This window comes from Bombina bombina, chromosome 4 (assembly GCF_027579735.1).
Source record: "Bombina bombina isolate aBomBom1 chromosome 4, aBomBom1.pri, whole genome shotgun sequence".
NCBI lineage: Eukaryota > Metazoa > Chordata > Amphibia > Anura > Bombinatoridae > Bombina > Bombina bombina.
Window position 1 is genome coordinate 650,470,569 of NC_069502.1, and position 144,179 is coordinate 650,614,747.

A 144,179-nucleotide genomic window follows, 5' to 3' on the forward strand; every position below is an offset into this window, starting at 1 on the left:
AAATCAGAAAAGGAGACTCACACGAAAGAGCAGACAATTCAGAAACTCTTCTAGCAGAAGAGATGGCCAAAAGAAACAAAACTTTCCAAGAAAGTAATTTAATATCCAGCGAATGCATAGGTTCAAACGGAGGAGCTTGAAGAGCCCCTAGAACCAAATTCAAACTCCAAGGAGGAGAGATTGACTTAATGACAGGTTTTATACGAACCAAAGCCTGTACAAAACAATGAATATCAGGAAGATTAGCAATCCTTCTGTGAAAAATAACAGAAAGAGCAGAGATTTGTCCTTTCAAGGAACTTTCAGACAAACCTTTATCCAAACCATCCTGAAGAAACTGTAAAATTCTAGGAATTCTAAAAGAATGCCAAGAAAAATGATGAGAAGAACACCAAGAAATGTAAGTCTTCCAGACTCGATAATATATCTTCCTAGATACAGATTTACGAGCCTGTAACATAGTATTAATTACGGAGTCAGAGAAACCTCTTTGACTGAGAATCAAGCGTTCAATCTCCATACCTTCAAATTTAAGGATTTGAGATCCTGATGGAAAAAAGGACCTTGCGATAGAAGGTCTGGTCTTAACGGAAGAGTCCACGGTTGGCAAGTAGCCATCCGGACAAGATCCGCATACCAAAACCTGTGAGGCCATGCTGGAGCCACCAGCAGAACAGACGAACGCTCCTTTAGAATCTTGGAAATCACTCTTGGAAGAAGAACTAGAGGCGGAAAGATATAGGCAGGATGATACTTCCAAGGAAGTGACAATGCATCCACTGCTTCCGCCTGAGGATCCCTGGATCTGGACAGATACCTGGGAAGTTTCTTGTTTAGATGAGAAGCCATCAGATCTATTTCTGGAAGTCCCCACATTTGAACAATCTGAAGAAATACCTCTGGGTGAAGAGACCACTCGCCCGGATGTAATGTCTGGCGACTGAGATAATCCGCTTCCCAATTGTCTATACCTGGGATATGAACCGCAGAAATTAGACAGGAGCTGGATTCCGCCCAAACAAGTATTCGAGATACTTCTTTCATAGCCAGAGGATTGTGAGTCCCTCCTTGATGATTGACATATGCCACGGTTGTGACATTGTCCGTCTGAAAACAAATGAATGACTCTCTCTTTAGAAGAGGCCATGACTGAAAAGCTCTGAAAAGCGCACGGAGTTCCAAAATGTTGATTGGTAATCTCGCCTCCTGAGATTCCCAAACCCCTTGAGCTGTCAGAGACCCCCATACAGCTCCCCAACCTGTCAGACTTGCATCTGTTGAGATCACAGTCCAGGTCGGAAGAACAAAAGAAGCCCCCTGAACTAAACGATGGTGGTCTGTCCACCACGTCAGAGAGTGTCGTACAATCGGTTTTAAAGATATTAATTGCGATATCTTTGTATAATCCCTGCACCACTGGTTCAGCATACAGAGCTGAAGAGGTCGCATGTGAAAACGAGCAAAGGGGATCGCGTCCGATGCAGCAGTCATAAGACCTAGAATTTCCATGCATAAGGCTACCGAAGGGAATGATTGAGACTGAAGGTTTCGACAAGCTGAAACCAATTTTAGACGTCTTTTGTCCGTCAGTGACAGAGTCATGGACACTGAATCTATCTGGAAACCTAAAAAGGTTACCCTTGTCTGAGGAGTCAATTAACTCTTTGGTAAATTGATCCTCCAACCATGTTCTCGAAGAAACGATACAAGATGATTCGTATGAGATTCTGCTAAAAGTGAAGACTGAGCAAGTACCAAGATATCGTCCAAATAAGGAAATACCACAATACCCTGTTCTCTGATTACAGATAGAAGGGCACCGAGAACCTTTGTAAAAATCCTTGGAGCTGTTGCTAGGCCAAACGGCAGAGCCACAAACTGGTAATGCTTGTCTAGGAAAGAGAATCTCAGAAACTGATAGTGATCTGGATGAATCGGAATATGCAGATATGCATCTTGTAAATCTATTGTGGACATATAATGCCCTTGCTGAACAAAAGGTAGAATAGTCCTTATAGTTACGATTTTGAATGTTGGTATCCTTACATAACGATTCAATATTTTTAAATCCAGAACTGGTCTGAAGGAATTCTCCTTCTTTGGTACAATGAAGAGATTTGAGTAAAACCCCAGCCCCTGTTCCAGAACTGGAACTGGCACAATTACTCCAGCCAACTCTAGATCTGAAACACATTTCAGAAATGCTTGAGCCTTCACTGGATTTATTGGGACACGGGAAAGAAAAAATCTTCTTGCAGGAGGCCTTATCTTGAAACCTATTCTGTACCCTTGTGAAACAATGTTCTAAATCCAAAGATTGTGAATCGAATTGATCCAAATTTCTTTGAAAAAACGTAATCTGCCCCCTACCAGCTGGGCTGGAATGAGGGCCGCACCTTCATGTGGACTTGGGAGCTGGCTTTGGCTTTCTAAAGGGCTTGGATTTATTCCAGACTGGAGATGGTTTCTAAACTGATACTGTTCCTGTAGGGGAAGGATCAGGCTTTGTTCCTTATTATGACGAAAGGAACGAAAACGATTAGCGGACCTAAATTTACCTTTAGATTTTTTATCCTGTGGTAAAAAAGTTCCTTTCCCCCCAGTAACAGTTGAAATAATAGAATCCAACTGTGAACCAAATAATTTATTACCCTGGAAAGACAGGGGAAGCAAAGTTGACTTAGAAGACATATCAGCATTCCAAGTTTTAAGCCATAAAGCTCTTCTAGCTAAAATAGCTAAAGACATATACCTGACATCAACCCTAATGATATCAAAGATGGCATCACAAATAAAGTTATTAGCATGTTGCAGAAGATTAACAATGCTATGAGTATTATGATCTGTTACTTGTTGCGCTAAAGCTTCTAACCAGAAAGTTGAAGCTGCAGAAACATCCGCCAAAGATATAGCAGGTCTAAGAAGATTACCTGAACATAAGTAAGCTTTTCTTAGAAAGGATTCAATTTTCCTATCTAAAGGATCCTTAAAGGAGGTACTATCTGCCGTAGGAATAGTAGTACGTTTAGCAAGAGTAGAGATAGCCCCATCAACCTTAGGGATTTTGTCCCAAAACTCTAATCTGTCAGATGGCACAGGATATAATTGCTTAAACCGTTTAGAAGGAGTAAATGAATTACCCAGATTATTCCATTCCCTGGAAATTACTTCAGAAATAGCATCAGGGACGGGGAAAACTTCCGGAATAACTACAGGAGGTTTAAAAACCGTATTCAAACGTTTAGATTTAGTATTAAGAGGACCAGACTCCTCTATTTCTAATGCAATTAAGACTTCTTTAAGCAAAGAACGAATAAATTCCATTTTAAATTAATAAGAAGATTTATCAGTATCAATCTCTGAAACAGAACCTTCTGAACCAGAACAATCAGTATCAGAAACAGAATCAGAATGATGATGTTCGTTTAAAAAGTCATCTGAAACATGAGAAGTTTTAAAAGACCTTTTACGTTTACTGGAAGGAGGAATAACAGACATAGCCTTCTTAATAGATTTAGAAACAAAATCTCTTATGTTAACAGGGACACCCTGAATATTAGATGTTGATGGAACAGCAACAGGTAATGGAACATTACTAAAGGAAATATTATCTGTATTAGAAAGTTTGTCATGACATTCATCACAAACAACAGCCGGAGGAACAGTTACCACAAGTTTAAAACAAATACACTTAACTTTGGTAGATCCAGCATCAGGCAGCGATTTTCCAGAAGTAGCTTCTGATTCAGGGTCAAGCTGAGACATCTTGCAATATGTAATAGAAAAAACAACATATAAAGCAAAATTGATCAAATTCCTTAAATGACAGTTTCAGGAATGGGAAAAAATGCCAATGAACCAGCTTCTAGCAACCAGAAGCAAATAAATAATGAGACTTAAATATTGTGGAGTCAATAATGACGCCCATATTTTTTAGCGCCAAAAAAGACGTCCACATTAATTGGCGCCTAAATGCTTTTGGCGCCAAAAATGACGCCACATCCGGTAACGCCGACACTTTTGGCGCAAAAACGTCAAAAAATGACGCAACTTCCGGCGACAAGTACGACGCCGAAAATGACACAGAAATTTTTTGCGCCAAAAAAGTCAGCGCCAAGAATGACGCAATAAAATGAAGCATTTTCAGCCCCCGCGAGCCTAACAGCCCACAGGGAAAAAAGTCAAATTTTAAGGTAAGAAAAATTGGTTTATTCATATGCATTTATCCCAAATATGAAACTGACTGTCTGAAAATAAGGAACGTTGAACATCCTGAATCAAGGCAAATAAATGTTTAAACACATATATTTAGAACTTTATATAAAAGTGCCCAACCATAGCTTAGAGTGTCACAAAATAAGACTTACTTACCCCAGGACACTCATCTACATGTAGTAGAAAGCCAAACCAGTACTGAAACGAGAATCAGTAGAGGTAATGGTATATACAAGAGTATATCGTCGATCTGAAAAGGGAGGTAAGAGATGAATCTCTACGACCGATAACAGAGAACCTATGAAATAGACCCCGTAGAAGGAGATCATTGAATTCAAATAGGCAATACTCTCTTCACATCCCTCTGACATTCACTGCACACTGAGAGGAAAACCGGGCTCCAGCCTGCTGCGAAGCGCATATCAACGTAGAATCTAGCACAAACTTACTTCACCACCTCCATGGGAGGCAAAGTTTGTAAAACTGATTTGTGGGTGTGGTGAGGGGTGTATTTATAGGCATTTTGAGGTTTGGGAAACTTTGCCCCTCCTGGTAGGAATGTATATCCCATACGTCACTAGCTCATGGACTCTTGCTAATTACATGAAAGAAATATATATATACACACACATACACTATATAGTTGTATATATACACACTATATATACTATATATATATATATAAACTATATATTATATATACTATATATATATATATAACCTGATTGTCTGTACACACACTGTCTGCTCAGTAGTGTGTACAGTGAAAGCCTGTGTGCCGCCCGGGTTGGAAGAGGGATTAGTGGTGGGCAGTGGGCACGCGCGTCAGGGTGGAAGAGGAGGAGCTTATACCACCACTGTCTCTGAGGCACCTTAGAGGGAAGGAAATTAGAAACGGTACTAGTGCTGGGCCCTTGCAAGTGGTGGATCTCTAGGGCCCGGTGGCCCCAAATGGTTTATGTAACCTTTAGGACCCTGGAATTTCCGCCACTGATAACGTGTAAAAAAAAATGTTTTAAATCTCTGCTTTCCAATTTTGCGCCCCATTGCTTAGGCGCCCTAAGGCGGTTGCCTAGAATGTAGGTGTGTGTGGTGTGTGTGTTAAATGAGTGTGTGTGCTGTATGAAGAGTGTGTGGAGCTTGTGTGGTGTGTGTGGTGTTTGTTTCTTGTATGAGAGTTTATGTGGTGTTTGATTCTTGGATGAGAATGTGTGTTGTATGAGAGTGTATGTGGTGTGTGTGTGTTGTATGAGAGTGTGTGTGGTGTGTGTGTTGTATGAGAGTGTGTGTGTATAATTAACTTTTACAACACTTACAACTTTGACTAAAAACAGGAATAAAGCACACATTTTAGTCACTTTGCCAAAAATTGCAGCTATCTTGTTGTATATTGCTTCAGAAATTTTAAGACCAAGCATAAAAATAGGGTCGTAAAGGTATGTGGTATTATGGCACTAGGTCTTGGGGTAAAAAAGTTTGAAGAACACTGCATTGTAGTGAGATAAACATCTCTCAAGATAAAATTTGTGTTTCTAAAATTGTTTGAGTGACCTCACCGTACTGAGAAGACTTCTTCAATAATTTGGAACACATTAGAAAGGAGAATAAAAATCATGTTACATTGGACCAGTCAACACATTAGATTTGCATAATCAACAAATGCAAGATAACAAGACAATGCAATAGCACTTAGTCTGAACTTCAAATGAGTAGTAGATTTTTTTTTATAACAAATTTCAAATTTATGTATATTTCCACTCCCCTTGTACCATGTGATAGCAATCAGCCAATCACAAATGCATATACGTATAGTCTGTGAATTCTTGCACATGCTCAGTAGGATCTGGTGACTCAAAAAGTGTAAATATAAAAGACTGTGCACATTTTTTTTAATGGAAGTAAATTGGAAAGTTGTTTAAAATGACATGCTGTATCTGAATCATGAAAATGTAATTTAACCTGAGTGTCCCTTTAAGGCCCTGATGATCAATACATTGAGGCCTTTTTATCAAAGGTCTGTCGGACCTGATCCGACAGTGCGGATCAGGTCCGACAGACCTCGTTGAATGTGGACAATACGCTCTCCGTATTCAGCATTGCACCAGCAGCTCTTGTGAGCTGCTGGTGCAACACCGCCCCCTGCAGTTTCGCGGCCAATGGGCCGCCAGCAGGGGGTGTCAATCAACCCGATCATACTCGATCGGGTTGAATTGTGGCGATCTCTGTCCACTTGCTCAGAGCAGGCGGACAGGTTATGGAGCAGCCGTCTTTAGACCGCTGCTTCATAACTGCTGTTTCTGGCGAGCCTGCAGGCTCGCCAGAAACACAGGCCCTCAACTTCCATTCAGAGCTTGATAAATGGGCTTCATTGTCAGATCCATGAGAAAAAGTCTTTTAAGCCTCGCACTATTTCGCAATCCTTGGGTCTGGCGATATTTTCAAAGAAAGTGGGCTGACGTCTGTTCCTGCGAGTGGGAGATTATAGGGATAGCAAAATTTTCAGAAAAAATCCAACAACATAGCCACTCATCTACAATCTTGGTGGGGGGACTGTATTTAAAGTGTGTTTTTTTATAGACTGTGCATTCGCTTAAAACAAAAAATGGTTTCTGATTAGTAACACTTCAAATTATGCATATGTAAACTAAGTTTCACTGCACCTTACCTAGATTTCTAACACCTAAAAGCTGGTGAGACTGACATGGCTGAAAAGGTGCATCTAACATGGAGGACAGTGCTTTGAATATTAGAAACTCTCGGCAATGTTTCCCCATTAAAATACAGGTTACTCCTACAGAACACCCATCAAACTCCCACAGAACACCTATATACACACATCATGTCTGCGATCTACCTTGCTAATTAAGAAAACCCCCCACTTACTATTAAAGCTATAGAAGCTGTGGAGATACATATTTATACAATGATTTATTTATATGTATTTTTTGTGCAATGCGATAATATATATACAAAGTATTGTCGTGATTTTAAAACAAACAAAACAAACAAAAATAATAAATAAAACATTTTTTAATTCACTGCAATACTTAAAGGAACATGATACCCAAATGTTGAAACACATTAAAGTGATGCAGCATAGCTGTAAAAAGCTGCTTAGAAAATATCACCTGAGCATCTCTATGTAAAAAAGAAAGATATTTTACCTCAAAATGACCTATGTAAGTATTCACACCCCATTGTAAAGGACTGTAAGCAGCCAATCAGTATGCCTGTCCTGGGACTTACCTAATGCATTTCCCTACTCAATTCAAGGAAGTTTATTATAAAATCTCATGAGATCACAGAAAAAAAAGTTCATGACCTCAGCACTGCTGATGCTGATTGGCTGCTGTTCATTTCTTCCTTCCTTTTTCTTTATTTTATTTTTTTACCTGCAGCTGGGCAGTAACTGAAGTATAACTTTTTACACAGCACTTACTCTGGTGAGCTGAGGAAATTTTGAGGTAAAATATCTTTTTTTACATAGAGATGTGCAGGTGATATTTTCCTGTCAGCTTTTTACAGTTATGCTGCATCACTTTCAAGTGATTTAGCATATAAGTATTATGTCCCTTTAAAGGAACATGAAACCCAATCTTTTCCCCTTCATGATCTAGATAGAGCATACAATTTTTAAACAACTTACCAATTTACGTTTATTGTCTATTGTAATTCGCTTAATTCTCTTGGTATCCTTTGTTGAAAAAATTACCTAGCGAGATAGCTGCTGATTGGTAGCTGCACAGAAATGCCTCTTGTGACTCGCTAAATGCAATCATATAAAAAAAATTGATAATTTTTTCACAAACGGGTTTCTCACTGAAATTATTTACACACAACTACTGCAGTCATAATACAAATGGTTTGTTCAGAAATAGAAAACATACATGGCTTTGCAATTAGTTTTTGACAATTGCAACTGTGCTCCGCACCCCTGAAATTACTAGCAGTGAAGGGGTTAATTAGTTAGCTGATAAGGGTAATAGTATTTTAAACAATATCAAAGAACAAAGCAAGTGTTCAGAAAATGTATTCCCAAAGGGTGTTATGAACAGTATAAATATAGCACCCTAATGCATCCAGGGAATCAGTCCATAAAGTCCGTGCTATAAGGGACTACGGTCTATATGCAGTACATATGAATCTCAAACGTCAATTCCTGGTTTTCATTTTCAAGCTTGTCAGGTAACTGTGTATATACCGCTTCAACCTAGATGTCACGGGTGTAAGGTGCAGAGACTATGAAACTGTGCAGTCACTGTAGAATTGTCCGGATAAACTCTTACCCTCCACAAGACTTGGTGGGGTGCCTGGGCGCACTGCTGTACTTCTCCTCGGATTGGTGTTGAAACCCTTCCGTGGGGGTGCAGCGTGTGGGTCCTTCTTGGCGTGCTTGGAGATCCGGCTCTGGTAGCGTGGTATTCTCATGCACACCCCGTGACGTCGCTAGGTGCACTGTGGGTAGTGTAGTAGAAGCAAACCCGGAAATCAACGTCGGTTTCGGCTGAGAGAGCAACAGGTCAGTATGCGGTATATCCCACCGCTATATAAGTAAAGTTTGCAAAGAAGGGAGATCTGTTGACTCAAAAATGGTTGCTGGAAAAACTTGTTTTTATTGTAGTGATCCAAAACAAGTCAAAGTAAATCAAAGTACATAGGGTCACAGTAAGGAACGTCAGACGCGTTTCGCGCATGCGTAGATGCGCTTCTTCGGAGGCTGATTAGTTTTCGGCCAAGACAGCTTTTTAAACCTTGAAGCCACCAATCCTAGGGTGGCTTGAAAAATGGACAATAGGTGCGGCACTTCCAAACAGCAGTGTAATCCTTCTTTAAATAATAAGTGTGTTATAAAGTCGCTGCTCTTTAGAAGGGTCACATCTCAGTACAAATTTCACTGTGAACAGCTCAATTGTATTAAGTAAAAAGATGACAAATAAATAAATAATATTCAATTTGAAAATAAAACATATAAAACATATGAACAGTTAATATAAAAAGTTAATATGGAATACTTTTCATCCTGAAATAACATACATAAGTATACATAAGGCTGCTAGTTGCCAGAACATAAACCAAAAGTACAATCATTGAGGGATGTCCGATTCCTGTTAGACTAATATATATGCATCATGAGACGGTTACATTACACCCAATGTGAGAGGCAACTAGAGACAATGTGTATGACTAGACCGAGTGGTTTATGTATATATAAAATCTGTACACTTGGTAAAGTTTATAACTATATAACCCAGTAAGTTCCGTAAGACTATGCGTTACGTTATGTGTGTTAGCTAAATGTCCAATGATGTGTGTCAGACTACTACTTCTAAGAAAAGAGAAAAAAGAAGGTAGGAGTTAGAATGATTCAGATATGTGTATAACCTACTTAGGTAAAATGGACCTGAGTTGATAAGAGCACTAACACCTAGTGGCACATAGTTTAATAAATGGGGCATTAATAAACTGGGTATACTGAAAACATAAAAAAGGAAACGTAAGGAAAAAGATGAATAAGCAAAATAAAGAATAAAAAAGGATATGAGTGTAAATGCAAATGAACTATATGAAGGATAAGGTAACATAATATAATTAATAATGAAGCTGATGATAATAATAAAGCTGAAAAAATGATGTGTCAATCCAGAACCCCTATTATAGATATGTAAGTTATTGAATAAAAAGAATAAAGTACTAGTATCTATAATCTAACTCAGTAGATCTAAAAAAGGAAAAGAAAAAATATGTTCAAAACTAAAAAAGTGTAGGAAAATAATAAAAATAATAATAATGAAAAAGGGGAAGATGTATAGCACAATGTGAGTCTAAGTGAGGCTGCCAGGGATGAAAGTAATATAGACTACTAACAATAATCATATTGATGTCTAAATGAGTGACATTTTAATTCTAATCATCCTAAGAATGGCAGTCTTAAGGAAGGACCTAAACGGGGTCTGGAAAAATGTATATATAATGAATAACTAAAAAATAAGTTGACAATAATAAATGAGGCTAAAACTAATACTAAACTAGAAAAATATATGTGTATATGATTAGGGAGGTTATGTGAAGTATGAAACTGAATAATTTCCTAGAAATACTGAAATGTAGTCTCAATAAGGTAAGGGTCAATAATTTCAAAAGGAAATGTATATACTTATATGTATATATATAGGTCAGTGGTTCTTGAACTTTGTATGTCTGATATCAGTAATTATATAAATATGTATGTGTATTACAATTCAATAGGATTATATACTGATATTTCTAAATCCAGTGGATGTTAGCTTATAGAGGTAAAATTTTAAATGTTTATAATACTCTCAATCTAAAGGTTGATTCGCTGTTTCTACCAGTTAACCGAGCACATTATTTAGTTATACATATAGGTCAACATCTAATCGTTTGTTGATGCCATAAGGGTATCTGGTGTTCAATTTTAAAATCCAATAAACTTCCCTTTTTAGTAACTTGGCTGTTCTGTCCCCACCTCTGGCATTTTGTACGATTCTCTCAATTCCCATAAAGGAAAAGAATGTGGTGCCTATGCCATGTTGGCGAAAATGTTTCGCCACTGGAGTTCTGGGGTCTTTTTCGGTTAGGGACAATAAGTGCTCCCTAATTCGGTCTTTTAATGGACGCGTAGTGATTCCTGTGTATTGTTGAAAACAATATCGACATGTAATCAAATAGATGACATATTGCGAAGTGCAATCTATTCTTTGTCTAATAGTGTATGTTTCTTTTGTATTGGTTGAGGTAAAAGTGTGATTTTTTTCCATAAAATCACAGCTCTTACAAGGTTTATGGCCACATTTGAAGGAGCCAGGGTTCAAACTCAGCCAATTGGTCTGAGTTTGTGGTCTTTCTGAGAATTTCTTACTCGTAAGGTCATTTAAAGAAGGGGCCTTTTGGCTACAAATTTAATCCCTTTAGAGATAATCTGTTTCAGTGTGCTGTCATTGTTTAGTATTACAAGATTCTTCTTGATGATGTTACACACCTTGTAGTATTGTGTGCTAAACTGTGTGGAGAAGACTATATTATCATTATCCGGATAATGATAATATAGTCTTCTCCACACAGTTTAGCACACAATACTACAAGGTGTGTAACATCATCAAGAAGAATCTTGTAATACTAAACAATGACAGCACACTGAAACAGATTATCTCTAAAGGGATTAAATTTGTAGCCAAAAGGCCCCTTCTTTAAATGACCTTACGAGTAAGAAATTCTCAGAAAGACCACAAACTCAGACCAATTGGCTGAGTTTGAACCCTGGCTCCTTCAAATGTGGCCATAAACCTTGTAAGAGCTGTGATTTTATGGAAAAAAATCACACTTTTACCTCAACCAATACAAAAGAAACATACACTATTAGACAAAGAATAGATTGCACTTCGCAATATGTCATCTATTTGATTACATGTCGATATTGTTTTCAACAATACACAGGAATCACTACGCGTCCATTAAAAGACCGAATTAGGGAGCACTTATTGTCCCTAACCGAAAAAGACCCCAGAACTCCAGTGGCGAAACATTTTCGCCAACATGGCATAGGCACCACATTCTTTTCCTTTATGGGAATTGAGAGAATCGTACAAAATGCCAGAGGTGGGGACAGAACAGCCAAGTTACTAAAAAGGGAAGTTTATTGGATTTTAAAATTGAACACCAGATACCCTTATGGCATCAACAAACGATTAGATGTTGACCTATATGTATAACTAAAGAATGTGCTCGGTTAACTGGTAGACACAGCGAATCAACCTTTAGATTGAGAGTATTATAAACATTTAAAATTTTACCTCTATAAGCTAACATCCACTGGATTTAGAAATATCAGTATATAATCCTATTGAATTGTAATACACATACATATTTATATAATTACTGATATCAGACATACAAAGTTCAAGAACCACTGACCTATATATATACATATAATAAGTATATACATTTCCTTTTGAAATTATTGACCCTTACCTTATTGAGACTACATTTCAGTATTTCTAGGAAATTATTCAGTTTCATACTTCACATAACCTCCCTAATCATATACACATATATTTTTCTAGTTTAGTATTAGTTTTAGCCTCATTTATTATTGTCAACTTATTTTTTAGTTATTCATTATATATACATTTTTCCAGACCCCGTTTAGGTCCTTCCTTAAGACTGCCATTCTTAGGATGATTAGAATTAAAATGTCACTCATTTAGACATCAATATGATTATTGTTAGTAGTCTATATTACTTTCATCCCTGGCAGCCTCACTTAGACTCACATTGTGCTATACATCTGCCCCTTTTTCATTTTTCATTATTATTATTATTATTTTTATTATTTTCCTACACTTTTTTAGTTTTGAACATATTTTTTCTTTTCCTATTTTAGATCTACTGAGTTAGATTATAGATACTAGTACTTTATTCTTTTTATTCAACCACTTACATATCTATAATAGGGGTTCTGGATTGACACATCATTTTTTTCAGCTTTATTATTATCATCAGTTTCATTATTATTTATATTATGTTACCTTATCCTTCATATAGTTCATTTGCATTTACACTCATATCCTTTTTTATTCTTTATTTCGCTTATTCATCTTTTTCCTTACGTTTCCTCTTTTATGTTTTCAGTATACCCAGTTAATTAATGCCCCATTTATTAAACTATGTGCCACTAGGTGTTAGTGCTCTTATCAACTCAGGTCCATTTTACCTAAGTAGGTTATACACATATCTGAATCATTCTAACTCCTACCTTCTTTTTTCTCTTTTCTTAGAAGTAGTAGTCTGACACACATCATTGGACATTTAGCTAACACACATAACGTAACGCATAGTCTTACGGAACTTACTGGGTTATATAGTTATAAACTTTACCAAGTGTACAGATTTTATATATACATAAACCACTCGGTCTAGTCATACACATTGTCTCTAGTTGCCTCTCACATTGGGTGTAATGTAACCGTCTCATGATGCATATATATTAGTCTAACAGGAATCGGACATCCCTCAATGATTGTGCTTTTGGTTTATCTTCTGGCAACTAGCAGCCTTATGTATACTTATGTATGTTATTTCAGGATGAAAAGTATTCCATATTAACTTTTTATATTAACTGTTCATATGTTTTATTTTCAAATTGAATATCATTTATTTATTTGTCATCTTTTTACTTAATACAATTGAGCTGTTCACAGTGAAATTTGTACTGAGATGTGACCCTTCTAAACAGCAGCGACTTTATAACACACTTATTATTTAAAGAAGGATTACACTGCTGTTTGGAAGTGCCGCACCTATTGGCCATTTTTCAAGCCACCCTAGGATTGGTGGCTTCAAGGTTTAAAAAGCTGTCTTGGCCGAAAACTAATCAGCCTCCGAAGAAGCGCATCTATGCATGCGCGAAACGCGTCAGGCGTTCCTTACTGTGACCCTATGTACTTTGATTTACTTTGACTTGTTTTGGATCACTACAATAAAAACAAGTTTTTCCAGCAACCATTTTTGAGTCAACAGATCTCCCTTCTTTGCAAACTTTACTAATAGTATTTTAATGCAGGGATTACACTCCCACCTGATACTTCTCACCTCCCTGATCCCTCCCAAACAGCTCCCCCCCACACACACACATACTCCTGACCACTATCTTAGGTACTGGAAGACAGTCGGCCAGTATGAAGTTTTTAAAAAAAATGAAATAAATTAATTTTATTTAATTAATTTTTGTAGTGTAAGATCACCCCTTACCCTCCCACCTTCCTGATCCCTCCCAAACAGCTCTCTTCTCTAACCCTCCCCCTCCCAATTGTGTCTACCATCTTAGGTACTGAAGCTGTCTGCCAGTACCTAGTTTGTAGTTTTTTTTTTTTAGATTTTATTTATTTTTCATTTTTTTCTGTAGTGTAGCGGTCCCCGATCTCCCCCTCCCATTCCTGTGTAGCATCCCTTCCATCCCTCTCCCTTCTGAATCTTTTATGTAGTGTAGGGCCACTCCATCCCACTTCCTCCCTATCCCTCCCCCACTGTGCCACCCACCCACGGCCTTCCTTCCCTCCCCCACATTCCACCAGCACTGAAGGAGATGGTTACAGATTGTTAAAAACAGTGAAAAGAGCGTGTCACTGTCTGTAACAATATGGCAATCTGCATTCACATGGGAGATCTTTCTCTATTACCATATGAAGGCAGATGCCTGCAGCCCAGGAAAAGCAAGTCTTGGTTGTCACTTGACTACCGAGACTGCTGGAGCTTCCTGTACATCCAACATATATATATCTACATATATATATGTTATGTGGTACAATGGGCTATGTAACGCATTCTGAATAAATACGTCATATTGGCACAAGGGGTTAAAATACACACACACACACACATATATATATATATATATATATATATATTGCTCAGCCCCATGGCAGAACATACAGTGATCTGAGATGCCATCGCAGAAAATGCATGTCTGCAGAAAGGGCAGAACCCATACAAGTACTGTTAGTGCTTTAACTTTGCAGCTCTGCTCCACATTAGACAAAGTTGTGCTCTGGTTGCACTGTGTAAGTTTTCCTTAACACAGTGCACCCAGAGCAAAGTGCTGTTTGAAGTTAAGTCATATATGCAGTAGTGCTGCAAAGCAGCAGTGCATTGATTATTTACTGACTCTCAGATTTTTTTCAAACCCTCCCCTAGCCTTTCCCAGTCTGCAAAGCTGTTTGTTCTGAATGCAAGACGTTCTTATGAGCATTGCACCTTTTTTATTACTACATTTCTATGTTAGACCAAGAGAAAAGGAAACAAATTTATTCAAGAGACATTTTACAGTTTCATTTTTTTGTCTGCAGCTAATTTGCAATGCAATTTTCAACTACTGCACTATATTATAAAACGTTAAAAATGGTTTTATTCTTTAGTTAACCAACACATTGCAATTGAACTGGTGCTTTAGTGTAACTTCCTAATTTAAAATTGAATTTTATTTAAAATGACCTGCAGAAAAACTTTCAACAAAAATTTCTCATCACAGAAAGTGAAAAAAAGTTCTGCCTCTGGGTTTCTCAGCATAAATGAGTACACTCCAACAGATTTGTCAGAAAACTTTTACTTACCTTTCAGAAAAAACATATTCTATGGGACACTATAGTACAAAATACTCCCACAAATGCGGGTCATTGATTGCAATCAAGATTTGTTAATTTGCACCAACAACAAAGTATTTTTCCTAACAAATTCATTCAAAACCATGTCGCAAAAATGAATACACCCCAATGAAAGTCATAGGAGCAAAGCTAAATATCTAACAACAAATTCCTAATTAATAAGAATTCAACTATAGGTGAGTCCAATTATTCATTAAACAGGTATCCTGCAGACAGTTGATTATAAAAGGGCGTTACCAAAGAAAACACCTTCCCATGTCATGCTGTCAGCAATTGCACCACATGGAAGAGAAATGTCACAAGACCTGAGAAAGAAAATAATTTCTTTACACAAGAAAGGTGAAGCCTACAAGAAGTTTAGCAAAGCTTTACTTACTAGAGACACAAAGAATAGGGGTTGGGGATTGCTGAGTTTTATAATAGCAGGTAATTACTAAGTATAATTATCCTTGTATAATAAATTAATAATTGTGGAATACCACTGGAGTTATTACCTGTCGTGGAGTCTAAACAAACAGAACATGACAACTAGCTAAACTAATTGTAAGGAGAGGCACAATTTAGCGTAGAAGGATTAGCTCCACTTTACTTACTAGTCAGAATACTGTAGAAAAAGTGATACAAAAATGTAACAAAGATAGAACTGCAACCATGTCACAGAAACGTCCAGGCTGTCCAGGGAACATCTCAACAGGATTGTCTTCTGATGAGAAGGGTTGAAGAAAATCACCATGCAAGTTCATTGCAGTTAGCTGAAGAAGTAGAAAGACAAACTGGGGTGATTGTTTTCCCGTGACACAATATGGCATACACTGCAGAGGAATGGCCTGCTTGGGTGTCGGCCACTAAGGAAGCCTCTCATAAAGCCAATGCACAAAAAAGCCCACCTAGAATTTGCCAGGACACATGCTGAAAAAAAAGAAGACTATTGGGACTATGTCCTCTAGAGTGATGAGACCAAGATAAATGTTTATGGAACTGATGGCTTCAAAACTGCATGGCGTCGCAAAGGTGGAGTACAATGAAAAATGCTTGGTGCCTAAAGTGAAACATGGTGGTGGCAGTGCCCTTCTGTAGGGCTGCATGAATGCTGCTGGTGTCAGAAAACCGCATTTCATTGATGGTATCATGAATTCACAGATGTACTGCTCTATATTGAAAACGAAGATGCTACCATCACTCCGTGCCCTTGGTCGTCGTGAAGTTTTCCAATATGACAATGATCCAAAACACACATCTTAGTCCACTGTTGCATTTCTGAAGAAAAACAGGGTGAAAGTGATGCAGGGGCCAAGTATGTCTCTTTATCTAAACCAAATCGAACACCTATGGGAAATTCTGAAGAGACAAGTTGAGCATCACTCTCCATCCAGCATCCAGGCTCTAAAAGAGGTTGTTCTTGAAGAATGGAATAAGATAGATGTTGCAATATGTCGCCAACTTGTTCATTTCAAGTCTAGAAGACTTGGTGCTGTCCTTACAAATCATGGAGGTCACACAAAATACTAGATGTAGTAGTTTTTGTTGTGGCTGTATTCACAACTTTGAGTAAACCTGAAGATTTTCTAATCTAAGTTATATTATCAATCTTACTTTCATCTAATGAGCTACACAAATGTTCTATAAAACTCAGGTTTGTCAAAATTCTGGAAATTGTTCTTGTGTTCATTGAGATATTGATTAAAATCTTACTTTTCAAAAGGGGTGTACTCATTTATGCTGATCACTTTGTGTGTGTGTGTGTGTATATATATATATATATATATATCCCTAGCCCCCCTGATTTTGATCCATATGCTTATGTGTCTGACAAATCATCACTGTTAACACACTGATCAGCTGATAACCACCTGAGTATGTGACAATCATTGTAAGAGAGGCCTTGTCTCTTCAAAAAGAGGGGTCACTTGCCCCCTTGTAGTGCATATTTGAGGTTGCATGGGTCCCTTTTATAGGCCAGAGGACGTAAAAGGGACAGAGTATAGAGTTAATTGCTATTTCTATGGCAATCACCTGCTATTTAAAGGGGCATGAGACCACGCATTTGATTATGGGAAGTCCCCTCTTTAATATGAGGGGTATTGTGTGTACTTGTGTTGTATGCTGTTTTTAGCGAATATTGCACCTAGGGGTCACTGTCCCCATACAGTAAATACATTAGGTAGTTGATTGGCTTACAAATGTCAATAACCTACTAATGATAGGGGTATGTAACTGAACACTGGAAAAAGGGGATTCCCCTCTTTTAAATGTGGTTTTCATACCCTTTTGTGTTTTATAGGGGGTGAGGAATGAGGGTTCTAAAAGTGCCTCTTTTCCCATCTCAAATACAGCACTATCATAGAAATGGCCCATACACACCTCAAAACAGTAGAGGAACTAGAAATGAACGTAACACCAAACAACATCATTCCAACCACATGAACGGCAATTACAACAGAAGGGAATGGTATGAACCATTCCAAAATAGAGAACCAAGGTCCTTCATAGAACCTACACATAATAGACGAGATTGGAATAACACATATTATAAAGAAAACAGGTCAAATTCTTATAATACATATAATAGAAGTAATACTAACTATAACGGACCCAGAATACATTATGACAATGGAAACACATACAGATACCATAATTATAGAAGAAACAATTCCAATCATTTTAACCAAAACCAATTTAACCAATATCAACCCCCCCATGATGACTATAATAGATTTAACAATAGACAAGAAAGGAATGATAACACTTGGAGAAACGATAATACCTGGAATTATTCCGGGAACAGATATCAAAATCACACACATGCTAACTCCCCTTGGCAAATCCCAACTAGGAACAGATTCTCAAATCTTGAAAACCAAAGAGAAAGTGAATTACCGAACCATCATTTTTTATACCAGGGCCACACAGCCCCCGAAACACCAAGATTAGAACAAAGGATAGAAAGAGAAATACAAAAACCACAAAGAAGCCCAAAAAAAAGATCAAGAGAGGGTGCAGAGGAAGAGGAAGAAGGGGAAATAAGAGACTTCAAGAGAACGAAATAGTGCCAAACGGTATTTTTAATCTTAGCAGCACCACTTTAAATAAAGAAGAATTTAAAATTCTAAATAGAGGTTTGTCTTTCGCACCATCCACCAGAATGAATAAATTTCAAACACATATCAACATAGGTCAATTTGTTAGAAAGTTAACTCTAAAGAAATATTTTCTAAAAAATCCAATTCAAAGAAACTATCCCAACCCTCTAAACCAAATGGCAAACACAGACCAAACCCCCATGTATACACATACAGATTTAAAAGAAAAATCAAAATTCTACCCAAGACATGAACGGGGAAGCAATCTGGAACTATTTGAGAAGTTAGTGCAAAAAGAAGTACAAAATACAACACCCAATACCCGTATTAAATATAATCTATCTTTAAAAGAAAAACAAGCTATACAAAGTCTACAAAAGAACAAAAACATTGTAATTAAACAGGCAGATAAAGGAGGAGGAGTTGTCATTTTAAACAAAGAGGATTATTTAATTGAAACAAATAGACTATTAAATGATAAAAATACTTATATTACACTGAAATCAGATCCAACACTTTTATATTCCAATAGATTAAGTTTATTATTAGATGAGGCAAAGGATAAAGGTATTATAAATATCAAAGAATTCAAATACCTAACACCAAAATTTCCGAAAATACCCATTTTTTATTACTTGCCAAAAATACATAAAGATCTCAATAACCCACCAGGGAGGCCGATAATCTCTGGCATTGGATCACTCACATGCAACCTCTCAGAATATATTGACAAATTCTTGCAAAAATATGTTAGAACCCTTCCTTCTTATCTGAGAGATACCACCAATGTTTTACAAATTTTAGAAAAATTAGAATGGCAAAATAGCTATTATCTAATTACAAGTGATGTATCATCACTCTACACAAGCATCAAACACGACGATGGTATAAAAGCGGTGGAGTCCTATTTACATAAAGATAAAACTTTAAAAAAAGAACAGGCACAATTTATATTAGATGGTATAACTTACATTCTGAATCAGAACTATTTCTCCTTCAATGGGAAATTTTATTTACAGTTAACAGGTACAGCTATGGGCACGAGGTTTGCGCCAAGTTATGCTAATTTATTTATGGGTAACTGGGAACAAAATTTCATCCAGACTCATGAGCTTGGCGCAAACCTCGTGCTATATAAAAGATATATAGATGATATCATAATGATTTGGAAAGGCGACATTATGCATTTAGACCAATTTTTAGCAGATATGAATTGCAACACCCTAGGTTTAAAATTTACGAACGTTATAAGTAAAGAAAAAATAGTATTCCTCGATCTAGAAATTGAAATAGTAGATAACTCATTAAACACGAAAACTCATTTTAAGCAAGTAGATGCTAATAACCTAATACACTCAGAGAGCTGCCATCTAAAAAGATGGAAAGAGAACGTACCAAAGGGACAATGCATCCGTTTGCGTAGAAATTGTTCAAAAAATACAGATTATCTGGAACAAGCTGATTTCCTGGAAAGAAAGTTCCTTGAGAAAGGTTATAACAAAGACTTAATAACTAAAGCTAAAAAAGATATTGAATCGGTTGATAGAAAAGAATTCCTGAAGTATAAAGAGAAATCAAACACATCCACTCTAGATAGTAACAGCATCAATGTATCACTTATTACTAACTACAACGAAGACTTCAAAACTCTGAGAAAAATAATGAATAAACACTGGCATTTAGTACAGAATGACCCTATCATTGGTAATAAAGTCTCTCCATATCCAAATATCATCTATAGAAAGGCCAGAAATCTAAAAACAATTTTAGCTCCGAGTGAGTTTAAAAATGAATCAAACAAGACAATACAAACTAGCCTATCAGGAGAAAATATAAATGGTTTTTTTCCATGTATAAACTGCAAGTCATGTCAGTACAGTTGTAAAACAAAGGAATATAAGTCCACACAAACAGGAAAAGTATATAAAATAGATAGTACCATCAGATGCCAAGATAAAGGGATAATATATATGATACAGTGCACATGTAATAAACAATATATTGGGGAGACAACTAGAACCCTTAAAGAAAGGATCCGTGAGCACCTATGGACAATCGAAAAAGGAAAGAAAGATACATATTTATATCAACACTTCAAAGAAAAGCATAATAATAACTTGGCAGATTTCAGATTTTGGGGTATCAAAAAAGTAACCAAAAACTGGAGAGGGGGCAGCCTAGAAGTAGAACTACTTAGAATTGAATCAGAGACTATATATACCCTACAAACACTACAACCCCAGGGACTTAACTCAGAACTAGAAATATCCATTTTTCTATAAATCGTTTATTATCTATAATTTATATTAAATTTTTATTAAACTTTTAGATCTTTGGTTTTGACCTGATTAGTATAACTATAATTCTCTTATTCCATCTGGTACTTTTTTAGTTAAATACTTGACCTTTTATTTCTTACACAGCATAATTTTTGTCGCTCATACAGATCGTACACACCACATTGGTGATTTAGTATTTTACTCTAGATATCCCCTTATATTTATCCTTATAGCTGTTAGCACAGTCAATATCTCCGAATATTTAAAGTTTTGTTATTCACATATAGTCTGTTATAGATACTCTTTGAAAACTCATCAAAATTCTCTCTTTATTCAGATTGCCTACATTAATTTATAGGTATATAATCCTTTTATCTGTCCAAGTTACAGGTATAGGTTTATTATTCTCACTACATCAGTGACATAATATACACTATCTATTTCTTATATATTCCCTCAATCACTCCGCAAGGTTTAAACTAATCAAAGTTTTTTTGTATCACAGGAGTTTATACTTTGTCACAACAATAATAGAATCATACCTGTTATATTGTTCGATTTATTTATATAAGAACATTGTATGTATCAAAATGTTGTATGTATCAAAAATCAGTGATACAACAAACGCTATCACTTCTATATAGCCCTTTAAATACCCTGTATAAATATAAATATGCTAAGATTTTTTAGTAATACAGGAGATAATGGTTATATACCACCTTATATATATGCACAAGCAACACCTATAGTCCACCTTTATGAAAAGAGGTGTTGTATACCGGATCCAATAGGAATCAATAAGCAATCAACCAATGAAATCCAAAGAACACCTTTAAAAAGCCTGTAATATACACCTGGAGTATCTTGATAAAGCCCTCTTAGGGTGAAACGCGTAGAATTTACTCCAGAAAGCTTGTTTTTATGTGGAACCCATTAAAGATTGAAATACACGCAAAAGCTGCGATCCAGCCCCTCCTGTGGACTCTCTAATTTTTTGATTTAGGAGATAAAACCGCTGCAAGGACCAGGGATCTGATCAGCAAATAGCGAGTATCCACGTTTACCACTACAACCGTTTCTAAACACGGCTACAGCAGGCACATATTTGTCTGACTTAAGTTCAACTACCATCATTGCAGTAAAAGAAAGAAGTCATCATATATTATTATATTGGCCGATATATTTTCACGGAACGCCAGACGTTCTACCTATCAAAAAAAGGGGTGTGTGACCCAAACCGCCAATCACCACATCAGCGAGCTGTTTTGTCTTTAAGCCGCGGAATACACCACCATACTGAGACCCGGTGCAAGGACAGAATCAACACACGCCCGGTCTGTCAGCCTTCATAACATCTCTAGCTGTAAGGTACCTTACGATTTGTACTATTGAGACTTTCACATATGCAGTAACATTGTATTACATACCACCAAATATGCCCAGTTAACTGCTGCTGAGCAAACTTCTTGTCGACAGATATCACTGATTGCAAGGGAGACATCCCTAATATAATATTCAAATTATTTTAATTATATTGATTGTTGTTTTATTGACTTTTTTAGGAATAAATATTTTATGCAGTAACAGCCATAGAAATTCATTTTTTGCTACACAATCTGTCACTTACTATCTATACATATAGACCTCAATTGTCACCCACATCTTACGTATACACGTAACTATTTTAACATTTTTACATTTTTTGTATTATACTCACAATATTATTGACGATGTCAAATAGGTAAATACCTTCTTCACTATTTTTGTTTACTAAAACACGCTGCCACTATATCAAATTAAGAATTGAAACACTATATAGTTTTTTTCAGTTAATAGTAGGACATTATTAGATACCCGTATCACTTGTTTATTCTTCACTCTGACGGACAGCCGTATATTAATATAACAGTCAACATTCTGGTAGTGTTATCCTAGCTAATCTAACCATTAGCGCCAGTTACCCCTTTTTTTAATTTTAGCACCATCTCAAATACAGTACAGGCGTATACTTGGGACAGGTGATTACCTGAATATTAGAGAGAATTCCCTCTTTCAAATAAGGGGCCTCATTCCTGTCTCATTAAATCAGAGGGGAGATAGGAGCTCTGTAGTAGCCACCTCTCCCCACCACCAAAAATTGCTTCTAGTGGGGCAGGGGGTCACCATTTTTAACGGTGGTCAGCTGCATCCAAGTGACACCTCATTTGAAAGAGGAGTGCATACCCTTTTAAATCAGGGGTCCCTTATCCCTCTAGGCAAAACAGGGGGGAGATATGGGCTCCATGAGAGACCCCCTCTATCTTACGCTAAACATCATTTTAAAGGCTGCTGCAGGTAATCACCATTCTTACAATGATCACCTACAACATACAGGGGTAAGTGACCCCTCATGTTACTGTGATCACCTGTAACTTACGGGGGCAGACTCCCTCTTTCAAATGAGGGGTCACATGTCCCTGCAAATGGCCTGGGGCTGAGATGCAGGCTTGCAAAGAGAAGATGTGCATGATAAGAAGGGGTCATCATGTGCATCTAAGAGGTTAAATCAATTTGATTTAAATTAGGATTAAGACCAATTTAAATCAATTTCAATCATGGTTTTCATTTTTACAGTTATATAAGACTATTACTGATTTGGTTATATATCATTAGATATACATAGATAGATCAATTAAATTAATGAAATTATTGGGAAACGAACTATCTCCAGTTTAATAGGTTAATCATTCATATTTGATCAATTTTTCAGCTGTACTTTATTGGAAGGAGAAAAATAATGATTACCTTAATAATAAAACTATAAATAGTTGCATTTAACTAAAAAAAATAACCATTGCCTTAATAATAACAATTTAAATAGTTTTATTTAACTAAAAACATTATATTTCATTTTGAAAGCTTGCCCCTCCCTCCTCACACTTATGTCCTTGTGCAGATCTATTCCACAGCAAACAATCTTCTATTCATTGAGCTTCCTAAAACTTAGTATGGATTGATTCCGTGTAAATAGATTTGCAGGGGCGCAATGGCATTAAAGGGACAGTAAAGTCAAAATTAAACTTTCATGATTCAGAAAGAACATGCAATTTTTAACAATTTTCAAATGTACTACTCATTTAATTTGCTTTGTTCTCTTGGTATCCATTGTTGAAAATCATACATACTGTAGGTAGGCTAGGAAGCAATGCACTACTGTGAGCTAGCTGTTTGTCACTGTCTCACTCAATGTGTTCAGCTAGACCCCAGTGAGCATTGTTCTTCAACAAAGGACGCCAAGAAAAATAAGCAAATTTGATAATAGAAGTAAATCTGAAAATTGTATGTTCTATCTGAAACTCAAAATTAATTTTGTTCATGGTTATGTCCCTTTAATGTCTATTTATATATATACACGTGGAAGCTGCAGGAAGCTCTAGGAGTCTCGGCTGTTAAGATACAGCCGAGAGCTGGAGTTCCTGAGCTCCAGGGATCTGCCCGCATATCAATGCTCCGGTTCCATATGAAGGCAGATGCCAGATCATTACAGACGGTGACACTTTGTGTGTCACTGCCTGTAACGATCATCTACTGGTGCCTGCCGGGAGGTGTGGGAGGGAATCTGGGAGGCAGGTGGGCGGTCCAGCAGCCGAGGGGTAAGGGAGTGGGAAGGCCCTATGCTACAGAAAAAAAAGGGACAGGGAGGGATGGGAGCTACTCTACGGAAAAAGGGTAGGGTGGGGGGCTCCCTAACTAACGATCGCCAGATGGGGGGACCTCTACACTACAGAAACTTTAAAAAAAAAGAAAGCTGCCAGTACCTAGGATGGTGGAAACAGTTAGAGGGGGAGGGTTAGAGAGCTGTTTGGGAGGAATCAGTGAGGTTTTTAGGGTAAGGGGGACCCTACACTGCAGAAAATATTTAAAACATTAAAAATATTTATTAAAAACATTTTTTTTTTCCCTTCAAGGGATTGTAAAGTCCAAATTAAACTTTCATGATTTAGATAGGGCATGGAATTTCAAACAACTTTCTAATTTACTTTTATCATCAAATTTGCTTTGTTCTCTTGTTATTTTTAGTTGAAAGCTAAACTTAGGTAGGCTTATATGCCAATTTCTAAACTCTTGAAGACTGCCTCTTATCTAAATGCATTTGACAGTTTTTTCACTGATAGAGGGTGTTAGTTAATGTGTTTCATATAGATAACATTGTGCTCATGCATGTGAAGTTATTTAAGAGTCAGCACTAATTGACTGTAAGGCAGTCAGCAGAAGCTTAGCTACAAGGTAATTACAGAGGTGAAAAATATATTTATATAACAGTGTTGGTTATGCAAAACTGGGGAATGGTAAATGAAAGGATTATCTATCTTTTTAAACATTAACATTTTGGTGTTTACTATCCCTTTAACTCTTAATACTGGCAGACTGCCTGCCAGTACCTAAGATGGTGGTGACCAGTTGGGGGTAAGGGAGGGAAGAGAGCTGTTTGGGAGGGATCAGGTAGGGATCAGGGGGTGGGAAGTGTCACTGCCGGGAATAATACCCCTTCACTGCTGGGAATAATAGAAGTGTGGTGTGCAACTGCAATTAGCAGCTTTCTAATTACCAAAAAGGAATGTCAAAGCCATGTATGTCTGCTATTTCTGAACAAAGGGTATCCCATAGACGATATTACAATAATTTGTGCCATGATTGCATAAGCGGTATGTAAATAATATCAGTGAGAAACCCAAGGTTTGTAAAAAAGTTAACATTTCTTTTTATTTGATCGCATTTGGTGGTGAAATGGTGGCATGAAATATATTAAAATGGGCCTAGATCAATACCTTAAATAGAGTGATAGCAAAAATGCTAAAAATTCTACGGTATTTTGGGCAAGTTCTTTTCTAAAAGTCCCGGTAGTGACGGGGTTAAGTAACATTGTGCCATAATTTTAAGATTATAGAAAAAACATGATATGCTCTAATCTGTTAGAGCATGTAATTTTCAGACCAACGACTCTAGACTACTGTATGTTTAACCCCGAAATACCAATCAGGACTCGCAGAGCATTGCTGGTACCAAGCAGAAAATTGTGCTAATTCAATCAGCAGCCTTAGTTGCATGACTCAGATGTGGAGCTAGCACTGCTGATTGGATCAGCTGTGTTTTCTGCTCTGGACCAACAGTGCTCTGCCTCTGCGAGTCCTGATTGGTATTTCAGGGGTGAAACAAACACCAGTTTAGGGTCAATAATGTTAAAATGAAATGCTCTAACAAACTTTAAAGGGACAGTTTACCCAAATAAAGACCTATTTTTAATATAATTATCAATTAAAACTAAGCCTATGTGTGTGTGGCTTTTTAACTGAAATGTTATATAACTTGCAATTTTATTTTTGCAACCTTCCGTTTTTAACGATCATAAAAAAAAACTTTCTGATTTTTTTTGGCCGCGCGGCCACTGGAGCACAATCCTTTCTCTGGAGTGCGTATGTTCCAGCCCCCATGGTGACGTCACCGCTAGTGTGAACACGGATGCGCTCTCAGTAGTATATGTATATAATCTGCACTATAATAAATAGGCGGGGCTAAACTATGCTAATTATGTGGGTTTGGCAAAGTGGGCGGAACCTTAGGGCAGGGGGTGTGGTAAAAAATTTCATACAGGTAATTGATAGCTGGAAAGTGTCCCTGGATGTATGTGCATGTGTAAATATAGGCTTTTGTGTATATGTATGCTTGTGTGTATGTGTGTATATGTATGTTTGTGTGTGTATGTGTGCACATGTATGCTTGTGTGTATGTGTATAATGTATGCTTGCATGTGTGTGTATGTACATGTGTGTATATGTATACTTGTGTGTGTGTATGTATGCTTGTATGTATGAGTATGTGTGTATATGTATACTTGTGTGTTTGTGTATGTGTATATATGTATGCTTGCATGTGCATGTGTGTATATGTATGCTTGTGTGTATGTGTATATATGTATGCTTGTATATATGTGTGTATATGCATGTGTTTATATGTGTGCATGTGTGTATATGTATGCTTGTGTGTGTGTGTATATGTATACTTGTGTGTTTGTGTATATATGTATGTGTGCATGTGTGTATATGTATGCTTGTGTGTATGTGTATATATGTATACTTGTATATATGTGTGTATGTGCATGTGTGTATATGTATGCTTGTGTGTGCATGTGTGTATATGTATGCTTGTGTGTATGTGTATATATGTATGCTTGTGTGTGTGTGCATGCATGTATATGTATGCTTGTGTGTGTGCATGCGTGTATATGTATGCTTATGTGTGTATGTGTATATATGTATGCTTGTGTGTGTGTGTATGTGCATGCATGTATATGTATGCTTGTGTGTGCATGCGTGTATATGTATGCTTGTGTATGTGTATATATGTATGCTTGTGTGCGTAAATGTATGCTTGTGTATATATGTATGCTTGTGTGTATGTACATGCATGTATATGTATGCTTGTGTATGTGTATATATGTATGCTTGTGTGTATGTGCATGTGTGTAAATGTATGCTTGTGTGTGTGAGAAAATGTGAGAAATTACGTGTGTGTATGTATATATATATATATATATATATATATATATATATATCATACAATCACTTCATAAACCCATAGCAAATACACTGCATATATAATTTGAGAAAAATATGCTATTAAAATAGTATTTTAGCATATGTCAGTAAAAAAAAAAATGTCCCGGATTTCCTTTTAAAAATCCGATCACCTTATAGGAGTAAATTAAAAAGTTGCTTAAAATTGCATGCTCTATCTGAATCACGAAAGAAAAAAATGTGGGTTCAGTGTCCCTTTAAGACCTGTTTGTTTGTTTTTTTTTGTGATGTAATGGTGCTTCTGAAAATCTCAAGGGGTTAAAAATATGGATAATGCCTGTTTCTAAGCCCTTGCAGGCTGCCTTTATCTCAGGGCATTTGTATGGCTTTCACAGCAAGACACTGCTCGGGTCATGTGTGCAATAAAGATAACATTGTGCTAACTCCCGTGGACTTATTCATGAGTCTGTGCAAATTGTCTAAAATGCAAGTCTGTAAATAGAACTGAGACAAGGAAGCAGTCTGAGAAGGCTTAGATACATAATCACAGAGGTAAAAAGTATAATAATATAACCATGATGGCTGTGCAAAACTGGGGAATGGGTAATAAAATTATTATCTATCATTTTAAACAATAGCATTTTTTGGAGCAGACTGTCCCTTTAATCAGGCTTGGGGGAGGAAAAAAAGCAAAACATATAAAGTTTGCTGCATTATACATTTTAAAAGTAATTGAACTAAACGATTATTACTATAATAATAATAAAAAACTAATACATTTTAAAATATCATGTTGCTATACAAAAAACAAAGAAAAAAAACCCTAATTTAACGCCACAGTGATAACTTGTTTGCTACCCACACATTTTCAAACTGCCTTCTATTTAGATTATATTTTAAGGAGTAATGTGCACTCGACTGCATTTCATAGAACCATGCGCCTATTGTACTGCTCAGTGCTGTAGAGGTACATGTAAATTAAAATATAATTAATTCATTTTTACTAATTACAAATTGTTCTCCAGTCAAAAGGCAAATGATCTTTCTGTTTATCGCTAATAAAATAACTAGACTGCATTACTAGAAATCATGTAATTGCTTCTGATTCACAGGCAGACATGGCAACTCCTCTGTAAGCACTCGTTGTGTTGTGTGTGTAATATGCTAGGAACTCCTCTGTAAGCAGTGCACTCTTGTGTGTAATAGGCTAGGAACTGTTTGTGCAGGGTACAGTTTCAGTCCGGGGATATTTAGCAGCTGTACTCACTGAGCGAGGTAAGTGAATAACTATTATGGTTTGAACTCGGTAGTTTAGAGGACAGTGAGAGAGGTGTGTGAGCTTTGGGGGGTTATCAGTATTGCTAGCTAATTATCAGACTGTCATGTACTGCCCACTCCCTTGATATAGTTAGTCACTGTTCTTTGATCACAGCTGAGTGGTGCAAGCTGTATAAGATTTCCGTAGTTATTACATACTGCTAGAATGAATAGTATTAGACAGTCATAATTTATATTATGAATAAAAATGATTGGACAGATATAAAAGTTTTTATTATTCAATAACATATGAACATGCATTGTTAAATCTTTACTCCTTCAGTATATGAGAGATCTGAGTTACTCCTGTTGGAATGCAGCTGGGTATCATCAAGAAACAAAAATACGTGGTCTGGTTTCTATGTTGTAAATAAGAAGTGACATTATTATTCGGGTCATCAGAGCATATGTGCGTATGCCACTGAAAACCAGTTATAACTTTTACTAGAAGCATGTTTGCTAATGGAAATATATTACAATAAACGATTCTGTTAAAAAATGTAAATGCACCATGCATATTTCGATCTTCCTATCCCTTTAAATTAGTTTAATACCAATACATAGGATAGATAGTTTGGAAGTACAAATGTATAATTCATATACAGCTTGCAATTTTATTATGCTTTCAAATTGACTTTATTCTCTTGATATATTGTGTTGAAAAGCAGGTAGGTAGGCTCAGGAGCATGCATTTGTCTAGATCTAGAACACAATATGATAGCAGTTTGAAAGAATGATTTTAACTGTGTACATTATGCAAATCTGCTGCCATCTAGTGGTCAAAGCATTCTTCAAAACTGCTTACATATAGTTCTCCAGGCATGTCCACACTAGCTACTTAGGTATTCTCTTTGACAAAGGATACCACGAGAATATAGTAAATTTGGTAATAAAAGTAAATTGGACCTTTTTTTTTTTTTTAAATTGCATTTTCTATTTGAGTCATGAAAGAAAATACAGATTTAGGCTCATCTATTGAGATGTGTGCTTTGTTTAATCAAACAAATCTTTAAATCTAACTACTGATAACTAAGTGGTTTTAAACTTCAGTTTTTATTATTATTATTATATCACAAGGTCAATACATAATAATACACCAAGAACATGTTTAAGGAAAGGATAGATATTAAATTAAAGGGACATTCAAGTCCAAAAAAAACTTTCATGATTCAAATAGGGAATGTAATTTTAAACAACTTTCCAATTTACTTTTATCACCAATTTTGCTTTGTTCTCTTGGTATTCTTAGTTGAAAGCTAAACCTAGGAGGTTCATATGCTAATTTCTTAGACCTTGAAGGCTGCCTCTAATCTAAATGCATTTTGATAGTTTTTCACCACTAGAGGGCATTAGTTCACATGTTTCATATAGATAGCATTGAGCTCATGCACGTGAATTTACCATGGAGTCAGCTCTGATTGGCTTTAACAGGCAAACTCAACTATTTCAAATTACACAATACAGGTAAATGAGCTATGTGTAATCATTTGAATATACTCCAGCAGGTAAAATGGATCATTGGGGGGAAAAAATTAAAATATCTCTTTAGCATGTTTCCAATGACTTGTCATAGCAGCTGCAGAGTATTTATTGTATTAATTGCTTCTTTAGATTTATTTATTCATTTAACCCCTTAATGACCACAGCACTTTTCCATTTTCTGTCCGTTTGGGACCAAGGCTATTTTTACATTTTTGCGGTGTTTGTGTTTAGCTGTAATTTTCCTCTTACTCATTTACTGTACCCACACATATTATATACCGTTTTTCTCGCCACTAAATGGACTTTCTAAAGATACCATTATTTTCATCATATCTTATAATTTACTATAAAAAAAAATATAAAATATGAGGAAAAATTGAAAAAAACACACTTTTTCTAACTTTGACCCCCAAATTCTGTTACATATCTACAACCACCAAAAAACACCCATGCTAAATAGTTTCAAAATTTTGTCCTGAGTTTAGAAATACCCAATGTTTACATGTTCTTTGCTTTTTGTGCAAGTTATAGGGCCATAAATACAAGTAGCACTTTGCTATTTCCAAACCACTTTTTTCCAAAATTAGCGCTAGTTACATTAGAACACTAATATCTTTCAGGAATCCCTGAATATCCCTTGACATGTATATATTTTTTTTTAGTAGACATCCCAAAGTATTGATCTAGGACAATTTTGGTATATTTCATACCACCATTTCACCGCCAAATGCGATCAAATACAAAAAATCGTTCACTTTTTCACAAATTTTTTCACAAACTTTTGGTTTCTCACTGAAATTATTTACAAACAACTTGTGCAATTATGGCATAAATGGTTGTAAATTCTTCTCTGGGATCCCCTTTGTTCAGAAATAGCAGACATATATGGCTTTGGCGTTGCTTTTTGGTAATTAGAAGGCCGCTAAATGCCACTGCGCACCACAAGTGTATTATGCCCAGCAGTTAAGGGGTTAATTAGGGAGCTTGTAGGGTTAATTTTAGCTTTAGTGTAGTATAGTAGACAACCCCAAGTATTGATCTAGGCACATTTTGGTATATTTCATGCCACCATTTCACCGCCAAATGCGATCAAATTGAAAAAAAAGTTAAATTTTTCACAATTTTAGGTTTCTCACTGAAATAATTTACAAACAGCTTGTGCAATTATGGCACAAATGGTTGTAAATACTTGTCTGGGATCCCCTTTGTTCAGAAATAGCAGACATATATGACTTTGGCGTTGCTTTCTGGTAATTAGAAGGCCGCTAAATCCTGCTGCGCCTCACACGTGTATTCTGGCTAGCAGTGAAGGGGTTAATTAGGGAGTTTGTAGGGAGCTTGCAGGATTAATTTTAGCTTTAGTGTAGAGATCAGCCTCCCACCTGACACATCCCACCCCCTGATCCCTCCCAAACAGCTCCCTTCCCTCCCCCACCCCACAATTGTCCCCGCCATCTTAAGTACTGGCAGAAAGTCTGCCAGTACTAAAATAAAAGGGTTTTTTAAAAAATAAATAATTTTTTTAGCATATTTACATATGCTAGGGTGTAGGATCCCCCCCTTAGCCCCCAACCTCCCTGATCCCCCCCAAAACCGCTCTCTGACCATCCCCTCTGCCTCATTGGGGGCCATCTTGGGTACTGGCAGCTGTCTGCCAGTACCCAGTTTGCAAAAAAAAAGGGCTTTTTTATATTTATTTGTCTTTTTTCTGTAGTGTAGCTTCCCCCCCCACACAGACAAACCCCCACCACCTTGCTGATCTTTTTTTTTTTAACAAATATTAGGGCATTTAAACATTTTTGCTAACACATTTTCTGTAGTGTAGCGGTTCCCACCCGCTCCCTCCCCGTGCACGCGCCCGCCCCCCCGTGCACGTGCGCGCCCCCGCTCATCCCCGCCCACGATCCCGCCCCCCCTGCACATAACCAGGGCCATCGATGGCCGCCACCCTCCTCCCGGTCCGGCTCCCACCCACCAACGCAGGGAACCACCGATCTCCGGTGCAGAGAGGGCCACAGAGTGGCTCTCTCTGCACCGGATGGCTTAAAAAAGTTATTGCAGGATGCCTCCATATCGAGGCATCACTGCAATAACCGGAAAGCAGCTGGAAGCGAGCAGGATCGCTTCCAGCTGCTTTCCAAACCGAGGACGTGCAGGGTACGTTCTCAGGCATTAACTGCCTTTTTTTTGAGGACGTATCCTGCACGTCCTCGGTCGTTAAGGGGTTAAAATAGCTTTTTTTCTCATTGAAACCACAACCTCAAGAACATGCCCATCCAAGTTGACTGGGCATGCTGAAAACGCATACTGGCTTTTCACACCTATATGAGCTTGTTGGACATCTGATTGCAAAAGTATGGGCATTAATATGTAGAGCCCCCCCCCCCCCCCTTGCAGCTATTAAAGCTGTAACTCTTCTGGGAAAGCTTTCCACAAGATTTTGGAGTGTGTGTGGGAATATGTGCATAAAGGTATTTGTGAGGTCAGGCACTGATGTAGGATGAAAAGGTTTGGCTCGCAATATGTGCTTCAATTCGTCCCAAAGGATTTCACTGGAGTTGAGGTCACGGATTTGTGCAGGCCACTCAAGTTCCTCCACACCAATCTCCTCAAACCATGTCTTCATGGACCTCACTTTGTGCACAGAGTTATAGTCATGCTGGAACAGGAAAGGGCCTTCACTAAACTGTTTGCACAAAGTTGGATGCTCTCCATTGTCTAAAATGTGTTTATATCCTGCCGCATTAAGATGACTATTCACTAGAACAAAGAGGCGTATCCCAATCCCTGAAAAACAACCCCAGCCCATTATCCCTCCACCACACTTTACAGTAGGCATTTTAGTAGGAAGCATTATCTTGCCATCTGCCTCATGCAGATTCTTCCATCAGACTGGCAGATAGTGAAACGTGATTCATCACTGCAGAAAACATTTTTCCACTGTTCTTAAGTCCAGCGGTGGCGTTCTTTACACCACTCCAGCTGACTTTTGACATTGCTCATGTTGATGGGAGGATAGGGTACAGCTGCTCAGCTATGGAAAACGATTTCATGATGCTCCCAACGCACAATTCTTGTGCTGATGTTGCTTACACTCTGTAGTGAATGATGCAACAGATGATAGGCAGCCCCGCTTTGTGAGTTTGCTTGGTCTACCACTTCATGGCTGGGCTGTTGTTTCTCCTAGACGCTTATCCTTAACAATAATAGCACTTACAATTGACCAGGGCAGACCTACTAGGGCAGAAATGTTGCGAACTGGCTTGTGGTAAAGGTGGCATCCTATTGTATGGCCAATGTTTGTCTATGGAGATTTCATGGCTACGTGCTGGGTTTTATGCACCTGTTAGCAATAGGTGTGGCTGAAACACCTCAAATCTATAATTAGTAGGAGTATCTACATAGTTTTGGCCATATTATGTATATTTTACATAAATGTTTTAGGATTAATGATTTAATAAACCAAATAAATAGTCCTTTAATTAAATGTTTTTAAGTTTAAGTTAAATAAAAACACATCATATTTTTCCTAATATATTATATTGCATTACTCATTTTTAATTTTATATGTGGTATGATACCTTGAATATTTGCTAGTATAGCTCTTTAATATAATATTTACTCAAAATATACAACTTTCCCTTTGGGTCATTGATTAAACCTTGCTACTCCATTTTAATCCTTTTTTTTTCCAGCCATGACTAATATCGCTTGGAGATGGAGATGTTTACTGAACAGAACTAGAAGTAGATGGCCCCAAAAGAGATGCGTGTCCCTTTATAACAGTAGCCATGGGTTTAATGAGGTGAAGATCAAGGAGAAACTCTCACAGTTCCCGGGAGGATCAATAAACCTTTCTAAAGGAGATAATGGCATTGCTGAGTTGTGTATACATAACCCTAATCGAATGAATGCATTTACAGGTACACTTTCCCTACTGATTTTGTTTTAAATTGATATAATTAAAGCAAAAATATTTGCATTTATCGGAACTGTATCAGTGTAGGATCTAAAGGGGCATTGTACTATAAAATTGTCTCCCCTTTTTTTTTCCAATTAACCATTTTTACCCACTGAAGTGTATTACATTGTTTACAAATAGCTCATTTACCTTTTATGTGTCATATAGAATAGCTGATTTTGCCTTTTGAAACTGCCACCTATATAGAAAATGTCAATACTGCAGTACATATTGGCTATAAAAACGTGGGGTAAACAAGGGGCTAGTGGGCAGGGCACCTCATTTGAAAGGTTGTTCCTGCAGTTAACTACAATGAAGCTTACCCAGTAATTCTGTATTCCAATAGGGAAACATGAGCAGACTTTATCAAACCAGCCACTAGTATGATTTTTAGCATTTTTAAATCTGGAAAAGCTTATACATTTGAAAGTGGATTGACTGGCTCAAAATAGCTGTTTCCTTTTAATATTAAGTAGAGTAGTTTCTAGGCTTCAGCATTCCTTTAAAGTTGCAATGCTTGTGGAAACTATACAGCCATATATACATTTAAAGGGACAGTAAAGTCATAATTAGACATTCATGATTTAGACAGAGCATACAATTTTAAACTTTCCAATTTATTTATATTATTTAATTTGTTTTCTTCTCTTGTTATCCTTTGCTGAAAGGTTTATCTAGGTAAGCTCAGGAGCAGCAAAGAACCTAGGTTCTAGTTGCTGATTGGTGGCTGCATAAATATACCGATTGTCATTGGCTTACCCATGTGTTCAGTTAGGAACCAGTAGTGCATTGCTGTTCCTTCAACAAATTATACTAAGAGAATGAAGCAAATTTGATAATAGAAGTAAACTGGAAAGATGTTTAAAATTGTATGTTCTACCTAAATCATGAAAGAAAAATGTTGGGTTTAATGTCCCTTTAATATAATTAAAAGAACCATGGGAAGAGCTAAAACATTTTAATACTCTTTTTACAATGCGCCACCACAGTGCATTACAATGCTGTGGCTAATAATCGCTAATATGAGCCCTAGTTACTCTCTATTGCATTATAAAAGAAACAAGAATAGTTGTTTAATACTATTTTTGTTTTTATCACTGCATTGCTATTCTTTTCCAGCTGTTGTCCCATCACCACCTCCCCTTCAGTACAAGAATTTGGGAGTTTCTTCAAAAGCACAACTGATAGACTTGAACTGTCCTCACTTCATACATTAATGACCACTTTTCCCAATTGGTCAAAAACGCTCAACTCTTCTCTTCCCTTGTATCATCTATCTTTATTACTATCTGCCCCCTTGATTCTATTCTCTCACAGCTGTTGTCTTCCCTTCCAAATACTCTTACAGCAATCCTCAAACACATATATATTATCTCTCTTAAAAAACAGACAGATTTCCATCATCACTTTTAAATGTATCCTCAAAAATTTTTCGTCACTCAGAGCTTCTTAAAAGGATTAATTAACACAATTCCCTAAAACTCCACTTAGACTGCACTCATAATGTGACCAAAGACTTGCTTACAACCAAGTATAAAGGCAATTTCTTCCTATGAATCCTTCTTAGCTTATCTGCAGCATTAGTTGTAATTGTACATCTACTGCGGCTTTAAATACTACAGTCCTTTGCAATTTGAGACACACTCTTTTTGGGTTATCTTATTTTTCTATTTGTATCTTCAGTATATCTATGGCACATCATCTGTCCCTTTACCTCTCTTTTTGGGGTTCCGCAAGGTTTAGTTATAAATTCCTTACACTTTTCAGTGTATACATCATCTTTAGATTTCTTTTATATAGATATTTTCACATATTGTCCTTTTTTGAGCATGTAATGTTACATAGTAGATTAGGTTAAAAAAAAGACAGAAGTCTATCGAGTTCTACCTATGCAAATCTTAATATACTTGCAATAAAAGCTCCAGTTGAGCTTACATTTATCCCATTAAAAAGGTGACCCATTTAACACAAGCATATTCTGTTTCTAGCCAGAAATATATCTATACCCTTTTTAAATGTATCTAAGGGAATGGCATTTACTACCTCCTTAGGTAATGAGTTCTACAATTTGATTGCTGTTTCAGTGAAAAATTGTTTACATTGCTGGAGATTAAATCTTCTTTCCTTCAGCCTTAAATTGTGACCTCTTGTCACAAACAATTTTCTTGGATTAAATAGAGCTTCCATTATCTCTGTATATGGACCTTGAATATATTTAAAGGGACATAATACTCATATGCTAAATCACTTGAAACTGATGCAGTATAACTGTAAAAAGCTGACAGGAAAATATCACCTGAGCATCTCTATGTAAAAAAGGAAGATATTTTACCTCACAATCTCCTCAGCTCAGCAGAGTAAGTTCTGTGTAAAAAGTTATACTTCACCTGCTGCCAGCTGCAGGTAAAAAAAATAAAAAAAATGAAGAAATGAACAGTAGCCAATCAGCATCAGCAGTGCTGAGGTCATGAACTCTTACTGTGATCTCATGAGATTTGACTTAACTCTCATGAGATTTCATAGTAAGCTTCCTTTACCTGATTGGTGAAAATAATATGAGAGTGCACGAAGCTCATCCTTTCAGTTGTCCCGGGACAGACACACTAATATGCTGCTTAGAAATCCTTTACAATGGGAGGTGGCTACTGAGGAACTTTTGAGGTAAAATATATTTCTTTTTTACATAGAGATGTTCAGGTGATATTTTCTAGTCAGCTTTTTTACAGCTATGCTGCATCACTTTCAAGTGTTTAAACATTTGGGTATTATGGCCCTTTAAATTAAGTAATCATGTCACCTCTCAAGCTCCTTTTTTTCTATAGAAAACAGACCCAGTTTGGCTAACTTCTCCTCATAGCTTAAATTTTCAATTCCCCTTATTAGTTTTTTGGCCCTTGCCTGAACCTTTTCTAAGTCTGCAATGTCTTTTTTTGAGATCAGTCCCCAGAACTTTACTCAAGGTGAGGTCTTATAAGGGATTTATAAAGTGCCAGAATTATGCTCTCCTTCTTAGCATCAATGTCTCTTTTAATACATGCTAGTATCTTATTAGCCTTAGAAGCCGTTGCCCTGCATTGTGCGCCCAATTTTAGCTTGTTATCTATTACAACCCCCAAATTCCTTTTCTGCTCTGTTTTACCAAGTCTAGTCCCATTTAAATAGGTTGCCTGCTTATTTTTACTTCCAAAATGTAGAACCTTGCATTTTCTAGTACTAAATCTCATTTTCCATTTACCTGCCCATTCTTCTCATTTTTGTTAATCCCCTTTTAAAGCAGTTTCATCCTGCACTGACCTAATGACCTTACACAACTTTGTATCATCTTCAAAAATAGAGATGTTGCTATTTATTCCTTGGTCCAAGTCATTAATAAAAATATTTAAAAGAACGGGGCCCAGTACTGATCCCTGGTGGACTCCACTGATTATCTTTGTATGATCCGTTTACTCCTATTATATAGATATTCTGATAATCAAGTAATCTCTAAGCTGGTGATACAAAAACATTCCTGTGTACACTAGACCTATCAAATTCTCTGTTATGTCATAAGCAGCCTAATAGGTATCTCATATTCAGCATTTCAAAAACTAGTTTCCTTCCCTCACTGCCCCCAATGAGGCTGATTTATGAGGCCAGGTCTGAAATAAGAACATGATCTAAGCAAAATAGTTAAAATGTAGAGAACAGAACCCCCCCCCCCCAAAAAAAAAAAAAAAATATTAGCAAAAAGGCAACCATTAATCAAAGGAAAATCCAAAAGAAAAATGGTCCAGAGCTATCCAGTGATGAAAACAGCTCGTAGACCTCCAGCAACACAGTAGCAAGCATCCTAGAGAGAGCACAATAAACAAGCACAGCTAGTAGCGGCAGCCTGTGGCTATTTATAATAAGTAGGAAGCAGGAACTGGTTGCAGGAAGTAAACAGTTTGGCGGAGAACTCAAGTAAGTATGTGCAAGAGCGCCACCATAATCTAGTACAGAAGCGGTACTACAAGCAGAGGAATGAAAATACACAGCAACTCTCTAAATTGCCTTTACTGTTGAGAACTCCATCATCACATCATAGTTTTTACTGAAAACTTTAATTTGTCCTTAATGGCCAGGCCCTGGCAAAATCCTGTCAGGGTTGTTTTTAGTCATAAAACTCCAAATAATAATGATGTGTAATGGTATTTGTACATGAAACAATTTATAATAAACATATATATTAGGATATTTCAGCTTGTTTTTATGTGACTAAAGTTCAAGATATAAGATAAGATAGTGCCAGTCATAAATTATAGATGAAACCCAATTTATTAACAACAGTGAGTCATTAGCAAAAATAGGAACATACAATTAGCATTAATAAGGCAAGAACAACAATAAATCAGTGGATAACAAACCATTCTTATTCTGTATTTCCAAATAAAATATAATGCAAAAACACTAAACCCAATTTTTTTCTTTCATGATTCAGATAGAGCATGCAATTGTAAGCAACTTTCTAATTTACTCCTATTATCAAATTTTCTTCATTCTCTTGCTATCTTTATTTGAAAAAGCAGGGATCTAAGATAAGGGGCCGTCCCATTTTTGGTTCAGCACCCTGGATAGCGCTTGTTGATTCGTGGGTACATTTAGCTACATTCAATGAAAACCAAGTTTACAATACAGTGTCCATTTAACCAATTTCTTATCTGTGCTAATTTAGTGAAACAGTTATTGATTTGTCAGTCTCATACAGAATAATATTAAGTAGCCCGCTGTTTATTTTTATAGTTAAGTTTTTAAACGACATTAGAGTTCTCCCTGTGTAAGTAACTTAAAATGCATTTGTTATAAAACTGTGCTATATATTATAGGTACCACCCTTTATACTAGTATATAGTTAAGATTTTACATTATTAAAGGGACAGTCAACACCAAAATTGTTGTTGTTTTAAAAGATAGATAATCCCTTAATTACAAATTCCCCAGATTTTCATAACCAACACAGTTATAATTATACACATTTTACCTCTGTAATTACCATGTATCTAAGCCTCAGCAGACTGCCCCCTTATTTCAGTTCTTTTGACAGACTTGCAGTTTAGCCAATCAGAGCTGTCTCCATGGTAAATTCATGTGCATGAGCTCAATGTTATCTATATGAAACACGTGAACTAATGCCATCTAGTGGTGAAAAACTATCAAAATGCATTTAGATTAGAGGCGGCCTTCAAGGTCTAAGAAATTAGCATATGAACCTCCTAGGTTTAGCTTTCAACTAAGAATACCAAGAGAACAAAGCAAAATTTATGATAAAAGTAAATTGGAAAGTTGTTTAAAATTACATGTCCTATTTGAATCATGAAAGTTTTTTTTTGGACTTGACTGTCCCTTTAAGGCAGGGGTGGGCAGACTTTTGTAAGGTAAGGGCTACCTCTAATTGTATTCCAAGTGACGTGGTCACCTAACTAAAAAAAAACAAAAAAACACACCAGTCGCTGGCTAAAAATTGTATTTTTGCCACAAATAGGACCTGCTGGCTGAAATTGTATTTTTGCCTCAAATAGGACCTGCTGGCTGAAAATGGTATTTTTGCCACAAATAATACAGCTTTAAAAATCAGCCGCATTCTCTTTAATAATAAATACAGCCACACTCTTTACTTACTGCGAGAGCTCTCTTTACGCCATGGTGGGACCATAAAGCATATCTGTGTACTGCGCCTGCGTATGAATAAGTAGTCTCACAATCAAGACAGCTTGAGTCTAGGGCTAGCAGAGTTGTCAAGCCTGGAACACATGGGAACCCCACAGCTCAGGTACAAAAATGGCAATGAACTATTCTCAACTAATCATAGACAGACTCATTCTATAAAGTAATTTTTTTTATTTTTTTATTTTTTTTTAAATATTTTTTTATTGAGGTTAAAATAGCAAATATACAACAGTCTCATCAACAGGTTACACTTCACAATACGCATTGAACTGACATGACATGACAATTTAGGCACCTCAGTTTTGAAATCTTGTAGGTTCGCAGTGTCCTCAGACGAACAGGTCCAATCAAGGGACCAAAAAAATTAACAAAGCAATTGAGGGCATATTAATGGAGATAATAGTAGACAATTGCAGTTTCAGCATTCACAGAGTTAATACAAATTCTGGAGTGAACACACAATATCAAAATAGAGAAATATAAACCTAGTTAGCTATCAACACTGAACAGTTATATAAGAATAGACATAAATAAGACTATTATCATGGATACATTACAGGGGAGCAGGAAAACATGAACAAGTTTAAATTTCCTGTAGTGAAACCCCGAGAGCCATTTTACATAAATGCATGGGAAAGACTGGGTCATGGCTCTGCGGGTTGGACAGAGACTACTACACTCTGTCAAAAAAAGTATGCGGAGGAGAGAGGACTCAACCCTAACCGCACAAGAATGGTGTGGGGGGGGACAGAGGGCAGTCCAGCGATGTCATATTTTTCTGTTGCTAGTTAGTATGTCTAACACGTTAAATAGCCCTAGATTCACCCAAGAGAAAAATAGAGTATTATCATGGAGATTTAACATCAATTCACACAGAAGAATTAACTAGTTTAACACAATACCAGTCATAGTTACTTAGCCTGGTTTTGAGATGTATAGGCAATACAATATGTCCGCAGGAAACTTGCACTGCAAACTGAACAGAGCGAAACTCCTGCGTTTACAATACAATTAAGTAGCCATGAAGTCACATTAGTCAGCAAAACAACTGTAAGAGAGATACCCTACACATGCAAAAATAGGTGGTTACCTAAAACAATCTATCCAACACTAGTTCATAAAAACAACAAAGTGACAATACAATCTTATCTCTTGAAATAGGGCACTGCAGTATGGGTAATGATCAATCCAAAATGATAATACAAATGCAGACATTGGTACACAGAAATTTCTAACAGGCTTATAGTTTAGGATATTCAGCTAAATGGTAAAGCTTATATAGGAATGTAAAAAGTGTGGGGTCTGCATGGTTTCAGGACATACATTATTATGAATTCAGGATCACCACCCCTACCGGATCCAACAGTATATCTTATAGAACAAACAATTTGCCAGTTCATTTATATGTGGGGCCTTACTAAGCAGTATTCAGGCTATATAGATGTTGGGGAAACTTGTTGCATATAATGGGTATTTTTCAACATTAAACACGTAATAAACAGCCAACAAGAACTTAAACTATAGAAAAAACAGTTGAATATATTGATAAGTAGCTAGTCCTCATCTGAGTATCAGACAACAGGTCTTCATGGATACAGTGGTATATTTACCCACAGTAAAGAAGAGGGGGGAAAAAAGGCATTTCAATAGAATTCCTAATCGTCTCAGTAGGACGAGTCAGGCGTTAAAAAGTTCAGGTTGTGTAGTCTGTCTATCCTGTTTAACCAATACCTGCTCTTAATGTCCGCATCAATCTAAGTGCGGATCGTTTTCCAGACCAAAGACTCCTGGGGGAACAGTAACTCGCAGCCCAGTATGGCTGCACGAACCGATGATGCTCCCAGCAGGAATGCTGTAACAAGCGTGCTGAGTTGGTGACTGGGATGAGCAAGCCTGGAGATGCTTGAGTTCTGATATGCTCTGTGTTGCCTGAGGTGCCTGCCATTATGTGCGAGCGGCCATAGTGCGCTCCCCTCCGTGTGTGCAAGTCACCCGGATCAGTAGAGAGAGAGTGGCGCTTCATTGCGAGGCTTGTATCCGATGGAGACAATGGCGAGGAGCGCGCTTGGGGAGCTGCAGGGACTAAGTCGCTCTGTGACTCCTGTACTTCGTTGCGGTCCGCTGCGGCGCTGTCTCTCCGTAAGCTGGTCTCTTGAAATTTATCGATAAGGGCGTCCAGCCTCTCACATATCCTCCTGCCATATTCCTCCAGCAGGTCTTTTAACATAGTGTGCAATGCTTGGGTCTCCATGCTGGGTAGTCGTGTGTACTGTTAGACATGCGAGTCCACCAAAATGGCGCCCCAGCGTGTAGCAAGCAGCTCTGAGATCGTTTTTCAGCACAGCATTAATCATACATCTACCGATAGTTTTATCAGATTGTCTTAGGCTGCTCCCTATGATATTACCTCCCAGTTACAATGCTCGTTTTTAGGCTTCCCACTCTCAAAGGGCTTTTCTTAGAAGCTGTACACACAGAGCTCCCAACTTATGCGTCCATGTTAGTTGCTGGGCAGCTCCGCCCCCCCCTATAAAGTAATTTTATTGGCTGGACGCTATGTCAGGTTGATTAGGGGGCAGGTCCTGTTGGCTGCTCTCCACCCAACTGCTACTAGCTGAAGACTACTGCAAATAGTTGGGACAGTGACAGTGGCAGGACCTGCAGGCTCTCTACCGCCTTACACAGCAACCAGAGACTGGTATAGCAGCAACAGCACTGACCTGCACAATTTAGTGACAACAAATTCTGGGGACAGAAAGCTGCAACTAGCACAAAATATAGCTAATATTAGTGTGTCAGAGAAAGTATTAAAGAGCAGCAGCAAAGCCTGGTACAGAGTAAGTAAAAGAACCTGAGGGGGAGTAACAGACCCTGGGGGGAAAACAAACAACACCAGACCATTTACCCAGCAGAGCCTGGTGACAAGTAACAGAGGACAGAACTAGAAAGTAGCAGCAGAATATCAGACAGAGCGGGACCGGGAACTGCCAAACCCAGGGATACCGGGCAGCATCTTAGCCTGGTGCATAAAGAGTCTGTACTATGGACTGACCACTCTTGCGACAAAAAGTAGGAGTTTGGGACAGGCAGTAACCAAAGCTGGGGCAGCGAGTTCAGTTACATCCGCGTTGCGCATGCTGAAGTACACATACCACCGTCATAGACTTATGCGGACTTTTGAAATCAGCTATAAGAGAAACATTTCTCATACATCTATGGTGGCGAGGCTCTTCACTCAGAATCTAGATGTGTGAGAAATGTTTCTCTTATTATGCAAACTTTTGAAATCTTCCAGGCGGTCACCTTAAAATTCACTTGCGGTCCACTGGTAGACCGCGATCTACCTCTTGCCCACCCCTGCTTTAAAGGGACATAATACTCATATGCTAAATCACTTGAAACTAATGCAGTATAACTGTAAAAAGCTGACAGGAAAATATCACCTGAGCATCTCTATGTAAAAAAGGAAGATATTTTACCTCACAATCTCCTCAGCTCAGCAGAGTAAGTTCTGTGTAAAAAGTTATACTCACCTGCTCCCAGCTGCAGGTAAAAAAAAAATAAAAAAATGAAGAAATGAACAGCAGCCAATCAGCATCAGCAGTGCCGAGGTCATGAACTCTTACTGTGATCTCATGAGATTTCACTTAACTCTCATGAGATTTCATAGTAAGCTTCCTTTACCTGATTGGTGAAATAATATGAGAGTGCACGATGCTTATCCTTTCAGATGTCCCGGGACAGACATACTAATATGCTGCTTAGAAATCCTTTACAATGGGAGGTGGCTACTGAGGAACTTTTGAGGTAAAATATCTTTCTTTTTTACATAGACATGTTAAGGGGATATTTTCTAATCAGCTTTTTACAGCTATGCTGCATCACTTTCAAGTGTTTAAACGTTTGGGTATTATGGCCCTTTAAGGCATTATTATTTTTTTAGGACAGTACATTGCTTTGAAGGGACACTCAAGTCAAATTACATTTTTATTATTCAGAAAGAACATGCAGTTTTAAGAAACTTTCCAATTTACATCCATTATTCAATTTTTATAATCACACTTTCTGGGGAACAAGATCCTACTGAGCATGCGCACAAGCTCACAGGGTATACGTATACTAGTCTCTGATTGGCTGATGTCTGTCACATAGGGTACTGGAAAATGGGAGAAAAAAATCTACTGCTTATTTGAAATTCAGACTAGGTGCTATTTCATTGGCTTTTTATTATGTGCATGTTAATTATATAATTCTACTGCTTTTAGTGGTCCTTTAGCTACAAATGCTGATATTTTATAACAGGAACAATGATGATCGAATTAGAAGAAAAAATAAGTGACCTGGAAAGTTGGCAAGATGGAAAAGGAATCATTGTTTATGGATCTGATAATACCTTCTGTTCAGGGTCTGATCTGAATGCTGTTAAAGCAATATCCAATCCTCAGGCAAGTGTGCTATTCTCTTAATTTGTTTCCCACTTTAATTTACAAATTGTTTATATGGCCTGTTAGTAGAATAAGTTTAAAACCATTGTCAATGCTGAGTTGGGCTAATACGTCAATGGCTAGTATAATGGGATCTCCCTCCAGGCTGAATCCCTCCAGACCTCCCTGTTTTATTGACTTCTAGCACAGTCATTAACCAAACTGGAGAATTTATTTGCTACAGTGGAGTAAAAAAAAGTCACCATCCTACATCATAAGGTATAAAATATTTTTGCTTGAAATTCACAAATTTTTTATGGCTGTAGCGTTGGAGCATGCATTCAAGCTTGTACTTTGAATAATTCAGCTAAGCTTTATCCATGTTACTGTACTTAAATTGGTCCCATATGCAAAAAAACCCCAAAAGATCTGATATTCAAAATACAAAACATAATTTATGTAAGAACTTACCTGATAAATTCATTTCTTTCATATTAGCAAGAGTCCATGAGCTAGTGACGTATGGGATATACATTCCTACCAGGAGGGGCAAAGTTTCCCAAACCTCAAAATGCCTATAAATACACCCCTCACCACACCCACAATTCAGTTTAACGAATAGAAATCACAACTCATTCAGAATACACACTCATTCAAAAGCAGGTTTAAACAATTCATGAATTAATATATAGACCCTTTGGTAAAAAGATAAATATAAAAATGATGTATAAAAAATGATATATAACAAATTACTTAAAAAATGTCTTTTTTGGGTTAATCGGTCTCCAGATAGAGTTTAGAATCTAAACATATATCGGGTGTTTCTACACACAGATCTCTTTTTGTAAAAAGATTTTACCCTTAATTTACACTCAGTTGGTGTCTAATTTCTCCAAACAATCCTTTCTTTAGAGGTGATTTTTCCACAGTCAATTATTTCCTTAAGGGGTTTTTTTCCCACAGTTAATTAATTCTTGCACTTTTGTTTCTATTTGATACAACTCAGGCAAAGGTGCTTTGAGCAGAAAATATTACGATAGTGAAGGATAGATACTTAGATGTATGTGCACATTTATCACTTAAAACTTCCGTTGGCAAAGATGATATAGTTGTAGTCTTACCGCCTTGGTGTAGCACTTGTCTCCAGGTACAGAGCTCTCACCTGCGGATTAGTCCGGTATTTCGGTTTGCGGCTTGTTCTTTCCCCGGGAGTTCTCGCGCTGCTAGCAAAGCGCCTGACGTCACCGGGTCCGATCTGCTTGTCAACTCCTATATGGTGAGTGGAATACTTGCGCAAGTATTATAGATAGTGTCCGTCTCTTCTCCAAAACCCTTTACTCACTCTCTGCACTTAGTACTTTGGTACGCAGAGTGGAGACAGGTCCGGGCTTACGTTTTCCAATTTCTCCGAATAGATCCACAGTTTTTCCACAGTATTTCCTAAACGGAAGTTTTAAGTGATAAATGTGCACATACATCTAAGTATCTATCCTTCACTATCGTAATATTTTCTGCTCAAAGCACCTTTGCCTGAGTTGTATCAAATAGAAACAAAAGTGCAAGAATTAATTAACTGTGGGAAAAAAACCCCTTAAGGAAATAATTGACTGTGGAAAAATCACCTCTAAAGAAAGGATTGTTTGGAGAAATTAGACACCAACTGAGTGTAAATTAAGGGTAAAATCTTTTTACAAAAAGAGATCTGTGTGTAGAAACACCCGATATATGTTTAGATTCTAAACTCTATCTGGAGACCGATTAACCCAAAAAAGACATTTTTTAAGTAATTTGTTATATATCATTTTTTATACATCATTTTTATATTTATCTTTTTACCAAAGGGTCTATATATTAATTCATGAATTGTTTAAACCTGCTTTTGAATGAGTGTGTATTCTGAATGAGTTGTGATTGAATCGTATAGATTTTAAAGTGCTATTATATGTGGTTGTTATTCTTTTTATTTTTTAGCATCTGAATAAATTGTTTATTATTCTATATATTTACAGATTGTCTCAAGTGTATTCTTATAGTAGATCGTAGTGTAGTATTGAGTTTTTTTTTTCCCATAGCTTATAGCGCCATCTACAAACCATATTGTAACCATTTGTTTGTTTTCACTGTCTGGGAAGGAGACAGTTACTCGTAGATTGGCCAGGTGGGCTAAGCCTTAGCGCTTCACACACTTATTTACCTTTGAGTTTAACGAATAGCCAAGAAGTGGGGTGATAAAAAAGTGCGAAAGCATATAAAATAAGGAATTGGAATAATTGTGCTTTATACAAAATCATAACCACCACAAAAAAAGGGCGGGCCTCATGGACTCTTGCTAATATGAAAGAAATGAATTTATCAGGTAAGTTCTTACATAAATTATGTTTCTTCTGTTATGTGTGATCAGTCCACTGGTCATCATTACTTCTGGGAATATAACTCCTCCCCAACAGGAAATGCAAGAGGATTCACCCAGCAGAGCTGCATATAGCTCCTCCCCTCTACGTCACTCCCAGTCATTCTCTTGCACCCAGCAACTAGATAGGATGTGTGAGAGGACTATGGTGATTATACTTAGTTTTTATAACTTCAATCAAAAGTTTGTTATTTTACAATAGCACCGGAGCGTGTTATTGCCTCTCTGGCAGAGTTTGAAGAAGAATCTACCAGAGTTTTTACTATGATTTTAACCGGAGTAGTTAAGATCATATTGCTGTTTCTCGGCCATCTGAGGGAGGTAAAAGCTTCAGATCAGGGGACAGCGGGCAGATGAATCTGCATTGAGGTATGTAGCAGTTTTTATTTTCTGAATGGAATTGATGAGAAAATCCTGCCATACCGTTATAATGACATGTATGTATACTCTACACTTCAGTATTCTGGGGATGGTATTTCACCGGAATTACTCTGTTAAAAGTACATTAAACCTTTTAATAGGTATTTATTATGTTAAACGTTTTTGCTGGAATGTAGAATCGTTTGCATTTTCTGAGGTACTGAGTGAATAAATATTTGGGCATTATTTTTCCACTTGGCAGTTGCTTGTTTTAATTGTGACAGTTTCGTTTCTCTCTCACTGCTGTGTGTGAGGGGGAGGGGCCGTTTTTGGCGCTCTTTGCTACGCATCAAAAAATTCCAGTCAGTTACTCTTGTATTTCCTGCATGATCCGGTTCATCTCTAACAGATCTCAGGGGTCTTCAAACTTCTTTGGAGGGAGGTAGATTCTCTCAGCAGAGCTGTGATATTTATATATTGACTGTGATTAAAAAACGTTGCTCTGAAATTTTTATGTTTCAAATTTAATTATTGTTACTTTACTAATGGGAACAAACCTTTGCTAAAAGTTGTGTTGTTTTTAAGGATTGATGCTATAACTGTCTTTCAGTTCATTATTTCTACTGTCATTTAATCGTTTAGTGCTTTTTGAGGCACAGTACGTTTTTGTTAAATAAGATTGTAACCAAGTTGCAAGTTTATTGCTAGTGTGTTAAACATGTCTGATTCAGAGGAAGATATCTGTGTCATTTGTTCCAATGCCAAGGTGGAGCCCAATAGAAATTTATGTACTAACTGTATTGATGCTACTTTAAATAAAAGCCAATCTGTACAAATTGAACAAATTTCACCAAACAGCGAGGGGAGAGTTATGCCGACTAACTCGCCTCACGTGTCAGTACCTGCATCTCCCGCCCGGGAGGTGCGTGATATTATGGCGCCTAGTACATCTGGGCGGCCATTACAGATAACATTACAAGATATGGCTACTGTTATGACTGAAGTTTTGGCTAAATTACCAGAACTAAGAGGCAAGCGTGATCACTCTGGGGTGAGAACAGAGTGCGCTGATAATACTAGGGCCATGTCTGATACTGCTTCACAGCTTGCAGAACATGAGGACGGAGAGCTTCATTCTGTGGGTGATGGTTCTGATCCAAACAGATTGGATTCAGATATTTCAAATTTTAAATTTAAATTGGAGAACCTCCGTGTATTACTAGGGGAGGTTTTAGCGGCTCTTAATGATTGTAACACTGTTGCAATACCAGAAAAATTGTGTAGGTTGGATAAATACTTTGCGGTACCGGCGAGTACTGACGTTTTTCCTATACCTAAGAGACTAACTGAAATTGTTACTAAGGAGTGGGATAGACCCGGTGTGCCGTTCTCACCCCCTCCAATATTTAGAAAGATGTTTCCAATAGACGCCACCACACGGGACTTATGGCAAACGGTCCCTAAGGTGGAGGGAGCAGTTTCTACTTTAGCTAAGCGTACCACTATCCCGGTGGAGGATAGCTGTGCTTTTTCAGATCCAATGGATAAAAAATTAGAGGGTTACCTTAAGAAAATGTTTGTTCAACAAGGTTTTATATTGCAACCCCTTGCATGCATCGCGCCGATTACGGCTGCGGCAGCATTTTGGATTGAGTCTCTGGAAGAGAACCTTAGTTCAGCTACGCTGGACGACATTACGGACAGGCTTAGAGTCCTTAAACTAGCTAATTCATTCATTTCGGAGGCCGTAGTACATTTAACCAAACTTACGGCTAAGAACTCAGGATTCGCCATTCAGGCACGTAGGGCGCTGTGGCTAAAATCCTGGTCAGCTGATGTAACTTCTAAGTCCAAATTACTTAATATACCTTTCAAGGGGCAAACTTTATTTGGGCCCGGTTTGAAAGAAATTATCGCTGACATTACAGGAGGTAAGGGCCACGCCCTGCCTCAAGACAAAGCCAAAGCTAAGGCTAGACAGTCTAATTTTCGTCCCTTTCGGAATTTCAAAGCAGGAGCAGCATCAACTTCCACTGCACCAAAACAGGAAGGAGCTGTTGCTCGTTACAGACAAGGCTGGAAACCTAACCAGTCCTGGAACAAGGGCAAGCAGGCCAGGAAACCTGCTGCTGCCCCAAAGACAGCATGAACCGAGGGCCCCCGATCCGGGACCGGATCTAGTGGGGGGCAGACTCTCTCTCTTCGCCCAGGCTTGGGCAAGAGATGTTCAGGATCCCTGGGCGCTAGAGATCATATCTCAGGGATACCTTCTAGACTTCAAATTCTCTCCCCCAAGAGGGAGATTTCATCTGTCAAGGTTGTCAACAAACCAGATAAAGAAAGAAGCGTTTCTACGCTGTGTACAAGATCTGTTATTAATGGGAGTGATCCATCCGGTTCCGCGGTCGGAACAAGGACAAGGGTTTTACTCAAACCTGTTTGTGGTTCCCAAAAAAGAGGGAACTTTCAGGCCAATCTTGGATTTAAAGATCCTAAACAAATTCCTAAGAGTTCCATCGTTCAAAATGGAAACTATTCGGACAATCTTACCCATGATCCAAAAGGGTCAGTACATGACCACAGTGGATTTAAAGGATGCTTACCTTCACATACCGATTCACAAAGATCATTACCGGTATCTAAGGTTTGCCTTCTTAGACAGGCATTACCAGTTTGTAGCTCTTCCATTCGGATTGGCTACGGCTCCAAGAATCTTCACAAAGGTTCTGGGTGCCCTTCTGGCGGTACTAAGACCGCGAGGAATTTCGGTAGCTCCGTACCTAGACGACATTCTGATACAAGCTTCAAGCTTTCAAACTGCCAAGTCTCATACAGAGTTAGTTCTGGCATTTCTAAGGTCGCATGGATGGAAAGTGAACGAAAAGAAGAGTTCTCTTTTTCCTCTCACAAGAGTTCCATTCTTGGGGACTCTTATAGATTCTGTAGAAATGAAGATTTATCTGACAGAAGACAGATTAACAAAGCTTCTAAATGCATGCCGTGTCCTTCATTCCATTCAACTCCCGTCAGTAGCTCAATGCATGGAGGTGATCGGCTTAATGGTAGCAGCAATGGACATAGTACCCTTTGCACGTCTACATCTCAGACCGCTGCAATTGTGCATGCTGAGTCAGTGGAATGGGGATTACTCAGACTTGTCCCCTACTCTGAATCTGGATCAAGAGACCAGAAACTCTCTTCTATGGTGGCTTTCTCGGCCACATCTGTCCAGGGGGATGCCATTCAGCAGGCCGGACTGGACAATTGTAACAACAGACGCCAGCCTACTAGGTTGGGGCGCTGTCTGGAATTCTCTGAAGGCTCAGGGACAATGGAATCAGGAGGAAAGTCTCCTGCCAATAAACATTCTGGAATTAAGAGCAGTTCTCCATGCCCTTCTGGCTTGGCCCCAGTTGAAAACTCGGGGGTTCATCAGGTTTCAGTCGGACAACATCACGACTGTAGCTTACATCAACCATCAAGGAGGGACAAGAAGCTCCCTAGCAATGATGGAAGTATCAAAGATAATTCGCTGGGCAGAGTCTCACTCTTGCCACCTGTCAGCAATCCACATCCCGGGAGTGGAGAACTGGGAGGCGGATTTCTTGAGTCGCCAGACTTTTCATCCGGGGGAGTGGGAACTTCATCCGGAGGTCTTTGCCCAAATACTTCGACGTTGGGGCAAACCAGAGATAGATCTCATGGCGTCTCGCCAGAACGCCAAACTTCCTCGCTACGGGTCCAGATCCAGGGATCCGGGAGCGGTTCTGATAGATGCCTTGACAGCACCTTGGAACTTCGGGATGGCTTATGTGTTTCCACCCTTCCCGCTGCTTCCTCGATTGATTGCCAAAATCAAACAGGAGAGAGCATCAGTGATTCTAATAGCGCCTGCATGGCCACGCAGGACTTGGTATGCAGATCTAGTGGACATGTCATCCTGTCCGCCTTGGTCTCTACCTCTAAGACAGGACCTTCTGATACAGGGTCCATTCAAACATCAAAATCTAACTTCTCTGAAGCTGACTGCTTGGAAATTGAACGCTTGATTTTATCAAAACGTGGTTTTTCTGAGTCGGTTATTGATACCCTGATACAGGCTAGGAAGCCTGTTACCAGAAGGATTTACCATAAGATATGGCGTAAATACCTATACTGGTGCGAATCCAAAGGTTACTCCTGGAGTAAGGCTAGGATTCCTAGGATATTGTCCTTTCTACAAGAAGGTTTAGAAAAGGGTTTATCGGCTAGCTCATTAAAGGGACAGATCTCAGCTCTGTCCATCTTGTTACACAGGCGTCTGTCAGAAAATCCAGACGTCCAGGCCTTTTGTCAGGCTTTAGCTAGGATCAAGCCTGTGTTTAAAACTGTTGCTCCGCCATGGAGTTTAAACTTAGTTCTTAACGTTTTACAGGGTGTTCCGTTTGAACCCCTTCATTCCATTGATATAAAACTGTTATCTTGGAAAGTTCTGTTTTTAATGGCTATTTCCTCGGCTCGAAGAGTCTCTGAGTTATCAGCCTTACATTGTGATTCTCCTTATCTGATTTTTCACTCAGACAAGGTAGTTCTGCGTACTAAACCTGGGTTCTTACCTAAGGTAGTCACTAACAGGAATATCAATCAAGAGATTGTTGTTCCATCCTTGTGTCCAAATCCTTCTTCAAAGAAGGAACGTCTTCTACACAATCTGGATGTAGTTCGTGCCCTCAAGTTCTACTTGCAGGCAACTAAGGATTTTCGACAAACGTCTTCCCTGTTTGTCGTGTACTCTGGTCAGAGGAGAGGTCATAAGGCTTCGGCTACCTCTCTCTCCTTCTGGCTTCGTAGCATAATTCGTTTAGCCTATGAGACTGCTGGACAGCAGCCTCCTGAAAGAATTACAGCTCATTCTACTAGAGCTGTGGCTTCCACTTGGGCCTTTAAGAATGAGGCCTCTGTTGAACAGATTTGCAAGGCTGCAACTTGGTCTTCGCTTCATACTTTTTCCAAATTTTACAAATTTGACACTTTTGCTTCTTCGGAGGCTATTTTTGGGAGAAAGGTTCTTCAGGCAGTGGTTCCTTCTGTATAATGAGCCTGCCTATCCCTCCCGTCATCCGTGTACTTTTGCTTTGGTATTGGTATCCCAGAAGTAATGATGACCCGTGGACTGATCACACATAACAGAAGAAAACATAATTTATGCTTACCTGATAAATTCCTTTCTTCTGTTGTGTGATCAGTCCACGGCCCGCCCTGTTTTAAGGCAGGTAAATATCTTTTAAATTATACTCCAGTCACCACTTCACCCTTGGTTTCTCCTTTCTCGTTGATTCTTGGTCGAATGACTGGGAGTGACGTAGAGGGGAGGAGCTATATGCAGCTCTGCTGGGTGAATCCTCTTGCATTTCCTGTTGGGGAGGAGTTATATTCCCAGAAGTAATGATGACCCGTGGACTGATCACACAACAGAAGAAAGGAATTTATCAGGTAAGCATAAATTATGTTTTTCTTTCATGTAATTAGCAAGAGTCCATGAGCTAGTGACGTATGGGATAATGATTATCCAAGATGTGGATCTTTCCACACAAGAGTCACTAGAGAGGGAGGGATAAAATAAAGACAGCCAATTCCTGCTGAAAATAATCCACACCCAAAATAAAGTTTAACGAAAAACATAAGCAGAAGATTCAAACTGAAACCGCTGCCTGAAGTACTTTTCTACCAAAAACTGCTTCAGAAGAACAAAATACATCAAAATGGTAGAATTTAGTAAAAGTATGCAAAGAGGACCAAGTTGCTGCTTTGCAAATCTGATCAACCGAAGCTTCATTCCTAAACGCCCAGGAAGTAGAAACTGACCTAGTAGAATGAGCTGTAATTCTCTGAGGCGGAGTTTTACCCGACTCAACATAGGCAAGATGAATTAAAGATTTCAACCAAGATGCCAAAGAAATGGCAGAAGCTTTCTGGCCTTTTCTAGAACCGGAAAAGATAACAAATAGACTAGAAGTCTTTCTGAAAGATTTAGTAGCTTCAACATAATATTTCAAAGCTCTAACAACATCCAAAGAATGCAACGATTTCTCCTTAGAATTCTTAGGATTAGGACATAATGAAGGAACCACAATTTCTCTACTAATGTTGTTGGAATTCACAACTTTAGGTAAAAATTCAAAAGAAGTTCGCAACACCGCCTTATCCTGATGAAAAATCAGAAAAGGAGACTCACAAGAAAGAGCAGATAATTCAGAAACTCTTCTGGCAGAAGAGATGGCCAAAAGGAACAAAACTTTCCAAGAAAGTAATTTAATGTCCAATGAATGCATAGGTTCAAACGGAGGAGCTTGAAGAGCCCCCAGAACCAAATTCAAACTCCAAGGAGGAGAAATTGACTTAATGACAGGTTTTATACGAACCAAAGCTTGTACAAAACAATGAATATCAGGAAGAATAGCAATCTTTCTGTGAAAAAGAACAGAAAGAGCAGAGATTTGTCCTTTCAAGGAACTTGCGGACAAACCTTCATCTAAACCATCCTGAAGAAACTGTAAAATTCTCGGAATTCTGAAAGAATGCCAAGAAAAATGATGAGAAATACACCAAGAAATATAAGTCTTCCAGACTCTATAATATATCTCTCTAGATACAGATTTACGAGCCTGTAACATAGTATTAATCACAGCGTCAGAGAAACCTCTTTGACGAAGAATCAAGCGTTCAATCTCCATACCTTTAAATTTAAGGATTTCAGATCCTGATGGAAAAAAGGACCTTGTGACAGAAGGTCTGGTCTTAACGGAAGAGTCCACGGTTGGCAAGAGGCCATCCGGACAAGATCCGCATACCAAAACCTGTGAGGCCATGCCGGAGCTACCAGCAGAACAATGAGCATTCCTTCAGAATCTTGGAGATTACTCTTGGAAGAAGAACTAGGGGCGGAAAGATATAGGCAGGATGATACTTCCAAGGAAGTGATAATGCATCCACTGCCTCCGCCTGAGGATCCCGGGATCTGGACAGATACCTGGGAAGTTTCTTGTTTAGATGGGACGCCATCAAATCTATTTCTGGAAGTTCCCACATTTGAACGATCTGACGAAATACCTCTGGGTGAAGAGACCATTCGCCCGGATGCAACGTTTGGCAACTGAGATAATCCGCTTCCCAATTGTCTACACCTGGGATATGAACCGCAGAGATTAGACAGGAGCTGGATTCCGCCCAAACCAAAATTCGAGATACTTCTTTCATAGCCAGAGGACTGTGAGTCCCTCCTTGATGATTGATGTATGCCACAGTTGTGACATTGTCTGTCTGAAAACAAATGAACGATTCTCTCTTCAGAAGAGGCCAAAACTGAAGAGCTCTGAAAATTGCACGGAGTTCCAAAATATTGATCGTTAATCTCACCTCCTGAGATTCCCAAACTCCTTGTGCCGTCAGAGATCCCCACACAGCTCCCCAACCTGTGAGACTTGCATCTGTTGAAATTACAGTCCAGGTCGGAAGCACAAAAGAAGCCCCCTGAATTAAACGATGGTGATCTGTCCACCACGTTAGAGAGTGTCAAACAATCGGTTTTAAAGATATTAATTGAGATATCTTTGTGTAATCCTTGCACCATTGATTCAGCATACAAAGCTGAAGAGGTCGCATGTGAAAACGAGCAAAGGGGATCGCGTCCGATGCAGCAGTCATAAGACCTAGAATTTCCATGCATAAGGCTACCGAAGGGAATGATTGTGACTGAAGGTTTCGACAAGCTGAAATCAATTTTAGACGTCTCTTGTCTGTCAAAGACAGAGTCATGGACACTGAATCTATCTGGAAACCCAGAAAGGTTACCCTTGTCTGAGGAATCAATGAACTTTTTAGTGAATTGATCCTCCAACCATGATCTTGAAGAAACAACACAAGTCGATTCGTATGAGATTCTGCTAAATGTAAAGACTGAGCAAGTACCAAGATATCGTCCAAATAAGGAAATACCACAATACCCTGTTCTTTGATTACAGACAGAAGGGCACCGAGAACCTTTGTAAAAATTCTTGGAGCTGTAGCAAGGCCAAACGGCAGAGCCACAAACTGGTAATGCTTGTCCAGAAAAGAGAATCTCAGGAACCGATAATGATCCGGATGAATCGGAATATGCAGATATGCATCCTGTAAATCTATTGTGGACATATAATTCCCTTGCTGAACAAAAGGCAAAATAGTCCTTACAGTTACCATCTTGAACGTTGGTATCCTTACATAACGATTCAATATTTTTAGATCCAGAACTGGTCTGAAGGAATTCTCCTTCTTTGGTACAATGAAGAGATTTGAATAAAACCCCATCCCCTGTTCCTGAACTGGAACTGGCATAATTACTCCAGTTAACTCTAGATCTGAAACACAATTCAGAAATGCTTGAGCTTTTACTGGATTTACTGGGACACGGGAAAGAAAAAATCTCTTTGCAGGAGGTCTCATCTTGAAACCAATTCTGTACCCTTCTGAAACAATGTTCTGAATCCAAAGATTGTGAACAGAATTGATCCAAATTTCTTTGAAAAAACGTAACCTGCCCCCTACCAGCTGAGCTGGAATGAGGGCCGCACCTTCATGTGGACTTAGAAGCAGGCTTTTCCTTTCTGGCTGGCTTGGATTTATTCCAGATTGGAGATGGTTTCCAAACTGAAACTGCTCCTGAGGATGAAGGATCAGGTTTTTGTTCTTTGTTGAAACGAAAGGAACGAAAACGATTATTAGCTCTGTTTTTACCCTTAGATTTTTTATCCTGTGGTAAAAAAGTTCCTTTCCCACCAGTAACAGTTGAAATAATAGAATCCAACTGAGAACCAAATAATTTGTTACCCTGGAAAGAAATGGAAAGTAGAGTTGATTTAGAAGCCATATCAGCATTCCAAGTCTTAAGCCATAAAGCTCTTCTAGCTAAAATAGCTAGAGACATAAACCTGACATCAACTCTGATAATATCAAAGATGGCATCACAGATAAAATTATTAGCATGCTGAAGAAGAATAATAATATCATGAGAATCATGATGTGTTACTTGTTGCGCTAAGGTTTCCAACCAAAAAGTTGAAGCTGCAGCAACATCAGCCAAAGATATAGCAGGTCTAAGAAGATTACCTGAACACAGATAAGCTTTTCTTAGAAAGGACTCAATTTTCCTATCTAAAGGATCCTTAAACGAAGTACCATCTGACGTAGGAATAGTAGTACGTTTAGCAAGGGTAGAAATAGCCCCATCAACTTTAGGGATTTTGTCCCAAAATTCTAATCTGTCAGACGGCACAGGATATAATTGCTTAAAACGTTTAGAGGGAGTAAATGAATTACCCAATTTATCCCATTCTTTGGAAATTACTGCAGAAATAGCATTAGGAACAGGAAAAACTTCTGGAATAACCACAGGAGATTTAAATACCTTATCCAAACGTTTAGAATTAGTATCAAGAGGACCAGAATCCTCTATTTCTAAAGCAATTAGAACTTCTTTAAGTAAAGAAAGAATAAATTCCATTTTAAATAAATATGAAGATTTATCAGCATCAACCTCTGAGACAGAATCCTCTGAACCAGAAGAGTTATCAGAATCAGAATGATGATGTTCATTTAAAAATTCATCTGTAGGGAGAGAAGTTTTAAAATATTTTTTACGTTTACTAGAAGGAGAAATAACAGACATAGCCTTCTTTATGGATTCAGAAACAAAATCTCTTATGTTATCAGGAACATTCTGCACCTTAGATGTTGAAGGAACTGCAACAGGCAATGGTACTTTACTAAAGGAAATATTATCTGCTTTAACAAGTTTGTCATGACAATCAATACAAACAACAGCTGGAGGAATAGCTACCAAAAGTTTACAGCAGATACACTTAGCTTTGGTAGATCCAGCACTAGACAGCGATTTTCCTGTAGTATCTTCTGACTCAGATGCAACGTGAGACATCTTGCAATATGTAAGAGAAAAAACAACAACATATAAAGCAAAATTGATCAAATTCCTTAAATGACAGTTTCAGGAATGGGAAAAAATGCCAAAAAACAAGCTTCTAGCAACCAGAAGCAATGAAAAATGAGACTTAAATAATGTGGAGACAAAAAGCGACGCCCATATTTTTTAGCGCCAATAAGACGCCCACATTATTTGGCGCCTAAATGCTTTTTGGCGCCAAAATGACGCCACATCCGGAACGCCGACATTTTTGGCGCAAAATAACGTCAAAAAAATGACGCAACTTCCGGCGACACGTATGACGCCGGAAACGGAAAAGAATTTTTGCGCCAAAAAAGTCCGCGCCAAGAATGACGCAATAAAATGAAGCATTTTCAGCCCCCGCGAGCCCACAGGGAAAAAAGTCAAATTTTTGAAGGTAAGAAAAAATGATTAAATCAAATGCATTATCCCAAATATGAAACTGACTGTCTGAAAATAAGGAAAGTTGAACATTCTGAGTCAAGGCAAATAAATGTTTGAATACATATATTTAGAACTTTATAAACAAAGTGCCCAACCATAGCTTAGAGTGTCACAGAAAATAAGATTTACTTACCCCAGGACACTCATCTACATGTTTGTAGAAAGCCAAACCAGTACTGAAACGAGAATCAGCAGAGGTAATGGTATATATAAGAGTATATCGTCGATCTGAAAAGGGAGGTAAGAGATGAATCTCTACGACCGATAACAGAGAACCTATGAAATAGACCCCGTAGAAGGAGATCACTGCATTCAAATAGGCAATACTCTCCTCACATCCCTCTGACATTCACTGCACGCTGAGAGGAAAACCGGGCTCCAACTTGCTGCGGAGCGCATATCAACGTAGAATCTAGCACAAACTTACTTCACCACCTCCATCGGAGGCAAAGTTTGTAAAACTGAATTGTGGGTGTGGTGAGGGGTGTATTTATAGGCATTTTGAGGTTTGGGAAACTTTGCCCCTCCTGGTAGGAATGTATATCCCATACGTCACTAGCTCATGGACTCTTGCTAATTACATAAAAGAAAACTTTATTGAAAATTCAAAAGTCTAAAAACAAATATATCTCTAACAAAACAAAACAAAGTGCAACCTTATTTACAGCTTTTAAACAGACATGTTTAGTCGTTACAATCAAAAGGCAGTTTTATCTGTTCAAAATCCTATATTATATATTTTTTGGAAAACTTTAGTAACCAAATTACTCCCATATATCATATTTATTAAGGGCCAGATTACGAGTAGAGCAGTATTTGTTGCTCTCGCTCGCTAATTCCGATAGAAGTAATCTTTTAGCGTGCATGCTGGTAGCGCTCCTATTACAAGTTGAAAGTAAAAACTTTTCGGTCATGCGCTAACCTGATGCACACTAAAAGCCGAAGTTAGAATATCGCGACCACATTAACGTATTCCTCTCATGGAAGTTAGTGGAGCAAAAAACACCCTACTTGTGCGCAAACCCAATCACATTTTCTCAAGTGCGCTAACCCAACATGTAAATAATATTTCACATTCTAATATTCTTCACATAGCAGAATATGTTCTACTTATTAATTAATACATATTTATACATATATCTGATGGAATTTTGGTACAATACATATTTTTAACTATATATATATATATATATATATATATATATATATATATATATATATATATATATACACAGTATATATAGGTATAGATATATACAGAGATAACAACACCCCCAAGGGGGTTGGAAGAGAGTGACAAATTTCAACAGTGTCACCTGGAGTGAACAATATGGGCAGTTACTCAAATAGTATACACATACATCCATATACCTTGAAGTGTCAGATCACAATAATTGAGACTGCATCTATCTTCTCACACATATGTGTGCACCCGGGACTGTATACCCTATATATGCATATATGTAAAATATACACACAGTAATGCCTGGTCCTGGACACCATTTATACCAAATGGAAATTAATGGATACAGGATGAGGATGTGCAGCATAGCACTTGTATTTACTTGTTTTTAATTGAACTTAAAATTAGGAATTTAGGATAACATTGTACATAGGTTAGGGATTTGTTATATAAATAATGTCTGGCTTAAATATACAATGCTTGGGTATAACACATTGGGGTTGAAATAACACGAGTAAGCTTTAAGCGCTGTTTAGACAGGTTACAAGTGGGCTATAAATGGCTACTTATCCGACGATGTACCACCAATATGTAACTATATTGTCTAAAGTAGCCACAGATTAGGTACACTATAGTTTAGTATGTGGATAATACTAAGGAAGTTAATTGTGCAGACAATTAACTATGGCTACATTTAGCAGCCATTGTGCACAAACTTTGATCATAGGTAATCACATTTGTCACCCTAAATGTGATTGTATGAGGACATATCACCATGGAGATGAGTGTATTATGTCTTTAAAGCTGTGATAGAAACAACTACACTTGAGCCAACAGGTCAGCGATACTGAATGAGCTGTGCATGCTGTGTATTTATTTAATGGTAACCATGACTACAGGTAGTATTCATTAGCATCACATTTCTAGCACCCGATATCCCGCATATTTCATGTTCCACAAATTAGGCAATTTTTTTAAGAGAATAGCACTGTTACTTGTATAATATGCACTATGCAAATATTAGTAATTGAAGTTACGATGTTCAATTCTACATAAATTGTATACCCGGCAGTGACGTAGTCATTATTCTGGTTTCACTGAATGGTGGAACGCAGGCTTGCGTTCCAATACAGTTGTTTGGCGCCACAATGACTGAAGGGGGGTAGGTAATGTTTGTTTTTTATTTGATTATGAGCACTATATATTTGTGTACTGCACACACTGTTGTTATTCTAATGAAGGAGAAGAGATCTCCCAAAATTGTGTTTACTTCGTGAAAGCCCTAAAAATTTCCCCCTATGTGAAGAACATTGGAATGGGAAATTTACAGTACATACATAGTTAAACACTTTCAGGTAGATTATGAGTTATGTGCGCTATAGGGTTTTTAACGAACGCAACGAAAGTTGTGTTATTTCACCCTCCATAGCGCAGCCATTACAAGTTTTGAAACAGCCGGCTTGTGCGTGCGATATGGTTGCGTTGAGCTCCGTACCGCACAAAATACAAGCGCTGCTTTGACGTGCTCATGCACGCTTTCCCCATAGACATCAATTGGGGACAGCGGGTTAGAAAAAAACACCTGAAGCGTGGAATGAAAAAGTTCCATAACGCAGCCCCATTGATGTCTATGGGGGAAAAAACGTTTAAACCTAACATAAACCCTAAATCTAAACACCCCTAATCTGCTGCCCCCGACATAGCTGAAACCTACATAATGTTATTAACCCCTAATCTGCCGCTCCCGATATTGCCGCCACCTAAATAAATCTATTGACCCCTAATCTGCCGCTCCCGCTATCGCCGCCACTATACTAAATTTATTAACCCCTAGCACCCCAACATCGCCCACACTATAATAAATCTATTAACCCCTATTCCGCCCCTCCCCGACATCGCCGCCACTAAATAAAGCTATTAACCCCTAAACCTCTGGCCTCCCACATCACTACCACTAAATAAAGCTATTAACCCCTAAACCGCCAGCCCCCCACATCGCAACAACCTAAATTAAACTATTAACCCCTAAACCTAACCGTAACCCTAACACCCCCTAACTTTAACTTTAAAATAGAGCTAAATTAAAGTTACAATTATTAACTAAATAATACCTATTTAAAACTAAATACATACTTACCTGTGAAATAAAACCTAAGCTAGCTACAATATAACTAATAGTTCTATTGCAGCTAGCTTAGGTTTTATTTTTATTTCACAGGTAAGTTTGTATTTATTTTAATTAGGTAGACTAGTTAGTAAATAGTTATTAACTATTTACTAACTACTTAGTTAAAATAAATACAAATTTACCTGTGAAATAAAACCTAAGCTGCCTTACACTAAAACCTAACATTACAAAAAAAATACTAAAATTACCAAAAATAAAAAAACTACCATTACAAAAAAAAACACGAAATTATCCAAAATAATAAAAATTATTCCTATTCTAATACCCTTTAAAAAAAAAAAAAAAAAACCCACCCCAAAATAAAAAACCCTTAACTATAATAAACTACCAAGGGCCCTTAAAAGGGCCTTTTGTAGGGCATTGCCCTAACGATAACAGCTCTTTTCCTACAAAAGAAAAACAAACACCCCCTAACAGTATACAAACCCCCACCCCCCAAACCCACTAAATAAAAATAAAGTAAAAACTATTCTACCCATTGCCCTGAAAAGGGCATTTGTATGGGTATCACCATTAAAAGGGCATTTAGCTCTTTTTCCTGCCCTTTAAAGGGCATTCAGCTCTTTTATGAAATGCCCAACCCCTAATCTAAAAATAAAAACCCACCCCAAAACGATAAAAATTGCACAAAATAACAAATTAATTATACAAAATAATAAAAATTTTTCCTATTCTAATAACCATTTTAAAAAAACACCCCAAAATAAAAGAAACCTAATCTAGAATAAACTACCAATAGCCCTTAAAAGGGTCTTTTGTAGGGCATTGCCCTAAAGATATCAACTCTTTTTCTGAAAAAAAAATACAGACCCACTAACATTAACCCCCCTCCCCAAACCCACAAAATAAAAAAAAACTATCTAAAAAAAACCTAATCTACCCATTGCCCTGAAAAGGGCATTTGTATGGGCATTGCTCTTTTGCTGCCCTTAAGAGTGCCCACCCTAATCTAAAAATAAAACCCACCCCAAAAAAACCTTAAAAAAACTAACACTAACCCCTCTTTAGGTACTCACAGTTGTTGAAGTCCCGCTTGAATGATCTTCATCCAGGCGGCATCTTCATCTAGACGGCTCCATCTTCATCCATCGCAGGACCGGCTTCTTCTTCATCCCTGCAGAGGCAGAGCAGAGATGTGTGGAGGTCCAAGGCGGAGGTCCAAGCCGGAGGTCCATCGATCCGATTTGGAGGTCCTCTTCATGCAATCGTCCACTGCACACTGAGGATTGAAATGCAAGGTACCCCTTTTATACTGGGGGTACCATTGCATTCCTATTAGCTGAAAAATTTGAATCAGCCAATAGGAATTAGGGCTGCTAAAATCCTATTGGCTGTTCAAATCGCATGAAGAGGACCTCCACTTTGGATCGATGGACCTTAGCCTGGACCTCCACCTTGGACCTTAGCCTGGACCTCCACCTTGGACCTTAGCCTGGACCTCCGCCTTGGACCTTCGCCTGGACCTCTGCCTTGGACCTTCACCTCTGCGCATCGCCGCTCCGCCTCTGAAGGGATGAAGAAGATGCTGGGCCCGCAATGGATAAAGATGGAGCCGCCTGGATGAAGACCTGGATTTTTTAAACTTTTTTGGGTGTTTTTTTTTTTTTTTTTTTTAGTTTAGGGTTTGGGCTTTTCTTAAAAGAGCTAAATGCCCTTTTCAGGGCAATGCAAAAGAGCTAAATGCCATTTTAAGGGCAATGCCCATACAAATGCCTTTTTCAGGGCAATGGGCTGCTTAGGTTTTTGTTAGTTAGGTTTTTTTTATTTTGGGGGGTTGGTTGGGTGGTGGGTTTTACTGTTGGGGGAGAATCCACGTGGTGTAGCTGCGTCGGATGAACCGGAACCGGCTAATTCGAAGTGAATGTATCCAATAGGAATGATACTGGCAGAGTGCCGTAGCTGCGGTCTAATCCATGACCGCAAAATGTAACAAACATGCGGAGGAAACAAAGTAGCAGGCAACAGCTCTATCTTCCTCCCTAGTCAAGTGTTCTGCCTGTGCTTGTATTTTAACTTTTTTCATTAAAGGTTATTTTTTATTGCACCTTTCTGTAGTAGTGCCTGCTACTTTGTTTCCTCCGCATCTTTACTGTTGGGGGGTCTTTGTGGGGGTTTTTTTACAGGTAAAAGAGCTGTTTAACTTAGGGCAATGCCCTACAAAAGGCCCTTTTAAGGGCTATTGGTAGTTTATTGTAGGCTAGGTTTTTTTTTTTATTTTGGGTATGTTTTTTTTATTTTTATAGGGCTATTAGATTAGGTGTAATTGTTTTTTATTTTTGATAATTTCGTTTGTTATTTTTATAATTATGTATTTTTTTTATTTTTTTGTAATTAGATATTTTGTAATTTTTATAGTAGTGTTAGGATTTTTTTAATGTTTTAGTTTAATAGTTATATTAGTTTAATTGTTAGTTTAAACTTAGTTTTTTTAATTTGACAGGTAAGTTTTAATTTAATTAAGATAGGGAAATTGTAATTTTAATATAAAGTTAGGGGGGCGTTAGGTTTAAGGGTTACTAGCTTAAATTAGTTTTCGGTTTAGGGGTTAATAATATAAATGATTATATTTTGTTGGGGGGGCTTGCAGTTTAGGGGTTAATAGGTTTATTATAGTGGCTGCAGTGTTGGGAGTGGTGGAATAGGGGTTAATAACTTTAGTATAGTGGCGGTGATGTCGGGGATCGGCAGAATAGGGGTTAATAAATTTTATTAGTGGCGGCGATGTCGGGAGCGACGGATTAGGGGTTAATAACTTTAATATAGTGTTTGCGATGCGGGAGGGCCTCGGTTTAGGGGTTAATAGGTAGTTTATGGGTGTTAGTGTACTTTGTAACACTTTAGTTATGAGTTTTATGTTTAGGCTCTCAGATTGCGGAACGGATCGTGTCGGTATAGGCTGCAACGCAAACTTTTTAGCCTCACCGCAAAACTCGTAATGGCTGCGCTATGGAAGTCCCATGAAAAAAACTTAATTTTTACATGTGCGAGACTGACATTGCGCTACAGGGTAAAAGGCTTGCAGGACATCTTTAAAACACGAACGCAAAACTTGTAATCTAGGTGATTATTAATAATGAATATTGCATAAACATGCTTTTACATGTTTTCAGCTACTTAACTGCAAAAGGTTCCAATGCATATAAATGTCTATATATGTGTACATATGTCTGTAAATATATACACATATAAATACTTAAATACATATGTACACATATACAGTGTAATATATATATAATATATATATTTAGACATGTATGTATCTCTAATTTGAAGTGTGTGTGTGTATATATATATATATATATATATATATATATATATATATATATATATATATATATATTTATTTATTTGCATAGGAAATTAGCACATCTAGGCAAGATCCCCCGCTTGCTTTTCCCCAGAAATACTCCGTATACAATGTTACCAATGCACAAGAGAATTCTGGCTAAGATATGCAAATTAGATTTGCAAACACAGCGATCAGTTTTAACACAGCGATCCTTTTAACAGGATTATTGCAGCAATACAGAAATCACTCACTAGACAGCCAGTTTCTTTTCTTTTTAGAACTCGTCAGTAGGAGGTAGATTTTTGGTTGCTGCTTTAGTAAAGCTACTTTCAGAGTTAAATCAAAATTCATTAAAATTATGGTGGAGATAAAAAACTGAGATTAAAATCCTCCATGTCTCATTAAATCAATACAAATATTTGCATAGGAAATTAGCACATCTAGGCAAGATCCCCCGCTTGCTTTTCCCCAGAAATACTACATATACAATGTTACCAATGCATAAGAGAATTCTGGGTAAGATATGCAAATTAGATATGCAAATTCTCATTTTTTTTGTTTCAAATACCAGAAATCTATCTCCTACTGACGAGTTCTAAAAAGAACGAAACAGGCTTCATTCAAAATCTAGGAGCCAGCCCAAAAAGTTAAGAGCCAGAATTTTTTGTGTAGCCACATTAGGTGGATAATAAATATAAATATATATATATATATATATATATATATATATATATATATATATATATATATATATATATATATATATATATATAAAAAACAAAGGGACTATGTGATCTAAAGCAAATATATATACAAAACCAAACAGGTGAAAACATGAAAACACTCCACCTTAATTAGGAAAAAACGCCAATTGGTACTTATGGCAACACAAGTGTGTAAACAATGAATATATTGAAACATTCAGTGACAGCCAAACATGTAATAACATACCAATGTGTAGAATATTGAAGTGAGTCGGATGGGACATAAAAGCTCATGTCTATGTTGTTTATACTATATACAATTTGTTGCTGTATGCGAGCATGGAGGACATGATGGAGGCCGATCAGTTATTGTTCCTGATTACAGGTTAACATTTACTCTCTATATATGGGCTCCAGCCGCCATCACAAAAGTATGTAAAATGCTGTCTAGTTTATTTAACAAACTGTATGATGCACATTCATTATAACATTGAATGCTTACTAATGATCTGCACAGCGGAGCAAAGCCCATATATAGAGAGTAAATGTTAACCTGTAATCATTGGTGTAATGATTGGTGGCTGCACATAGATGCCTTTTGTGATTGGCTCACCCATGTGCATTGCTATTTCTTCAACAAAGGATATCTAAAGATTTAAGCAAATTAGATAATAGAAGTACATTGGAATGTTGTTTAGAATTGTATTCTCTATCTGAATCATGAAAGAACAATGTTAGGTTTAGTGTCCCTTTAACTGCATGTGATAGACACTACTATAAAGAATAATATGCACAGATACTGATATAAAAATCCAGTATAAAACCTTTTAAAAATTTACTTAGAAGCTCCCAATTTAACACTGTTAATGAGATAAGCTTGGCACACCCACTGAAAGGGGCTGGTAGGAGAACTTCCCCCCTCCCCTGCATATGAAATGACCCATTATACAAACAGAAGCAATGCGAAGTCTGTAGACATCAGTATACATCTAAAATTTGGGATTTGGTTAGGAGTCTGAAAATCAGCAAAATGGTATTTAAAAATAAGCAAAACTATACATTTTTACAAAAACACACACAGATGGGCTAGATAAATGGATCATCTACAAAATTGTTATGCAAAGAAAAATATAGTGTATAATATCCCTTTAACAAGTGGGGAGCCGTCAGGAGGTCTTAAAGTGTCAGGGAATAATCTTAAAAGGACAAGGGACAAGTAAAATAAAAGGGGAAGGTTGTAGGTGTAGACAGTTCCAAAAGGGCAGAGGGTAGGTAGTCTTAAAGGGAAGGGAGTAGGGGATTTATAGTCCAAAAGTGGTGGGGGGTATATAGTTTTAAAGTGGCAGGGGTTAGGAGTTAGATAGTCTAAAAGGGGCTGGGATTTAGTGCCAGGTAGTCTTAAATTAGCATGGGGTCAGATAGACTTAATGGGGCAGGTGGTTAAAGGGTTGGTCTTAAAGGGAGTGGTAGTGTTAAAAAGGATAGAGGTGGGGCTAAACAGTCATAAAAGGGCAGGGGATAGTTAGTATTTATGGAGAAGTGAATAGGGAGGTTGATAGTTTTAAAGGGATAGGGTTTATTTAGTCTTTAAAAGGGAGGGTTAATGGGAAGATATAAAATAACTGTCTGTGTCACTGTTATTAGGTGTAGTTAAAGAGACATAAACCCCAATTATTTTTTTTCATGATTCAGATAGAGAATGTGATCTTAAACAATTTTGCAATTTACTTCTATTATCTAATTCATTTTTTCTCTTAGTATCCTTTGTTGAAAAGAATACCTAGGTAGGCTCAGAAGCTGCTGATTGGTGGCTACACATTTATGCCTCCCAATGCGTTCAGCTAGCTCCCAGTAATGTATTGCTTCTTCGACAAAGGATAAAAAGAGAATGAAGCAAATTTGATAATAGAAGTAAATTGGAAAGTTTGGTTTCATGTCCCTTTTAAAGACCACCTGCTATTTAGAGGGACACTGAACCCACATTTTTTCTTTTGTGATTCAGATAAAGCATGCAATTTTAAGCAACTTTCTAATTGACTCCTATTATCAAATTGTCTTCATTCTCTTGGTATCGTTATTTGAAATGCAAGAATGTAAGTTTAGATGCCGGACCATTTTTGGTGAACAACCTGGGTTGTTCTTGCTGATTGGTGGATACATTCACCCACCAATAAACAAGTGCTTTCCATGGTTCTGAACCAAAAAAATAGCTTAGATGCCTTCTTTTTCAAATAAAGAAAGCAAGAGAACGAAGAAAAATTGATAATAGGTGTAAATTAGAAAGTTGCTTAAAATTGCATGCTCTTTCTCCTGTTAAGTGTAGTCAGTCCACGGGTCATCCATTACTTATGGAATATTTCTCTTCCTAACAGGAAACTGCAAGAGAATTACCCAGCAGAGCTTGCTATATAGCTCCTCCCCTCACCTATCATACTCAGTCATTCTCTTGCAGCCTAACTAGATGGAAGCTGTGAGAGATCTGTGGTGTTTTTTAACTTAGTTTATTTCTACAATCAAAAGTTTGTTATTTTTAAATGGCACCGGAGTGTGCTGTTTATTCTCAGGCAGCATTAGAAGAAGAATCTGCCTGGGTTTTTTTTCTATGGTCTTAGCAGACGTAATTAAGACCCACTGGCTGTTTCTCATCTGAGGGAAAGTGAGGTAACTTCAGAGAAGGGGAATAGCATGCAGGGCCCCCCTGCAACAAAGAGGTATGTGCAGTAATTTATTTTCTGAGGAATGGAATTGACTGAGAAAATACTGCTGATGCCATTGTAAAGTAAGTTCAGCCTTAAATGCAGCGATAGCGACTGGTATCAGGCTGATGTGTGTGTGTGTGCACTGAATGTATTTTCTAAGGAATGGAATTGACTCTGAAAATACTGTAAATACTGAAATAATGTATGAGCCTTAACTGCAGTAAAAGCGACTGGTAGCAGGCTTGTAAATAATAATACATAACTTTTAAATGTATGTTTAAAACGTTTTACTGGCTTGTTAATCGTTTTTGTGAGGTACTTGGTGATAAAACTTATTAGGGCTTGATTTTTACCACATGGCCATTTTTGTTTTCTGCATAGAAACAGTTTCTGAGCTTCCCCACTGTTGTAATATGAGTGGGAGGGGCCTATTTTAGTGCTTTTTTGCGCAGTAAAAATTCAGTCACAATCTGTCTACTTCATCCTCCATAATCCAGATCGTCTCTAGAGAGCTCAGGGGTCTTCAAAATCCATTTTGAGGGAGGTAATCAGTCACAGTAGCCCTGTGACAGTGTATTTGACTGTGAGAAAAACGTTAATTATATAATTGTTATCCGTTTTTGGGTACTAAGGGGTTAATCATCCATTTGCTGGTGGGTGCAATCCTTTGCTAACTTAATACATTTACTGTGAAAATTTGGTTGCTATAACTATTTTTGATCATTGTTATTTCAACTGTGTCAGTTTTTCTGTGCTTCTTAAAGGCACAGTAACGTTTTTTATATTGCTTGTAAAATAATTTTGAAAAGTATTTCCAAGTTTGCTAGTCTCATTGCTAGTTTGTTTAAACATGTCTGACTCAGATGAATCTCTTTGTTCACTATGTTTAAAGGCCAATGTGGAGCCCAATAGAAATTTGTGTACCAATTGCATTGATGCTACTTTGAATAAAAGTCAATCTTTACATGTAAAGAAATTATCACCAGACGACGAGGGGGAAGTTATGCCGACTAACTCTCCTCACGTGTCAGTACCTGCGCCTCCCGCTCAGGAGGTGCGTGATTTTGTGGCGCCAAGTACATCAGGGAGGCCCTTACAAATCCCTTTGCAAGACATGGCTACTGTTATGACAGAAGTATTATCTAAGTTGCCAGATTTAAGAGGCAAGCGCGATAGCTCTGGGTTAAGGATAGAGCGCGCGGATGAGATGAGAGCCATGTCAGATACTGCGTCACAGTTTGCAGAACGTGAGGACGGAGAGCTTCATTCTGTGGGTGACGGATCTGATCCAGGGAGACTGGATTCAGAGATTTCCAATTTTAAATTTAAGCTAGAGAACCTCCGCACATTGCTAGGGGAGGTATTAGCGGCTCTGAATGATTGTAACACGGTTGCAATTCCAGAGAAATTATGTAGGTTGGATAAATACTATGCGGTACCGGTGTATACTGACGTATTGCCTATACCAAAAAGGCTTACAGAGATTATTAGCAAGGAGTGGGATAGACCTGGTGTGCCTTTTACCCCTCCTCCCATATTTAGGAAAATGTTTCCTATTGACGCCACCACACGAGACTTATGGCAGACGGTCCCTAAGGTGGAGGGAGCAGTTTCTACTTTAGCTAAGCGTACCACTATCCCGGTGGAGGATAGTTGTGCGTTTTCAGATCCAATGGATAAAAAATTAGAGGGTTACCTTAAGAAAATGTTTGTTCAACAAGGTTTTATTTTACAGCCCCTTGCATGCATTGCGCCTGTCACTGCTGCGGCAGCATTCTGGTTTGAGTCTCTGGAAGAGGCCATTCGCTCAGCTCCATTGGATGAAATAATGAACAAGCTTAAAACACTTAAGCTAGCTAACGCATTTGTTTCTGATGCCGTTGTGCATTTAACCAAACTTACGGCTAAGAACTCCGGATTCGCCATCCAAAAGGGATGCCCTTTCAAAGGGCAGACCTTATTCGGGCCCGGCTTGAAAGAAATTATTGCTGACATTACGGGAGGTAAGGGCCATGCTCTACCTCAGGACAGGAAAGTGGAAGTATTGGCGCTTACAGCTAGGATAGATCTATATTTATATGAAAATACGAATAAATAATACAAAAAATATATATATATATATATATGAGCAAGAGATAATAAAGATATATTAAGGGGCTTCTAAGAGATTGCTTAAAATGATACAGCACTCAAGAAAAGATATCAAGAATTTAATATTAGTAAATAAATAAATACAATTGATAAAGAACAATGTCTAAAATATCAAGCACAATTACAATATAAAATTTAAAGGGAAGGGGTATGCAGGGCAGTAAAACCTAACTCTAAAGACTAGCTCAAACAAGCAGATTACAATAGAGAGGTACAATGTCAAGCAGAACGATTCCCTATTCCTAAATACACACGTGGATAAGAGATGGCCTCAGTGATGTAAATATAGCACTCGATAATAAAACACTGAATAATAAAACACTTAATAGTAAAACATTCAAATATAGAATCTGGACGTCCAGTATTAAAATAATAGGGATAAACGTGCAAAAGAAAATAGTCTAAAAGGGTTAAATATAAACAATGATCAGAATAAAAATGATCAGAGTAAATTGTCCCGTGAGAGCAAATATATATATAGGCTCAGTAAGCAACGATGGTATTGTATATCACCAGTATGTCTATTGGAGCTTAGTCTATTCACTTTATGCTCTCAAATGTAGTTGATCTTGCTCATCGAGTATTGGATCAAACTTACACACATTTGAGAGTGGTACCTTAAGCTTTGTTAAGAAGAGAGAAGGCAGCTGTCTGTAGTAGAGTGGATCGATCTTTTCTGTCTCTATTCAGTAGTCGGTCTGTGTCCGATAACCGCCTCTTCAAAATCACAAGAGCAGTGTATCCAATAGCCAGCTTAGGCTTTGCTGGCGTCTTCTGTTTCTGCACGGCCAGTCACGTGATGTTGTGTCAGCTGTCAGGTAACGTGTAGCCGTATCAGCTGTTTTTACCGGTGTCCGTGCACTCTCTGCTTTCAGTGAAAGCTAAGTCGGTATATTCAGAATTGGTGTGTTGGAAGTTCCTCCTTCCAGGCTTACAGCTGAGGGTGAACTCTTCTTAATGGAAAGTAGCACCACTCCTCTTTTAGATAGAAATAGAGGGTGATGTGAATGTCTCAAGGTGGATGGTAGTAAACAACTTCAACGCGTTTCTCCCCTTCCTGGGGCTTTTTCAAGAAGACTTCACCCTCAGCTGTAAGCCTGGAAGGAGGAACTTCCAACACACCAATTCTGAATATACCGACTTAGCTTTCACTGAAAGCAGAGAGTGCACGGACACCGGTAAAAACAGCTGATACGGCTACACGTTACCTGACAGCTGACACAACATCACGTGACTGGCCGTGCAGAAACAGAAGACGCCAGCAAAGCCTAAGCTGGCTATTGGATACACTGCTCTTGTGATTTTGAAGAGGCGGTTATCGGACACAGACCGACTACTGAATAGAGACAGAAAAGATCGATCCACTCTACTACAGACAGCTGCCTTCTCTCTTCTTAACAAAGCTTAAGGTACCACTCTCAAATGTGTGTAAGTTTGATCCAATACTCGATGAGCAAGATCAACTACATTTGAGAGCATAAAGTGAATAGACTAAGCTCCAATAGACATACTGGTGATATACAATACCATCGTTGCTTACTGAGCCTATATATATATTTGCTCTCACGGGACAATTTACTCTGATCATTTTTATTCTGATCATTGTTTATATTTAACCCTTTTAGACTATTTTCTTTTGCACGTTTATCCCTATTATTTTAATACTGGACGTCCAGATTCTATATTTGAATGTTTTACTATTAAGTGTTTTATTATTCAGTGTTTTATTATCGAGTGCTATATTTACATCACTGAGGCCATCTCTTATCCACGTGTGTATTTAGGAATAGGGAATCGTTCTGCTTGACATTGTACCTCTCTATTGTAATCTGCTTGTTTGAGCTAGTCTTTAGAGTTAGGTTTTACTGCCCTGCATACCCCTTCCCTTTAAATTTTATATTGTAATTGTGCTTGATATTTTAGACATTGTTCTTTATCAATTGTATTTATTTATTTACTAATATTAAATTCTTGATATCTTTTCTTGAGTGCTGTATCATTTTAAGCAATCTCTTAGAAGCCCCTTAATATATCTTTATTATCTCTTGCTCATATATATATATATATATATTTTTTGTATTATTTATTCGTATTTTCATATAAATATAGATCTATCCTAGCTGTAAGCGCCAATACTTCCACTTTTCTGTAGCCACACACCCAAGGGATTTCTTGAGAGGGTCCCTACTTGTATTTGGCTTTAGGTTATAACTAGCGCTGATTCTTCCCCTACTCCAAAACTACCTCAGGACAGGGCCAAATCAAAGGCCAAACAGTCTAATTTTCGTGCCTTTCGTAACTTCAAGGCAGGAGCAGCATCAACTTCCTCCGCTCCAAAACAGGAAGGAGCTGTTGCTCGTTACAGGCAGGGCTGGAAAGTTAACCAGTCCTGGAACAGGGGCAAGCAGGCCAAGAAACCTGCTGCTGCCCCCAAGACAGCATGAAGAGAGGGCCCCCTATCCGGAAACGGATCTAGTGGGGGGCAGACTTTCTCTCTTCGCCCAGGCTTGGGCAAGAGATGTCCAGGATCCCTGGGCGTTGGAGATCATATCCCAGGGATATCTCCTGGACTTCAAAACTTCTCCTCCACGGGGGAGATTTCATCTTTCAAGGTTATCAGCAAACCAAACAAAGAAAGAGGCGTTTCTACGCTGTGTACAAGACCTTTTACTAATGGGGGTAATCCACCCAGTTCCGCGGACGGAACACGGGCAGGGATTCTATTCAAATCTATTTGTGGTTCCCAAAAAAGAGGGAACCTTCAGACCAATCTTGGACTTAAAAATCCTAAACAAATTTCTAAGAGTTCCATCTTTCAAAATGGAAACTATTCGAACCATCCTTCCCATGATCCAAGAGGGTCAGTACATGACCACGGTGGACTTAAAGGATGCCTACCTTCACATACCGATTCACAAGGACCATTACCGGTATCTGAGATTTGCCTTCCTAGACAGGCATTACCAGTTTGTAGCTCTTCTCTTCGGATTAGCTACGGCTCCAAGAATCTTTACAAAAATTCTAGGATCACTTCTGGCGGTACTAAGACCGCGAGGCATAGCGGTGACTCCGTACCTAGACAACATTCTGATACAAGCGTCAAGTTTTCAAACTGCCAAGTCTCATACAGAGATAGTTCTGGCATTTCTGAGGTCGCATGGGTGGAAGGTGAACGTGGAAAAGAGTTCTCTATTACCACTTACAAGAGTTCCCTTTCTAGGGACTCTTATAGATTCTGTAGAGATGAAAATTTACCTGACAGAGGCCCGGTTATTAAAACTTCTAAATGCTTGCCGTGTCCTTCACTCCATTCCACACCCGTCAGTAGCTCAGTGCATGGAAGTAATCGGCTTAATGGTAGCGGCAATGGACATAGTACCATTTGCGCGCCTGCATCTCAGACCGCTGCAATTGTGCATGCTAAGTCAGTGGAACGGGGATTACTCAGATTTGTCCCCCCTACTAAATCTGGATCAAGAGACCAGAGATTCTCTTCTATGGTGGCTTTCTCGGCCACATCTGTCCAAGGGGATGACCTTTCGCAGGCCAGATTGGACGATTGTAATAGACGCCAGCCTTCTAGGCTGGGGAGCAGTCTGGAATTCCCTGAAAGTTCAGGGATTATGGACTCAGGAGGAGAAACTCCTCCCAATAAATATTCTGGAGTTAAGAGCAATATTCAATGCTCTCCTAGCTTGGCCTCAGTTAGCAACTCTGAGGTTCATCAGATTTCAGTCGGACAACATCACGACTGTGGCTTACATCAACCATCAAGGGGGAACCAGAAGTTCCCTAGCGATGTTGGAAGTCTCAAAGATAATTCGCTGGGCAGAGTCTCACTCTTGCCACCTGTCAGCGATCTACATCCCAGGCGTGGAGAACTGGGAGGCGGATTTTCTAAGTCGCCAGACCTTTCATCCGGGAGAGTGGGAACTTCATCCGGAGGTCTTTGCTCAACTGATTCGTCGTTGGGGCAAACCAGATCTGGATCTCATGGCGTCTCGTCAGAACGCCAAGCTTCCTTGTTACGGATCCAGGTCCAGGGACCCGGGAGCGGTGCTGATAGATGCTCTGACAGCCCCTTGGGTCTTCAACATGGCTTATGTGTTTCCACCATTCCCAATGCTTCCTCGTTTGATTGCCAAGATCAAACAGGAGAGAGCTTCGGTGATTCTGATAGCGCCTGCGTGGCCACGCAGGACCTGGTATGCAGACCTAGTGGACATGTCGTCCTGTCCACTGTGGTCTCTGCCTCTGAGACAGGACCTTCTAATTCAGGGTCCTTTCAAACATCCAAATCTAATTTCTCTGAGGCTGACTGCATGGAGATTGAACGCTTGATTCTATCAAAGCGTGGTTTCTCGGAGTCGGTTATTGATACCTTAATACAGGCTAGGAAGCCTGTTACCAGAAAAATTTACCATAAAATATGGCGTAAATATTTACATTGGTGCGAATCCAAGAGTTACTCATGGAGTAAGGTTAGGATTCCTAGGATATTGTCCTTTCTACAAGAGGGTTTAGAAAAGGGCTTATCTACTAGTTCGTTAAAGGGACAGATTTCTGCTCTGTCTATTCTTCTACACAAACGTCTGGCTGAAGTTCCAGACGTTCAGGCTTTCTGTCAGGCTTTAACTAGGATTAAGCCTGTGTTTAAGTCTGTTGCTCCGCCGTGGAGCTTAAACTTAGTTCTTAATGTTCTTCAAGGCATTCCATTTGAACCCCTTCATTCCATTGATATCAAGTTGTTATCTTGGAAAGTTCTGTTTTTGATGGCTATTTCCTCGGCTCGAAGAGTCTCTGAGTTATCTGCCTTACATTGTGATTCTCCTTATCTGATTTTCCATTCAGACAAGGTAGTTCTGCGTACTAAACCTGGGTTCTTACCTAAGGTAGTTACTAACAAGAATATCAATCAAGAGATTGTTGTTCCATCTCTGTGTCCTAACCCTTCTTCAAAGAAGGAACGACTTTTGCATAATCTGGACGTAGTCCGTGCCCTGAAATTCTATTTGCAGGCAACTAAGGATTTTCGTCAAACTTCTTCCCTGTTTGTCGTTTACTCTGGACAGAGGAGAGGTCAAAAGGCTTTGGCTACCTCTCTCTCTTTTTGGCTTCGTAGCATAATACGATTAGCCTATGAGACTGCTGGACAGCAGCCTCCTGAAAGGATTACAGCTCATTCTACTAGAGCTGTGGCTTCCACCTGGGCCTTTAAAAATGAGCAGATTTGCAAGGCTGCGACTTGGTCTTCGCTTCACACTTTTTCAAAATTTTACAAATTTGACACTTTTGCTTCGTCGGAGGCTGTTTTTGGGAGAAAGGTACTTCAGGCAGTGGTTCCTTCTGTTTAATGTTCCTGCCTTGTCCCTCCCTTCATCCGTGTACTTTAGCTTTGGTATTGGCATTCCATAAGTAATGGATGACCCGTGGACTGACTACACTTAACAGGAGAAAACATAATTTATGCTTACCTGATAAATTCCTTTCTCCTGTAGTGTAGTCAGTCCACGGCCCGCCCTGTTTTTACGGCAGGTCTAAATTTTAATTAAACTCCAGTCACCACTGTACCCTATGGTTCCTCCTTTCTCGTATGCTTTGGTCGAATGACTGAGTATGATAGGTGAGGGGAGGAGCTATATAGCAAGCTCTGCTGGGTAATTCTCTTGCAGTTTCCTGTTAGGAAGAGAAATATTCCATAAGTAATGGATGACCCGTGGACTGACTACACTACAGGAGAAAGGAATTTATCAGGTAAGCATAAATTATGTTATCTGAATCACAAAAGAAAATTGTGGGTTCAGTGTCCTTTTAAGACTATGTCATCTTCCCTTTTAAGACTATTTTCCCCTATACCTTTAAAGCAATCTCCCTCTACCCCTTTTAAACACTTTACCCTCTAACTCCTGCCCCTTTAAGACATATACCCCTACCCATTACATCTATCAACACCTCAACTTCTGTCCCTTTAAGAGTATTTACCCCTTTTCAATCAAAATGATTTCCACTGCACTTTTAAGAGTACATCCCCTATCAATCACATGCCTTGTCCCTTTAAGACTACCTGAACTTCTGCTCCTTTATGTCTTTGAGACCACTTAATCCTTCTGCCCCTTTAAGTCTACCTGGCTCTTTGCCCCTTATGAGAACACCTGCCCCAACCCATTTCCCTTTAAGACTATCTCCCTTTACCATTTAAGACTGTTCCCTCTACCCTTTTAAAATGACTCCTTTTACACCTTTAAGACAATCTACCACTACCCTTTTTAGACTATCTACCCCCTAACGCCTGTCCCTTTTAATACTATATAATTGTAGCCCTTTAAGTCTATAAAAACAGAACTTTCCAAGATAACAACTTGATATCAATGTTATCTATATGGCTCTCATGAACTAACGCCCTCTAGTTGTGAAAACTGGTAAAATGCATTCAGATAAGCGTCAGCCTTCAAGGGCTAAGAAATTAGCATATGAGCCTCCTAGGTTTAGCTTTCAACTAAGAATACCAAGAGAACAAAGCTAAATTTATGATGAAAGTAAATTGGAAAGTTATGTAAAATGCATACTCTATCTGAATCATGAAAGTTTATTTTTGACTAGACTGTCCCTTAAATTCCTGTAAAAGTATTACAAACATAGTTAAAGATACTGTAGCTTCAGAGCAGCAATGCACAATGCACTATTGGGAGCTAGCTGAACACATCTGGTGAGCCAGTAACAAGAGGCATATTTGTAGCTGCCAGTCACCATATAGCTCCCAGTAGCGCATTGCTGTTCCTGAACCTACCTAGATATGCTTTTCAACAAAGGAAAATGACAGTAAAATACATTTTTTTAATAGAAACAAATTGAAAAGTCTCTTAAAATTGCATGTTTTTTTCTGAATCATGTTTAATTTTGGCTTTCAAGTCCCTTTAAGGAAAGGCTCTAGTTCTTGAACTGCATTGCTCTGAGAAAGATTTAGAATGGCTCTTAGGTCTTTACAGAGAATAATTATTCAGTGTGTTGTCTGAGGAAAAAGATACAGGGAAATAAAAACACAGCTAATACTATGGGGCCAAATTATCAATGTGCGAACAGACATGATCCGCTGTAGCAGATCATGTCCGCCGCACATCGATAAATGCAGACAGCATACGCTGTCAGCATTTATCATTGCACAAGCATTTTATTAGAAATGCTTGTGCAATGCTGCCCCTGCACATTCGCGGTCAATCACCGTTAGCAGGGGGTGTCAATCAACCCAATCGTATGCAATTGGGCAGATTGCTGTCCGCCGCCTCAGAGGTGGCGGACAAGTTAAAAAGCAATGGTCTTAAGGCTTACACGGAAACAGAGGCATTGGGGCACATACAGGGCTTGATAAATCTGCCCCTAAAAGTCGATAAAGACCTAGTTTTCATTGAGGTGGTAACGTTTGGAAACTAATGGTAATATAAAAATTCTTTATCATTTCATCTTTTCAAAAGTGATCAATGCTATAGGAATGAAGCATCATTACATTTTTTTTCACAGGAGGGAATGATGATGTGCATGCTAATGCAGAACACACTGACAAGACTGCAGAGGTACTGATTATTAATTTGACCTTATTGTATAGGTATTGCCATATTGATTATCTGTTAAAACCAAACTTTTACCAGATGCAGATTTACTTAAATGTACATACGGTAGATAAAATTAGACATATGCATTGGTAAAAGTTTGGTTTGGATTTTTTTTTTTAAAATCCTTTCGGGTCATCCAACTTTCATAAGGCATTTAATTTATTTCGTTAGCAAATACTCATTTGCCTCAAAGGCCTAAAATGTAAAGCCTACTTACACCATTTAACCCCTACGCTATTTAACACCTAGACCTCCACAACCTCCCATAGCAACTGGCACCCCCCCCCCCATCGCATAAACTGCTATACTAAACTGACACAGACACCATCACAAAAACCCACTACACTACTTAACCCCTAAACTTCCACAACCCCCATGGCAAAAACCCTCTACACTAAACTGCCACAATCCGCATCGCAAAAAAAGTAAAAATTCTCTCCCCCTCTTTATTGGGGGGGGGGGGTGTAAACCTGATATCTTGTGGGGTGGGAGGGCACTGATATGTGAACAGCCCCTCCCCACACCCATAAAAGCAGACCTGCACCTTACTCTGCAGTGTTGCACATTAATTCAGCCCTCTCTGCTTCTCTCTCCACCCTTCAATATGATCATCTCACAGGGGGTTGTGGAAAGTCCTGTGTGATATCCTCATTGACTAAATTTATATAATTTACCTGTGTACTTGTAAACCTAACCCAAAGCATAAAGTCCAATTAAATACATAGCAAAAATATGAAAATCTGCTTGGTCTCCAACAGTAGAACAATTGTCTTCAAACCTTTGGTACTGAAGGGGGTTAAATGCTGATAAAACACCTTGTAATTTGAATATTTTTCTGCAGTCTTGCATATTTATTTTTTTTAAATATATTTTTTATTAATTTTCATGAATAAAGTATTACATCACAAACATTCAAGGCATCGATAAAGGAAAGGGAACAAAAACCATGAAACCCATATAATCTGGGTAATACAAATCAAAAAGTAATCTTCCATTCCAATCAATTGGTATAATATAGTCACGTAAATAAGATAGCACAACAAAATAACAAGATAAACAGACAAGAAAATATTGTGCCATTTAAAAGTTCAGGTTATAATGAGATCTCCATGTATCCATATAAATCGAATAATACATTCTCATCAGATTAATCTAAATAATAGTTTAGCATGTTCATGTGAGCCCGTAACAGAACCTAATCAGAAAGGACAAAGATGTAGACTCATAAAAACAAAAAATAAACAAAAAAAACAACACACACACCGTTCTCTGCCGTCTCCACCTCACCTAACGGCTTCGATAATTAACATAACAAAATGTAATCTCTGGGATCATTATCCAGCCAAGTGTCTAGGAGAAGAACGGCATATATATTTTGTTGCATGTTATCTGAATTGACCCAAGGTTTAACTAGTTGCCTTTGTGCTGCCTCTGGGAGGGTTTTAATGATTCCCAACCACTTTCTAAAAAAACACTTCCAATTGATGACTGCTGGGGTTTTGTAAGTTATATTGTTCCATCGTAATATGAGAAATCAATGCTTTTTTCAAGTAGCTAAATTTGGGGGCCTGCCGTGCTCTCCATGTTCTTAAAATGAGATTCCGAGCTAGGAGAATACATTTTGTGGGTTGACATCATAGTCCATCATTAATACTGTGTTCATTTAGAAATTAACCTTCTCCCAGAATTGCATAATCTTTGGGCATGACCAAAAACAATGAAAAATATCTGCCTTGTTAAAACTGCATCTAGTACAATAACTATTCTTTTTGAAACAATTGGCCAATTGCTCGGGTGTGAAATAAACAGAGTATATTAGTTTTATGTGTGACTCACGCCAAGATGTCAGAACCCAGGATTTATCCATTATTATTAAACTATCCTGTATATCCTGAGGACTAATGTTTGGGAAAAACCTAGTCCATTTCATTTGAAGATAAACTAACTGCTGGGGAATAAGGAGTTCAGAATAGCATACAGATAAGAAATAGAGTATATACCTTCTTGGTATAATTTAATTATATTCAAGAGAGTCCCCAGTGACCAGTCCAGGCTGTATTTGTTTTTCAACTCTAAAATATAATGCCTCAATTGGAGATATGCATACAATTCTCTCTTAGTTAGTCCATATCTGCGAGAAATATCCTCAAATGTTTCAAACACCAGGTCCGGTCTTATCAATTGCTTAACCCACTTTAATCCTTTAGATGCCCAGTCTTTAAATATTATATTAGTATAACCAGGTAGGAAATTAGGGTTACCACCGATTGGAAGAAATTCAGTAGCATATGGAGAACATTTAATCGCAATACAATATTTCTGCCAGGCGTGAACTATATTTATAAAAGTTATTAGATTAGAAGCGTTGCATGGCAAATTTGTTAAAGGGCAATGAAGGATTGCTTTTAGATCAAACGGCGTTATCAGATTGGTTTCACATTGTAGGGATAAGACCTGTTCCTTTTCAGTTATCCAATCAACCGCAACTTTGAGTAAAGCAGCTAGATTGTACAGTGAGGCCCCGGTTTACGCACGACTCGGTATACGAAATTTCGGTTTACGAAATCGAAATTTGAAGAAAAATTGACTCGGTTTACGAATTTTTTTCGCAATACGAAACAAAATGCCGGTTTGCCCCCCTCGGTTTACGAATATTTTTCGCAATACGAAACCAGTGGCCCCTGTGCCCCCTGCATACTCAAGTATGATTGAATTAATGAAGTTTGGGTACCAGTGTGGAGGTGTTGGAGAGGTTTTGGAGCCATTTTGCAGCAAGTTGTTGAGCCTTTTGGAGTCATTTGCAGCAAGTTGTTAAGCCTTTTGGAGCCATTTGCAGCAAGTTGTGGAGCCTTTTGGAGACATTGGAGCCATTTGCAGCAAGTTGTTAAGCCTTTTGGAGCCTTTTGGAGCATTTTTTGGACACTTTATTTGAATTTTTTCGGACCTCCGGAACGCATTAATTGATTTTCAATGCATTCCTATGGGAAAACGTGTTTCGGTTTACGAATTTTTCGCAATACGAAACGACCCGGAGAACGAATTAAATTCGTAAACCGAGGCCTCACTGTATTGTCTTATATTGAGGAATGCCATTCCTGCAGCTAATCTTGAATTCATCAAATGCTTCAGAGCTATACGAGCTGTTGTCCTTTTCCAAATAAACCTTGTGCAGAGTTTGATGAATAAGTCAATATCAGATTTATATAAAAATACTGGAATATTTTGTAGCAAATAGAGTAATTTGGGAAACAAGATGGACTTAATTAACATAACCCCGCTGAAAGAGATATTGGTAGATTCATCCAATCATCAAGTTTTTTTTACATTCCTCAAAAAAATTAGGGAAATTTAAGTTGTACCATTCCTTAGGGTTTTTACTTAATCAAATACCCAGGTAGTTGATCTGGGTAGTTTCTCTAAAAGGATGGTAATAGTATAATGCTTGGGTTTAACTATCCAAAGTAACTCCGACTTGGACAGGTTAATTTTGTAACCCGAAATGGCACCAAAAAGATGAATATCATCCAACAATTTTGGTAGACTAGTTTTAAGAGTACTTAAAGGGACACTGAACCCATATTTTTTGTTTCATGATTCACATAGAGCATGCAATGTTAAGCAACTTTCTAATTTTACTCCTATTATCAATTTTTCTTCATTCTCTTGCTATCTTTATTTAAAAGGCAAGAATGTAAGTTTAGAAGCCATCCCATTTTTGGTTCACAGCCTGGGTTGTCCTTGCTGATTGGAAAGCACCAATAAACAAATGCTGTCCAGAGTACTGAACCAAAAATTGGCTGGCTCCTTAGCTTAGATGCCTTCTTTTTCAAATATAGATAGCAAGAGAACGAAGACAAATTCATAATAGGAGTAAATTATAAAGTTGCTTATAATTGCATGCTCTATCTGAATCATGAAATAAAAAAAAATGGGTTTAGTACCCCTTTAAGAATAAAAGCAGATCATCTGCATATATGGATAGAACAAGTTTCTGTCCCCCCAATTGGATCCTTTCTAAATGTTGTCGTAAAAGCGTTTCTAATGGTTCTAACGATATATTGAAAAGCAGTGGCGAAAGAGGGCAGCCTTGCCTAGTACCTCTTTGTAGGCAGATCCGATGTGTATATGTACCATTTATGATAATAGCGGACATGGGGCTACTATATATATATTAAACAAATAAAGTTATTGAAGTTCCCCGTAAGGCCAAATTGATCAAGAGTAAAAAAAAGATGTTCCCAGTTAATATGATCAAATGCTTTCTCAGCATCCACTGTCAGTATAGCAAGATCATTTTTATTTATATATTTAGTATCTTTGAATTTGTTCCCTAAAAAATCCAATAAAATCATGACCTTACGCATGTAAAGTGTCGAAGATATCTGATCCTGAAGAATTCTGTAAAATTATTTGGGGAGAAAGTCCGGGCCTGGTGCTTTATTTAATTTAGCTGAGCTAATAGCCTCGAGAATTTCCTGCATAGAGATTGATGCATTGAGTTCCTGAACTATTTCTTGAGAGAACTTGGGAAGTGTTATATTACCCCAAAAAGAGTTTTTCTGATCTTGATCTATACTGTCTGCTTTATATAGTTCTTGGAAGAACTCAAATAAGATCTTTTTAATATCTGCATTATTTGTGTATCTGTCTTTGCGTCTTGTTATAAAGGTGATCATATTCCTCATCGTAAATTTAGTAATCCTCGCCAGATATTTGGAGGATCTGCCCACATGTCCCCCCATACAAGGCCCTTTGTCTTAGGTCCTCTTGGGCAACATTTTGTTTTAAGAAGACATCTCTTTGTGATTTAGATTCCACATATCTTAGCCATGAGGACCTAGCTGGATTGGCAATATAAGCGTTTATAAGAATTTTTGACCTGATTGGACAACTGTATATCTCTGTTTAATTCTTTTTTTAATTGACATAAATAGGCTTTGATGTCTCCCTGCAAGACGGCCTTCGCTGTTTCCCAGAATATTTCAACTTTCTCTAGATATGATGAGTTAAAATCATAGAATTCCATCCATTTATGTCTTAACCAATTTTGAAATGTAATATATTAAATTTTATTTTAAGTAAAAATCCCCTCCCCCTCTTTATTGTAAAAATAATTGTTCCCTAGGGTAATTACACCTCTCAGGAGGATACCCGCGATACTGATGTGTGAACAATCCCACCCATAAAAGCAGAGCTGCACATTACTCTGCAGTGTTGCACATTAATTCAGCCCTCTCTACTTCTCTCTCCACCCTTCAATAATGATCATCTCACTGGGGGTCGTGGAAAGTCCTGTGTGATATCCTCATTGACTCAATGAGGCCCATTTATCAAGCTCCGAACGGAGCTTGTGGGCCCGTGTTTCTGGCGAGTCTTCAGACTCGCCAGAAACAGCAGTTATGTAGCAGCGGTCTAAAGACCGCTGCTCCATAACCCTGCCCGCCTGCTTTGATGAGGCGGACAGAGATCACCACAATTCAACACCCCCTTCTGCAGGGGGCGGCGTTGCACCAGCAGCTCTTGTGAGCTGCTGGTGCAATGCTGAATACGGAGAGCGTATTGCTCTCCGCATTCAGCGATGTCTGTCGGACCTGATTCGCACTGTCGGATCAGGTCCGACAGACATTTGATAAATAGACCTCAAAATATATAATTTACCTGTGTATTTGTAAACCTTAGCCAAAGAATAAAGTCCAATTAAATACATAGCAAAAATATGAAAATCTGCTTGGTCTCCAACAGTAGAACAATTGTTTTCAAACCTCTGGCACTGAAGAGGGTTAAATGCTGAGAAAACACCTTGTAATTTGAATATTTTTCTGCAGTCTTGCATATTTGAGTGTGATTTTATTTGCAATTTGTGAACACCCTGTTTGCTGCAATTGTTTTTATTAGATAAACTTCCCTCACTATTTGCTTTATTTCAGTAGCCTGAGGAAACAGCCTTTGTAGCTGAGAAACTAGTTGCAACTGTTTTTAAACAATTGCTTTTATATTGGGGTGTTGTCAATTCACATCCCTTGCATTTTTAAATAAATTGTTATTTTTATGGAAGTCTAAGCCTGGTTGTTTGTTTGGAGATATTGGTAACCATCATCCTGCTGCAGGATCAGTGTAGCTGGGTCACTGTGATTCCCCAGCCTGCCTCAATCAGCACATAGGTGCTGCTCCCTTTGTGAGTATACAATCTTCAAGTTTGTCCATTTGAGCCATTTATATTACATTATTGCTCTAGGAGGTGCTTCCCCATCTCTTTTTTGATTTCTTGTTCAGATTCTACATTTGTTTCCATTCAAGCTCCATCATCCAATCGCTGGATCAGTGTAGATGGGTCACTGTGATTCCCCAGCCTGCCCCAATCAGCACATAGGTGCTGCTCCCTTTGTGAGTATACAATCTTCAAGTTTGTCCATTTGTGCCATTTATATTACATTATTGCTCTAGGAGGTGCTTCCCCATCTCTCTTTTGATTTCTGGTTCAGATTCTACATTTGTTTCCATTCAAGCTCCATCATCCAATCGCTGGATCAGTGTAGCTGGGTCACTGTGATTCTCCAGCCTGCCCCAATCAGCACATAGGTGCTGCTTATTTTGTGAGTATTTTTCTTGCACAAATTCTATTTTTTGTTTATTATCTTGCAATATTGCACTAGGAGGCGCCCTCTTTTCTTTGTGATTAATTTCCACAGATGTTCGGTTGCTTTATTTGGAGGAGCCTATCTGGATTTGTCACTAGAACAGACAATGCTAACCACTGTCATTTTGTTAGCAAAAGTTCCATTGTTTTGCAGTTCCTTATCAGGTGAAACCTGGAAAGATATGTAGTAGGGTTTGGCTTTTGATCCCTGATTTGCACTTACAAATCTCAGAATTGGAAAAAAAGTTTAAAAGAGTTACATTACAGGAGAAGGTGTCCAAAAAAATAAAAGTATAATGCATTTTATATTAAAATCTCAAAGTTTTTACTGTCCTCTTAAAGAGATAGTGTACTGTAAAATAAGTTTCTCCTTAATGTGTTTACAATGACTTTGTATATCTGCTGCAAAGTTTAAAATATATAGGAAATTGCTGCTTTAGGTTTATTATGTATATAAAACACATTTCTGCTAATTGAAAACACATCCTAATCAAATGGTATGGGTTTGCTGGGAGAGCAGATCTCAGCTTATTTCTCTATATGGTCATATCATCCTCCTTATCTTATCTTTTACTGTATACACAGTGAGACCAATATTTGGGAGAATGGAAAATGGATATTTCTGTCCAACCCCCACTGAGAGTGTAATTCCTTCGAAATCGTCTTGTTTACATTGCTTTTCTATACCCAGTACTTACATATTTACTTTACATATTGAAATTCAGTATAGGTGGCGATGCAACAGGCAAATCCAGCTATTTAAAATGGCAAAATAAATGTAAAGGGGCTATTTGTAAAGAATTTAGTAAACTCTAGCAGGTAAAATGGATCATTGGAATCGCATTAAAGGTGAGGGAAAAATTCACTGTACACTGTCCCTTTAAATCATATTTAATAGTTTATCAAACATCTTTCATTCTTCATATTTTTACTGTCACATGTGATAAGTCTTCCTCTCTATTGCAGGTTACCACTTATTAGTGTAGCATTAGTCCAAGGAAAGGCCCTGGGTGGAGGAGCTGAACTTTGTACAGCCTGTGATTTCAGGTAGGTTGCACATTTGTGATCTCTCCTCAATTTGAAAAATTGAAGCTTTGGAATGTTTACCTCAGTGTTAAGAATCAATTATTGTCAAAACTAAAATTTCTGTTTAGATACATGTAGTGACTTTACTTCACTAATATGTAAGTTCATTGATACTACTATATATGTATACTGTTATAGAATATTGTTCATTGCTATAGAATCTCTTGCTTGCTAGCTTGACAGAATGAAAAACCTATACAGTGAGCATAATATATAAATATGGAGAAGCATGTGGAGTAGGTTGGAACTGACAGAAGTTTTAGGATGTCTCCTTTGCCTTGGTAAGCTCCACCTATTGCTGCCATCTCTTCTGTTCATATATATATATACAGTCATGGCCAAAAATATTGGCACCCCTGCATTTCTGTCAGATAATGCACCACTTCACCCAGAAAATTGTTGCAATTACAAATGTTTGGGCATTCTCATGTTTTTTGCTTTTGTTTGTATTGGTGTGACACAAAAAAGTGGAGAAAAAACCCCCCAAATCTGACACATTCCACGCAAAACTCCAAAAGTGGATTGGACAAAATTATTGGCACCTTCTCAAAATTGTAAGAAATAATTCCATTCCAAGTTTGTGATGCTCCTGTAATTTGCAATTAAACTCACCTGTATCACTTAACAGGTGCTGACCATATAGAAATCACACAAGTTAAAATGGTGAAAAATTGGCTCATCCTTTCTGTTGTGTGACTCTGTGTGCCATACTGAGCATGGAGAAGAGAAAGAGCAGCAAATAATTGTCTGAGGATTTGAGAACAGAATTTGTGGAAAAGCTTGGACAACATTGTCAAGAAGTGCCCATGGCACTGTAGCTAATCTACCTGGACGTGGACGAAAGAGAAAAATTGTTCAAAGATTGCAACAAACAATTGTTTGAATGGTGGAAAAAGAACCTTGATCAACTTCCAGATACATTCAAGATGACCTTCAGGCACAGGGTACAAATGTGTCAGCTCACACTATACGTCGCCATCTGAATGAAAAGGGACGCTATGGTAGGAGACCCAGGAGGATCCCACTGCTGACGCAGAAATATAAAAAAGCCAGTTTGGAGTTTTCTAAAACTTACCTAAGGAAGCCAAAATCATTTTGGGAGAATGTGCTGTGGACAGATGAAACAAAATTACAGCTTTTTGGTGAAGCCCATCATTTTACTGTTTTCAGAAAAAGAAATGAGGCTTTTAAAAAAAAGAATACAGTCCCTACAGTCAAACAAGGTGGAGGTTCACTGATATTTTGGAGTTGCTTTGCTGCTTCAGGCACTGGATGTCTTGACTGTGTGCATGGCATTATGAAATCTAAAGACTACCAAAGAATTCTGTGGTCCAATGTGGGGCCCAGTCAGAAAGTTGGGTCTCCGTCAGAGGTCATGGGTCTTACAGCAGGACAATGACCCAAAGCACACAACAAAAACACCCAGAAATTGTTTAAGATAAAGGGCTGGAGAGTACTGAACTGGCCAGCAATGAGTCCAGATCTCAATCCCATTAAGCACCTGTGAAGAGATCTCAAAACAGCAGTTGGGTAAAGGAATGTTCCAATCTGTGAGACCTGGAACAGTTGGTGAAAGTAGAGTGGTCCAAAATTCCAGCAGAGAGGTGTAAGAAACTCAGTGATGGTTACAGGAAGCAATTGATTTCCGTTATTTTTTCCAAGGGGTGTGCTACCAAATATTAAATTGAGGATGCCAGGGGCGTGTCTCTGGGCAGCATCTTGAGTGGTAGCAATATTGGGAGCTCCGTGTGGTTCACTGATAATCTGCCTACTATCGGTGACTTAAATGACCATCCAACTATATTATTGTTATATATGTATTCAACAGATTAAGATTAAGTGAAAGAAGTCATTTTTTTCTGAAGAATTCCACCGTTGCATACCAATCTGGAGCGTTGAGGCCTAAGGCAAACTATACAGAGAGGCCCTCAACACCCCCCCCCCCCCCCCCCCGGTAATAACTCAGGCCGGGTAAGCAGTGCTTGGAAACTGAACTATATTTCTCATCTGAAACCAACACTACCTATATCTACCTAGCACCATCCTTGTTATATAGGAGAGTTAGCAGAAGAATACGATATCTTCCTCATAAGTACGTACCCACTAAAGATGGCGCTGAGCACAGAAATGGTACTGACAGTGGTGACAAGACTGCTGCAGGAGCATCATGCAAAGATACAGCAGGCTTGGGACGCTGAATGGGAGAGCATCCGTGTAATAGCCAGGCAAGTGGGGCACCGTCAGGAGAAACTAAGAGACCCTGAAGAGAAAACTAAAAACAAAACAAGTCTCCAAGAGCCAATCCTGAACCTGACAAGCCCAGCACCCCGGATTCAGGCTCCGGCTGAAGCAGCAAAATACTTGAGCCCACCGGTAAAGAATTCTACAGCAGTGGAGGACTACTCTGATGGCGCTCCAGCCACGAGGGATATACACACAGAACCCTTTAGGCGGCAACAGCCTACAGCTGTATCATCAAAAGTAACCAGCGGTGCAGTAAAAGTTGTCACTCCAAGCTGGAAAAAAACATACCTCTCACTTAACGATAAGTGCACCAGCGGGAGTTATCTGGAACTTGACGAGCGGAGGGTGACAGAGGGTGAGCTGAAACTGCCCAGGACGGCATCCGTCTGCAGTGAGCTGAGCACTATCGCAGAGACCTGGAACACGGTCATGGCACTGAAACCATTTGCTGTTCATCACTGCCTTGCTCCGGAGAGGGAGAGACCGAGAGATCGAGCAGCAGGTTTGGACACTCTTAAGGGAACTTTTCGTCATCCTTTTGACACTGTAAGCACACATTGCAGCAGCCAGACCTTTGATCCTGGGGGCTCCTAGGTATGATCCCATATTGATATAAGCCTAAAGAAGAGAAGCGCTGTCTCTCTGAGATTTGGACTACTGGTGCGCGGACATTTCACTCTGACATGAGGCTCAACATATGTTTATTAAAGTGATATGTTAGCGTATGTTATGTTACTAGTGCACTGTCTAAATCCTCATGTGCGTAACGACTAGTATAACTCTCAACATATGATTACTGACTCTATTACTCTCAATGTTCGTAACGGCTAGTATATGTATATTAACTCTTTCCCTGCCTTAGGGTCACAGTGATGTGTTAGCGTATGTTATGTCTGTGTTAAGTCCAAGATATAAATGCACTGTCCTTCTGATCATTTGCTGTCCCCTCTATTATTTGTTGTCCCCTCTATCTAGACTGTGCAAATATTTTGTTGTCCCCTCTATCTAGACTGTGCAAAGTTGTTTCAGACTGCTAAAGGTGCTGCTAGACAGTGTTGGCGTATGTTATGTCTGTGTTAGGTAACGTTGCTGCTAGACTGTGCACATATTTGCAGACTGTGCAAATATGTTGTTGTCCCCTCTATCTAGACTGTGCACTAATTGGCTAAAATGCAACTATATGCAAACTAACTAAAAGTCATGTGATTAGGGGCGGTCAGAAGATGCTTAGATACAAGTTAGTCACAGAAGTAAAAAGTGTACTAATATAACAGTGTTGGTTTTGCAAAAAACTGGGGAATGGGTAATAAAGGGATTATCTATATTTTTAAACAACAAAAATTCTGGTGTTAACTGTCCCTTTAAGTTAAGTCCAAGTTATAAATGCACTGTCCTTCTGACCATTTGTTGTCCCCTCTTTCTAGACTGTGCAAATATTGTGCAGACCGCTAAAGTTGCTGCTAGAGCATTCCTTCATTCCCCCTGCTTTTGGTTAGTGTATATATCTCTATAAGAGCAGTTACTCACTGATATATACCCAGGTGCTGCTTGTTTAAGTATCAATGAGAGCACATTAATTAATCTCCATATACTACTCTCAGTAACTCACTAATATATATCCAGGTGCTACCCCTTTGTAAGAATTATAAGAATATATTATAACTGGTGCTTGTTTAAGTAACTCTCTATGTAAGTGTTGATCACCTACCTTTTTCAATTACATCCTGGGTCCATGAGTGGCCCGTTTTCCTTGATCACCTTTCCCCCAAGGCCCCCTGCTATGGCATAGTTATATTTTAGGAGGTCCAAGAGTGGCCTCTATATTTCTCTAGGGGCATACGTTATGTCTTTAAGTTAACATACTCTAATGGGGATGCTTTATAACAGAAAACATGAGGTTGAATTTTCTTATCTCTATTCGCATATCTAGATAATACTTGTTTTCCTTGTATGGCATGACTATATCTGGTGACATTGAGTATATTAATTTTTTTTTTATTTATATTCTTTTCCCAGTGTTAACGTGATTCCTTTCTGTACTTACATGTCTTGCGAATTATTGCTCGAATTGTTAAATTATACATTATACCTCAATAAAAATAATTTAAAAAAAAAATAATCAATCAAGTATGCTGAAAACTCAAAAAAAAAAAAAAAAAAAAAATTGAGGATGCCAATCATTTTGTCCAGTCCATTTTTGGAGTTTTGCATGGAATGTGTCAGATTTGGCTTTTTTTTACACAGTATATACCCATATATGGTCTGCACACTATCAAATTTTCAGAGCTAGTCAAAACTTTCAATACTTCATCAATCACTCATTGTCTGAATATGTTTCCACATTTTGTCTCTCATAGTTGAGGTATACCTATGATGAAAATTACGGGCCTCTCTCATCTTCTTAAGTGGGAGAACTTGCACAATTGGTGGCTGACTAAATACTTTTTTGCCCCACTGTATATACACACACACACATACATAAAGCGTTTTCCTTTCATCCTATTGGCTGATTTGAATTTGAAGATTCAAATCAGCCAATAGAAATGCAAGGGTGCCCCTATTTAAAATGGATACCTTACATTCACTATTCAGTGTGCGGCTGGAGACTGCATGAAGAGGACCTCCCTTTTAAAGGTCTGAAGAGGACCACTGACCTCGCCGCTGACCTCGCTAATGCCACCAGGATGAAGATAGAAGATGGACCTCCGCCGCCGGGATGAAGATGCTTCTATTAAAAATTTAAATGGATTTCAGTTTTTTATTATTACAGTGTTCCTTTAAAGGAATAGAAAAGTCAAAATGAAACTTGCATGATGAATGTTATTTTAAGATACTTTTAAATTGACTCAAATGTAGTTTGTTCTCTTTATATCCATTGTTGAAAAATATGTACATATGCTACACTAGTGGGAGCTTGCTGGTGATTGGTGCCTGCACACATATGTCTCTTGTGATTGACTGCCTAGATGTGTTCAACTAGCTCTCAGTGGTGCATTTCTGTTCTTTCAGCAAATGATATCAAGGAAATGAAGCAGGTTTGATAGTAGAAGAAAAATTGGAAAGTTGTTTAAAATTGTAGGTTCTAGCTGAATTCTGAAAGAAAAAAAAAAGGGTTTCATGTACCTTTATTTATAAATTCTGGACTTAGCCTTAAAGGGACAGTCTACACCAAATTTTCTATTGTTTAAAGAGATAGATAATGCCTTTATTACCCATTCCCCAGCTTTGCACAACCAACATTGTTATATTAATATACTTTATAACCTTTCAACCTCTAACTTTCTGCCTGTTTCTAAGACACTACAAACAGCCTCTTATCACATGCTTTTTTTATTAGCTTTTCACAAGAGACTGCTAATTCATGTGAGCTATATAGAAAACATTGTGCTCACTCCCGTGGGTTGTGCATGACTGAACACTAATTAGCTAGAATGCAATTCAATAGATAATAAATAAATAGCTATGTGATAAGGGGGCTGTCAGAAGAGGCTTAGGTACAAGGTAATCCCAGAGGTAAAAAGTATATTAATATAACCGTGTTGGCTGTGCTAAACTGGGTTATAAAGGGATTATCTATCTTTCTTTCATGTAATTAGCAAGAGTCCATGAGCTAGTGACGTATGGGATATACATTCCTACCAGGAGGGGCAAAGTTTCCCAAACCTCAAAATGCCTATAAATACACCCCTCACCACACCCACAAATCAGTTTTTACAAACTTTGCCTCCCGTGGAGGTGGTGAAGTAAGTTTGTGCTAGATTCTACGTTGATATGCGCTCTGCAGCAGGTTGGAGCCCGGTTTTCCTCTCAGCGTGCAGTGAATGTCAGAGGGATGTGAAGAGAGTATTGCCTATTTGAATTCAATGATCTCCTTCTACGGGGTCTATTTCATAGGTTCTCTGTTATCGGTCGTAGAGATTCATCTCTTACCTCCCTTTTCAGATGGACGATATACTCTTATATATACCATTACCTCTACTGATTCTCGTTTCAGTACTGGTTTGGCTTTCTACTACATGTAGATGAGTGTCCTGGGGTAAGTAAGTCTTATTTTTGTGACACTCTAAGCTATGGTTGGGCACTTTTATATAAAGTTCTAAATATTTGTCTTTAAACTTATATTTGCCATGATTCAGGATGATCAGTATTCCTTATTTCAGACATTCAGTTTCATTATTTGGGATAATGCATATAAATGATCATTTTTTCTTACCTTAAAAATTGTTTCAATTGACTTTTTTCCCAGTGGGCTGTTAGGCTCGCGGGGGCTGAAAATGCTTCATTTTATTGCGTCATTCTTGGAGCAAAAAAATTTCTTTGTTATTTCCGGCATCATACTTGTCACCGGAAGTTGCATCATTTTTGACGTTTTTGCGCCAAAAGTGTCGGCGTTACCGGATGTGGCGTCATTTTTGGCGATAAAAGCATTTAGGCGCCAAATAATGTGGGCGTCTTCTTTGGCGCTAAAAAATATGGGCGTCATTATTGTCTCCACATTATTTAAGTCTCATTGTTTATTTGCTTCTGGTTGCTAGAAGCTTGTTTACTGGCATTTTTTCCCATTCCTGAAACTGTCATTTAAGGAATTTGATCAATTTTGCTTTATATGTTGTTTTTTCTATTACATATTGCAAGATGTCTCAGATTGACCCTGAATCAGAAGATACTTCTGGAAAATCGCTGCCTGATGCTGGATCTACCAAAGTTAAGTGTTTTTGCTGTAAACTTGTGGTATCTGTTCCTCCAGCTGTTGTTTGTAATGAATGTCATGACAAACTTGTTAATGCAGATAATATTTCCTTTAGTAATGTTACATTACCTGTTGCTGTTCCATCAACATCTAATACTCAGAGTGTTCCTGTTAACATAAGAGATTTTGTTTCTAAATCCATTAAGAAGGCTATGTCTGTTATTCCTCCTTCTAGTAAACGTAAAAGGTCTTTTAAAACTTCTCATTTTTCAGATGAATTTTTAAATGAACATCATCATTCTGATTCTGATAATGATTCCTCTGGTTCAGAGGATTCTGTTTCAGAGGTTGATGCTGATAAATCTTCATATTTATTCAAAATGGAATTTATTCGTTCTTTACTTAAAGAAGTCTTAATTGCATTAGAAATAGAGGATTCTGGTCCTCTTGATACTAAATCTAAACGTTTAAATAAGGTTTTTAAATCTCCTGTAGTTATTCCAGAAGTTTTTCCTGTCCCTGATGCTATTTCTGAAGTAATTTCCAGGGAATGGAATAATTTGGGTAATTCATTTACTCCTTCTAAACGTTTTAAGCAATTATATCCTGTACCATCTGACAGATTAGAATTTTGGGACAAAATCCCTAAGGTTGATGGGGCTATCTCTACTCTTGCTAAACGTACTACTATTCCTACGGCAGATAGTACTTCCTTTAAGGATCCTTTAGATAGGAAAATTGAATCCTTTCTAAGAAAAGCTTACTTATGTTCAGGTAATCGTCTTAGACCTGCTATATCTTTAGCGGATGTTGCTGCAGCTTCAACTTTTTGGTTAGAAGCTTTAGCGCAACAAGTAACAGATCATAATTCTCATAGCATTGTTAATCTTCTTCAACATGCTAATAATTTTATTTGTGATGCCATCTTTGATATCATTAGGGTTGATGTCAGGTATATGTCTCTAGCTATTTTAGCTAGAAGAGCTTTATGGCTTAAAACTTGGAATGCTGATATGTCTTCTAAGTCAACTTTGCTTTCCCTTTCTTTCCAGGGTAATAAATTATTTGGTTCACAGTTGGATTCTATTATTTCAACTGTTACTGGGGGGAAAGGAACTTTTTTACCACAGGATAAAAAATCTAAAGGTAAATTTAGGTCTACTAATCGTTTTCGTTCCTTTCATCACAATAAGGAACAAAAGCCTGATCCTTCCCCTACAGGAGCGGTATCAGTTTGGAAACCATCTCCAGTCTGGAATAAATCCAAGCCTTTTAGAAAGCCAAAGCCAGCTCCCAAGTCAACATGAAGGTGCGGCCCTCATTCCAGCCCAGCTGGTAGGGGGCAGATTACGATTTTTCAAAGAAATTTGGATCAATTCGATTCACAATCTTTGGATTCAGAACATTGTTTCACAAGGGTACAGAATAGGCTTCAAACTAAGGCCTCCTGCAAGAAGATTTTTTCTTTCCCGTGTCCCAGTAAATCCAGTGAAGGCTCAAGCATTTCTGAAATGTGTTTCAGATCTAGAGTTGGCTGGAGTAATTATGCCAGTTCCAGTTCTGGAACAGGGGCTGGGGTTTTACTCAAATCTCTTCATTGTACCAAAGAAGGAGAATTCCTTCAGACCAGTTCTGGATTTAAAAATATTGAATCATTATGTAAGGATACCAACATTCAAAATGGTAACTATAAGGACTATTCTGCCTTTTGTTCAGCAAGGGCATTATATGTCCACAATAGATTTACAGGATGCATATCTGCATATTCCGATTCATCCAGATCACTATCAGTTTCTGAGATTCTCTTTCCTAGACAAGCATTACCAGTTTGTGGCTCTGCCGTTTGGCCTAGCAACAGCTCTAAGGATTTTTACAAAGGTTCTCGGTGCCCTTCTGTCTGTAATCAGAGAACAGGGTATTGTGGTATTTCCTTATTTGGACGATATCTTGGTACTTGCTCAGTCTTCACATTTAGCAGAATCTCATACGAATCGACGTGTATTGTTTCTTCGAGAACATGGTTGGAGGATCAATTTACCAAAAAGTTAATTGATTCCTCAGACAAGTGTAACCTTTTTAGGTTTCCAGATAGATTCAGTGTCCATGACTCTGTCTCTGACAGACAAGAGACGTCTAAAATTGGTTTCAGCTTGTCGAAACCTTCAGTCTCAATCATTCCCTTCGGTAGCCTTATGCATGGAAATTCTAGGTCTTATGACTGCTGCATCGGACGCGATCCCCTTTGCTTGTTTTCACATGCGACCTCTTCAGCTCTGTATGCTGAACCAGTGGTGCAGGGATTATACAAAGATATCTCAATTAATATCTTTAAAACCGATTGTACGACACTCTCTGACGTGGTGGACAGACCACCATCGTTTAGTTCAGGGGGCTTCTTTTGTTCTTCCAACCTGGACTGTGATTTCAACAGATGCAAGTCTGACAGGTTGGGGAGCTGTTTGGGGGTCTCTGACAGCACAAGGGGTTTGGGAATCTCAGGAGGTGAGATTACCAATCAATATTTTGGAACTCCGTGCAATTTTCAGAGCTCTTCAGTCATGGCCTCTTCTAAAGAGAGAGTCGTTCATTTGTTTTCAGACGGACAATGTCACAACCGTGGCATATGTCAATCATCAAGGAGGGACTCGCAGTCCTCTGGCTATGAAAGAAGTATCTCGAATACTAGTATGGGCGGAATCCAGCTCCTGTCTAATTTCTGCGGTTCATATCCCAGGTATAGACAATTGGGAAGCGGATTATCTCAGTCGCCAAACGTTACATCCGGGCGAATGGTCTCTTCACCCAGAGGTATTTCTTCAGATTGTTCAAATGTGGGGACTTCCAGAAATAGATCTGATGGCTTCTCATCTAAACAAAAAGCTTCCCAGATATCTGTCCAGATCCAGGGATCCTCAGGCGGAGGCAGTGGATGCATTGTCACTTCCTTGGAAGTATCATCCTGCCTATATCTTTCTGCCTCTAGTTCTTCTTCCAAGAGTAATTTCCAAGATTCTAAAGGAGTGCTTGTTTGTTCTGCTGGTGGCTCCAGCATGGCCTCACAGGTTTTGGTATGCGGATCTTGTCCGGATGGCCACTTGCCAACCGTGGACTCTTCCGTTAAGACCAGACCTTCTATCGCAAGGTCCTTTTTTCCATCAGGATCTCAAATCCTTAAATTTGAAGGTATGGAGATTGAACGCTTGATTCTCAGTCATAGAGGTTTCTCTGACTCTGTGATTAATACTATGTTACAGGCTCGTAAATCTGTATCTAGGAAGATATATTATCGAGTCTGGAAGATTTACATTTCTTGGTGTTTTTCTCATCATTTTTCTTGGCATTCTTTTAGAATTCCTAGAATTTTACAGTTTCTTCAGGATGGTTTGGATAAAGGTTTGTCTGCAAGTTCCTTGAAAGGACAAATCTCTGCTCTTTCTGTTCTTTTTCACAGAAAGATTGCTAGTCTTCCTGATATTCATTGTTTTGTACAAGCTTTGGTTCGTATAAAACCTGTTATTAAGTCAATTTCTCCTCCTTGGAGTTTGAATTTGGTTCTGGGGGCTCTTCAAGCTCCTCCGTTTGAACCTATGCATTCACTGGACATTAAATTACTTTCTTGGAAAGTTTTGTTTCTTTTGGCCATCTCTTCTGCTAGAAGAGTTTCTGAATTATCTGCTCTTTCTTGTGAGTCTCCTTTTCTGATTTTTCATCAGGATAAGGCGGTGTTGCGAACTTCTTTTAAATTTTTACCTAAGGTTGTGAATTCTAACAACATTAGTAGAGAAATTGTGGTTCCTTCATTGTGTCCTAATCCTAAGAATTCTAAGGAAAGATCGTTGCATTCTTTGGATGTAGTTAGAGCTTTGAAATATTATGTTGAAGCTACTAAAAATTTCCGAAAGACTTCTAGTCTATTTGTTATCTTTTCCGGTTCTAGGAAAGGTCAGAAGGCCTCTGCCATTTCTTTGGCGTCTTGGTTAAAGTCTTTGATTCATCATGCTTATGTCGAGTTGGGTAAAACTCCGCCTCAAAGGATTACAGCTCATTCTACTAGGTCAGTTTCTACTTCCTGGGCTTTTAGGAATGAAGCTTCGGTTGATCAGATTTGCAAAACAGCAACTTGGTCTTCTTTGCATACTTTTACTAAATTCTACCATTTTGATGTGTTTTCTTCTTCTGAAGCAGTTTTTGGTAGAAAAGTACTTCAGGCAGCTGTTTCAGTTTGATTCTTCTGCTTATATTTTCAGTTTTTTTCATTATAAGATTTAAACTTTATTTTGGGTGTGAATTTTTTTCAGCGGAATTGGCTGTCTTTATTTTATCCTTCCCTCTCTAGTGACTCTTGCGTGGAAGATCCACATCTTGGGTATTCATTATCCCATACGTCACTAGCTCATGGACTCTTGCTAATTACATGAAAGAAAACATAATTTATGTAAGAACTTACCTGATAAATTCATTTCTTTCATATTAGCAAGAGTCCATGAGGCCCACCCTTTTTTGTGGTGGTTATGATTTTTTTGTATAAAGCACAATTATTCCAATTCCTTAATTTTTTATGCTTTCGCACTTTTGTCTTATCACCCCACTTCTTGGCTATGCGTTAAACTGATTTGTGGATGTGGTGAGGGGTGTATTTATAGGCATTTTGAGGTTTGGGAAACTTTGCCCCTCCTGGTAGGAATGTATATCCCATACGTCACTAGCTCATGGACTCTTGCTAATATGAAAGAAATTAATTTATCAGGTAAGTTCTTACATAAATTATGTTTTTTAAACACTAAAAATTTTGGTGTTGACTGTCTCTTTAACAACACTTATTTTGGAAGAAAATGGACACAGAGCCTCTGCTGCACTTCTTGATGACAGGAAAACTAGAAGGCAGTCACGTTCTATTAATTATTCAAATTGAGATAATGTCACTGCATCAAGTACCAGATGTAGATTCCATAGAAAAGATTTTTTTTTTATATTGACATGAAACACTGAAATTGTAATATATAATGTTTTTCTGTAAAAACCTTATTTACTGATATCACTGTAACTGTTTTTAACAGAGAAGACAAGGCAGTGCCCATTTATTCACGCAAACGTTACACATATTTCTTCAATATTAAAGTGCCATAAAACATGTTGAGATCTGGAGTTAGAGCTTTACAATTTGGAAAATTAAAAGAAAGGGCTAATGGTGAGGCACTGCAGTATAAATTTGCAGGTAAAGTAATTAAAGTACATATTATATTATTTTGTCTCTATCCCAACTTGTTTTATGTCCCTGTAATATATAATTACAAATACATCTGACATTGGTCTCTGGCTAATTTTTAATCTGAATAATTAATAATTGTATTATTTAGCATCATTTAAATACAAAACAAATTTCCTTGGTTAGTTTTTCTTTTCAAAATGTATTCATTAGTAGGATCTTTAGGCTTGCTTATAGATGTCTTAAAGGGACAGCGTACTGTAAAATTGGCTTTTCCTTGAAGCATTTACAAACATTTGTTGTACCAGCTACAGAGTTTAAAATGTAAAGGGAATTACTCATTTAGGTATAAATTTTGTATATTAAACAGCTGTGTCTGCTAACTCCCACCACAACCTAATCAAATTGCATTAGCTTCCAGAGAGACCAGACCTCATTAGCTTATCTCTATATATTTACACAAAATCCTCCTGATCTTATCTCTCTATACAAAGTGAGCCCAATACTTACTACCCAATGATCTAAAGCTCTGGCGAGATTATCTAAAATGTTTTGTCAGTATTATGAGGTCCCTCAAATAATTTTACAAAGGCACATTTTAGCTGATAGCTGTTTATTTAACTATGCAGTGTTTTGGATGTGAAGGAGATAATGCTCAAAAAAAGGCCCTAAAGATGTTGCGTGATTTCTCTCCATGAGTTTTTGATCATCACGCCCTTAGAGAGAACAATGGAAAATGAAAATGTTATTATCTCTCTGTCCCACCCCCTGAGAGTGTAATTTTTTATAAACCTTCTTGTTTAGAACTCCATCCTCTCTGTCTTCCCTAGCTGCCGTATTTCTCCTTTACAATTCATAATGAATGTTTCTGCCAGGAAGATCTTCCTTACACGTCGCTCCTCATCTGCTGCACCTTTCTGCCAATCTCTTCACTGGCTTCCTCTAGCCTCAAAATTAAAACACAAAATCCTGACCCTAACATTCAAGACTCTCAAAAATTCTGCCCCCCATATCTCTTACCTTGTCTCTATATACTCTCCCTTGCGTCCCCTTCACTCTGCTCATGAACAACTATTCCTCTCTTGTTACCTCCTCATATTCCCGTTTACAGGACTTCTCCAGAATGGCCCTAATTCTCTGCCTCCCTCTGCAAGTTTCTTCCTTAGCTTTCAAACTTATAAGCACACCTTAAAGAGACACGAAACCCAAAAAAATGATTTCATGATTTAGGTAGAACATAGAAGTAAACGAAAAAGTTGTTTAAAATTTTATTATCAAATTGTTTCATTCCCTTGGAATCATTTGTTGAAGGAGCAGCAATGCTCTACTGGTTTCTAACTGAACACATGGGTGAACCAATGACAATTTGTATATATATGCAGCCAACAATCAGCAGCTAGAACCTAGGTTCTTTGCTGCTCCTGAGCTTTCATAGATAAACCTTTCAGCAAAGGCTAACAAGAGAAGAAAGCAAATAACTTAATAGATGTAAATTGGAAAGTTGTTTAAAATTGTTGTTTACATTTTATAGCGCTATATTAATAGTGCTGCAGAATCTGTTGGCATGCTACAAATAAATAATAATAGTAATATAACTTTTCTATAACCAGTAATTAACTGTTGAAGTATTCAGTATAGGTGGAGATACAAAAGGCAAAATTAACTATTTGGAATCACAAAATAAAGTTAAATGAGTGAATTATAAACAATTTAACTCCAGCTAATATGGATCATTGGAAAAACATTGAAGGGGAGAAAGAAAATCACAGTACAGTAAAGTCAAGGTGTTTTTTAAATTATGGTTTGCTATGTACAAAATCATGCCCATCAACCTAAAAGTATATGTAATCTAGTTGGGTAAACCGACTTCTATACGAAGAAAACATATTTCAGAATCCATAGTTTTAGCCTTTGTATAGTTAATTGGTTACAAAGTTTAAATTCTGAAACTAATGCTTTTGAAAGTTGACATATTTCACTTTAGTGGTGTCAACTAAGACATCTTTACTTAAAAAAAATATATATCATTTTAATAGTGTATATCTGTTTTCTGCAGGTTAATGACTGAAGAGAGTGAAATAAGATTTGTCCACAAATACATGGGACTTGTTCCTGGCTGGGGAGGAGCAGCAAGATTAATTCACATCATTGGAAGTAAAAATGCTCTTAAATTACTGTGTGGTTCACTCAAAGTAAATTCAGAAAGTGCTTTAAACATTGGGCTGGCTGATGATATTATATCTTCCAGTAATTATAAACCATTACAAGAAGCCCAACACTGGATAGCCCAATATACTAAAGGTCCAGCAGAGGTAATCAGAGCTACAAAACAAGTAGTGATTTCAGGGAGAGAACTAAACCTTGAAGATGCTTTAAGAAGAGAGAAGAAAATATTTGGAACAGTGTGGGGTGGGCCAGCCAACCTTGAGGCTCTGGCAAAAGGAACCAAACACAAATAGATTTTAATACATTATGTGATCTAAACTTCTAAAAATTATAACAAAATCGTAAATGACTGCATTGCCTTTGTAACTCATTTTCTGATTTTTCTGTAAGTGCATGAACGATTAAGCAAATAAAAATCACTGTTTATGTTCACATATACCAGTTTCCACAACTGTTAAGTATATTGCCTTTTAATATTTGCAGTAGGTAGGAGCTTCCAACAAGTCTTTGGAATATATATATATATATATATATATATATATATATATATATATATATATATATATATATATATATATATATATATATATATATATATATATAAAGCACAATGGAAGATCAAGAACAGTAGAGGAGTTTTAGAAAAGTTTGTCAAGACTTTGTCTTTCTGGGGTGCCCGTACGTCAGAGGGTCCTGCACACCTCTCATACATATAACAAAATTCAAGAGGGAGACGTCAGCGCCACCAGCTTATCAAGGTAAAGAGGCCTATTTATCAAAGGTCTGTCAGACCTTCTCCGACAGTGCGGATCAGGTCCGACAGACATCGCTGAATGCGGAGAGCAATACGCTCTCCGTATTCAGCATTGCAACGCCGCCCCCTGCAGACTCACGGCCAATCGGCCGCCAGCAGGGGGGTGTCAATCAACCCGATTGTACTCGATCGGGTTGAATTCCGGCAATCTCTGTACGCCTGCTCAGAGCAGGCGGACAGCGTTCTGGAGCAGCGGTCTTTAGACCGGTGCTTCATAACTGCTGTTTCTGGCGAGTCTGAAGACTCGCCAGAAACATGGGCCCTCAAGCTCCATTCGGAGCTTGATTAATGGGCCTCTGTATCTAATGATGTATCTGAGCATATGGCAGGGTCAAAAATGGGGTCTGAGTCTAACATAGAGGCATCTGACTCTGACGCAAGGATGGCATATGCCTCCTCAGCACTATATGTTCTCTGTGACATGATTTATTTTTATCAGTCACAGAAAAAAAATTACTAAAAAAAAAAAATCAACACAAAATTAAAATTAACTAAATGGCTCTGAAAAGAGCCATTGGGTCTCACACAAAAAACTCGCCAGAAACATGGGCCCTCAAGCTCCATCCGGAGCTTGATAAATGGGCCTCATAGTCTTTATTTACAGTGACATGAATACAGAAAATAGCTATTTTCTGTCTTCATGTCACTGTAAATAAAGACTATACCTTGATAAACTGCGCAACTTTATACTTAATGTTAAGTATAGGAGCAGGGGGCATGCTGCTTAGAAGCCTGTATCTCAGGCATCTAAGCAGCTACAGACCTCACCATTGGAAAGGTAATCACCTAACCTAACCAACAGTGTAAGTCTTGGGGGTCTGAAAAAAATTAAAAAAAAGTAAAAAAAAAAATTGTTCAAAAAATAAAAATAACATTAAAAAATATTAGCACCCAGGTGTGAAAGTGCTTAGCACTCAAAGGGTTAAAGGGTGGTTTGATAGAATTCTACAATTCCTCTAGTTTTACCTAATCTTATTTCTAAAGAGATGTGCTTATGCTCATATCATTCTACCCCTTAATATTAAAGATTAGACACACAAATGTTAGCTCTGTTGTGAAGTTGTTTTCAGTAAAAGGTGTTTCCTGGTTCTTCAGTTGATGCACAATCGAAGCTAGAACAGTTAACTTATTCTCCAATAGGTTTATATGGTATATTTTTGGTTAGAGTAAGATTGTTGCAGCCATTAGTACACCATACCTGCAAATCTGCTGTATGAGCTAGTGACGTATGGGATATACATTCCTACCAGGAGGGGCAAAGTTTCCCAAACCTCAAAATGCCTATAAATACACCCCTCACCACACCCACAATTCAGTTTAACGAACAGCCAAGAAGTTGGGTGATAAGGAAGGAGCGAAAGCATCAAAAATAAGGAATTGGAATAATTGTGCTTTATACAAAAAAATCATAACCACCACAAAATGGGTGGGCCTCATGATTTTATCAGGTAAGTTCTTACATAAATTATGTTTTCTTTCATGTAATTAGCAAGAGTCCATGAGCTAGTGACGTATGGGATAGCAAATACCCAAGATGTGGAACTTCCACGCAAGAGTCACTAGAGAGGGAGGGATAAAATAAAGACAGCCAATTCCACTGAAAAAATAATCCACAACCCAAATCAAAAAGTTTTAATCTTATAATGAAAAAAACTTAAATTATAAGCAGAAGAATCAAACTGAAACAGCTGCCTGAAGTACTTTTCTACCAAAAACTGCTTCGGAAGAAGAGAAAACATCAAAATGGTAGAATTTAGTAAAAGTATGCAAAGAAGACCAAGTTGCTGCTTTGCAAATCTGATCAACAGAAGCTTCATTCCTAAAAGCCCAGGAAGTAGAAACTGACCTAGTAGAATGAGCCGTAATCCTTTGAGGCGGGGATTTACCCGAATCTACATAAGCATGATGAATCAAAGACTTTAACCAAGACGCCAAAGAAATGGCAGAAGCCTTCTGACCTTTCCTAGAACCAGAAAAGATAACAAATAGACTAGAAGTCTTTCTGAAATCTTTAGTAGCTTCAACATAATATTTCAAAGCTCTTACTACATCCAAAGAATGTAAAGATCTCTCCAGAGAATTCTTAGGATTAGGACACAATGAAGGGACAACAATTTCTCTACTAATGTTGTTAGAATTCACAACCTTAGGTAAAAAATTAAATGAAGTCCGCAACACCGCCTTATCCTGATGAAAAATCAGAAAAGGAGATTCACAAGAAAGAGCAGATAACTCAGAAACTCTTCTAGCAGAAGAGATGGCCAAAAGGAACAAAACTTTCCAGGAAAGTAATTTAATATCCAGAGAATGCATAGGTTCAAACGGAGGAGCCTGTAAAGCCCTCAGAACCAAATTGAGACTCCAAGGAGGAGAGATTGACTTAATGACAGGCTTGATACGAACCAAAGCCTGTACAAAACAATGAATATCAGGATCATTAGCAATATTTCTGTGAAAAAGAACCAAAAGAGCAGAGATTTGTCCTTTCGAGGAACTTGCAGACAAACCCTTATCCAAACCATCTTGAAGAAATTGTAACATTCTAGGAATTCTAAAAGAATGCCAAGAGAATTTATGTGAAGAACACCAAGAAATGTAAGTCTTCCAGACTCTGTAATAGATCTTTCTAGACACAGATTTACGAGCCTGTAACATAGTATTAATCACTGAGTCAGAGAAACCTCTATGACTAAGTATTAAGCGTTCAATCTCCATACCTTCAAATTTAATGATTTGAGATCCTGATGGAAAAATGGGCCTTGAGACAGAAGGTCTGGCCTTAACGGAAGTGTCCAAGGTTGGCAACTTGCCATCCGAACGAGATCCGCATACCAAAACCTGCGTGGCCATGCTGGAGCCACCAGCAGTACAAACGAACGCTCCCTGGATCTGGACAGATACCTGGGAAGTTTCTTGTTTAGATGAGATGCCATCGGATCTATTTTTGGAAGCCCCCAGATTTGAAAAATCTGAAGAAATACCTCTGGGTGAAGAGACCATTCGCCCGGGTGTAACGTCTGGCGACTGAGATAATCCGCTTCCTAATTGTCTATACCTGGGGTGTGAACCGCAGAAATTAGACAGGAGCTGGATTCCGCCCATACAAGTATCCGAGATTACTCTTTCATAGCCTGAGGACTGTGAGTCCCCCCTTGATGATTGACATATGCCACGGTTGTGACATTGTCTGTCTGAAAACAAATAAACGATTCTCTATTCAGAAGAGGCCAGAACTGAAGAGCTCTGAAAATCGCACAGAGTTCCAAAATGTTGATTGGTAATCTCGCCTCCTGAGATTCCCAAACCCCCTGCGCTGTCAGAGATCCCCATACAGCTCCCCAACCTGAAAGACTCGCATCTGTTGAGATCACAGTCCAGGTTGGACGAACAAAAGAGGCCCCTTGAACTAAACAATGGTGATCTAACCACCAAGTCAGAGAAGATTGAACATTGGGATTTAAGGATATTAATTGTGATATCTTTGTATAATCCCTGCACCATTGGTTCAGCATACAAAGCTGAAGAGATCTCATGTGAAAACGAGCAAAAGGGATTGCGTCCGATGCAGCAGTCATGAGACCTAAAATTTCCATGCACAAAGCTACCGAAGGGAAAGATTGAGACTGAAGGTTTCGACAAGCTGAAACCAATTTCAGACGTCTCTTTTCTGTTAGAGACAAAGTCATGGACACTGAATCTATTTGGAAACCCAAAAAGGTTACCCTTGTCTGAGGAATCAAGGAACTCTTTGGTAAACTGATCCTCCAACCATGTCTTTGAAGAAACAACACAAGTTGATTTGTGTGAGATTCTGCAGAATGTAAAGACTGAGCAAGTACCAAGATATCGTCCAAATAAGGAAATACCGCAATACCCTGCTCCCTGATTACAGAAAGAAGGGCACAGAGAACCTTCGAAAAGATCATTGGAGCTGTTGCTAGGCCAAAAGGAAGAGCAACAAACTGGTAATGCTTGTCTAGAAAAGAGAATCTCAGGAACTGATAAAGGTCCGGATGAATTGGAATATGAAGATATGCATCCTGTAAGTCTATTGTGGACATATAATGCCCTTGCTGAACAAAAGGCAGAATAGTCCTTATAGTCAACATCTTGAATGTTGGTATCCTTACATAACGATTCAATATTTTTAGATCCAGAACTGGTCTGAAAGAATTCTCTTTCTTTGGAACAATAAACAGATTTGAATAAAACCCCAGGCCCTGTTCCAGAACTGGAACTGGCACAATTACCCCAGCTGACTCCAGATCTGAAACACATTTCAGAAACGCTTGAGCCTTTACTGGGTTTACTGGAATGCGTGAAAGAAAGAATCTTCTCACAGGCGGTCTTACCTTGAAACCTATTCTGTACCCTTGTGAAACAATGTTCTGAATCCAAAGACTTTGAATCGAATTGATCCAAACATCTTTGAAAATCGTAACCTGCCCCCTACCAGCTGTGCTGGAATGAGGGCCGCACCTTCATGCGGATTTGGGAGCTGTTTTTGACTTTCTAAAAGACTTGGATTTATTCCAAACTGGAGAAGGTTTCCATACGGAAACTGTTACTTTAGAGGAAGGGTCAGCCTTTTGTTCCTTATTCTGACAAAAGGAATGAAAACGATTAGCAGCCCTATATTTACCTTTAGATTTTTTATCCTGAGGTAAAAAGGCTCCCTTCCCCCCAGTAACAGTTGAAATTATTGAGTCTAACTGAGAACCAAATAGTTTATTACCTTGGAAAGAAAGAGAAAGCAAAGTTGACTTAGGAGTCATATCTGCATTCCAAGACTTAAGCCATAAAGCTCTTCTGGCTAAAATAGCTAAAGACATATACCTGACATCAATTCTAATGATATCGAAAATGGTATCACAAATAAAGTTATTAGCATGTTGAAGGAGTTTAACAATGCTATAAGCATTATGGTCTGACACTTGTTGCGCTAAAGCCTCCAACCAGAAAGTTGAAGCTGCAGCAACATCAGCCAAAGAAATAGCAGGTCTAAGAAGATTACCTGAACATAAATAAGCCTTCCTTAGAAAGGATTCAAGCTTCCTATCTAAAGGATCCTAAAACAAAGTACTATCTGCCGTAGGAATACTAGTACGTTTAGCAAGAGTAGAGACAGCCCCATCAACTTTGGGGATTTTCTCCCAAAACTCTAATCTATCAGATGGCAAAGGGTACAATTTCTTAAACCTTGGAGAAGGAGTAAATGAAGTACCCAGACTATTCCATTCCCTAGAAATTACTTCTGAAATAGCATCAAGAACTGGAAAAACTTCTGGAATAACTACATGAGGTTTAAAAACTGAATTTAAACGCTTAGTAGTTTTAATATGAAGAGGACTAGACTCCTCCATATCTAATGCAATCAACACTTCTTTAAGTAAAGAACGAATAAACTCCATCTTAAACAAATATGAAGATTTATCAGTGTCAATATCTGAGGTAGAATCTTCTGAACCAGATAGATCCTCATCAGAAATAGATAAGTCAGAATGATGGCGGTCATCTAAAAATTCATCTGAAATATGTGAAGTTTTAAAAGACCTCTTACGTTTACTAGAAGGAGGAATAACAGACAGAGCCTTCCGAATAGAATTAGAAACAAATTCTTTAACATTAACAGGAACATCCTGAACATTAGATGTTGAAGGAACAACAACAGGTAATGGATTATTACTAATGGAAATATTATCAGCGTTGGATAGTTTATCATGACAACTAACACAAACTACAGCCGGAGGAACAGTTACCAAAAGTTTACAACAAATGCACTTAGCTTTGGTAGAACCGACATCAGGCAGCGCTTTTCCAGAAGTAGATTCTGATCCAGGGTCAGGTAGTGACATCTTGCAATATGTAAAAGAAAAAACAACATATAAAGCAAAATTATCAAATTCCTTAAATGTCAGTTTCAGGAATGGGAAAAAATGCAAAATGAAACAAGCCTCTAGAAAACCAGAAGCAACTAAAAAGTGAGACTGAAATAATGTGAAAAAAACTGGCGCCAAGTATGACGCCCACATTTTTGGCGCCAAGTATAACGTCCACATATTTTGGTGCCAAGAATGATGCCCATATTTTTTGGCGCCAAAAAAACGTCCCCAATACACATACGTCTAAAAAATGACGCAATTACATGAAAACTTTCGGCGCCAACTATGACGCCGGAAATGACGAAATTTTTTCGCCAAAAAAATCTTGTGCCAAGAGTGACGCAATAAATAGAAGCATTTTCTGCACCCGCCAGCCTAACAGCCCGCAATTTTTGAAAAAAAGTCAATTGAAAATTTTAAGGTAAGAAAAATAAAATTTATATGCATTTTCCCAAAAAAATGAAACTGACAGTCTGAATGAAGGAATACTGATTATTCTGAATCATGGCAAATATAAGTTTAAACACATATATTTAGAACTTTACATATAAAGTGCCCAACCATAGCTTTGAGTGTCATAAATAGAAATAAGACTTACTTACCCTAAGACACTCATTTGCATATAGTAGATAGCCAAACTAGTACTGAAATGAGAATCAGTAGAGGTAATGTTATATAAGAGTATATCGTCGATCTGAAAAGGGAGGTAGGAGAAGAAATCTCTACGACCGATAACAGAGAACCTATGAAATAGATCCCCTAGAGGAAGACCATTGTATTCAAATAGGCAATACTCTCTTCACATCCCTCTGACATTCACTGCACTCTGAGAGGAAAACTGGGCTTCAGCCTGCTGCGAAGCGCATATCAACGTAGAATCTAGCACAAACTTACTTCACCACCTCCATGGGAGGCAAAGTTTGTAAAACTGAATTGTGGGTGTGGTGAGGGGTGTATTTATAGGCATTTTGAGGTTTGGGAAACTTTGCCCCTCCTGGTAGGAATGTATATCCCATACGTCACTAGCTCATGGACTCTTGCTAATTACATGAAAGAAAACAACTCTTGTGCCAAATTTTCATATTATATAAAACGTACATAAGCGGGAATCAAAGATTCATTGCCTGGTAAAGTTGAATAATCCAGCTGAAAAGCTAATTCTGTTGTCCTTAGTGTGCTGCCAAATTATCTTTAGTATTCTCAGACACTTCATCTATACGTCTTTTTGCACTGAGAAGAATCAGCTTAATTATATTGTTTTGTGATTAATGCAAAACATCACTAATTGCTTGAAGGATGAAATGTTTGCTTATTGCATGTGGCTTCCAGACTTAGCAATCAGCAGTGAAATGTATGATGACACAATCATTGTTGAGGAACACTGCAAAACATTGTTAATGTTGATATCACAGTGATTCAAAAAAGGTTCTGTTTTTGTCTGCCGTATCAAGATCTGCTTTTTGCAAACGTTCTCTCAGTCTGGCATGCTTCATTCCACATATTCGGCAAACAGCTAGGTGTTCGTTTATTAGTTATGGTATAAATCCAAATTTTAAGGATCCAAAACTATAGTGTCTGCATTTATTTTTTGATGCCTCTGCTTCAGACTTTTTTTTTTTTTACTTTAAATTTAGTTTATTTATTATATTTTAATAACAACTTCAAAATAAGTGAATATGCTTCATTACCATCACTACATAATACATAGTTATGATAATCAGTTTATGAATCATGCACAAGTACATTAATTTCCTGTAATGACACACATCTTTAAGGGCCAGATTAGGAGTTGAGCGCAAACTATTGCTTACGCTAAATCGATATTTGTTCTCAACTGAATGATACCAGCGCACACTAATGTGCGATGGTGTTAAGAGTTAGGTGCATTGCACTCATGAGAGCGTGTTGTTATTATTATTATACTTTATTTATGAAGCGCCATCATATTCCGCAATGCTGTCCATGGATACAGTTCATTTAAATAAAACAATAATATAAAACTTCTAAGAGACAGGACAAAATTTACAAACACATGCAGGAGGAATTGAGTGCCATATTCATGTGGGAACTTACAATCTAGAAGGGTAGGAGGTTGAGAAACAGGAGGTGAGGACTGCAAGATTGAGAAAGATGTTAATGTAGAGTTAGATGAGGGAAATGTTAGGTAAGAGAAATATTATTGAGTTGGGTGGTAGGCTGAACAGAAAAATCTTCAGAGAGCAATAAAAGGAAGAAAGATTAGGGCAAAGCCTGACAGCACGATGGAGAGTGTTCTAGGCTCGTCATGAGCAGAGCGAAGGGGTCGGAAGGGAGAGTATCTGGAGACAAGGTCTGAGCTATAGGGGGAGCAGTGCAGTTGAGGGCTTTGTATGTCAGAGTGAGAATTTTGTGTTTAATCCTGGAGGCAAGAGGAAGCCAGTGAAGGGATTGGCATAGAGGTGCAGCAGATGAAGAGGGACGTGTAAGGAATTTATTTATTATCCAATTCAGGATACATATCAAAAACAGAAACAATAACAACAGAAAAAAACACAATGTATACAGAGTGCATTAGGCCAAACCGTCCAACATCGAGAAGAAGCATAGCGTTGTGGACATCATTTGCCCCTTAATACGTCTCTAATCAATAAATTTATATTGTTTGTACCTGAAGTGGGGAGCTTTTAAACATTTATAGTAAGTTCGCAATAGAGCATGTGACAAGAAAAGGAAAGAAAAAAAAAAGGAAGAACCCCCCCCCCCCACACACACTGTTCGTAAACTTCAGTTAAGGTAACACTAATCTGCCTACAGGTCTGGGAATTCTTTATTTAAAATGGCGAACTCTACCGTCTCTGAGCCCTGGAAAGGTGCAATTAACTGGGATTGGGTTTCTTTGGGGAAACTAATAATAACCTTAAACCATTTTGTTGAGAAGCATCTAATTTGTACCTCTGTATTTACTGAGGTGTCCGTCTGCTCCATGATGAGCTGGTTTTTAAGCTTGTGCCTAAATTCTGCCAAATTAGGGGCCTTAGAAGATTTCTTTATGACCGTCTATAAAAAAAAAAAAAAGATATGTTTGACCGAGAATTGAAACTGCATATGGTTAATTTTGTTTGCCCAAAAATTTAACTTATACCAAAATTTCCTAACCTTAGGGCAGTCCCAAAAACAGTGTATCAAGTCTGCATTAGGTAGTTTGCATTTAGAGCGTACCTGAGTTATTCCACTTGGCTTTCATATATGGTGTAATGTATTTTCTGTTTATAATTTTGGTGTGGGATTCTCTCCAGGAAGAGTGTTGATAAATCTGCGAGCATAAAGCTTTTATGTATATTTTCAACCGTGACCTTCCATCGATCTGCAATTTTTTTTTACTTTATTGTTCCCTTTTAAGTTCATAGTTATTTTATATAATAAAGTTATGTTGTATTTTCCTGCTTTAAATACGTTTAGAACGGGTTTCAATATTTTCCACACAGAGTCCTCTGCAGGCTCGTAGAGGAAGTTATGCAGGAAATGTCGAACCTGGAAAAAGGGGAGTAAGTCCTTATTGGAAATCCCGAATTCTTGAGTTAAGTCCTGCAGTGCTCGACAGGCCACAGAACACCTTTCTCTCAGCTTCTCTAAGTATATTAAGCCCTTTTGCGCCCATCTATTAAAACATTTTGAGTTTAAGGCCGGTGTAAAATTAGGATTGCCCACTATAATCATGTATTTTGAACATTTATGCTTGATATGTAGTTTTTTTTAATGTTTTATGCCAAGCCTGGATTACATTATAGATAGCTGGCAGTTGTTTAATTTTAGTTGGGCATTTATCAAGATTACAGTGCAAAAGTGCTTTCAGGAAGTATGGCCAAACTAGGGTTTCCTCCGTTGAAAGAGCTGCATAGTAGTCTGCACCTGTTAACCAATCTAATGCTATTTTTGACACACAAACTAAGTTATAGATCTTTATATCTGGAAACGCCAACCCCCCCATCTGGTCTGGTCAATGATAGTTTATTAACCGCGATGGCCTTCCTTTTTTCCCCCAAATATACTGTATAAATATCTGATTGAGTGATTTTATATCTGTCTGTTTTATTACGATTGGCAAGTTTTGCATTAGATAAAGGAGTTTAAGGAAAATCACCATTTTAATCAGATTCATTTTGCCAGACAATGTAAAATTAAATTTAGCCCAATTATTAAGATCATGTCTAATTTTGGAGAAAATTGGTGCGTAATTAAGGTCGTACCATTCATTACTTTCTTTTGACAGTTTAATCCCCAAATAAACAAAGGTCGCTTTGGCCTCTTTAAAGTAGTGCAACTGATATGATTCTTTATGCTTGTATAGCCAGAAGATTTCTGTCTTAAGTGTGTTTACTTTATATCCTGAGAATCCACTAAATTCTTGTAATATCTTAATCAATGATGGGATATTCCTACCAGTGTTAGCTATCAGCACTAATAGGTCATCCGCATAGAGTAATGTAGTAATCTTTCTGTGTTCTAGTTTGATCCCGTCTATCTCTTTCCTTATGTATATTACTAAAGGTTCCAATGCCATATTGAAAAGGTAAGGGGAAAGTGGGCAACCCTGTCTAGAACCTTTAAAGAGTGGGAAGTTTGTGGTAGGGATATTTTTAATCAGGACGGAGAAAGGTCCCCTCAACCCCAAACCTGGGAAGAGTTGAAAATAGGTGATCCCAGGAAATGGAGTCGAAGGCCTTCTCTGCGTCAATTGAAATTATTGCGGCATCAGGGCCTTTCAGGATATCTCTCTTAAGGAAGTAATATTTATTAAGAATCAGTTGTAGTTTCCTTAAATTACGTGATAAATTTCTTCCAGGCATAACGCCGACCTGATCCATATGGATGAGAGGGCCTATGATTAACTTAAACCTTTCAACAACAATGCTCATCAAGATTTTATAGTCACTGTTTAAAAGTGAGATGGGCCTATATGAAGTTATCTGCTCTGGGTCTTTATCCTTTTTTTAAAATCAAGACGATTTGTGATGAAGTAAAATATCTAGAACAAGGTTTGGCGCCAAAGTAATAGTTGTTAAAAAGTGAAACCAACGTTTGAACTATATCTTCTGAGAGGATTTTATAAAGTTCTATAGGGATCTAGTCCGGACCGGCAGCTTTATTGTGGACTGCTTTCTTTATAGCCTTAATTACTTCAATAGAGGTTATTGGGGCGTTTAGCGCCTTCTGTTGCTCCCTTTCCAACTTTGGGGTTTGTATATTTTGCCAAAATTTCTCTTTACTTGCTACATTTGCTTTATCTTTAGAATAAAGGTCTTGAAAGTATTGTAAAACAAAATTGTTAATTTCGTTATTTTTAGTAATTCTACCTACTGGTGTCTTAAGGGCTTCGATCATAGATTTCTTTTTTTTAGATTTGGTAGGTTAGCCAGATATTTCCATGCTTTCCCTCCGTGTCTGTAGTAAAAGAACCTGGTTCTAAGGGCGTCTTGCGCTGATCTTTGTGTCAGAAAGGTTTCTCTTTCCCTTTTAGCTTGTTGATATAAATTCCAAAATTTTGATGAGGGGTTACTAACATATGTATTGTAGGCATTGCATAGTTGATTAGCTAGTTGGGAGTCCCTCATTATCATTTTTCCTTTTTGAATAACTAGATAGGCCTTAATCTCGCCCCTGATCACAGCCTTAAAGACTTCCCAAAGTGTTTCTATTTGTATTTTCAACCAGGCTTTAAATTTAACATTATCAAAGTATCTTTGAAAAAACAGCCTATTATTATTACCGTCCTGGGGATTTCTTAAATTAATCTTTAGAGTTAGGATTGCATGGTATGATATGACCACCTCCTTGATGTCTGCAGACATGTCTAACCCCAACATATTTTCAAAAACAAAAAAGTAGTCTATCCTAGACATTGTTTGATATAAATGAGACTCGCAGGTGAAGCTTCTTACGTCTGGGTTTTGTATTCTCCAGATATCCTTAATGTGTAATAAACTAGTAAAATTTTTAAGTAATTTGGATTCTTGTTTGCTGTTTTTGTTCAATGAAGGTTTAAGCCTATCTAAAGTCGGGTATGCGGTTAAATTAAAATCTCCTGCAATAACAAGATTTTTTGAGTAAATTTGGAGAAGCATGGTCTGTAGGTTGTGTCAGAATATTTTATCTAATTTGTTCGGGACATAGATATTGCACAAATTAAGCAGTGTGCCTTCGATCAAAATTTGTGAAATCATATATCTTTCGTCTGGGTCAAAGGTTGAGTCTAAAATGTTATATTGTATGTTTTTATTAAAAAGAAGTGCCCCCCCTTTTTCCTATTCTTACATGGGGTTCCTATCACTTCGCCTATCCACCCCATTTTGAGTTCTGCTTTTTCTCAGGTGGGTATCCTGAAGGAAGACTATAACTGGCTTGTAACGATTTAGATGGACAACGATTTTTTTCCGTTTTTGGGGTGATGTAATGCCACCAACATTCCAAGATGCCAATTTAAGTTGAGACTTCATCTAAATCTTTATAGTAAAAAAAGTTTCCCTTAGGTGTTAAGACAGCTAGGGGTGGAATATACAATAATGGTGGGGAGGGGGAAAGGGGGCAAGGGAGGGAGAGAGAGGGAGGGAAAAAAAAACTATATCAGCAAATGTTTTTGGAACATGATAAAAACCATGGTTACACAAAATAGCCGTCAACATAATTACACTTTTGGTGGCTTATGTCGATTTAAGCCTTTACACAATTTTCAAAGAGTAATGCTCTTTTTTTTGCGAAGCCCCTGATCTCCCCAGGGCTGCTCAGTATCATGGATTCATTTTCTGTAAATATTTTTAATTTTGGCTGGGTATATGACTGTGGCCTTAATACCATTGGCAATACGTTTAGTGCAAAGGGGAGTCACTTCTTTTTGCTGCAATTAATTTTCTACCGAAAAGTCTTAGAATAACAGTATTGTTTTGTCTTCTTTTGGAAAAGGGATTCTTTTCCTCTAGTGCTGCATGATGCTGAGTTTGTCCTGGAAATTCAGGAACCTCGCAATCACCGGTCTGCTCTTAATTGTGCCATCAGAAAAGGATTTTGGAATACCTATACGGTGCGCCCTTTCAACTGCAAGGGGGAGAGAGCCAGGATCCATCCCTAAGGCCAGTGGTAATACCTTTGATATAAATTCAATGAGATCCTGAAAATCAGAGGTTTCAGGTAAACCTATAATTCTGACGTTGTTGCGTCTATTACGGTCTTCAAACTCATTCAATTTATACTGGATATTAGCAAGTTGTACTGTTTGTTCTCGGATAGTTGTTGCTTGTTCGTCATTAGTGTCTTCTAAGTCTGATATACGTTGTTCTGCCTCATTTAGTCTGTGTGAAAAGTGTTTAAACTCATTAGCAAGATTTGAAATTTCTGCTTTAAGGTGTTCAAATTGTGGGATTATGAGGTCTGAGATTTGTTTAACTATGTCTTGGGGTTCCATCGGGGATAAATCTGCCGTATTGACTAACGGTACTAGATTTACTATATTGTCAGAGCTGGTCCTAGTCCTCCTGTCTTTTACTTTAGGTGGCATATTTGGTGAATATGATTTGTAACTAGTAATGAATTTGTCCATAAAGTGTGAAAAAAATGTGAGTGACAATAAGTGAATACAGCAAAAAAGCAGGAACATAAAAAGGGAGAAAAAAAAAGTGTTGAAAAGAAAAAAACAAAATCATGGGTGGGTAGTCAAGTGTGATTTAGGTGAATTGCAAGTTGGGGAGTGAGTGGGCCCTGAGCTTGCCAATAGCAATCATGTTGGAACTCCAAGCAGTCAGTTGATTAAGTATTTGGGGGGAGAAAGAGAAGAGAAAAAATTAAACATTTAGAAGGCAGGAATGTAGTCTCCTTTACCATTAGTAAGTCCCCTGTCACATTTGATCAATATAGAAAACCAACCCGTTGTATTATATATATATTAGATCAACAATTCAAATAACAGTTGGGGAATTCGAAAGGACTCTTATTGGTTCTCTATTTGTGTCTTTAAAGGGACAGTCTACACCAGAATTTTTATTGTTTTAAAAGATAGATAATCCCTTTTTTACTCATTCCCCAGTTTTGCATAACCAACACAGTTATAATAATATACTTTTAACCTCTGTGATTATCTTGTATCTAAGCCTCTGCAAACTGCCCCTTTATTTCAGTTCTTTTGACAAACTTGCATTTTAGCCAATCAGTGCCTGCTCCCAGATAACTTCACGTGCACGAGCACAGTGTTATCTATATGAAATACGTGAACTAACACCCTCTAGTGGTGAAAAGCTGTTAAAATGCATTCTGAAAAGAGGTGGCCTTCAAGGTCTATGAAATTAGCATATGAACCTCCTAGGTTAAGCTTTCCACTAAGAATACAAAGAGAACAAAGCAAAATTGGTGATAAAAGTAAATTGGAAAATTGTTTAAAATTACATGCCCTATCTGAATCATTAAAGTTTATTTTGGCCTAGACTGTCCCTTTAAGGTTTTTTCTTTTGAGACCCTGAATGAAACCATAAAAAAGTGTCATTAGTTTAGGCAAATGTTTAAGGGCCTGACACTTTAAATACAGCTCAGAAAACACAAACCACAAAAGCACTTATGTCAATATAGCATATACAATCAAAAAAATTTAAACCAGACCATTAAATGCAGCACTCTATAGGTGGCCCCAATAACTGCTGCATTAACCTCTGCGTCCAAGTGTAGGCCAAGTCGAAAAAATGGCAAATAGCAAAATTGGCTCTAGGCTAGGGCCTAATTGCCGACAGTGGAGAACAAAAGTCAAAGATGGCAGTTTAAAGTACTTTTATTTGTATCGAATAAACCACATAGTCCTGCAAATAGACTTATTCCTTATGTCAAGTGGCTTGGTATAAGTAGCAAGCGTAGGGCAAAAGCACAAACCTTTTTGGCCATATTGTGTGACTAAGATCCCAATTTTATTTAAAAAGAATAGTTGTCTCTTGATGTTGTTTGCAGGCAATTTTTTGCAGCAGTTCAAAAAATATGTTGTGCTTTTGAAAATGGATGTGCGCCAATACCTTTTTGTTTGCGTAGGGCAAAAGCAAGCAGGAAAGGTCTTACTGGGCTGACTCCTCGCTTAGCAGAGAGACACTCCTTTGGCTTGCCCCTAATTCTCTCCAGTTCCTTGCTAAAAGTTGGGGCCCACAGGTGATCTGGGCTCTGGTATGTTGTTGTCTCCTCGCAGCCTGTATACTTGGAAAGTAGCAGCGCCGTAGAAAACTGCTGGCTGGTGGAGGCGATCGATACTGCTTCCGTAGGGCACCGGATGGTGTTACAGCATACCGCACTGTAATAGAACCTCTAGTTCCGTTGTAGGTCTGGTAGAGCCTGTTCCTAGCCACTACCTTACCGCACACTGAGGCTGCACGATATCTGGTGAGTGGTAACCAGCCTCCCCTCTGCAGTACTGACAGCTGCCACCGAAGCCAGTGGGATAAAGCAGCAACTTCGTCAGCCACGTTGTGTGAAAGACCTCACAGGGACTGCTTCCAAGGGGAACCGGCTAACGACGCAGGCAGATGCTCCTCTAACTGGAGGTAACTCCTGCAACTCCTTGCGTGTTTTCCACGAAACAGAGTGGGTCATCAACAGTTTGCCACCCTTTGGGTTACCGGCTTGGTTTGGGCCAGGGGCAGGTGAGCGTCTCTTCGGACTCAGAGGTAAGAGTAAGTGTCAATACGTGCAACCAAGTCCTGGTTGTCTGCTGAATGTTGGTGGGTAATACCCAGATACGCCCGGGTGAAAGAGTTGGACACCTAGAGTTGGCCAGGAATTGACGCTGCACCCAGATGGAAACTGGGTGTGTAGGCAAGCTACACCGTAAGTGCGGAGATCCGGCGACCGGTAAGACTTGACACGGCCCCTAGGAAATTGCTTGCAGAGTAGTGCTATGGGGAGATTAGCTCCTTCCCAACTGAGCTACAGCACAACTCCTTCGTGCCTCCTCCCCTTCCGGCCGATTACCTATTGATGCTCATTGTTAATTGTTATGTAATCCTAAATAGGAATTCAAAGAGCAGTGTACTGTAAAATTGGACCTCCCTTAATGTGTTTCCAGTGGCTTGTTATACAAGCTGTAGATTTTAAAATGTATAGAAAATGACTTGTTTAGGTTTATTTTTATGTATGAAATAGCTATGTTTCCTACTTAAAACCACAACGAATTTAAATGGACTGAACTTTCACCTCTGCTCTGACGAGATGATCTAAGAGGTCTTCTCTGTACTGTGAAATCCCTAATAATAGTAATTTTTTGGAATGGCAAAACTTATCTTGAGAGCTGTTTAGCTATGCAGGGTCATAGATGTGAACGAGAGAGAATACATTACAATATAATGTTTAAAAAATCCCCCAAAGATTTGGCATGATTTCTCTCCATGCTGGCAAAACTTTGATCATCAGGCTATGGCATTAGAGAGAGCAATTGAAAATGAACATTTTAGTACCTCTCTCTCCCACTCAGAGTATGATTTCTTATACTGTTTCTTGTTTATAAAGCTTTTCTGCAGCCAATACTAAGGTACTGAAATTTTATTTGAAATGACAAAATAAAGTTAAATGAGCTATTTGTAAGCAATTTAGTATATCCAGCAGGTAAAATGGATAGTTGGGAACAAATTAAAGGGGTGATTTTTTTTACAGTATACTGTCATTTTAAGTAGTTAGACATTTAGTGGTTACATTGTTACAATAACATTTCAACATTTTTTCAAAGCTTCTTTTTACCAATTCTTCAAAGGAACAGTAAAGTCAAAGTTGGGAAACGTTCATAATTCAGATAGAGCATGCAATTTTAAACAACTTTCCATTTTACTTCAATTATCAATTTTGCTTAGTCCCCTTGGTATCCTTTGTTAAAGAATAATCCTAGGTGAGCTCAGGAGCGCCCACATGTGCTTGGCCATCTGGCAAAAGTGTATGCAAGAATGTTTAAAACAATATAATACATAGTTGAAAACGCTGCTGCCTTAGAGTGTAGCATTCTATGTCAGCTGTGTTTCCAACTATATACTACATTGCTATAAACATTATTGTAAACACTGCTGTCAGATGGCTAAAGGCACGTGCACACTCCTGAGCTCACTTAGGATTACTCTTTAACAAAGTATACCAAGGGAACTAAGTCAAATGGATAACATAAGTCAATTGGAAAGTTGTTTAAAATCTCATCCTCTATCCAATCCATTTAAGTTTAATTTTTATTATCCCTATAATTTAAAAATATGGATGTGGGAAATATATTTTGTACAAAATTGATGGAAAGTGTGTTCCACTTCCAAAGTACAACACCCAGCTTATTTTTATGACTGAAGGCTTTCAAACCATTGAGAGACAACAGCTCAAAGCTACTCAGACAAGCACAACAGGCCTTAGTTATGTTTTCCACTACTACACAGAAATTCCAAACTATGCTGTTGCTGTTAACAATACTTGTTCATGTATAGCAGTGTTTCTCAACTACAGGCCTCAAGTACCTAACAGGCTGGATTTTCATTATATTTTAACTAGAGCACAGGTGAAATAATTAGCTGATGGGTGAGAACAGGTTAGTAACCATGGTCACTGATCAGCTGATTATTTCACCAGTTCTCTAGTTCAGATATCCTGAAAATCTGGCTTGTTAGGGGTCCTGAAGACTGGAGTTAGGAAACTGATATATAGCACTGATAAAACAATGAATGCAACCCTTCTGTATAAGTGGCTGCAATCTATTTAAGTCATTGTAAGTTGCTGATAAACCCAAAGCCTTAAAGTAAATGTAAATTTTCACAAGTGAAAGCCCTATTTTTAAAAATACTATTAAAAACAGGGGCACTTTAATTCATGAAAGTTTACATTGCATCCGTTTTTTTAAAATACCTTTTCTTCCTTGCAAGCGTGGAACACCGGAGCAGCGATCCCCCCACCCCCAGGTCATCTCTTCTTTTGTCAGAAATGACTAATCCGTATTCGTCATTTTTGACGTAAGAAGAGATGATGGAGGGGGGGTTGAGACTCCCAGGCAGTGACGTTTGTGCAAAGGGGCTGAACGCTCCGGGGGGGAACATCGATGAGTTTATTGCAGGTGAATCATCTGTCAATCAGTTGAAGAAAATGGCAACCGGAGCTTCAGCTCTTATCCGTGTAGCGTTTATAGTGAAATATCTCTGAAGATGAGTATATCCTAAAGATTTCATGATTGAAACTATCATTCATTTTTTTACTTCTATCGTTTCACTTTAGGTAAACGCTTTAACTTTACATTCACTTCAACACTCTTTTGCATAGCAGGGGAAGTCCTGTCTTGCACACCACGTGACCGGGTGCGGCCTCTTTCACTTCCTTGTGATCCTGCTGCAGACAGCACTCCTGAGGAGAGCATTTCACTGATCATTTGTCTTGGTCTAGGAGGTAGTGAGTGCCCCAGCCATTGGGATTGTGAAGGTGCCTGTTTATATTAAAAATGCTTGTTTTTTGTAACATTTTCTATTCCATCTGTGGAATTACATACCAAAGCTATGGAGGACTGATACTACATTAGAGGGTTCCACACCTTCTATAGTGAATAATAATACCTGTTTATATTGTGAGGAGGCTGTGGTTTTCCCGCCTGCTCAGTTTTGTTCCAATTGCCTAAGCACTGTTTTAAAGTCTAAGAAGGGAGCTAAGTCTGCCAATACCCATAGCGCAATTAGTCCCTCTGAGCCATCAACCTCTCAGGATTCTATGACCCGAGAGATTTCTGTCCTGTCTGCTCAAACCGCTTCACATGCAGTTCTCTGCGGCACCGCTAATTCTCCATCTGGAGGGGGCCTTTTTCCTGCAGACTTTACCATGCAGCTACAATCGGGTTGTCTGCGGCCCTGAGTGCCCTACCTATCTCTGGGAAACGTAAGAGAAAGGTTAAACATAGTTCTCCTAACTAAGAGTCAGCTATCCGAGGATGAGTTAACCAGTGCAGCGTCATAGGGTGAACTTTCTGAGTCTGAGATGTCTGTTACTAAGTCTCCTCCGGCAGAGGAACCCTCCTTTAGATTCAAAATTGAACATTTGCGTTTTTTACGAAAGGAGATCCTGGCTACGCTAGAGGTTCCAGAGGCTTAGCTACCTGAGGAACCTAAGATCCTAAGTAAGACAGGGTCTACAAAGATAGGAATGTCCCACAGACTTTTCCTGTACCAGTTCGTATGGCGAACATTATTAGTAATGAATGGGAAACAAACAGAACTTCCTTTTCTCCCTCTGCAACTTTTAAGAAATTGTTCCCGGTCCCTGACTCTCAAATAGAACTGTAGGGTTCCATACCTAAGATGGATAAATTAAGGCATTAAGAATTGCTAACTCCTTCATCTGTGATGCGAATATGCAAATTATTTGCCTGAATGCAAAGGCTTCAGGTTTTGCGGTTCTTGCCTGCCCGGCTCTCTGGTTAAAGTCTTGGTCTGCGGATATGACTTCTAAATTCAGGTTACTTTCTCTCCCCCTTCAAGGGGAAGATCTTATTCGGACCAGGTCTGGACTCCATCATATCCATGGTTACTGAAGGGAAAGGAGCCTTCCTGCCACCTGATAAGAAGAACAGACCGAAGGGATGACAGTTCCTTTCGTTCAGACAAGTCCCAACAATCTCAATCCTCATCCAAGCCTGAGCAACCCAAGAGTACTTAGAAGCCGTCTCAGTCCTGGAACAAGTCCAAACAGACAAAGAAGCCTGCCGATAACAAGACGGCATGAAGGGGTGGCCCCCGATCCGGGATCGGATCAAGTAGGGGGCAGATTGTCTGGACGATATCTTGGTACAGGCACCATCTTTTCATCTAGCAAGGGAACACTCAGAATTCCTTTGTTACATGGATGGAAGATAAACTTGGAAAAAGAGTTCTCTTACTCCACATACCTGGGTGAATTTCCTGGGTACAGTTATAGACTTGGTATCCATGAAGATCTTTCTAACGGATCAGAGACGTTGCAAGCTAACACCAGCTTGCCTTGCCCTCCAGGCCTCCCTAAGTCCTTCGGTGGCCCAGTGTATGGAGGTGATTGGCCTCATGGTGTCTTGTATGTACATCATTCCCTTTGCCAGATTGCATCTCAGACCCTTACAACTATGCATGCTGAGACAATGGAACGGCGACCATTCAGACCTGTCCCAACAGATAATACTGGACAGCCTGTCGAGAGATTCGCTCTCTTGGTGGCTTTGTCAAGATCACCTGTCCCAAGGCACATGCTTCTTGAGACCGTCCTGGGAGATTGTGACTACGGGCGCAAGTCTATCTGGCTGGGGAGCCAGGAAGGCACAGGGTCTGTGGACTCAGGAGGAATCCATGTTGCTGATTAATATCTTGGAACTTCGGATTCCAATCGGACAATATAACTTTGGTCATGAACCATCAGGGAGCAACGAGGAGTTCCTTAGCGATGAGAGAGGTTTCTCAGATCCTGGAATGGGCGAAAACCCACAACTGTATGCGGACAGCGATCCACATTCAGGGTGTGGACAACTAGGAAGCAGACTTCCTCAGCAGATAATCTTTTCACCCGGGGGAATGGTCTCTCCACCCCAAAGTATTTGCAGAGATATGCCCCCTATGGGGGATGCCAGAGATAGACCTCATTGCCTCCCGTCTAAATGCCAAACTACCCAGGTACGGGTCGAGATAGAGGGATCCTCAAGCAGAACTAATAGATGCTCTAGCAGTTCCCTGGAGGTTCAGACTCATATATCTATTTCCTCCATTACCTCTTCTCCCTCGTGTGGTGGCTTGGATCAAGCAGGAGCGAGCAACGGTGATTCTAATTGCTCCATCCTGGCCATGAAGGACTTGGTTCAAGGATCTGGTGGGATTTCTTCATCTCCTCCATGGACGTTACCCTGTCGCAGGAACCTGCTACTACAGGGTCCCTTCCTACATCAAAATCTAGATTCTCTGAGGCTGACTGCGTGGAGATTGAACGCTTAGTCTTAGCCAAGAGAGGTTTCTCTGAGAGTGTTATTGACACTTTGATTAAAGGTCGTAAGCCGGTTATTTGACGCATCTACCATAAGGTGTGGCGGACTTATCTGCACTGGTGTGAAGAGTGTTGTTTTTCTTGACATAAGTTTAAGGTTGCCAGAATGTTATCCTTTCTCCAGGATGGACTGAAGAATGGTCTATATGCTAGTTCCCTGAAGGGACAGCTATCGGTCCTGTCGGTGTTGCTGTACAAGAGATTAGCTGAGTTTCCAGATGTGCAGTCCTGTGTTAAGGCCCTGACTAGGATCAGGCCTATGTTTAGAAGGGTGACTCCGCCTTGGACTCTCAACCTTGTTCTTCGTGTGTTGCAGCAGGCTCCGTTTGAGCCAATGCATACTGTTGACATTAAGCTGTTATCCTGGAAGTTTCTGTTTTGGTTGGCTACTGCCTCTGCTTGCAGGGTCTCTGAGATTTCTGCCTTGCAGTGTGATTCCTCCTTTACTAGTTTTTCACACCGATAAGGTGGTTTTACGTACCAAGTTAGGTTTCCTTCCTAAGGTGGTGTTAGATCGGAACATTAATCAAGAGATTGTTGTTCCTTCCTCAGTGAAGGAACATTTGCTTCACAATCTAGATGTGGTTCGTGCCTTGAAATCTTAAATTCAGGGTACTAAGGAGTTCAGACAATCTTCATCTTTGTTTGTCATCTATGCAGGTAAACATAGGGGTTAGAAGGCCACTACGTCTTCCTTGTCTTTCTGGTTGAGGAGTGTCATCCACCTAGCTAATGAGACAGTGGGACAACAGCCTCCTGATAGGAATACGGCTCATTCCACTGGAGCAGTAGCTTCTTCCTGGGCTTTTAAGAACGAGGCCTCTATGGAGCAGATTTGTAAGGCGGCTACCTGATCCTCCTTTTACACTTTTTCTAAATTTTACAAGTTTGATGTGTTTGCTTCAGCTGAAGCAGCTTTTGGGAGAAAGGTTTTGCAGGCTGTGGTGCCCTCAGATTAGGAGCCGCCTCCTTTTGTTCCCTCCCGTTATTCCTTCAGTGTCCTCTGGAGCTTGGGTATGGTTTTCCCAACAGTAAGGAATGAAGCCGTGGACTCTCCCTGCCTTACCAGATAAATTCCTTTCTTTCCTGGCAGGGAGAGTCCACTACCCCGCCCGTAATATATTTTGTTTGGGCGGCTCCCTTTTTATACTTTCTTTTGGCATCTTTATACCCTGATGTTTCTCCTACTTTTCCTTGTTCCCTCAGCCGAATGACTGGGAGGATAGGGGAAGTGGGAGGGATATTTAAGCCTTTGGCTGCGGTGTCTTTGCCTCCTCCTGGTGGCCAGGTGTTGTATTTCCTAACAGTAAGGAATGAAGTTGTGTAGTCTCCCTGCCAGGAAAGAAAGGAATGTATCTGGTAAGTATACATTTTGTTTTTTGCAGCACAAACGCGGCACTAACTAATGGTATATTTTTTTTAGGATTTAATTACATGGGGTGAAAAGTGGGCGGAGATGAGGTCACATGGACTAAAATATAAATTGTAATATCACAGAAACAAAACCGGCACAAATGTTTGTTTTTGCAGCACAAACATAGGACTAACAATTGTATATTTTTTCTCGTGATTTAATAAGATGGGGTAGAAAGTGGGTGGAGATTGAGGTCACATGGGCTAAAATATAACGTGCAATATCTCAGAAACTTAACCTGCACTAATGTTAGTTTTTGGAGCACAAATCAGGACAAACGTAGCACTAACGAATGGTATATTTGTATTCGCAATTAAATAACATGGGGTACCAACTTCACACAGCTCTAGTTTTATCTTTATGCTGAATTTATGGTTAACACAGACCTGGTAAGGGCCTTGTGGCTCAGGTATTTTGAGACTGACTGATTCAAAACCTAACTTATTTTTTGCCTTAGATAATATTTATTGTAAAACATAAATCTTGTTTCACAGTAGCAATTACAACACAATCACAGTAAATATGATGAGGTGATAATAAAATCACTAAACATTCTCGGCTAGACTACGAGTTGCGCGTTAGGGTTAAAAAGCAGCATTGAGAGGTCCCAATGCTGCTTTTTAACGCCCCGCTGGTATTACGAGTCTTGAAATGACAGGCTCACCGCTCACTTTTTTGGCCAGACTCGGAAATACCGCAAATTCACTTTGCGGTAATTGCGTATCCTATATTTTCAATAGGACTTGCATAGCACCGGTATTACGAGTCTGACAAAAAGTGAGCAGTAGACCCTCTCCTGTCAAGCCTGATACCGCATTTTAAAGTCAGTAGTTAAGAGTTTTACAATACAACGCCGTAGCATAAAACTTAACTAAAGTGCTAAAAAGTACACTAACACCCATAAACTACCTATTAACCCCTAAACCGAGACCCCCCACATCGCAAACACTAAAATAAATTTTTTAACCCCTAATCTGCCGAACCGGACATCGCCGCCACTATAATAAATTTATTAACCCCTAAACCGCTGTACTCCCGCATCGCAAACACTATTTAAATATTATTAACCCCTAATCTGCCGGCCCTTACATCACCGACACCTACCTACATTTATTAACCCCTAATCTGCCGACCCCAACGTCACCGCCACTATATTAAATGTATTAACCCCTAAATCTAAGTCTAACCCTAACCCCCCCTAACTTAAATATAATTACAATAAATCTAAATAAAATTACTATAATTAGCTAAATTATTCCTATTTAAAACTAAATACTTACCTATAAAATAAACCCTAAGCTAGCTACAATATAACTAATAGTTACATTGTATCTAGCTTAGGGTTTATTTTTATTTTACAGGCAACTTTGTATTTATTTTAACTAGGTACAATAGTTAAACAGACTAGTACTCTAGTAACAACTAATATCACTAAGGTACTTGAAGAGGCGCCTAGGAGTAACAAACAGAAACAGGTAAATAAATAAATGCAAGGGTCTTGAAAATGACTATAGGCAAGATTAGACAATAATATCTATAATATACAAACTGTCATCCGAAATGGGATGGCATGTGACGGCAAAGTCCTTAATATCCGTAATGTAAAGTCCCAGAAGAAGATGTTCCAGACGGAAGGGCCGCTCCTCTAGAGTGTCACGCCACGACACGAGGATAAGGAATCTAGAAAAATCAAAATAGAGGGCGCCACATGGTGCAGATCAGATGGTAAATGATATTACAGGCTAAGGAGGACAAAAGAATCCTACTCACAAGATGTAAAGCACAGATGTGCAAAACCAGCAATCCGGAACCACTTGTCGTCCGGTAGACCAAATGGATATGATCACAGGGGCGAATCCTCGTCTCACCAGGGAGAGTCCAGAGGTGCCTTAGGGCAGGAGTCAGTCAGCAGAAAGGAATCCAAACGTAGCCAGTCCCACACCTCAAATGACTAGAGAGGAGACTAGACCAGCTCCAAGAAGGTTAACGATTCAGAAGATCAAAAAGGTAGGCAACAAGTGAGGAGATGAATAAATCTTTAAAATTTATTAAAATAGTAAAAACATAAGCAACGCGTTTCTCAGTGTCACACACTGTTTCATCAGGCTGTATAACAAACAAACTCACAGCTGCCATATTTAAACCCTAAATAACCAATCAGAATGAGGAGAAAATTCCACCCCCTTAGCAGGTAATACCATGTTCACATGGGGGGGGGGGGGGGAAATATATATATTAAATAAAATTGGGTATATAACATATGGAAATCTACACATAACATATAATATGTACACACATACAATTAGTAAACTGTATACTTTCTCCAGAGGACAACTGGTCCCCATTAATGTGTATAAAATGACAGAATTATTATTAGAAAAAAAAAAAATGACACCAGACAAAACAAACTGCTAATGGTACATTCCAATGGTCAGTAAGAGAAAATAATAAAAACGTAATAAAAACGTATCCTATTGAAATAGGATTCATAAAAAATTCCATTTAATATTGCTACTGTGAGCTGTGAAATTGGGAAGAGGAAATAAATAATTATATAACTATATAACCATGTGTAATCGAAATGATAGTGTTTTATGTGCACAAATTAATATGCTGTCAGGTGAAAAAGAGGGAGGGGGGCGTGTTTTGGACATGCATAGTGTAATAAGGGGAAAAAGAAATTCTATAGTAAAGAAACCATACGAGACCAACTAGACTTCTTTACTAGAAGGCATAAAATAGATGTTAAACAATTGTTATTAACTTGTGAATAATAACTATAATACTCTGTTGAGCCAAATCTATAAGGAGTACGTGAACTAAGTTGCCAAGGCAACAGGGGAGGTTAGTACACATCATTGGTGTCAGTGTAATGGGGCGTGATTCAGTAACGTTCATGGAAAAATCGAGTGAAAGTATAAATACATCCAAACCAAATTGAGTCAATGATAGATCTAAAGATATTGCGGATGGTCAGTGTTAAGACCACAAGATCGCTGTAATGACAACATTAGCCTACGGCTCACGGATAAAATTGCAGTTTACGAAGGAACAGTGACTGATGGGGGTGTGTGAAGGACCGCCAATCAGCCGCCAGTAAGAAAATACAATATATACAATATTAACTATTTAATAACTTCCTAGTTAAACTAAAGACAAATTTACCTGTAAAATAAAACCTAAACTAAGTTACAATTACACCTAACACTACACTATAACTAAATAAATTACCTAAACTAAATACAATTAATTACAATTTAAAAAAAATATCTAAAGTACGAAAAAAACAATCACTAAATTACAGAAAATAAAATAATTACAAGAATTTTAAACTAATTACACCTACTCTAATCCCCCTAACAAAATAAAAAAGCCCCCCAAAATAAAAAAGCCCTACCCTACACTTAAAAGGGCCTTTTGCAGGGCATTGCCCCAAAGTAATCAGCTCTTTTACCTGTAAAATATATTACAAATACCCCCCCACATTAAAACCCACCACCCACACAACCAACCCTACTCTAAAACCCACCCAATCCCCCCTTAAAAAAAACCTAACACTAACCCCCTGAAGATCACTCTACCGTGAGACGTCTTCACCCAACCGGGCAGAAGTGGTCTTCTAAACGGGCAGAAGTCTTCATCCAGACGGTATCTTCTATCTTCATCCATCCGGCGCGGAGTGGGTCCATCTTCAAGACATCCGACGCAGAGCATCCTCTTCTTTCTTCGTCCGACGACTGAATGAAGGTCCTTTAAATGACGTCATCCAAGATGGCGTCCCTTCAATTCCGATTGGCTGATAGAATTCTATCAGCCATTCGGAATTAAGGTAGAAAAAATCCTATTGGCTGATGCAATCAGCCAATAGGATTGAACTTCAATCCTATTGGCTGATCCAATCAGCCAATAGGATTTAGCTGGCATTCTATTGGCTGTTCCAATCAGCCAATAGAATGCGAGCTCAATCCTATTGGCTGATTGCATCAGCCAATAGGATTTTTTCTACCTTAATTCCGATCTTAATTCAGAGTTTAGAAATTTTAACATGTGTGTTTGTTTTGTTGTAATTTTATTTTAATAACAGAATTAAAAGTTATGTTTTAATAAACGGAATACTGCATATCTCTCAGTCTGGGCATAAGAGTGCTATATGCATTCTTTTTGTGGTTAATAAATACAGGGAGTGCAGAATTATTAGGCAAATTAGTATTTTGACCACATCATCCTCTTTATGCATGTTGTCTTACTCCAAGCTGTATAGGCTCGAAAGCCTACTACCAATTAAGCATATTAGGTGATGTGCATCTCTGTAATGAGAAGGGGTGTGGTCTAATGACATCAACACCCTATATCAGGTGTGCATAATTATTAGGCAACTTCCTTTCCTTTGGCAAAATGGGTCAAAAGAAGGACTTGACAGGCTCAGAAAAGTAAAAAATAGTGAGATATCTTGCAGAGGGATGCAGCACTCTTAAAATTGCAAAGCTTCTGAAGCGTGATCATCGAACAATCAAGCGTTTCATTCAAAATAGTCAACAGGGTCGCAAGAAGCGTGTGGAAAAACCAAGGCGCAAAATAACTGCCCATGAACTGAGAAAAGTCAAGCGTGCAGCTGCCAAGATGCCACTTGCCACCAGTTTGGCCATATTTCAGAGCTGCAAAATCACTGGAGTGCCCAAAAGCACAAGGTGTGCAATACTCAGAGACATGGCCAAGGTAAGAAAGGCTGAAAGACGACCACCACTGAACAAGACACACAAGCTGAAACGTCAAGACTGGGCCAAGAAATATCTCAAGACTGATTTTTCTAAGGTTTTATGGACTGATGAAATGGGAGTGAGTCTTGATGGGCCAGATGGATGGGCCCGTGGCTGGATTGGTAAAGGGCAGAGAGCTCCAGTCCGACTCAGACGCCAGCAAGGTGGAGGTGGAGTACTGGTTTGGGCTGGTATCATCAAAGATGAGCTTGTGGGGCCTTTTCGGGTTGAGGATGGAGTCAAGCTCAACTCCCAGTCCTACTGCCAGTTTCTGGAAGACACCTTCTTCAAGCAGTGGTACAGGAAGAAGTCTGCATCCTTCAAGAAAAACATGATTTTCATGCAGGACAATGCTCCATCACACGCGTCCAAGTACTCCACAGCGTGGCTGGCAAGAAAGGGTATAAAAGAAGAAAATCTAATGACATGGCCTCCTTGTTCACCTGATCTGAACCCCATTGAGAACCTGTGGTCCATCATCAAATGTGAGATTTACAAGGAGGGAAAACAGTACACCTCTCTGAACAGTGTCTGGGAGGCTGTGGTTGCTGCTGCACGCAATGTTGATGGTGAACAGATCAAAACACTGACAGAATCCATGGATGGCAGGCTTTTGAGTGTCCTTGCAAAGAAAGGTGGCTATATTGGTCACTGATTTGTTTTTGTTTTGTTTTTGAATGTCAGAAATGTATATTTGTGAATGTTGAGATGTTATATTGGTTTCACTGGTAACAATAAATAATTGAAATGGGTATATATTTGTTTTTTGTTAAGTTGCCTAATAATTATGCACAGTAATAGTCACCTGCACACACAGATATCCCCCTAAAATAGCTAAAACTAAAAACAAACTAAAAACTACTTCCAAAAATATTCAGCTTTGATATTAATGAGTTTTTTGGGTTCATTGAGAACATGGTTGTTGTTCAATAATAAAATTAATCCTAAAAATACAACTTGCCTAATAATTCTGCACTCCCTGTATAATGTAGGTGTCGGCGATGTTGGGGGCAGCAGATTAGGGGTTCATAAGTATAATGTAGGTGGCGGCGGTGTCCAGAGCGGCAGATTAGGGGTTAATAATATAAAGTAGGTTGTGGCGATGTCGGGGCGGCAGATTAGGGGTTAATAAGTGTAAGATTAGGGGTGTTTAGACTCGGGGTTCATGTTAGGGTGTTTAGGTGTAGACATAAAAAGTATTCCCCATAGGAATCAATGGGGCTGCGTTAGGAGCTATACGCTGCTTTTTTGCAGGTGTTTTTTTCCAGCCTGCTCTCCCCCATTGATTCCTATGGGGAAATCGTGCACGAGCACGTTTTACCTGCTCACCGCTACCGTAAGCAGCGCTGGTATTGAGGTGAGATGTGGAGCTAAATTTTGCTCTTCGCTCACTTTTCTGCGGTTAACGCCGGGTTTCTAAAAACCAATAATACCAGCGTTGTCTGCAAGTGAGCGGTGAGCATAAACTGCTTGTTAGCACCGCACAGCCTCTAACACAAAACTCGTAATCTAGGTGTCTGTGTTTTGGAAAAAAAAAGTGTAGGTTTTTGCTTTTAATTTCTGAAAATTGCAAATTTACTTTTCTTTCCAAGTAGAGATTTCGGAGTTCTTAATTGGACAGTCAACACCACATTTTTTGTTGTTTAAAGAGAAAGATAAACCCTTTATTACCCATTCCCCAGTTTTGCATAACCAACACTGTTATAGAAATTCACTTTTTACCTCTGTGATTACCTTGTATCTAAGCCTCTGCAGACTGCCCCCTTATTTCAGTTCTTTTGACAGACATGCATTTTAGCCAATCAGTGCTTGCTCCAGGGTAACTTCACGTGCATGAGATCAATGTTATCTATATGAAACACATGAACTAATGCCCTCTAGTGGTCAAAATGCATTCAGATTAGGGGCAGTCTTCAATGTCTAAGAAATTAGCATATGAACCTCCTAGAATTAGCTTTTAACTAAGAATACAAAGAGAACAAAGCAAAATTGGTGATAAAAGTAAATTGGAAAGTTGTTTAAAATTACATTACCCATTTAAATCATGAAAGTTTTTTTTGGAATTGACTGACCCTTTAATTCAGAAAATATATATATTTTTTTATTTAAAGTAACAGCCTGATTTATAGTCTGTTTTTAAAGGGATATTAAACAGTGCTCCTTTAGTTAACCCTTTAACATGCGGTCATCATCAACACAATGCTGTTACAGCAGGTGACGACCACATATTGTTATTTGGGGGAGGAACTTTCATAGCTTATTGTGGCCCCCTCTGCAGTCTTAGGAGGCTTACGAGGTGGCGTTGGGTTAGGCCTCCGGTGGGGAATTCATTACCACGTTTGGGCATGGTGACGTCACTTCTGGGTTTTCCTAATAGTAACAGCATACAAAAATTTTAAAAGATTAATAAAATAAATAAATAAATATATATATATATATATATATATATATATATATAATACACATTTTCCAGCTTAACCCACCAATTGCCGACAGCCTGGGTGCAAAGATATGGCAAAATACAGGAACAGACGTTTGCACTCTCAGGTCTTTTTTCAAACTTTTAATGTGGAAAGTTTTCGGGGTATTATAACCCCATCATCAGCATACAACAGTGACAATAATCAAACATTTTATAGTGTTTTACAACAAAAGTGTACCAATCACAAACCTCACATCTCCCCCAGCTTTCGCGGAGAAATTATCGGCAGTGGAACGCATAATGCGTTCCACCGTCTTGGCTAATACCGGAAGTTCAAAACGTCACTTCCGGTTTAGTGCAACTTACGAATTTTATGCAGTTATTACACAAATCTCAAGAGAAACACAAAAAAACCTGATTAGCTTCCAGGTAATACACATCATGTGTCGGTGTGGAGTGATAAGTGCTTAAAACTAACAACTTTGTTAATATACTCGATTTATCGTGTCAAACTGTGTGGTGTGTGTATCCATTGTTATAGCAACCGTTGCCATAGAGACAACAATAGACGACTGCTGAAATGCATACATACATGTAAAGTGAATACCACAGACTCTATATATTTAAAATTTGAGATGGGATATAATAAATCCCTAATCCCTAAGGTGAAACATATCGAAGAAAATTAAAAACAAAATCAAATAGGATTACATTGTTGTGCCATTAGTAGCCCATCCCCAATATTTATAATGTGTTAATAGATAACTCTAAACTTCGTTGTAGAATTACAAGTGATGGATATGAGCTGGGATAAAGCTGAACTAACTACAAGCACTGAGATAAATGGGAGGGCTAATGTGACTGATTTAAACCTATATATGCAGTGCACACCTCTGTCTACCTTGAGACCAGGTGTGATATCGCCGTCCATACATTATATCTATATTGTATCTAAGGATAAATACTTTGTAAGATAGATGATACATATAAACCATATCAATGGCTAAATGTACTCATAGGCTTGACGGCAGATAGGCTACCTAAGAAACTGGACAGGTTATGTCTGTCATTAAATATATTAGTTAGATCGAATATAGACATGTTATCTGTCCAATATATATAATAGATGTTAGGTAGCTAACATCCCGATGTGAATTGTGGGATTCATTTGAGGATATATATCTAACCCACATCAGGATCGTATATCTATGATAGAAAGTATAACTCGCACTTAATATCAATTGATAAATATTTTTCAAACATAATGAAGAATTGTAAATTTAAGGTAAAGACTACATGCAGCAATTATTATCGTATATTTTACACAAAGTTCCATATTGCCTAGACTATTAAGATTTTAGGTGCAGATGTGAGTAATTAACAAAGGTAGGCCAGGCTTCCACATCATGTATTGGAATCATAATGATCCCAACCCACAGTGCTGAGAGAACAATGCGGGGAACCCCCTACAACAAGAGGGGACACCGCGGAGTGCAACTCAGAGCCACCATGCCATCCCGGTTGTACCCCAAGTCGGTAGCACACTATAATAGATTTTTAAAGTCTGGCATAGAATTCAAGCCACCAGGTATAATGGTCCCTAGGCGTAACATCCACTGTGCTTCACATTTCAGAAGCTGTTTGTTGCGGTCTCCACCTCGTTCCAGCGGAGGTATATGATCTATCAATATATACCGTATCGAGGAGACCGAATGTCCCTCATTCGCGCAATGTCGCGCCACAGGCTGCTCAGAAGTTCCTTCCTTGATGGCGGTCCTTATGGCATGTCGATGATTAGCCATCTTTTCGCGTAATGTTCCTGACGTCTTGCCAACATAGAACCTCGAGCATGGGCAAAACAGAAGATACACTACGTGCGTCGTAGTGCATGTTATGGAGTGTCTAATCTTGAAAGACCGGTTAGTATGTGGATGGTGGAAAACCTTTGTGCCAATAAGGCCACTGCATGTAGTGCAACCTAAACATCGGTATGATCCCCTGATGTTTCTTTTAGTGCCAGTGTCGTAACTTGCTTTAGGATCAGTTCTCATTAACAGATCTTTGAGGTTAGTGCCCCTCTTGAAGCCCACCATGGGACTTAAGTTATGGGTGAACGTAAGTTTTGGGTCTGAAGACAAAATGGGCCAGTGTTGGCGTAGAATCCTGCCAGTGCCCTTCGTTACAGGAGTAAATGTGGTCGACATAATCAACTTGTCTGTAGTATCACGTTTAGGTTTTGGTTTTATCAGTTCCGCTTGTGTCAAGGTAGATACAGCTTCCACGGATTCTTGAATCACAGCTGCCTTATACCCTCTCGAGCGGAACCTCTCACCCACTCCAATCAGTTGGGAGACCCCTGTTTCAATGTTAGAATTATTTCTCATAGTTCTTATACATTGTGACTTGACAATACCCTTCAACAATGCCGGGGGATGACAGCTGTCTGCCCTAAGTAGCGAATTCCGATCAGTGGGCTTATGATACAGTGTGGTCCCCAGTTTATCTGTGTCTTTAAAGACTGTCAGATCCAAAAAATTGATGGATTGTTCATCCACCGTCATTTTAAATTTTACATTGTCTGTACAGTTATTGTAACGATTGTACCAAGCCTGGAGTCCCTCCATGCCCCCTCGCCATACCAAAAAGATATCATCTATATATCTGTAATAACAGACAATAGATGAGTCAGTATGAGACCATAAGTGCATGTTCTCAAAATGCGACATATAAATGTTGGCGTAGGCAGGAGCCATGGAGGTATATAGTATATATTTTTTTTAAAGTGGTCTCTATGTGCCTGTAACGTGATCAAAAAGGTTTAGAGACCCCTATCCCCTTATTTTTAAGCTCATAACCCCCATTTTTAAATGAATCCTCTATATAAGTTTTAATAGCCGGGTGATAACACTAGTAATAGTGATCACATGGCGTGAAGAAATGCTAATTTATTTAAGCAAAAGCTCATGGGAGCCCCTACATACAAATCAGTTACATCAAATATACTAAAAGGCCCTAATTTATATGAGGATAACCCCTAAGTCTTTCCCATATAGAGTTTAGGGGGGGAAACACACACAATTATATTTTAAACGTTGTTTATTAAAAAAATTAATGCATTTTTTTCTCAGTGAAATGGTCTCTAGGCAGTTATAATAGGCCATCAAGGGAGCGGAGCTAGCTGCCGGTCAAAACAGTCGCACTAATTCAGAGCTCCGCTAAAAACAGCTACAAAAGTGTTAAAAACCTAGCCTTTCAGGCTTAAACAAAGGCTAAATCCCATCGCTAATAGGTCTGGAGACCTTGAGGACACCTGAGACAGCATCGTCAATTCTGCGGGGCGCCTCTTGGGACTCACCTCCTAGACACCTCCAGACGATAGGATAGACCGAGGCTGCGGCCTGCCACGGGAGACAAGCAAAGCTCGCTGGACAGGGTGCAGTCAGCCAACTTCACCCGGGTGGGTAGGGGTGAGGATCCGGAGGGGTCCTAAAATAATAAGAGGTGTAACAGGCCGCAAGACTGCTGAAAGCTGAGACCGCAAACTTGATAAAGCCCAGTTCAGGAACGGAAAAGCTGAATCACCCGATCATCATCAGAACAGGCTCTAACCGATTGCCGGAGGGCCAGGGGCCGGCATCAGAGCTCCACAGGCACAACAAAGAATAATAGCAGTGGTAGAGATCTGGCGCCAATCGCCATAGTACAGGTACGTCACAGGCCCTACAGAGCGGGTTTGCTCGCGAAAATAACATAAATCTGATCTAACGGGAATCACACTAAAGCCACAATATTGGGCCTGGGAAGCTCATTAACATAAAAGCCCAGTGGTCCTTGTTGGCCCCATACATTGAACCTGAGCGTGCAAATTGGGCAAACTGGTGCAAACTCCCCTTCACCTATTTTATTAACCATAGCAGAGGAGCTGATAGGTGTGGTTTCCTTTAACCACAATTTCACCAACTTTACGGTATCGGGGGGGGGGGGGGGGAACCCAGAGACTAATAGTGATTACATTGGAGCAATACAGCACACATTTGCAGTTAGACTATTTATACTTGAGCTTGCTTAACATAAATAGGGTCACAGCACAGGACTATGATCATTGCAGTCTTCATGGAGCATTAATTAGGAAATAAGCTTTTGGGTTCCTTGTACAGTCCCTCTCTTCAGTAACAACACAGTTCCCTACCTTGTTCGCGGGGTGTTCTTCACTTTGGAACAGGACGGTATAGGAAACTCAAATTGAGGGCTAAATTAGTCAGCTGATGAAGGAACATTCACTTAGGGGGGCACAAGTATCCCCTACTAATGAGCCTTGTCACAGATACCAGACAGCTAAGGCTAATAACCTCACCCCTGTTGTTTCTCAGTGGTTTTGGGCTCCTCAGAGCAACCACAATCTCTGGAAGCTTTTGTTTGCTTGTTTTGTGAAGATCTGGTGTATGACCAGGAAAACCCTCCTAGCCTGGCCGGGCTCCTGGAACTCCCAGTCGGCCACCTCACAACGGACACCTGCCTAACTCCTCTCAGGCTGGCTGGGCTCCTGGAACTCCCGGTCGGCCACAGGACAGCAGGACACCAGTTAACTTTACCCCTGGTCACTCTAGCAGCCCTTTGCTCCAGAGCTCCGTTCTTTTGGGGATTAGTAGCCCCTAGGAAGGACATGAGCTGGGGGAATTATCGGAGGGGAGCTCCTTTTGGAACCGTGTGTTTTGGACACCCCTACCCCCCATAACTGTATGGACTGTGGCATCTGGGGAACGAGAGCTTTAAAATGACACCCTGGAAGTGCCGCCGCTCCACCAGGATCACTCCGAAACCGCCACCCCTATGTACTGGGATTATGTGGGACTGTGGCTCCTATGGAGGTGCCGGGCTGTCTGGAGGGGTGGGAATGGTGGGAAAATACTAGGATTGTCCAGGGTCTTATCAAGATGAGGTGTGTGTATAAAAGGAGTGTGTGTTTTCAATAAAATCAGTTTTTGTTTCACCTGAATGCTAGTCTGTCTAGTTATTTGGGGTGAGCTCTAGCTAAAATCACTTTCCTGGGCTACATAGCAGCCTGTTCCAGGCAGAGGAAGGACCCTCAGGCAGAGCTACCCAGTTTGGGTAGCTGGAGTCTGCCACAGGGTGGGACCCTGAATACTGGTGCTGTTGGGCATCAGGGGTGGCTACAGACTGTGGTCACTTGCCAGCTTCATAGCTGCAGTCAGCAGGGAGGAAGCAGGACCTGTTTGGTGTAGCTACCCAGTCAGAGTAGCCGGGGTATCCGTCACATTGGCTGGCAGCGGTGGGATCTGCTTCTTCCACACGATTCCTGCTGACAGAGGAGAAGGGCCACAGTAGCTGGTAACTATGGAAGCCGAGTTCCTAAGGAGAGTACAGGAGGCACTGACCCAGCTGGATGGTCCTGGTTCTGAACTGGACCAGCTGAGCTGGAGGAGCATTTTCTGCCAGCAACTATGGAGGGAGAGGCTTCAACAAGAAAAGGATTGTGATGGAAAGGTCCTCCCCACAGATGATGAGAGGTACTGGGTCCAGTGGGACTTGCGAGTGCCTTTCCTGGGAGAGCAGCGCATGGAGGAATGGCTATCGGAACTAGATGGACTGGTCCAGGCAGAGATGTGGGTGGAGGACGGCTACAGGGCCCTCCGATGGCTCGCTATGCAAGCATGGCCATGGCTGGAGGATTGCTCCCCCACAGAGGGCTATGGCTTCAGCAGCCCTGGATTACTATTGGAAAAGTTGACAGTGGACCCAGAATTTGGGAGCTGGGCGAAACTGAGAGTAAAGAACATTGGCCTCTCCCGAGAGCAGCTGTTGGATCTCTCGGGGGTACCCTGGCTGGTATCCGATATGGTATCGCTTATTTTCCAAGAATGGGAACTGGAAAAGGCATACAAGAGGCTGTTAGACCGAGTTCAGCAGCATGCCACGGAGTCTGCACGGAGCTGTGGTGCAGCACTCTGGGAATCATGGAGGTTGGCCTCAGATGAGTGGCAACAGAGCATAAGCAATGACAAGCTGCTAGATTCAGATCAGCAGCCTGGCCCCAAGCTTATAGACTTGGACAATGGAGCCAACCCAGCAGAAGCGCTGGCAACAGGGCAGAGAGCCGCTGGCCTCTGCCCAGCACCTGTAACAGCTCCAGGAAACCAGGGAGAGGAGGTAGGCATCCTCCCTCCCCTTACACAGAACCCCTTCCCGGGAGAGGAGACAGTCGGTCTCTCTTCTCAGTGGCAGAGCCAGGTACAGGGAGAGGAGACAGTCGGTCTCCCTCCCCAGCAGCAGAGCCATCCCCTGGGAGTGGAGGTAGTTGTCCTCCCTCCCCGTAAGTAGAACCCCTTCTTGGGAGAGGACACAGTCGGTCTCTCTCCTCAGCTGCAGAGCCAGGTACAGGGAGAGGAGACAGTCGGTCCCTCTCCCCAGCGGCAGAGCCATCCCCTGGGAGTGGAGTTAGTCGTCCTCCCTCCCCTTGCACAGAACCCCTTGCAGGGAGAGACGGATGTCCATAACTCTCCCCAGCAGCAGAACCCCTTCCCAGGAGAGGAGACAGTTGTTCTCCCTCCCCAGCAGCAGAGCAGTTTCCCATGGAGCTGAGGTTGCAGACCTCCCTCCCCAGTGGTAGATCTTCTTCTTGGGAGAAGAGACAGATGGTCTCTCCCCTCAGTAGCTTGGCAGGGTCTCTACCCTTTTCTCATCCCGGAGTATTTCTCACAGGGGGGTACCCGCTCATGCAATTGGTGCCACAAGTTTAGGCACCCGAGTTTTGTCTGCCCCACCAAGGAGCAACTTCCACCTGCAGCCAGGAAACCGGGAATGGCTTTGTTGGATACCCGCCCCTGCATTTGGTGCCACCAGTTTGGGCACTCGAGTCTTGCCTGCCCCACCAAGGAGAAACCTCAACCTACAGTCTGGGGTGGGGATACAGCCGGGAAACCGGCAATGGCTTTGTCTGTGGGTGGGCCAGCCAGTACAGAGAGAGGCAGTGTGGCCATGGAACTTAAGGACACTGGAACTTGTGTGACAGCAATTGTTTGGGAGCCGGCCTTAGCAAACGTGTTTGGGACTTTGCATTAGGTGACTATCCCTGCACCCAGGGTACAGGGTATAAATGCCAGCAGGAACCCCCCAGGATGCCTCAAGCTCAGAAGAGATGGGATAACCTCTCCCAGCAACCAAGAAGTGGAGGGGGGAAGATGTCACAGATACCAGATAGCTAAGGATACCCCCACCCCCCTACAACCTCACCCCTGTTGTTTCTCAGTGGTCTTGGGCTCCTCAGAGCAACCACAATCTCTGGAATCTTTTGTTTGCTTGTTTTGTGAAGGGCTGGTGTATGACCAGGAAAACCCTCCTAGGCTGGCCGGGCTCCTGGAACTCCCAGTCGGCCGCCTCACAACGGACACCCGCCTAAGTCCTCTCAGGCTGGCCGGGCTCCTGGAACTCCCAGTCGGCCACAGGACAGCAGGACACCCGTTAACTTTACCCCTGGTTGCTCCAGCAGCCCTTTGGCCCAGAGCTCCGCTCTTTTGGGGCTTGGTAGCCCCTAGGAAGGACAAGAGCTGGGGAAATTGTCGGAGGGGAGCTTCTTTTGGAACTGGGGGTTTTGGACACCCCTACCCCCCATAACTTCAACGGATTGTAACTCCGGTCCCCAGTAACGAATCACGCTGATTTTTGGATCACCCCGAAACCGCCACCCCTATGTACTGGGATTATGTGGGACTGTGGCTCCTATGAAGGTGCCGGGCTGTCTGGAGGAGCGGAAATGGCAGGAAAATAGTGGGATTGTCCAGGGTCTTATCAAGATGAGCTGTGTGTATAAAAGGAGTGTATGTTTTCAATAAAATCAGTTCTTGTTTCACCTGAATGCTAATCTGTCTAGTTATTTGGGTGGGCTCCAGCTAAAATCACTTTCCTGGGCTACATAGCAGCCTGTCCCAGGCAGAGGAAGGACCCTCAGGCAGAGCTACCCAGTCTGGGTAGCTTGAGTCTGACACAGGGTGGGACCCTGAATACTGGTGCTGTCGGGCATCAGGGGTGGCTACAGACTGTGGTCACTTGCCAGCTTTATAGCTGCAGTTGGCAGGGAGGAAGCAGGACCCATTTGGCAGAGCTACCCAGTCGGGGTAGCCGGGGTATCCGTCACAAGCCTAATAGCTGCACCCTACACAGAAAACTTCATGTAAATTACTATGACCAAAAGGGAAAGTGGTGGCGAGATAAAGCTTCGATAGAAAGCATTATAGTTTTCCTGAATAACGCATAACGGACATGGACAGCTATTCCTGACACCTTCCCTGCAAGCTGCATCCTGATCCTGAGAGATCCTCAAAAGTCCACTAAGCCTCTCTGTCACATCAATACTATAAAGGGAACAAAAATCAAGTGCCATTCAGAGTGAGGAAATCTGCTTTATGATGAAGAACAAAACAAAGACAGTCAAGGAATGCCTATCAAAATCTCAAGCTAAACAAAAAGTCCTAGATAAAAGCCTGTCATCCAGCAGTGCTAGCCCTACAAAGAACTCACAGACTGAAACAGATCATACTACCACAGCGTTTCCCAATAAAGAACTCTTACTCCAGATAAAATCCTTATTCAAGGAGGAATTAAAATCTGCAATCTCAGAAATAAGGTTGGACATTAGAGAAATTGGCGGTCGCACAGCCGAACTAGAAGAAAAGTTTGATAATATAGCAGAAGAAATCCCCCAACTCCGTCATTCCATACAAGATAATTTGACCTATATCTCTAAATTAGAGGACCATATTGAAGACCTGGAGAATAGATCACGCAGGTCGAACATTCGTATCAGGAATCTCCCTGAAACCTACAAGAATCTCAATGAAACTATAACAGATCTCTTTCAACAGTTGGTCCCTGATGTCGAAATGGATTTACTACTTATGGATCATGTTAACAGAGTATTAACAAAGCCACAGCAATTTACTTTAAGAGATGTTATTACCAAACTCCACTACTTCCATGTGAAAGAACTCATTGAAAGCTGCCAGAAATACCCAAACTATAAAGTATGACGGCCATACAATCCAAATATATACTGATTTAGCCCCAATTACTCTACGAAAAAGGAGAGAATTGAAACCAATAACAATAGTTCTCACCAAGGCTCACATCAGATACAGATGGAACTTCCCATATGTAGATAGTAGCTAAGAATTAGAGGTACCCAGTTCCAGATTGTTGGTAGACTCTAGTTTCTGATTTATGCACCCCTGTATCTGGGCTCAGTCTGCTAAATGATGTTGATGTTATGTTATTTCTGTATTCTAGTTTCTCATGGTTGAATAAGTGTAATGGCAGGCTATATATTGAAAACTTGAAGTTTTGTTTCAGCTCAATACTTAAGCTAGCCCTTTAAATTGGTGGATGTTACATGAGAGAAACGTAATGAATGAGTAGTTAATATTTCTCTGATGTTTTAATGTTTGCCAAAGTTAGAGACAGCTCAGGAACTGCTGAAGCTGTATTCGTTTCTATAGGCAGTTTAAATTATTAGCAAAAAAAGTTCCAAAGAAGTTGCAGCAAGACACCAAGGTGCTTTAGGTAAAAAACGAGTTTATTATATCTTATTAAAAACGAAGTAACAAAAAAGGCAGACTCCGGTAAACAGATGGGAGAATCAAAAATAGGTCTGACCGGTTTCAGCCTCTCTGGCTGTAGTCATAGACATGTTACACCTGTATAGGTGCAAACTATTTAAAACCCTTAACCCCTCCCTAGGGAGGAGATAAAAGAAAAAATGATGACTCCCAACATGTTAACCCTTAAAGAGAAACAAATACATATATTTAACTTGTGAATACATAAGTGTACAAACTACCAAACAAATGACTTATAATAAATTTCTTACTTTGGTTAATACTAAGTTTAAATATTGGTAATGCACAGATAATCTTAAGTTGTGTTAAATAAAGGATATTGATGCATGAGGATAAAAACAATTTGATTGACTTAAAGAATTATAAAATGCACTTAATAAAATTCTAAGTCATGGAACGTTGAATGGTTGAAGTAAGACAATATGATATAATACAATACCAATAGGAGTATTTAAATAGTAATTCATATTGAATGCCAGAGCCTCCTATATGGTAAATAGGCACAAGCATACTCATAAGTATACACAAGCAAACATATAAATATATACAAGCACATATATACACACATATATATGCCCATATAAGCTTAGTGTACTCCAGGTATCAGAAAAAATCTAACATCTGCAAACTTCAATGTTGCCAATAGTTGATAATGTCAAATTCTGAGTTGAATCCCCTAGGTAGCAGGCAACCGAGCTTTACAAACCGCTTATTTTGTCATATATGGATAGCGGTATTATTAACCCCCATGAGTTAACCATACTCTGCAGGTTGCGACAGTAACAGCCTTGTCTCCACTCACGCCTACTTATTTTTGGTTGTTTGCATCATTTGCATGTTCTCTGTTTTATAATTATTTTCCCTGGACTGATGCAACAATTGGAGTGTGTGTGTACATACACATAGACTTTTTATTCAGTACACACAACCCCTTTTCTCCCCCCGGAGTGACTTATATTTAAGCCTTTCTCTTGCTATATAATAAAAAGGCTGTCCAGTGTATTTATTTACCCAAGTGCCAGTTTATTTATCTATCTATGGACAATATGGCAGCTAAAGACTCCTTTTATTCCCTTAAAGAGTCTGATGATGAGGATTTAGATTTGTTGGAACTGCAAGATGTGTTTGACCGTGATACACCTAATACTAAATTAGGGGACAATTTCTATGACATGGAAATACTGAAGTTGAAAGAACAAAGACTGAAGTGGGATAAGTGGATCCTTTCCAAGTATATCAATATGCAAATGGTGCCTAGGGGATTAAGGATCAACAAATTCCCAACCTATGATATAAAAGATGCGGACTTTATAGAACGCTGGAACCAGGCTCTGACTGACTGTTCTTTGAAACTTATTGCCTTACTAATTGAATATAAGGATATGTTGCTCAAAGAGGTTAAAAATAAGATCCTATTGCTTCAGGCAGATATGAATAAGTTTAAAGAACATGAGGTATACCCTCAATTTGATGAGACACTTAGGAAGGTGATTGAGGAATCTAGAAAGCTGATTGTTCAGGTGAAACATACCAAGTTCCTTAGGGACCAGAAAGATTATTCCAAAGGCATGGTGTATATTTGGAGACGCAAAGAGAGGAGTAGGATTTGGTCTCAGTTACAGTATAATAAATCAGATAATCAGATTACAGGTCAGGGGGGGACATTCAGATCATTTACCTAAGAAAATACAACAACATAAGGTCAAAGTCACCAAAAAAGTAGTCTTCTCCGACTCAGAACCAGAGTTGACAGACGAGGAGAGGTTTGCCTCCAGCTTTGAGTCAGAAGGATACTCTGGCTCTGAGGGGGATGAAGCAACATCATCTAATCAAATGACTGTACCCTCTAATATGTTAAGTGAAATTCCACCAAAAGGTATACTCAAGGAACATGTTAGTTCAGGGGCTGTTCCTAAAAGAGGCAGACGCCAGAGAAGGGGAAGCTCTCATTACCACACGTCCACTCATCCCCATCATACAGGTGAAAGCACAGAAACTTCACATCAGGTTTTTCAGTGGGCCCCGAGACGACCCAGGAGAGGGGGGCGAGGCAATACCCAGAAATCCAACACTGGGGATTTTCAATAACAGAGATACCCAGTGAGGGAGAACAGGGGGACCCCACGACACAGGTATCAATGACAGACAATACAGTCATCAATTTGTCCACTTACGATCTAACTAACCTCAAAAGAAAAGTGTTAAGCTATGGCCTAGGATTTGTACCTTCCAGGAATTTTGATCTGTTTCAGACTATCCTGGACGTAAACAGACCAGTCAGGGATTTAACACTTAGGAAATTTTTCCCAGAACCAGAAGCAGATAGCTTTTGTCCTGCTGCTGATCAAATAACAGAAAGATCATTTACTGAAGTAGATAGTATGTCTTTTGTTGACACATGCGCCCTTATGAGTCTGGAAGACTTATCGGGCAGCATAGGTCATACACCTCACGATAATTTACATCAACACAAACTGAAATCTACATCTAACTTTTATCCCTTACAGTCCAGGGGTAAGAGTCTTGAGGTGTTCCATAAGAGAGTCATGGAGGACCTCACTACTCTTTCTCAATCAACTAATAGTCACTTTTCCAATCTGCCCAGGAAGGAAAGGGAGGCAATCAGCAGCCTACAGAATAACATCAACATTGTTATTCGACAATCGGATAAGGGCGGTAGTGTTGTCGTTATGGATAGGGACGCATATACTGCGGAAGCCCTTAGACAATTGAGCGACAATGAAGCCTATTCTACCTTGCCCAGAGATCCTACTATTTCTTTTGGCCATATTCTGAGGGACCTCCTGGATGATGGATTGGAGATGGGCATCTTAGATAGACACACTTTAGACTGTCTATTAGTCGAAAGTCCTGTGATGCCCATCTTCCACCACTTCCCGAAGGTCCACAAGAGTCTCGAAAATGTACAAGGTAGACCCATTGTGGCAGGTATTGGCTAATTATTAGAACCACTGTCTAAATGGGTCGACAACTTTTTACAACCTTTGGTACATAAGTTACCCAGCTATGTATGGGACACAGCTCATGCCCTATCCAAACTTGAACAAGTTAGATGGGAGCACAATTATAGCTGGATAACCATTGATGTGGTGGCCTTGTATTCCAGCATTCCCCACGAGTTCGGGTTACAGGCTATTGAATTTTTCTTGGATATGTGCACAGACCTGGACTCTAGACACAAAGATTTTGTGTTGAGGGCGATTAGGTTTCTACTGCAACATAACTTTTTCAAATTTTCGGACACTTTCTACCTCCAGAGACGTGGAACCGCCATGGGGGCAAAATTTGCCCCCTCCTATGCCAACCTCTTCATGGGGTGGTGGGAGCGGTTCCACGTCTATGGAGGTAGAAATACTTTTTCTGGATGTATCGTTAAATATCTGAGGTTCATAGATGACCTTCTGGTCATCTGGTCCTCTAGTGAGACACAAGCACAAAAATTGATCGACCAACTGAACTGTAATGAAGTAGGTTTAAAATTCACTTACCAATGGCATAATAAGACCATGAACTATTTGGATGTAACACTGACGGGTGACGTTGACACCCACAGCGTCACGTCATCACTCTATCGTAAGCCTATCTCCGGAAACACTCTTTTGCATGCGAATAGCAGTCACCCTAAGCACGTGTTTAGGAGCATTGCTAAGAGTCAATTCATGCGCATTAAACGCAATTGTTCCCGGGGCGAGGACTGCCTTAGAGAAAGTGAAGATCTGAACAAGCGCTTACTTGAAAGAAATTACCCAGTAAAGGTAATTAACAGAGTACGACAGGAGGTTGATCGGATGGATCGGTCTAGGCTGTTCCATAGGACAAGCAGTCCTGATGGCAAAAAATCCAAAAAATCCAGAACACGTAATGCTCCCACTCTCATTACTGCTTATTCTAATCAGTACCACCAGGTTTGCAACATAATTAAGAAGAATATTCCTATCTTGCGAGGGGATAAATCCCTGCGCAAGGTAATAAAAGATGGTTGCAATTTTGTATATAGGAAGAACCTGACATTGGGGAACTTGCTGTCTCCTAGCTTACTCAGAGAAGAACCAAGTAGGAGTTCATGGCTAAGTTTTAAAGGTACATTTCGTTGTGGAAAGAGGTCCTGCGGATCATGCGACCACATCAAAGTTGCTACCCACTTCACTTCAGCTACAAGGACTGAATCTTTTGAGACCAAGGGCTGCGTGAAGTGTGGTAGCAAATTCGTGGTGTATCTTATAAAGTGCGCCCTGTGCCATCGACAGTACGTGGGTAGAACGACTAGAGAGGTTGGGACACGTATAAAAGAGCACTTAGCTCACATTTCTCATGACAGAGCAGTTTCAGCTCTGTCCAAACACTTCTTGGAAGTCCATCACGGTCGGGTAGAGTCCTTTAGGTGGCAGGCAATCGAGCAAGTTGTTAGACCCCCCAGGGGAGGAGACAAATTTTGCATACTGTGTCGCCAAGAAATCTATTGGATTCACAAGCTCGGTTGCCTGCTACCTAGGGGATTCAACTCAGAATTTGACATTATCAACTATTGGCAACATTGAAGTTTGCAGATGTTAGATTTTTTCTGATACCTGGAGTACACTAAGCTTATATGGGCATATATATGTGTGTATATATGTGCTTGTATATATTTATATGTTTGCTTGTGTATACTTATGAGTATGCTTGTGCCTATTTACCATATAGGGGGCTCTGGCATTCAATATGAATTACTATTTAAATACTCCTATTGGTATTGTATTATATCATATTGTCTTACTTCAACCATTCAACGTTCCATGACTTAGAATTTTATTAAGTGCATTTTATAATTCTTTAAGTCAATCAAATTGTTTTTATCCTCATGCATCAATATCCTTTATTTAACACAACTTAAGATTATCTGTGCATTACCAATATTTAAACTTAGTATTAACCAAAGTAAGAAATTTATTATAAGTCATTTGTTTGGTAGTTTGTACACTTATGTATTCACAAGTTAAATATATGTATTTGTTTCTCTTTAAGGGTTAACATGTTGGGAGTCATCATTTTT

At 39.0% G+C, this 144,179-nt stretch overlaps 1 protein-coding gene across 3 annotated transcripts; it reads left to right on the top strand.

The window, feature by feature from the left end:
• The first annotated feature begins 28,497 nt into the window (after positions 1–28,497).
• Positions 28,498–99,650, top strand: ECHDC1 (ethylmalonyl-CoA decarboxylase 1). 3 transcript variants are annotated; one of them, XM_053710711.1, is made up of 6 exons: positions 28,498–28,580; positions 33,800–34,027; positions 44,053–44,195; positions 77,094–77,146; positions 84,789–84,869; positions 99,105–99,650. In XM_053710711.1, the coding sequence occupies exons 2-6, from the start codon at positions 33,802–33,804 to the stop codon at positions 99,505–99,507; spliced, it is 906 nt and encodes a 301-aa protein (XP_053566686.1). In that variant the 5' UTR covers positions 28,498–28,580; positions 33,800–33,801; the 3' UTR covers positions 99,508–99,650. The 3 variants fall into 3 exon arrangements, with proteins under 3 accessions (XP_053566686.1, XP_053566688.1, XP_053566685.1); XM_053710713.1 differs by lacking the exon at positions 28,498–28,580 and adding an exon at positions 28,607–28,635; XM_053710710.1 differs by lacking the exon at positions 28,498–28,580 and adding an exon at positions 29,012–29,031.
• The last annotated feature ends 44,529 nt before the right edge of the window (positions 99,651–144,179 follow it).

Bases quoted from the DNA above. Each gene is read 5' to 3' on its own strand.
- ECHDC1 (XM_053710711.1), top strand. From the start codon at position 33,802: ATGACTAATATCGCTTGGAGATGGAGATGTTTACTGAACAGAACTAGA. The intron at 44,196-77,093 runs GCAAGTGTGCTA...TTTTTTTCACAG, and splicing joins AAGCAATATCCAATCCTCAG to GAGGGAATGATGATGTGCAT. The intron at 84,870-99,104 runs GTAGGTTGCACA...TGTTTTCTGCAG, and splicing joins TGTACAGCCTGTGATTTCAG to GTTAATGACTGAAGAGAGTG.